This window comes from Brachionichthys hirsutus, chromosome 10 (assembly GCF_040956055.1).
Source record: "Brachionichthys hirsutus isolate HB-005 chromosome 10, CSIRO-AGI_Bhir_v1, whole genome shotgun sequence".
NCBI classification, from domain to species: domain Eukaryota; kingdom Metazoa; phylum Chordata; class Actinopteri; order Lophiiformes; family Brachionichthyidae; genus Brachionichthys; species Brachionichthys hirsutus.
Window position 1 is genome coordinate 7,583,188 of NC_090906.1, and position 140,665 is coordinate 7,723,852.

Here is a 140,665-nt window from a genome sequence, read left to right on the forward strand (position 1 = left end):
CATTTCAAATGCAAGACAAATATTACATACAGAATATTTTTGATGCATTTTATTTTAGATGCAAAAAGGTTCATTGAAAGGTAATAGCTTTATAGCCCTTGTGTAACGGAGTAAATATGGATGCAGTTAAATCCTGCATAAAGGGGATTTATTTATTTTCCATTAATGTATTTGTCTTGTTTTCCTTTTTATAATTACGCACGTCTTTATTTCATTTGTTTTAATGTACATCTCGGGGTGTTGATGATTTGGAGTATTTTGTCCCTCCTGGCTCTCCGTCCTGCGGTTTTGCCCGAGTTTCTGGTTCCCCTCCCCCAGCACTTCGTTTGAACACGCTGAGAGGAGCAGCCATGATGCCGAGATGTGCTGATGTACTTTTTTTTGTATAAATCCAGTAAATGACAACAAAACCAGCCGTGTGTGGACCTGCAAATCTGTTACACAACACAACGCAGGGGCAGAGAGACGACCGTAACACTTGCAACCATTATTACATGGTTTTAAGATTTTAATTCTACTGAAATTTAAATTAAAATTGAATTTAAAAAAACCTGTTAAATGCAATGCATGTTGGACGTCTGCGCTGGTCATATTTAATAGTCATTGAGTCAAGATGTTCTTAATCTGTGTGACATTTTGCTCTTGTTGAGACAGTGAAATCTTGAAGAAAAATATTTAAAATAATTTTATTATTAATAAAATGTTCACATAGAGGTCATTGTCAGAAATCCATCAAGTCAAATAGTTCTTAGATCTTGTGTTTAGGCTCAAACCATTTGGAATGGAATAAGAGAATGTTGCATGTGGATCCAAATCCAGCTGTGGTACTTCATCACCATGACGATAAATGCCTGATGGCCAGCTGCATTTGTTAAACTAACAAAGACAAGTCTCTCGGCTTCAGTTGTGAGACGAGCAAACAGTTTTACCTGACGGGCAGGGACCCTGGTCACCTGTGGGTTGGTATGTGGTCTCCACCCTCGCCCCTCATCCTTCCCCTGTCCATGCCAGGACCTTTCCCCATCATCCCTCGGACACAGGATGAAGTTAGGAGCCATCAATAATCGTCTGACATCATTGACACAGGCTTCAAAGCAGATGTCAAAACGTGACAAATAGCTTGAAGTCAATAAACGTTAGTTCGTAGGTTGGAAGGTTGGACTTGCCCTTTAATTGTCGCTTCAGTTTGGTAAACATTTGGAGTCTTTGAAAGGGTTCAAAGTAGGTTAGGAAAACAGGATGAATCATAAGCAGCCTATTTAAAATTAATAATTAATGTTTTGTTTTCTGGAACGTCTTAGCACAGGCGTTGGTGCCGATTGGTGCGGCACACTGAAACGTTGGGGCCACCGAAACCACACATTTGAGCTTGCAGTCAACGTTTGTGTAGAACGTTTCTCTCTCTGGATAACGACTCGGGTTGGACAGAAGAAACAAGGAGATAATATGAATGCCATTGTGGAAGCTTTTGCCTCCTTCCTGGGATTTCTGGCCTGGCTGATGGTTGGGATTGCCCTTCCAAATCGAAACTGGAGGGTTTCTACGGTGGACGGTAACGTTATCACCACATCAACCATCTATGAAAATCTGTGGATGTCCTGCGCAACCGACTCTACGGGAGTTCACAACTGCCGGGATTTTCCATCTTTGCTAGCGTTGAGTGGTACGTGACAAAAAGATGCTGCCTTTGTGCTATTGATGACGATCTGGCTAGAATACTAATAAAGCGGCCTGAACTCTGTCTTAAATGTAAAAGGTGTCCCCTGCTTTATCTAAAAGTCAATCAGAAGTGGTCTACTGTGATGAATAATATAATATTAGATTATCAGAGTAAACCCAGACAACCAAAGTGTTTTAAGCACCTGTTCAGGTAGCAATAAATAGATAAATCTAATCATTTAAAAGCATTATAATAGACTGCAATAAACTACAATAGATAAAATGAAATACACGGGTGGATACCCGGCACAGCTCAGCCCTGAGGTCGAGGCTTCATCTCATCCAAGGCAGAAACATGGTTGAAGTTAACAGATTTAGGGCATGTTGGTGCTTTTTTTAAGGTGGGATCAGGATTCAAACCTTTGTGGTCCTCTTTGACTGGATGGGAAGTTTCAAACTGATGTTGCAGTTAAATTTACAACTATGGCTGTTGGAAGTGGCAGGAAGTTTGGATATAAGATCTTTGGTCCTGTTTTTTTATGTTTTGCTCTTTTTGCTCTTGTTGTACATTGTAAAAGCTTAGTGCTCTAACTGTGCCAGTTATATAAGGCCTGTTTCCGTCATACGATGCATTATCATAAATATTTTTATTTTTCCATCTTTACAAACAGGGTACATTCAAGCGTCCCGGGCGCTCATGATCGCTTCCATTGTCTTCGGGACTTTCGGGCTCGTGGCCACACTCTCAGGAATGCAGTGCTCAAAAATAGGAGGAGAAAACCACATCCTGAAGGGAAGGATTGCTGCGGTGGGAGGAGTGTTCTTTTTGCTGCAAGGTAAAGACTCGAAAGTGGATGTGTTCCAAAGCAAAGGGAAAATATTTGTTGAGAAGCAAATATTAAATATAAAATAATATAAAAAGCTGTTTTGTTCCCTGAACAATCTAAAAATTATTTACAGGTTATGCCAAAACTAAATCCTTGACTCACATGAATTCTGCAGATAAAGGCCCGGGGGCCATCTGCGGCCCGTTGGGCTATTTAATCCGGCCCGCCAAACTTGTCCAAATGATATAATTAAATTAAATGTTATTATAATTAAACCTCATTCTTTGACCTTTTCCCTGTAATTCTACCTGTAAAAGGCCAAATCCTTTCATGTAACGGCTTTTGCATGTCATTTATATTCACTCACACAAACACTCCATCCATCTGTTTCTGGCCCGGCCCCTCTGTCAAATTTTAGAACCCATTGTGCACTAAGGTAACGTTAGCGTGAAGACAATATCCCTGATGTGGATTGAATCGACCCCAAAGTGGTGGAACATACAAGCACTCAATTACAGAAAGGTCCTATCCCACAATGTTAAGATAAACCATGACTCAGTACCTGCATCCGGATCCAAAGATCTGCCCCCCTACACAAAACTTAATGAAAAGCTCTTTGACGTGAAGGATGGCATAATCTCCTTAAACCAGGGGTCCCCAAACTTTTTCCTGTGAGGGCCACATCACTTTTCCCTTCTCTGATGGAGGGCCGGGGCCAGTTTGTGCCTAAACATCTAGGGGCCGAATGTGGAGGCGGGCCGTAGTTTAGGCTTCATCTCACCATCACAACTACACACAGTGACACGAATCGAGCGTCACACACGCAATGCCTCTCACACCCAAACTCAGTCTCTCTCCAGCATTATCACGAAGTACAGAGGTGAAGAACGACTGGATCAATCAGCTGATCCAATACAGCTGCAGAGGACCAAACAACAAACCTCAAATTCTTGTAAAAAACCCGAATGCTGCACGCCCTGGTTTCGAACCCAGGATCTTCTAGCAGGGAGTCAAGTGCGCTATCCACTGCACCACCTAGAGGTTACCCTGTCGAGCGTTAGGATAAATAGACAGTAGCATTGTTGACTTTAGACCAGAGGCACTGGTTTTGAATCCAGTACGACGTCACCTGGTCGGAGACACGCCCACTCCACATAACACAAAAGGAAAAAGCACAACATAACAACACAACAACACGCTGTGGGCTGCGATACAACTTAATATTTGACAGGTACGACTTTAGTAATACCTCAAGTTTCCCCACCTGTACGGTGGCGTGGTCGGTAGGGTTGCCGACTCACAGCCGGAGGTACTGGGTTCGCAGGGCAGGCCCAGGTGTGCCCTGGGCCTGCCCTGTTGCCCCTGCTCCATCTCATTCCCGTAGTGGGGCCGTTTTGCCCCCCTCTACAGTGCTGCCAACCATGCCACCGTGGAGTTCAGGAAACCTGCCCTGTTATTACAAAGTAATTACTATGTAATAAGTTGATATTACAGAACATTAACTTTCTGGCCTTATGTGACCATCATTAAAAATAAAAGGGAGGCTACTCATGTTGTATGGAAAGGAAAATAAGTAAATTTTATTTTGGGTCTCTGGTATTGTTCAGGGGGCCAGGCCAAATGTGGAAATCCACCGCATCCACAAAGGACTGCATATATTATTTACCAGACGTACAACGATATAACTGTATAGCAGCAGTGATCACAAACAGGTAGTTTTCCATCATTTGACTGGCCTCATTAACCATCTGAGGCTTCACTAACCTCCAACATGGATGTTACTTCAAACTGTTCAAACCCTGAAAAGGCTTAAACTTTGTTCCTTCCAAGCTTGTCATTCTGTGTTTCCTGAAAAAGATCCATCTTGTCTAAAGTAAACAATGTTTTGTAGGGATTTGCACCTTAATTGCTATATCCTGGTACGCCGCCAACATTACACAGCAGTTCTTTGACCAGTTTTATCCCGGGACAAAGTGAGTATATCGCCAGCGCCAGTATTGAAATGAGTACAATTTCTGAACGGCACAGCGTGTCATGTTTGATTGCAGTAGATTCAATAATAACACATGGATGACTGTATGCTAAATGTTGTCGTTCCACAGATATGAGATTGGAGAGGGCTTGTACATCGGCTGGGCCTCATCTGTACTTGCCATTTGTGGCGGCTCATGCCTGTTGTTTAGTTGTAAAGTGAAGAACCCCAATGGAAAAATGTGAGTAGGCGTTCCCAAAAATACGCTTATGGCCTGAGTTTAATGGCACAGGCGCATAAAGCTCCTGATTGACATACGTCTTTTGCGTTTCAGACCGTATATATACCACCCGTCCTCCAGAGGACACGTGGTGTCAACGGTGGCGACATCGCAGACCAGCAACTACGGAAGAAATGCATATGTCTGAGAGGATTCAAAGGATTCAAGGAGGAACGCCGGTTAGATTGGAGTCTGCTTACTCAATTACTTTTTTGAAAATGAAATACATTTATTACTCTAAAGGCACATATGAGAAGTCAGCATCTGTTAAGAACCTTTATATATATACAAAACCAGCTTGAGGCATTTAAAGCTTTTCACCTTTTTCCAAAAGTGCTGGTAGAATAAATGTAATTGTAATCAGAACAAAGAGAATATATTTACTATGTTACCTCAGGTAAACTTACTAGGGATTGTATCATGAAAGGGGAATTCTCAGAAGGTAGGAGGGGTAAAGGTCACTGCTTTCTAGGACATGATTCCATAAATGATATTGCTGCATGGTCCGGGCGCACTGATGTAAAGCTGTTGTAAATACATTTCAGTTGGATTTTATACTCATATTACATTTAAACAGCTCCATCTTTCCTGGCATCAGAGTTGCACGTGAATTGATCATTGACAACAACCGCAGAGAGGATGAGTAACGCAGGGAGTGAAAGACGAACTGCAGAAATGGAACGTCTTGCTCGCTGCTTCAAATATATGACACAGTCGCTGGTATCCTTTTCTTTATTTTAACAACTGTAACAGGATGAAGATTGTAAAAGCAAATGAAAACATTATCAAGCATGACTGGGGAAAATAAAATCTATATAAGGCCGGTCATGCACATTTAACCGTCAAATCATTTTAACTTGCTCAACGTATCTGCCCAGTCTGTAAAGCCTGAAGTAAATCTGTTGTATAGAACTACAGTTTATCTGGATGCTCTCCTGTTTGACTTTAATTCAGCTATCCCCTCTGAACTGGATTACTTGAGCAATGTATAAACAATTCACATAGGTTTGGGGTTTTTTTTGTTCATCTTTGTGTGTCATTTTTGTATATTTTAACAGCCATGCAGTTTTTTGCGGGTGTGTTATGGATTTTGCTATGTCTTATTGTACATAAGTCATTTTCAGAGACTAATTATACCAAAACACAACCCTGAGATATGATTCAACAACTCGAACTGTAAAATGTGACTCATCATTTCCAATCATACGATACAGAATTAGAATTGTACCAATAAAGGAGTGTTTAGTTACAGAATTTGTGATGAAATTAGTGCCTCTCTGTCCATGTTTAAATAAAAGGAGAAAACCCCCCCAGATGAAATAGAAGTAGGGTTGAACCAATTTCAGTCGAGAGTATTTTGACACTTTCAATAAGAGGTTGAATGTTAATGTCAGAAAACAAAGCAGATTCATACAGAGGACAATAATTCCTTTGTACATTGTTTTGCTGCTTCATTTGCTAAATTATCCAGTTGTTTTGCATAAAAACTTATAGTGTGTCTGCCTTCACTCTCAGTGAGGTCCACAGCTCCTTTAGCAGCATAGAATTCACGAGCTGATTTATTCCAATCGAAAATGGTCAACTGCAGCTTCTGACACTGCTTCTTCTTCCCCTCCTGAGAAACACAAAAGTAATTTATTTGCAGCTGATCTCACTCAAAAAGCTTTGAAGTAAAACATTCTTACCTCAGCCACTTTGCTCAGTAAACCCTTGCCAATACCCTTTCCTGAAAAGGAAATCAGTACAAACACAGAAACAAATCATAATTCAAAATAATAAATAGTTAATTTCAAATAAATAGTTTATTTTCATGCCTATTTGAAAATAATATGACATTAATTTTACCTCTGAATTCTTGCATCACATACAGGTCTTCCAAACATATTGACCGTCCATTCCATGTACTGTAAGCACAGGCGTAAAGGGCGTACCCGACAGCTGTACGTCCTAAAACCCAAAGTAAAACAGGAGACAAGCAGGAAGAACAGAAAATAAAAATTATGTTCAATTTGGATAAATAAGTAAGCAGAATCCCTCTTTATGTGTGTTAGATTCAAACCTGTCTAACCAGAGACACCAGAATAAATAAACAAATAAAGAAACTACAAAGGAAAAGGCCTCCAGCATCACTTTACCTTCTTTAGACTTGTGTTCCTCAGGTACTTCAGCAACGAGGCATTCAAAGAAGGGATTCTGTCCAAAACCGTCTCGCTCCAGGTCTATTAAATGAAACAGGACAGATAACCGGTCTTCCTACAAACATCTAATCATTCCATAAATGGTAAATAAACACGGACCCGGACCCGGACAGGTGTTTGAAAAAGAGGGAGATAAATGTTTTTCATGGTAACAGGTCTATTCATACCGGTACATAAGAAATGACAGGCAGGAGACGATTCTGACAGCAGAGAACATGCAGCAGAAAAACACTTGTAAACGTTAGCGTCAATAATGGTGGAGATCCCATTTTAAAATAAAACTTGTCTGTGATAGTAGTAAGGTCATTTTCAGCTGGGGTTATAAGCTTATACCTGATGGACAAATTCATTGGAATTCAACACTATTTTAGATATTATTCCTGTCAAAAAACTGTATTTTATTGCAAAAACACAGATTGTAAAGTGCGCACTTACCTTCGTGAGAGGTCATCACGTGGTCGGGCATTTTTTCACAAAGAGCCAATTCCTAATATTTAGAAAGTCAGTGAATATATGGAGACAGTTATTTGGCAAATAAAATAAATGACCTGCATTAGTTCATTGCGGCATGTTGTGATGAATTAATGTGGATTATTTATTTTTCTTGGACAAATAAAATAAATGACATGCATTAACTTATCTCAACATTACGAAAAAGTCAGGTCTATTGTTATTATTTTTTCAAGCTACTATATAGTTAATACTCACCATTATCATTCTGTGTATTTCTTTGCAGTCCTCTTTAGTAGCAGCCCTTATTTTGAAATTCATGTTTGCAGTAACAATCGTCCTCCTTGTCCTCCTCCTATATTAAGATATCTTAATAATACCAAAGATATCTTTGCTCATCCTTCTCCTTCTTTAGGGTTTGTTTGTTTGTCGTTTGTTAGCCGTTAACCAGTTTTTTAAGAGTATTAGCGCCACCTATTGGATGGTGAAACATTAGGAAAAGGCAACAACCTTGTTATTGCTGGAACTTCAACATACCGGTAATATTGGTCGAAGTACTTAATTCCACTTAATTGAGTAAAAATACAAATACTACCCCAATAAAAGTAAAAGTTGCCAAATCAAAAATGTACAAGTAAAATTAAAGAAGTATTTGCTGTAGAAAAAAGTCTTTTTGTTCCAGGTACTGTGAAGTATGAATAATAATTTTGCAACTTCAAAAAAAACCAAACATACAAATATAACGATACTTCTGAAGATAATGTATTTTAGACTATTCCTGTTTGGTTCACTCTGGTTTCACTAATCCGGACATAAATGAAGAAAGATTAAGAAAGTTTTATGCTTCTGTACTTTATAAAGGCTTTGAGAGCTTCGCCGGTGTATGGAGAGGGATTGTGAACCAGGTAGATGTAAATGTCCACAAATGTTAACTCTGGCAGGTTTTTGGCAGACTGGAGTGGAGTCAGCGATTGATTAGCAAGTAGGTACGGATCTAAACCTAAAGCGTCAACCTTTTGTAGATATCGTTGCTTTTAAGGAGTGTTTAGTTACAGAACTTGTTGTGATGACATGTCTTTTCAACATTTTGTGATGAAATTAGTGCCTCCCTGTCCATGTTTAAATAAAGGATAATGATAATAAAATAAAATAAAAACATATCAAATAGAAGTAGGGTTGAACCAGTTACACTTACAGTAGAGTGTTTTTACACTTTGTTGAATATTTTTGGCAGAAAACAAAGCAACTCATTGTTTGGCAAATATTTAATCTTTTGGTGCTTGATTTGCTAAGTTAGCCAGGCTTTGTCCATGGAAACGTAAGAAATGCCAGCCTTCAGTCTCGGTGAGGTCCACAGCTCCTTTAGCAGCATAGAATTCAAGAGATGATTTGTTCCAATCTAAAACGGTCATGTTCAGCCTCTGACACCGCTTCTTCTGCCCCAGCTGAGGAAACAAAAGTCATTTCTTTTGGTAAACCACAGAAGGCAGCTGATCTCACACAAAAAAAAAGCTTTGAAATTAAACCTTCCTACCTCAGCCACTTTGCTCAGTAAACCCTTGCCAATACCATTTCCTGAAAAGGAAATGAGTACAAAAACACAAAACTGAAATTATTTTCACTTGGGGATGAAATGTTTTAAAAAAAAGTTTCAAATAATGGTATATTTTGGAGGCTTCTCTGAAGACAGCTTGACTGTAATTTTACCTCTGAATTCTTGCATCACATACAGGTCTTCCACGTGTATTACAGGCCCCTCCCATGTACTGTAAGTGTAGAAGTACAGGGAGTATCCAACGATTGTATGTCCTAAAGACAAGCAAGTGCAGAAGAAAAATTTAATTGAAGTGACATTTGAATGCGGGTGGTATGGTGGCGTAGTGGTTAGCGCTGTCGCCTCACAGCAAGAAGGTCCTGGATTCGAATCCTGTCTGTGTAGTTTGTGTGGACTTCCATCAATAAATTATAACAGAAAATATTATGCACTTGTCCACGCATGAAGTGACAGACTGGAAGTTAGATCTGCCGGCTTCTTCTTTCAACGTTAGCAGTAACTTTACGCAAAGGGAATAAATGAACAGCATCTGATTTTATGGCTACACATATCTGAGCAGCAGAATCCCTCTTTATATGTGTGTTAGATCCTGACAGGTTCAAACCTCTCTGGCCAGAGACACCACAAAGGAAAAGGCCTCCAGCATCACTTTACCTTCCTTAGACTTGTGTTCCTCAGGTACTTCAGCGACGAGGCATTCAAAGAAGGGATTCTGTCCAAAACCGTCTCGCTCCAAATCTAATAAATGAAACAGGACAGATAACCGGTCTTCATACAAACATTTCATCCTTCCATTCATCCAATAAAGTTTTTTTTTATGGTATCAGGTCTATTATTGAGGACATAGACACTTAAGAAATAAAACATGTGGTAAAGATGTTCTATCATTCCAGCTGTGAATCACGTCCTTCTACTTTACAAACAAGAATAACTGAATTATTTACTCCTTTCTTACCTCCTGAAACTTGTCCTGCAAATATTTTTTATTTTTTCTATTTACTGGTGTGTTGGATTTCCGTACGAAATACACCAACACCCCATCTTTTGCTGCAAGGCATTAAGAGATGAACACACTCAAATATTAATGGATAAGAACTGAGATGACAAAGTGTTGCCCCAAACACTGGGGTCTGGGAGTAGAGCTACACTATATCATGTGATTGTGACATTTTATTTTCCAGATACAAAAAAAAAACATTTTCATGAGATGACTTTGGGAATTCTTTTTATTTAATCAGTTTGGAACTTTTACGGTGTCAGATCTTACAGATATAAATGAAGTGGGCTGTTAGTTGCATCTCGTAATTATAAAATAATAACCCCGGCCAAACCAAACAAAGCAATAAAGCAATTTCAAAAAACAGAAGCACTACAAAAGACCATTTACCTTTCCACACAGGAAAAACTACATTACTCATCCTGCGCTTGCGTACATTAAAATGTCCTTGATGAATTTATTTATTGTACAGCAAATACAAAGACCAATTTTAACTGCTGTGCAAAAGACCAGTGGGGAGATTAAAATGCAAACCCTTTGACCAATCGATCAAGGCCCAGCAGGAACGTCCCACTGTCACATATTTACCAATGTGCAGCAAAGTCTAGTCTTATTCAATAAATGATTCAACATTACTGAACCCACCTCTGCTCCCGTTAAGAAAACTAACACTTCTGTTAATATTTACACTGGTATGAAGTTTGAGTTTATTTAAACAGGGACAATACATATTCATGAACGTTTACACGTAAATATGTGAGATTATAGCCAATGGCTACTTTCCATCTTTATTGTATTGCTTTTTCTAATAAGCAAACCATTTAGCAGACAGAGATCATGCATCAGTAGAAACGCTCTTGGGTAAATGTTAGCCTTAATAAAGGAAATGATTCCATCAATCTGATCAAATAAAACTTGTCTGTGATGTTAGTAATGCCATTTTTTACCTGGAGTTATATTAGACTATATCCGTTAAACAAACACATTAGAAATTAAAGCTATTTTAAGATGTAAAGTACATATTTGCTTCACTCGCTCGCAGCGGTTCCCAGTTTAATAGTGAAATGTAGACGCATGCAAGTTATATAAGCCTTCAATTCGGATTTCTTTACTTTTTTTCATTATTATTATTATTATTATTATTGCAACGTCCGCACTTACCTTCATGAGAGATTTTCACTTGATCGGGCATTTTTTCAAAAACAGCCAATTCCTGAGATTTATAAAGTCACGTTATTAACAAATAAAGTCAATGCCATGTAATAACTAATCACAAGTCAGGCCCATTATTATGATGATGATTTATCAGGATACAACATAGTGAACACTGACCATTATCATTCTCTGCATTTCTTTGCAGTCCTCTTTCGTACCAGCCCGTATTCTGACATCCATGTTTGCAGCAACAAGCACTCTTCTTCTGCTCCTGCTCCTCCGTCTTCTTTTCCTTGGCTTTTTCTTCTTCTTTGCGGGTGGTCTCGTTTGGGTTCAGTTAACAGTTGGCAACCAGGTTTTAAGAGCATTACCGCCACCTTCTGGTTATTGTTAGAAGTTTGTAGCATCCAGTCGAATTAGAAAGGCCAGGACTGCTGGTTAAATGGTTTTATTGAAGCTGTCCGTGCCACGGAAACATAAACTACAATTACCGTCTTTCAACCGTTACCGTTCATAGCTCAAACATAAAATACATTTCTTGCACAGGTACAGTTACCTTGTTCCTCAACTGACTGATGGTAAGCCATTTAATAATTTGTCCGTGGTCTTTTCTCTTTTGTCGTTAACCGTTCACTCGCTTTTATTTAAGTCTTTTTCTGTCTGTCAAGCGCGTTGCCTTACTTTCGGTTACAAGGCCGTTACCAAAATAAAAACATACACTTACAATATAATTACTATTTATCTAAATAACGTGAACCTTGCTTACCTACCGTTACAACGTTCTCATCAGTTTTTTGGGATTTGTGTCAAGAGGTAATATTTTTCCCAAATTAATTTGCTTTCCTAATTCAGTTCATCTTGAGAATGTTAAGAAATATTTCATAGTTCAGATCTTCGTGATATTTTTTCATTGAAGTTTTTGTTATTTACAGATGTGTATTTTGGGTACAGGATATGTTTTTGTGTTTGACACACCAAAGGAATCATTGAGACACAACATTTCATTTCCCTTAATTTATTAATTTAAATTTTTCACATACCAGAAAATATTTATCCATCTTACAGGAATGGAGACAGAGAGGCAGGTGTGCTCATTGCAGAAGGGAAATAACATCCTTTCCTGGGCACTAAGCAGCGATTACACCACCCTCTCATCCAACCACCGACACGCCACCATAATTCCTTTGTACATTGTTAATCTTTTGGTGCTTCATTTGCTAAATTATCCAGGTTTTGTCCATGAAAACTTATAACGTGTCTGCCTTCACTCTCAGTGATGTCCACAGCTCCATTAGCAGCATAGAATTCACGAGCTGATTTATTCCAATCTAAAACAGTCAACTGCAGCTTCTGACACTGCTTCTTCTTCCCCTCCTGAGAAACACAAAAGTAATTTATTTGCAGCTGATCTCACGCAAAAAGCTTTGAAGTAAAACCTTCTTACCTCAGCCACTTTGCGCAGTAAACCCTTGCCAATACCCTTTCCTGAAAAGGAAATCAGTACAAACACAGAAACAAATCATAATTCAAAATAATAAATAGTTCATTTCAAATAAATAGTTTATTTTCATGCTTATTTGAAAATAATATGACATTTATTTTACCTCTGAATTCTTGCATCACATACAGGTCTTCCAAACATATTGACCGTCCATTCCATGTACTGTAAGCACAGGCGTAAAGGGCGTACCCGACAGCTGTACGTCCTAAAACCAAAAGTAAAAGACAGAACGAGACAAGCAAGAAGAACAGCAGAAAATAAAAATTTGGAATAAGTAAGAAGCGGAATCCCTCTTCACATGTGTGTTAGATTCAAATCTGTCTAATCAATCAGAGACACCAGAATAAATAAACAAATAAAGAAACCACAAAGAAAAAGGCCTCCAGCATCACTTTACCTTCCTTAGACTTGTGTTCCTCAGGTACTTCAGCGACGAGGCATTCAAAGAAGGGATTCTGTCCAAAACCGTCTCGCTCCAGATCTAATAAATGAAACAGGACAGATAACCGGTCTTCCTACAGACATTTCATCCTTCTACCCTAACCCTAACCACGGTAGCAACGAACGCATAATCGGTATTTTATGTTGTTGCTTTTTCAACATGCACATTGAAAGTGACACAAATGTTTCCATGTGTAAAGCAGGAGGTGTGATCAATACGGAAACCCTTTGATCGGTTTGATAATGGCCCAGCATGAACTGCCCACGACTGCAAACCGGTATTAGAGAAATGCTGATCAGGGCGCTGCTCCTCTGTTATAAATAGGAATGCAAATAAGATCAAGGACATACTGAACCTGCTTCAGACGGTTAATACTCTGTTAATATTTACACAAGTATGGTATAAAGTATTTTATTATTCAACAACTGAAACAACAGTTCAATGTTCACTGACAGCAGAGCTCCGGTGCAGCAGTAGAATTAAATGTTAACATTAATAATGTTGCCGATCCCATTTATTTCTATATAAAACGTGTCTGTGATGTTGTTGATGACAGTTCTGTCTTTGCTGGATAGAAACACGAGAAAACGAAGCTAATTTATGAACGTATTCCTGATAGGAAACATTTATTTTAGCTCTCCATTCAATCTAAAATGTGGAGACACAGATTGAAAATGCATTTCTGTTAAATCCACTCTCAGTTGTTCGATCAATAATTGCAGTTTACCTTCCTGAGTGATCTTCACTTTATCGGGCACTTTTTCATAAACGGACAATTCCTGAGATTTAGAAAATCGGTGAAAACATTTAGACAAACATTTGACAAAGTTAAATGAGCATCATTAATTCATCACAACATTCCATCAAGGTAAAAACCCATCATCATGAAGCAGAGCATGACTTTTCATGGCTTCAAACACTCACCACTATCATTCTGTATATTTCTTTGCAGTCCTCTTTAACAGCAGCCCTTATTTTGTAATTCATGTTTGAGAACAAGAACAAGAACGACGTTAGAATCCTTCGCAGTGAAACTGAAGACAGTCCCGATGCGTTCTCCGCCCTTTTCTGCCTCCGAGTGGCTTTAGTTTGTCGGGAGAGAACGTTTCTGATACAGACGAAAAATAATGACTTCCGCATTAGAACGTCTCATGTGACAAACGCGGACCAATCACAAGGCTTACAAACTATTTAGTCTGATGTAGGCTATACTTGAATATCTCCATTTTATTTCAATATGTGTAATATTAGGTTTGAATTTTACTGCAAACAAATGTGTAAAAAAAAATATATAAATATATGAAAATGATTTTGGTGTCGGAAACATGTCTCTCATACATATAGTTAATATTAACTTGTTAAAATGCGCTAATGCCAATGGTGTAATTATTTGTGGAATAATAATAATAGTGAGTGTACGTTAACAGTTAATAAACAAGTACTAATATTAAATAGCATTCATTTACACCGATGGGCAATTTAGTGTGACCAATTCAACTACCGGTAATTGCATGGTGGTGGGAAGAAGCCGGAGAACCCGGAGAGAACCCACACAGGCACCGGGAGAACATGCAGAACTTTCAAACCTGTGACCTTCTTGCTGTGAGGCAACAGTGCTAACCACTGTGCCACCGTGCCACCCACACCTTAAGTAGTGTCGTAACAATTTTCTAGTCTTAGTTTAACTCTGCAGAAAAACATCACATGCACATGAAAACTGTGATTATTGATGTAAGGAGCATGTGACACTTTAATAACGTACTTGTTTTCTTCTTATTCTCCCACGCCGTGGTAGACATGGAACCAACTTCTCCAACAGCTCCAGGACCTCAAGGCCAAATATGATGGGGTCACGTTGGCCATGGCCAACCTGGTGAAGAACCAGGCAGAGGTGCAGCTGGAGATCAATAACAAAGATGAGCAGATTGCTGATCTCCAGCTGAGCCTCAACTCCCAGACCAAAAAGTGTGAGGAGATCCTGCAGGAAAGGAAGGAGGAAGTCTCCAAGCTGGTGGAAGCCGCTGAGCGCCAGCAGCAGGAGGCTTCCGAACTGGAGGAGCACTTTAAAGACATGCTCGCCAAGAAGGAGGAGGCCTTTGCGAGGGAGCTGGCCAAACAGAGGGAGCAATTTGAACAAGAGCTCGCTAACATGAGGGAGGAGGCACAGACAGGAGGAGCTCCAGTGCCTCAAACAAGACGACGCCCAGCCACAGGTGAGCTGCTCACATTTCAGTTTCACTTCACAAGATTTAAGATTAGCCTTTATTGTCATTATGTTACACCTTTTTACACTGCAAACACACAACGGAATTCTGTTTACACCCTAGTTAGTACAAGGGCCCGACCCGTGGGAACATATCCAAGTGGCCAGGGTTGCATTTGAAAAAATCGGATGTGTTGTTCAGACCGTCGGAACGGGGCAAAAATAATTATTTGGATTTGGGTTACTTCAGCCTGCTGTTTGAACACGTAGCCTTTGTTTGTGATGTTTATGGTTGTAAATAAAAAAATCAAAACCAAACGACAGAAGCACTGTATTTTTAACTGATTTTTTAATATACGTAAAATGGTTTTTAAATGTTAAAATTGTATATTTGTTTTCTTCCTGACCCCATTCTGGATCAGATCCAGATTAAATTCAGTGGTGAGATAGAATAAACTTGTAATTGTGACATAGACAGACAGGCATGCTGAAATAAAGGATTCAAAAACCTGGAGAAATAGAAGTAGGGGTGGACCAAGCAGTGAAGATTCAAAGTGAAGGTTGAATGTTAATGTCAGAAAACAAAGAAGCTGCATTTTGACAGAGGACAATAATTCGTTTGTACATTTTTAATCTTTTGCTGCTTCATTTGCTAAATTATCCAGGTTTTGTCCATGAAAACTTATAACGTGTCTGCCTTCACTCTCAGTGAGGTCCACAGCTCCTTTAGCAGCGTAGAATTCACGAGCTGATTTATTCCAATCTAAAACGGTAAACTGCATCCTCTGACACTGCTTCTTCTTCCCCTCCTGAGAACACAAGAGTAATTTATTTGCAGCTGATCTCACTCAAAAAGCTTTGAAGTAAAACATTCTTACCTCAGCCACTTTGCGCAGTAAACCCTTGCCAATACCCTTTCCTGAAAAGGAAATCAGTACAAACACAGAAACAAATCATAATTCAAATAATAAGCAGTTAATCTCAAATAAATAGTTTATTTTCATGCTTATTTGAAAATAACTTGACATTTATTTTACCTCTGAATTCTTGCATCACATACAGGTCTTCCAAATCTATTGACCGTCCATTCCATGTACTATAAGCCCAGGCGTAAAGGGCGTACCCGACAGCTGTACGTCCTAAAACCAAAAGTAAAAGACAGAACGAGACAAGCAAGAAGAACAGCAGAAAATCAATTTGGATAAATAAGTAAGAAGCAGAATCCCTCTTTATGTGTGTTAGATTCAAATCTGTCTAATCAATCAGAGACACCAGAATAAATAAACAAATAAAGAAACCACAAAGGAAAAGGCCTCCAGCATCACTTTACCTTCCTTAGACTTGTGTTCCTCAGGTACTTCAGCGACGAGGCATTCAAAGAAGGGATTCTGTCCAAAACCGTCTCGCTCCAAGTCTAATAAATGAAACAGGACAGATAACCGGTCTTCATACAAACATTTAATCATTCCATAAATTGTAAATAAACACGGACCCGGATCCGGACAAGTGTTTGAAAGAGAGGGAGATAAATGTTTTTCATGGTAACAGGTCTATTCTTGTGGGACATGGATACATAAGAAACAAGAGACAATCAGAGATTGCAGACCCTCGCCTCCAATAGACTATTGGATCTTGTAAGACAGTAAACAGGGCTTCCAGATCAGAGGAGCCAAACCTGCTCTAGCTTGCTGCTCCGGAACGGGACAAGATACAAATACAATTGTAACATATAGGAAACTAGAATGAACTATGAGTGTGCACACCAAATTAGAAGTCTCTAGCTCCAAAATTGAGGTCAGGATGGACTCCTGAAAAATGCCGATTTTAGAACGAAAATTAGCCCTCAGATCCGGATTGTGATCCGGATCCGGCCGAAATTAGTCATGGTCATAGACCTTTAAGGAGTACTTATGTGTGATTTTTTTTTTTTTCAGATCCAAACCGCCATGCGTTTTGAAGAAATTAAGAAAAATGTCAAAAAGTGCCCGATCTCGCAATGCTAAAGAATCCTTTCAAAAATTCGAGAATCTGGATCCAGATCCGGATCCGGATCAACGCCATTCTCGGGGTGGACCGAGCCACGGACAGTACCTTGCTTGTGTAAAAATTTCAAGTCGATTGGGTTACTAGTTTTTGAGTTATGCGCGTGGAAAGACAGACAAACAGACCCAATTGCAATACTCTCGCCTCCCCTTCGGCGAGGGTAACGACAGGCATGAGACGGTTCTGACAGCAGAGATCATGCAGCAGCAGATCCGGATTCTTATTTGCGTTGATTCGCATGTTAGATTTGGCCATTTGTTACGCCGGATGTCATTCCTGCAGAGACGCAACTCCAGTCTGCGTTTATCCGGACTCGGGTCCGGCACAAGGGAGACATAGGCAATGCTCCGCTACGTTAGCTCCCGCTAACCGCACCGCGCCCGAGGCTGCATTTAACGTTACTGGTGGCAGAGATCAATGGTTTAACGTTTACTCCATAGTGATTGTAGAGATTGTAACGTGCGCACTTACCTTCGTGAGAGATCGTCACTTGGTCGAGCATTTTCTCATAAATAGCCAATTCCTAATACAGTATTTAGAAACAGTTATAACGGACAGAGGTTATAACAGACAATTTGGCAAATAAAATGAATGACATGCATTAATTTATCTCAACATTACGCTACTATATAAACACTCGCCATTATCATTCTGTGTATTTCTTTGCAGTCCTCTTTAGTAGCAGCCCTTATTTTGAAATTCATGTTTGCATTAACAATCGTCCTCCTTCTTCTTCGGGTTTTATTTGTCTTTCGTTAGCCGCTAACAACTAGTTTTTAAGAGCGTTAGCGCCACCTACTGGATGGTGAAACATTCGGAAGAGGCAGCCACCTTGTTATTGTTGGAACTTCCACATCATTTTTTTAAATCTCATTTTTGTATTTATACTTGTACTTTATATATATATATATAAACATATTTTAAGTAGCACACGAATAAAATATTAAATACTATAAATGACATATGCACAGACAGAAAAGGTATTTTAGAAAGGACAGCGTAATGTGGCTTTTTACAGACAGGGAAATGGCCTAAGCATGAGCAAGGTGCATGAGGTAGAAGTATGTGAAGGTTTATTTGCATGTGTATTATTATGTATTACAGTGGAGGAAGTCGTAAAGTTTTATTACCATTGGTAGACCAACAATATTTAAAAAAATAAACCTCTACCAGCAGAAACAACAAAACTGCAAGCCTGCAATTACACTTCCTTATTCCATAAGAAGTTATTAGGATTTAAAAAAACTGGAGAAATAGAAGTAGGGGTGAACCAGGTACAGAGAAGATTATAAAGATCGAATGTTACTGACAATTTCATGGTACATTTTTAATGTTTTGGTGCATCATTTGCTAAATTATCCAGGTTTTGTCCATGAAAAATAACCAAGCGTTGGCCTTCACTCTCAGTGAGGTCCACAGCTCCTTTAGCGGCATAGAACTGTCGAGTGGGAACATTCCACTTGAAAACAGATGTCTGCATCGTCACACACTGCTTTTTTCTCCCGATCTGCGGAAGCAAAATAATTTTTGGTTGAATCACGCAGAGCAGCTGATCCCACACAATGAAACTTCACCTCAGTAAACGTGTCTGAAACAAGATCTTCTTACCTCTGCCACTTTGCTGAGTAAACCCTTGCCCATACCACTTCCTGAATTGGAGATGAGTATAAAAAGACAAGACTGAAAATATTTTCAATTGTTTTTAGAATGAAATTGTGTTTTCCTGATGGCAAAACATTGTAAGCACATTTAATTTCTGACAACAGTTTCTTATTAAAACACATCATTTTTAAAGACAGCTCAACATTTATTTTACCTCTGAATTCTTGCATCACATAAAGGTCAATCATTCGCAAAACGTGTCTCTCAATTGTACTGTAAGAGCAAAAGTAAAGGGCGTATCCGACAAGCATCTGTCCTAAAAAAGAGAACATCAGAAATAAATGGGTCAGATTTGGAGGGATAATTGTTCTTGTTTCATGCATTTAAAACAGATAATTTCTATTGGGTCTGTGGCGATCTGCATAGACCTCCATTTAGTCAAAAACAAACTGCAAATGAAAAAGAAATCAGTGAATTTCATTTAAGTTTATTGCTACGCTACGCTAAAGCACCAGAATCCCTCTTTATGTGTGTTAGATTCAAACCTGTCTAACCAGAGACACCAGAATAAATAAACAAATAAACAAATAAAGAAACTACAAAGAAAAAGGCCTCCAGCATCACTTTACCTTCCTTAGACTTGTGTTCCTCAGGTACTTCAGCGACGAGGCATTCAAAGAAGGGATTCTGTCCAAAACCGTCTCGCTCCAGGTCTATTAAATGAAACAGGACAGATAACCGGTCTTCCTACAAACATTTCATCCTTCTACCCTAACCCTAACCACGGTAGCAACGAACGCACAATCGGTATTTAATGTTGTTGCTTTTTCAACATGCACATTGAAAGCGACACAAATGTTTCCATGTGTAAAGCAGGAGGTGTGATCAATACGGAAACCCTTCGATCGGTTTGATAATGGCCCAGCATGAACTGCCCACGACTGCAAACCGGTATTAGAGAAATGCTGATCAGGGCACTGCTCCTCTGTTATAAATAGGAATGCAAATAAGATCAAGGACGTACTGAACCTGCTTCAGCTGTAATTACTCTGTTAATATTTGCACAAGTATGGTACAAAGTATTTTATTATTCAACAACTGAAACAACAGTTCAATGTTCACTCCAGGCAAAAAGATTAAAACCCACATTCACTTGTGTGCATGTTATGTTGGTTCAGCATTCTGACCGCAGTAGAATTAAATGTTAACATTAATAATGTTGCCGATCCCATTTATTCGTCAGTTTCGTCTCATCGGTTGGATAGAAACACGAGAAAACGAAGCTAATTTATGAACGTATTCCTGCAGTTTACCTTCCCGAGTGATCTTCACTTCATCGGCCATATTTTCAGAAACAGCCAATTCCTGAGATTTAGAAAATCGGTGAAAACATTTAGACAAACATTTGACAAAGTTAAATGAGCATCATTAATTCATCACAACATTCCATCAAGGTAAAAACCCATCATCATGAAGCAGAGCATGACTTTTCATGGCTTCAAACACTCACCACTATCATTCTGTATATTTCTTTGCAGTCCTCTTTAACAGCAGCCCTTATTTTGTAATTCATGTTTGAGAACAAGAACAAGAACGACGTTAGAATCCGTCGCAGTGAAACTGAAGACAGTCCCGATGTGTTCTCCGCCCTTTTCTTGTATAGGATAACACGTTTTTGACACAGTCGACGTTGTTTGAAAATAATTACTTCCGCATTTATAACGTATCATGTGACAAACGCGGACCAATCATAAGGCTCGGTTGTGGCACTGTGGTTTGCATCATGTTTTACTCCCATGCGAGCTCCGTACGACCTTCGCTTTCCGCACTGGGAAAGTGAGCTTGACTTTGAACGTGCGCTTCAGAGAGCCGGAGATGCTGCAGCCTCTTTAAAGTTTTAAAAAAAGAAGAAAGTTTCCACCTGACATTTTAATCAGCTTACCTCAACTGTAGCTTCGGGTTAATACTGTATCGTGATCCATTTTCTCCCAGTGTTATTGCGCGTGAGTGTGAGTGTGGCCCTGTGTGCGATGAACTGGCGGCTTGTCCAGGGTGTGCCCCGCCTCTCACCTGTAGACCGCTGGGATGGGCCCCAGCAACACCCACGACCCAGATTTCAGACATCGTGATCGGGGGAAATGATTGAATGAATGTCTCTGAACAGCTTCTGATCACGGTGGCTTTGAGGCTTTAGAGCAGACATGGGCAAACCCAGGCCCGGGGGCCATATGCAGCCCGTTGGTCTTTTTAATCCGGCCCGCCGAACTTGTCCAAATTATATCATTAAATATAATTGTATTATAATTAAACCTCAGTCATTTGACCTTTTCTCTGTAATGCTGCCTGTAAAAGGCCAAATCCTTTAATGCAATAGCTTTCATGTGTCATTTATATTAGCTCACACAAATACTCCATCCATCTGTTCTTGGTCCGGCCCCTCTGTCAAATTTTAGAACCTATTGTGGCCCGTGAGTCAAAAGGTTTGCCCACCCCTGCTTTAGAGTGTGTGTGTGTGTGTGTGTGTGTGCGTATGTGTGGAAGCGATCTCCACATATGTCTCTACCGGCGACCTCTTGCATCACATATAGGTCGTTTAAACGTAGTACACATCCCTTCCGTGTCTTGTAACCGAGTACAGGGCGTACCGGGCTCACTGCCACTTTTTGGAATTGTAACAAATCCACCAAGATAAAAGATGTCATACAAAATCTGATTTATTTTAGAGTAAAAAAAAAAAAAAAAACATGATTAGAATATATGCTGAAAGATTACAGATCTCACAGATGGACCTCAGAATGTATTGGGCATGAACTTATTTACAGTGCCACGTTTGCTATTTATCAGTCAAGAGCTTCAACATTTCCCTTCATTCGACTCCAGCGTTGACGCCATATTGTTACGTTCGGCTACACCAGCGCGAACTGCAGTACGTACGAGAGTCTCAGTGTGGGGGCTGCATGCTCGCTCCAGGAGACTCAGACCTTTCCATCGAGGTCGGTAGCACTGAGCTCTTTGCCTCCAAAGAGGAAGAGGCAGACGAGGGTAGAGACACCACTATGTACTTCTGCAGAGGTCGTGAACCCGTCAGTCCGGGGCCACCGCCTGACTCCAGTTTAACCAGAGGCTGAAAGGTCGAAGTGGCGCTGGGAACGGTGCTGGTGACTGGCGAGGGTGACTGTGAAGAGCTGATGGTGATCACCTGGCGAGAGGTCGAAATGTCAGGCACACGCAGATGTGGAAGTCAGGGAGGTGAAAATAAATATCATTACACAAATATAAAAACATCTTTCATGAAGCCTTTTGTGTTTTGCATGTTATGAAATGCAACCACTTGCATTGCTATAATATCTGATTTAATTAAGATGACAAAAAGTATTAAAACCTAAATTAAAGTCAACTTTATTGTCGACTCTGCCGCGTGAACACGTTTGCAGAAAAGACATTTTGGATAAACGCAGGCATGTAAGGATTCAAAATACCTGCTGAGTTGACGCAGCTCCCGCACTGGTTGCCATGACAATGTATTTGGTTGCCGGAGGCGACGGCTGTGACGGGGTCCCCGGTCGGGATGACATGAGGGTGAGGGAGCTTGGAACCTTAATGATGCTGGGAGCGCGGGGCCCCGCCGACCCACTTAACCCACTCTGTGAGACAGTGAGGGTGGGACGAGGCTGGGAGAGAGACATCAGTGATCAGCTGTGCTGGGTATGAACTGGCACACGCACATTCTCAAAAACTCAAACATGTACTAAATGTACCTGTGTGATGGTTAATGTAGTTCTGTTGACCTGCTGAGCTTGCAGGGCTGCTTGGGTTCTGGCTTTTATGACGTGGGAGCAAAGCATGGGTCCGAGGTATCCGTAGTCGATCCGATACTGCTCCACGTTGTCGGGCTGGGGCCGGATCTTGGCAATAACGCTTGCACAATGTTTCTGTGAAACAAAAATACGCATTATTTACACATGTAACCTAAGTACAGTGGAACCTTGGTTCTTGAACAACTCGGTTCTCGAAAAACTCGGCTTTCGAACAGAAGACGGAGTTTTAAAATGCCTCGGCAGTCAAACAGCTTTTTGGAATTCGAACACACACGAGTGGAGCCGCGGCAAACCGGCTGTTCCATTTACACTTTTATGTATTATCTGTAGTTTAGATACACGTAGTTACATATTAATGTAAATGAACATTTATCTGGTGCGTAGGAACGGATTAATCTAGTTTCGATTATTTCTTATGGGAAATAATATTTTCTGTTTTCAAACATTACAGAACGAATTACGTTCGAGAACCGAGGTTCCACTGTACTTGTGAATAAACTTACAAGATTCTGTGGTAAGCTGACTTCTTTTAAATGCGTAATGACAGAAACTCATTACCAGTAAGAGGCTTTGAACGTGGTCGGCCCCTATCTTATCAATATTGGAAACCACCGGTCCTTCCATCACCGCTTTGATGCGAGCGCCCTCTACAGTAAGCCGAGGAAGGATCAACGTCTTAATCACCTGCAGAAGAAAAATAAATAAATCAAGAGGTTTGGTGTTTATTGAAAACTGTGAAAATGAATAAAGACCAGAGGGGAAACCGAATCGAACTCACGTCGGCTCCCAATTCAGCGAGGCCAGCGATGCAGCCGTAACGCGTCGTCCACTGAGTTTTGTCGTCCAACCAACTCTGAAAAAAGACGGCAGCCTGGCTTAGTTTGGGAGTATTTTTTAACGTTGGTGTCAAAGCTAACTTAAACACGCTGTAATTTGAGGCCAGAAGAATCCAGTTGTCTTTGTTGCCCCCTTTTTTTTTTTGGGAGTCAGGGATCACTCACCTTCGTAAAAGTCTTGGTTATACGGGACTGGATGTTGTTGGTCGTAGTACTGAATGTTTTACAACTTTGGGCCATGAGGCGAGCAGCGAAGTCTCGCAAAGCCCAGTGGTTGTCAACATCTGGGCGTAAACACAGCTGCTTACTCACAATGCACGTCACCACAGCTGGGATGAGCTCATGCAGCTGCGAAGACGGATAGAATTATTTTTTGTTACATTTAAATAAAGGGTATTTGTTGAAACTCCAGCGTTAAAAAAAAAACAACAATTTTCTTTTTGTTCACTCACATATTTCTCCAAATACAGAGTGGGGTTGTCCATCAGAGCTTTGACCATCCGCATCAGGTAGATCAGAAGAGCCAGGTTGTTTTGCACCACATTCACACGGACCTTTGAGGGGAGGGTTCAATCAATAAAATAAGCAGAGACATTCCGTATTTTCTACGAGGGGACTAATGATTCAGAGCATTAGAGGAAAGTAGAAGTAACGCTCACTCCTTCAGAAATAAATGTGCTGAATCTTGGAAGCATCTGATACAGTCCAGGATCTGTAGCAATGCTCTGTAAAGCTTCCTGGATGAGGCGGGAGGAAATATGTATCAGAAATCAACATGGTAAACCACGAAACAACTGTTTGATGATGGTGGAATTCTGTAACTGCGTCATACAATTTCCTGCCTGTGTAGGTTCTCGGTCATGAAAATCACAAAGAGCAAAAAAAGATCAAAGAATCAACTGGACCTGGATGAGAGGCGAAACGTCTTCAATCAAACTTGAACAAGTCCAGTTGATTCTTCGTTTTTTTTGCGCTTCGTGATTCACAAAATTTCCTGTTAGCTGCTGATATTTTTGGGAAACCCCCCCCCCCCCCCAAACGACAGGAAGCACAACGTAGAGACTGACTGAGACCGATCAATAAAGACGGAAGGGCGGGACTTACAGCTCTCTTAGCTTCACAGGAGCCAACACAAGCTTCTGTGATTTCCTTGTAGTAGAGTTGCTGTTCCACTGACAGCTCGTGAGTGCTGCGAGGCTTCAATCTTATCAGACCCTTCTCCTTTCCTAGAAGAAACAGATACGAAACGTAGGACGCAGGAAACAAACGAGCAAGCTCGGGAGAGACAAGGGAAGAGGAACAGACCAAAGACGAACTCGGTGAGATGCTGACCTTTGCCATCAGCATTTGTTGCTCCCTGACCTTTGCCTTGAATTGTTCCTTCCTCATCCTGGCCAGGCTTGACAACTTTGAGGGGCTCTGTTGATTCAATCTTCTGCTGCTCTTTCGGTGCTAAAATGCAGAATGTAAGGTCATATCAGATTGTTTTTTTATTATACGTCTCTGAGAAAAGTACACGTCCACAGGACTGACCTGGCGGTGGGTTTTCTGGAATAGCAGGCTGGACTCCTTCAATACTTAGCCAGTGAGCTATGGATGGACAAACAAGTCATTTCTTTGTGATTTTAAAATCACACAATCAAAGCAAACAGCAGCAAGTAGTACTAGTTATGCGGGTACCTTTGAGCGACACATCCAACGGTACCCTGGGGAGTGGTGTGTTTATGATATCACTGAGATCCACTTCCTTCTCCTCGTAGAAATGCAACTCTCTTCCACCCCCGCTTGCGAAGCGAAAAGGGATAAACTCTTGCGACTGGAACCCGTACAGGGGCTACGAAGAGGGAGGATATAGAATACCGGTTTTAGAATGATTTCGTCCTTTCCTTTAAATACCATTCATCAGGTACTTTGACTACACAGCTCGTCTTTACGTTCTCCCTTACCTCCACGTTTTTCAGCTTGAGGGCATTATCTATGTCACTGGTTGTTAATTTGCGTCTCTTCCCATGATGCATGAACTTGAGGGCATCCTCCACAAGAATGAGAAAGAGACCAAACAGAATTACATTAAACCTAACACAATGCTTATCAACACATTAACGAACGGGGTATAACAAAGAGTCGCAAACAAAATGGCTGCTTCGATCAACCGTGAGTTACCTGCGTAATTTCTTTTATCCTGTAGCTGACTTCTTCACTGAGGGTCGTGCAGCTTTCCTCCTGTAACTGCCCCACCCCCACAGACTCAGCCATGGCTTTCATGGACTCTGTGGGCAGGATGACTGAACACTGCTTCTGCCGGCGTTCCTCAGCCATGGCTAAGGATGCACACGGGTTGAGGAATAGACAGATATTTTCATTAATAGCCCACCACTAAAGTGTTCGGCATGTTCACTATGAATATACTGTATATACAGAAAGGTTCTAAATCAGGGGTCTCAAACTCGCGGCCCGTAGGACGATCATTTGTGGCCCGCAGGTCAATATGAAAGTTTAACGTTAATGCGCCTGCAAGGTTTATATTATTATGTTTTTATTATTCAATGAATGAATATCTCAAGAATGTCTTTTGAGTTTTTGATTGTTTAAAATGCTGAAAGGAGGGTAATATCTAAGGACACTGCGCCAGGGTCTCAGCACTCTCCTCACTGGGGGGGGGGGGGGGGGGGCTCCAGTGAGGAGAGTGCCCGACTCCGAGCCCTGCTTCGGAGTCGGGCTCCAACGTGCAGCCGACCCACCTCGGGTAACGTTGACGGAACATCGGCGTAGGCAAGGACATACCGTTAAATCCGTGATAAAAACAACGCAAAATGACGCCTGCATAACTGTATCCCATGGTTTATGTATATTATACACAATATACATCACTATGGCAACATCACATCATTAGTAGATTAAACTAATCTACCAAGTAATTTGAGTCTGAGACACCTGTTCTAAATAGTTCTTGGTATCTTTACACCAACCATGAAAGGTAAAAGTGAATCAGAGTTTGTGCGTATCTTTAACTCATTTTTTAATCATTAAATGGGGTTTTCAATGTTACATTTTTTTTATTCCTGTCCTCATTCTGGATCAGATCCAGAACATAGTTTTCATGATAGCGCATACCCCCCCCCCCCCCCCCCCCCCCCCGCACAAGACTCACTTATTCTTGAAGTAAATGTAATTTTTATTTAAATGAATTAATTATTACACCCACGTTATGTGAGAGTGCATTTCCACCTATCAAGTACCACAGACATTTGTACAGCAGTTTCTGTGGAATACAACCACCCCGACGCTAACAACACCGCGTACAACACGCGAGCGACTTATTAGTTCAAATACAACTTCAGAGGCAAATCGAGAGAGTGTTTGTTTTTCAACGCTCAGCGGACACATATTCCTCCAACACTAAATCGAGTTACATTTGCCGTATGTCTGCTCGGATGCTAATAACTTAGCACCCGTTGACGTTCTTACCTGTGTGAAGTTTCCCTCTCCCTTTCTGAATTTAACCAAGAACTTGTAAACAAAATTACAACAGTTAATATTGCCATGTGCAGTAATACGCTCTTTGCAAAGCTAACGCATTGCTATGAATATCCATGTCGTTATAATTTTCTAACTAACTCACGAACTGACGCTGGATACCCATTCGTGAACTAGCGCTTAGCTCCCATCGCCATTTTGAGTCACGTTCTGGTTTTCATATCGCGAGACTCTCAATGAGGGATTTCCATGGTGACTGTTACTCGGTAAAAAAAAAAAAAAAAAATACAAGTCAACCAAGAATGTGTCTCATATGATAAGTAACTAGTTAAAAAAGAAATATATATATTTTTAACCATCACTGAGTCGCATTGAGTATTGTCTATATGCCAGTTTTATATAGAGTTACTGCATTTCCAGGTGCCGGAACTCCTCTCGTCCTCTTGTTTGCAGGGGGTACTTTTTAGATGTAACAACAAATGTCAGGCACCTGGAAGGACATTGAAAGAAGACATCATGCATAGATTTTTCTATCGGACTGTGTCCACTGCAAAAAGATCTTCTGTTAGCATCCGCGAATCGTGTGTGGCACTTGCTAAATGTGGCAAGGCCGGCGCTCCGGCATATTGGTGAGTGCGAACAAGTTATATATTAAATTACAGTGTGCTTAATGACGGCAGCTATTTGCTTTAATAATAGTAATTCTGTCGCTAACATTTGACATCGACAGCTCCATGAATCAAATAAAGCTCCTGAATATAAAAGCCATGGAATGGAGAGAACCATTTATTAGTTTATTGGACCTGTACTGATGGGGCGGGACACTTTGATTGACATTTTGTGGGGCCGGTGCGGTGTAGCGCCAGCATGTGTGTAGATTCTTGCCTCTTTTGATCACTGTCGATATGTGATAAGAGGTGCGAAGATCATACAGTGTTTTATTATATTATAAAGAACACTCTAATGCAACAAAACCTTTAGCCATGTCACGTTACTTTTTAAACAGTCTCGTCTCCCCCCTACAATAATGATATTATTTCAGTGTTTAGTATTTGGAAAAAAAAACAAACATTAAATCCGTGATGATTAATTACATTTTACTTCATCATAGGCTTGAGACTGGAGGTGGAGCCAGAGCCCTCAGCACAGGTTCAGTCAAAATCTGCGAAAAGAAAAGTGACGTTTTCTCCGCGAACGAAGAGGACAAGCCAGCGGCCAACAGCGACGTCGACGCAACGGAAACTCCAACTTTGATTACACAGACAACTGAAGACGACGGCAAAGTTGTCAACGCAGTTACGCGGAGTGAGGAGCCAGCCGTATTAAAGACCGATGATGAAAATACCACGCAGCAACATATGGATGTCAACGTCGATTCAGCCATAGCAACAAATCAAATCAAATCTACTGTCGCTAAAGGTATCAATGAGAATCTCCGTGAACTCCTTAGAGGCATGAAAGTGGAGGTGACCAGGAAAAGGAATGCCAAAGATTCAACAGAGAATGAGAGTTATACGTCTACCCACGGTCTAATGCGAGAAGGTATGGAGAGCACCGCTAGAATGTTTCAGCATCCTAAGCTGGAAGCTGCATCAAAGAGGTGAGATTGATTTTCAGCAGAAAGCAGATTGTAAATTGTATGTCTTGCAGTTTTTTGTTTCTGTTTACGACAATGTTAGTCGTCGCTCTTGTCTAAATATGATGAGGTGACCATATATCTGTGTCTGTAATTGTGTTGCTTGCTCTGCATCCTAATCTTGGGATCTTTAGTGAGTCTCTGGATCCTGACCTGCTTGCAGCTGCGTTTGCTGCCGCCTCCACTCTGCCGAACCAAAGCCAGGCCGAGTCGGACATCATCAAGCAGCTGAAGCAACATGAGCCCGTCAGTGGGACTCAGAAGAAGGGCTCCGTGGACCTCAGGTAGACCCACCAGCATTGGTTGTCCGGCATATAAATGTCAAAGTAATGTTTAATTTAAAGTTTAATTTGTATCTGTTTTTGCATAATGGCCATTTTCAGAGCAATTATTGCTGGCATGAAAGTAGGTCAGAATTCAAAACCAAAATGGGCCCAACCCGGACGTTGGTTCCAGTCTGAAGAAGACGTGGAAGGATACAAATTCAGCAGAGGATTCGCTGCAAAGCAGAAAGAGGCTTACAAGAAGTAAATAACATGGAACACATTTTTGCTCAGACTATTTTCACGGGAACTTTGTTTAAAGTTTGTTTTATTTACTAGGAAGGCTGTGCTGTCACAGAAGAGACTGAACATATTCTCTCCCACTCCTGAAGAAGCGGTGTCAACAGTCGGTAATCCATTTAGTATTTTTCCCTCTTTTAAATCTACAATCATTGCAGGTGTTCACATGGAACAGTTATGGCGTTCTTTGTTTCGATTAGTTCTGTGGCAGAATAGTGTAGCAGTTAGCACTGTTTCCTCAGAGCAACAAGGCTCTTACTTCCTGAGGGGCTTTTCTGTTGTCGAGCTTGCGTGTTCTCTCTGGGTCTGCGTGGTTTCTGTCTGGGTAGGGCTTTGTCATCCCACATAAAAAAGATTTGGTGCCTTTAAATGGCCCATAAGAATGAATTTGAATGGTTGTTTTTCTTTCCATGTGTTGCCACTGTGATGAACCTGACGTCGTTGTCACCCTGTCAAACCCCCTTGAGGCTAATCGGGGAATAAGCCATTTCAGAAAATGTAGCCAAGGCAGTCGACCTTCATTAATGCTTATCGTCATGGGACATGATCATCCAATCGGTTTCTCTGGCTCCCAAACAAATGTATCACCAAATATCTTGAGCTTTTTGTTTTAACTTCATCGATGCCATCTGACCATGATTCTGTTGTCGTATTTTCAGCACCACCGACTCTATGGGATATGGACTTTGCTAATAAGTTGTCTCTGTCAATCAATCACATGCCCTGCAACGAGTTTCAGGAAATGATTGCGTGGACCAAAGAAGGAAAGCTGTGGCAGTACCCAATCAACAATGAAGCTGGTGAGTAGAATATCCCATTCTCGTTCGATTAAATGTAGTTTTGTCCAAGGCGTCACACTGACTGTGTCCCTTTGTCGTGTGCCAGGACTCGATGAGGAAGCCAGCGTCTCGTTCGATGAGCACATCTTCTTGGAAAAACACCTGGAGGAAGGTTTCCCCCGTGAGGGACCAGTGCGCCACTTCATGGAACTTGTTGTTGCTGGTCTGTCCAGAAACCCATATCTGACAGTCCAAAATAAGAAGGACCACATTTCCTGGTACAGAGAATATTTTGACCAGAAAAAGGAGTGCCTCAAAGAGGCTAACGTTTATCTCGAATAGATGAAGACAAATGTGTTTGGTGAAGTAAGAGCCATTTACTCAGCAGGGCTTTTCAGGACTGAATGGCTTCACCTCTACTGCTGAACAGCTTCCATTTTTTTTTACTCCTGTTGGAGGCCTGGTAGGATGAACTGGCATCAATTTTGCCGATATCATCTTTACTCATTCATTCATTCATTGTCTTCCGCTTATCCGGGGCCGCTATCGTTCTGAAATATTTGTCAAACTATAGAATGACGGTTTAATCACACTATGAATTAAAAATACAGAGAAAGTGAAATGCAGTTAATTTAAATGCTTGTACAACTAATAAAAAGTACAAAGTGTTAGTCATGGCTTCAGTTCCGTTCATTTTTCTGCCCATAAATTTTCTCTATTGTGCTCGCATGAAAAGATGTTAATACTTTCAGTTTCTGGGATATCCTGCATTTTCTTCAGAAATGATTCTGTCGTGAAACAATCGTGCCGTTGTAGTTGAGATTATTTGCTTTATTGCCACATCAGCAATGCAATGCTCAAGAAAAGACAAGATTGAGATAAAGACACTAGCACATCTGAATAGATGGTAAAGCATCAATTTAAAGAAAGAATTACTGTATAAAGATAACTCAGCGAGACATTCAGACAAAAATGACAAAAGGTTTGTCCCACTCAAAGGAATGTAATAATGTAAAGTTTATTGTGTTAAAAATCCACAGTGAAGTCGGATTGATTATTAGAACCTCACATAAAAAAAACTGCATGTTGATGAAAATATTTTTGTTATTTTTGTCGTTAAAGGATCATGCAAACAAGTGTGATCATGAATAATGGTGTTGTTTTAGGCAGGTCATGAAAAACTATAAACTGCATCCAGCATCTAAGACTTTCAGATCAGGTTTACATAATGAGATCTTGAACCGTATGCCCTTCGCAAGGGGAAGTTATAAAGTTAAAAACATGTTAACGTTGTACCACACGGGTTCCTCCCGGTATAAAAACACCCTGGTAATCTATTGTCCAAGAAAGCGTGGAAAATGAGAGCGCAGCATTTTAAAGTGTCTCATTTCCACATTTTGTTCACCTTTCCTTAAACACAGTCTAGATTGGCTTGATAAACTCTTGGCAATCAAACTCGGAGTTGTGTGTGTGTGTGTGTGTGTGTGTGTGTGTGTGTGTGTGTGTGTGTGTGTGTGTGTGTGTGTGTGTGTGTGTGTGTGTGTGTGTGTGTGTGTGTGTGTGTGTGTGTGTGCGCGTGTGGGCTGTTTAAAGTGCAACGAGTTTGCGTGGAAAGACACCTGGCTCTGTTCTGAATTTTCTTGTATACGAAGACGCCACTAGATGGTAGCAGAGAGGGGTGTGGTTCAACGTAAAGATAGGAATTTCTGACAAGTTTGCAAAGGGTTACAATCTTTTCTAAAAAGTAGCAAAATGAAGGCAAACCTGTAAATAAAGTATATTTTGGTGAAGTAATGGAGTGTTTTTGCAGTCAGACGGACTTCAGACACTCTGCCTTGCTATCAAAATACACTGAAGGATTGATCACTCATTCAGCTATATATATACAGACTCGCGTGTGCATGTTTGTGAGCAGTGTTTGTGTGTGTGGGTGTGTGCTTGTGTGTAAGGAGTGTTTTCTTTTTTTTTTTGCATAACATCTGCACTGCTGTATTCTTTTTGTACTGAAAACGAGACGGTTTCATCTCAAGGGGTTTATCCTTCCAAATAAAAAAACAAATAATAAATAAATAATGAAAAAATACAATTATATATATAATTTCAGAAGAATTTTAAACAGATATATATTTTTTATTTGATTATACTTGCAAATTGTAACAAATAAATTCCACCAGAGCCAACGAAGCCATTGTCCCACGCTGTAGCGCACTTGAACGCACCGTGAGTCGTGCGATCAGAGAACGCAGCTTGTCGGTGGCGCCTGAAGGCAGCATCACACGCTACAAGTACTGACAGAGCGACAGTCTTTGAGAGTTGGATGGCGTGAACTTCAGAGGAGACCTTGAATGAAACTTCTCTAACTTTTAAATTACAAACGTATCCGACTTTCTCCCGGAAGCTTGTAATCTCAACACATTACTCATTTTCTCACCTGGGTAAAAAAACATTTTTCTTTAATTTATATTATTTGTTTTGTATGTGAGCGTCTGTGTGAGATTTGGAGCCAGTTTGACCTTGAGATGGCCGAGGTACCGCCACCGCAGGTCGAAATAGACCCGGAATTTGAGCCACTCTCCCGCCCACGGTCCTGCACCTGGCCGCTGCCCAGGCCGGACCTCCCCGACCCGGCCAACTCTAACGCGTCCTCCCCGGCCCCGTCGGTGCAGCCGGAGCCGGCAGGAAGCGAGTTCATCAGCAGCCTCTGCTTGCTGGAGGAGGGCTGTGAAGAGGACACAGAGCAGAAGCCGCCCGTTCCGGGCAATGCTTTCCAGCGTCGCGACGGAAACGGCTTGGAGCATCTTCACCAGCATCACCATCATCATCATCATCTTCAGCAGCAGCAGCAGCAGCTCCCCGCTCCACAGCTGCCGCCCCAGCAGCAGGCGCATCCTCTCGGCGCCGCACATCTGGCCAACCCCGGCCAGAGGAAGAGCAGCTCGTCGCGTCGGAACGCCTGGGGCAACATGTCGTACGCGGACCTGATCACCAAGGCGATAGACAGTTCGCCCGAGCAGAGGCTGACGCTGTCCCAGATCTACGACTGGATGGTCAAGACCGTGCCTTACTTCAAGGACAAGGGAGACAGTAATAGCTCCGCCGGGTGGAAGGTGAGAGCGCGCGTAAACGTCTCATCCAGCTGTGTGGAACGTGCAATGTAGCAAAAAAAAATACAAACGTATAAAAAACACAAAAGCATGCTTTAATGTGGTTAGAATATAACAAATGATGGCTGCATGACATAACAGTGTAACAGCTGTGCTTTTATTCCTCTATTAGCTGCAGTTGGGATGTTCAGCGGTCACATTAACTCTACTGGCAAAGATCAGCTCTCGTTTCTGCCCTCAAGACTTTGTGAAACACTCCAAAAAGGGCCTCTTCTACCACAATAGAAGCATTAACACCGTATGAACATACTATCAGAATCATCTTTATTGTCATTACTATCTCCTGTGTAGTTAAAGCAGAACAAGTTTTAAAAAACCCCCACTGTTTTTGTTGTTTATTGTTTAAAAAGGACAATAACAAACAGAAAGTTAAAGATGCATTTGAAGGTAGAAATTGTCTGAGTCAAATTGTTCTTTCTTCTTTGCAGGCCTTCCTGTACTTTCATTGCAATGTCAGGAAATGCCTCTATGAACCTCAATCAAATCCAGTTTTCATTGTTTCACACCTAATTGTGAAAATCTGGATCGCAGCCTTGCACAGTTTTTACCTCCCCTTCCTTTCTGCAGCTTTTTAACTGCACTTTATTACGCATGAGAGCACTGGTCTGCTGCATGGAAAATGCGTGCGTGGTTTCGCCGTGCAAACGGTGAGGCGTAAAGTGGTGTGTGGAGCTCCTGTGACAATAACAGGAGGTGACACAAACAGCTCAATCAGTGCTGGGGCGTTTATGGAGGGGAAGGAGCTGGGAGAAGGGAATGCTGTGGGAACAACGTCAAACATCCTCCATTCCAGAGCCGTGCACTCATATCTCTGTGTCCCTGTCTTCTGGAGTTTCCTCAGCGGATGCTACGGTTTGGAGAAAGGGTCCGCTGCCCTTTATCCTGCCGCCTCTCACCCGGGTCTTACGCTGATGACGGCCATGAGTTTCTTGTCATGGAGAATTAGCCTGAATTGTCTTTGTAAAGTGGAATAAGTCTTTGCCAACCCTCCTTATGGGCAGCTATTGTTGTTTCTGAATGAATGGTTGTTTCTCTCACTGTTGTTACAATGAACCAACCCCAGAGCTGCTGGTGGTTCCTCAGAGGACACTGATTGGCCATGGACTAATGTCGTTCTTTCCACATGACAAACCCTGACATGATGGATTCTCATTTAGTCTTACAAATCCTGCAAGGCCTCAAATCCAATATTTGTTTGAAAAAGTTAACTTTTCAATTCTATTTATTTTTGATTAATTTGCATATTATTTCACCATTACAGCCAATTATTGAACAGTATATCGACAAATGCTTTGTTCAAGTTCAACTTTGATAAAGATGGCAGACTTGCTGATTTACTGCCAATCATCAAAACCATCTCAACAGTGACACAAAATTCTCAATTTGTTTTATAGCTTTCACATCAGCTACAGATCAGCCTCTGTTATATTGAAGGCCGTTGTAGCAGGGCATAAAGCTGCCAGTACACCAGAAGCCCTGAGTTCCCCCGTAGTCTCTACGTCATGCTTATTTATATAAAACACCTGACAGAAAGATCATTTTGTATATTTAATTAAAAGCAATAGTTGACTATCTAGTATGGTTTCAGCTATAGCCACTGTTTTCCTAACATTCAATGAAGCCAGAAAGGTTTTGTGGAATTTCATCAAGACAATAGCACCAACTTGTTTATCTTTGATGTTAAATCAACCCATCTGCACCTCAACCTCTGCATTCCTAAATGTTGGCACAGTCGCCGGGCTTCGGAACTACCGGCTGATAGTTATTTTTATACTTTCCTGTTAGAAAAAGACAACAGTCCCCTCACAATGAACTATGATGCATTTCCTGCAGAGTGGATGGAAAATAGTGCCATGTGTTAACATAGCCGCCCTGCAAAACACGAGGGCCATGACTGGAAAAAGAGGAGAAACCAAGGGGAGAGGCCGTACCATGATTGTACATATCATCCAATAATATGAAGACGCTTTATTCTATTTTCCACCACATATACAGTATATATGAAAAAGATCAGTCTGGTTATTTTGTTTTGTGTCATATCCTGGCCTTGACTTTAGAAGACACTTACATGAGTATCTTTGATTGTAATGACAGGTAGAGATAAGGCTGAGGTAAGCTGGTGGGTGGAGGGTGGTGAGCAGAAGGTGAGCCGAGGGCAGAACGAGGCCAACTTCGCTTCTGCTAGAACTTCCTGCCGCCCTTGTGTAACTACATGTGTTTGCTGCTTGTGCTTTTTGCCACAAAAGAGGCCCACAGTTGACTGCGAGTACTGGCTCCCCTGGGATAGTGACTGAGCAGTATGCGAGGTATATCGGCATCTTACTGGCATATAGGGTGTGCTTTTCTCAATGAAGTGTGACCTTCAATGATGGAACAGGAAGTACCACACCAGAGTTTAACTGACACAGGCGGTCCATGTTTATTTCAAAGTCTGTAAATTACCTGAAAATATTTCACCTACAGTTATAAACTAGGAAAGCACTCATCAACATATAATGCAGTATTTGACCGCTGTCCCCAAAATCCACAAACCCCAGCCACACCTGGATGCATAACAGCTCACCTGAGGGTGGGGGTGAGGGGGAGCAAAAACCCTTCACCTTATGGATGCTCATGACTCCAGGAGTTAGTCAGGTTTCATGACTGCCGGGGACCAGTAGCATTCACAAAGGAAATGCTAATATTCCTGGGGAGTCTGATTGCCTTTGTGGTTTTGGTCCCTTCTTTGTTTTCTGCTCCAACGATTTCGCGATTTAGTGTCTTTCATTTTTGTGCCAATTGCCATTAGCCTTTTCATTGTGAGCATGTAGCATGCTTGCTTTTATTTCAAAGCGCAGCAACCTCACACAGCAGCTATGCTAAATCATCTTCAGAATAAACAGGGTTATAGTGCTAAATTGTTGGGTGCATTTTGGAACACAATTTTGAAAAGAGATAACAGTTGCTGAAAGAGGCGAGGGAGGAAAACGTAATAACTGCCGGCCATTTCTCTTGGGATCACAAGGTTTAAAAAGGGAGGCCGACCCTGAACTCGAGAGGCCGATTGAAAGCTTCCAGTAACCCCATGAAGAAAGGGAGGCTTGGGGGGGAACGGGGTTTCAAAGAACGGCCATGGCTTGAGGGTAGAGGGGGAGCAGTCAGCTGACTGGTGAGCTGTGGATGAGGCTTTTTTTTTTTACTGTCTGCTGTCTACACGTGTGAGTCTGTGGAATCCATGGCATGTAGCTTTCAGGATTGTCCTCCAGCACTATGCAAGACAATAATCCCCCTCATAATATGTTCACATAAAGAGCATGGCCTCAAGTCCATTTTGCACGATATGAAGCAAAGACATATAGAATGAAGATAGAGAAACAAGGTCAGGGCTAGTAGAGATTAGTGTCCAAATCTGTTGATGTTTTTACCGTGTAAAAGCTGGAGCAATGTGACTTTCAATAGGAGAGTGAGAGAGACTGGAGGTAAAATGTAATCACCTTGATTATTTATTAGGATTTAAGTATGGTTTAAGTACAGTTGTGTCTTTTTATCATGTGGGAATATCCATAACTGCCCATCACTCTCATTTGATCCCTTCTTCATCTATACCGGAACTCCGAACACAAAGTTCCACATTCATTTCCATGCTGCTTCTTTGAAGCCATGACAGAAGTCGGTCACTCATACATGGCTTAATGATGTAGCTTGCAGAGTGATGAAGAAGAGGCGAGGGGACGGCTCTTTATCATCAGCAAATTGTCCTCACCTTTTTACCGCCCTGCTGTTTGTGCACTCAGTAAACCCTGAACTAAATTCATTTCTGCTTGCACTTCCTGGGTCAGAGGAGAACAGGGGAGGGAGGGGTGCACAGGAAGACGGTGCCAGGAAGTGGCTTGTCCTTCTCCACGTTTACTGTAATCTCTGCTAGTGCTGCATTCTCTTATTTGCAGCAGACGGCTGACTTCTCTGCAAGACAGCAGCTATAGATTGTCAACCATCTACAATTTTGGTTTTGCACGTCATGACCAGCCAAGTCATGCGGCCCAAAATGAAAAAAGCAGTGTGTTGACAAAACAGATTACACATCCAGCAATGTAAAATATTATCTTCATTTCTTTTCCCATCCCAATCGCGAATCGCCAATCTTCAATGTGTGTTCCTTGTGGTTTTACTATTGTCATTTTTAATTAGGATTGCTAAAACAGTGTAGCCATAGCCCAATACGCTATAGAAATGGTACTAAAAATCTGATTGAACACTGATTTAGCAATGCCAGCAACACACTATTTTATATGATTTTAGACATTAGCTCATGTGAGTCACAATACTCTACTAGTCATAGCAGTCCAAGGGAGACTGGATTAACAGGAAGCAATAAAACACAACAAAGTTTGTGTTTTATTGCTTAGCACTACAATTATACATTTGTAAAGTAAAGATGCTTGAGGCATTAAAATGCAGTTGATGCAATTTTCCCTCCCATCTGTCATCATGACCAACAAATCTTCTCATCATTTAATGAACAGAGCAGAGCTTCTCATCTGAGCAGCAGTCGATCTCGTGGGAGATCCTCTGTCCTGTCTGTAAAACGTTTGGACCAGTTGCAAGCTGCAGCTGCACCTGTCCCTGCAACGGAGCCCTGTTTGTTGACTTCCTCCACAACCGTTACTGCAAGCTTCGTGCTTCACTAGACAAGAAACAGCAGCTGTGTCAGTTTGACTGTTTTGAAGTCCAGTCGCACGAGCCAGTTCAGGTTGCAACAGATCACACTGATGATCACAGAACATTTCTTGTCCAATCGGGACGTTTTAGGATTTGTTCGATGGTGTATGACTCTCCATAACTTGGTTCCCTTTAGTGATCCCTTAAGAGGAGCTGAGTTCTGCCATGCTATGTTCACAGGGAACGTTCCAATGTGTGACACTTTGGAGGGCAAACTAAAAAAATAGAATTGGTCAGAAGCACAAAGACCTTTCCCATGTCTGTTTAATGTGACATTAAAATTCAGATATTCTTCTCAAAAGATATTTGGTTGCTGCAAAGCTAAGAATGATAAAAGTTTAATTCTTATACGCAATGCAAGATATATCGTCTCCAAGTCAAGAGACACAAAGGCAAAGCAGAATTAAATTACAATAGATTACTCTACAATTACTCAATAGATCTTCTGGCTGTCACTTGCAGGCCTCCTGAATTTGTGTCTGAGAATTCCCCGAGCTGCCAAAAAGGTCAATTATTCCTTGATGCCTCATATTCAGATGAGCCCATCACATTTTATGTAGAAATGTTGTGACAAAGACACATGTAGGACCACCTTGGGTCAGACATTCAGAAAAATGAGTGATGGGGCTCCCCCGCCCCCCGAATCAGAGAAGCAGGAGATCTCTTTTGTTCTCTTTGGGTTGAGGTGAGCCCGTCTGAGATGAGGATTATCCCAAGCCATGCAAAGAATAGGCCTTCCCAGGACCCAGTCATGCAGTCGGCGATCTATTGTGAGATCTACTCAGAGGTTGTAGACATTTGAAAATCACTCCTCAGCTGTGATCTCAGCTGTGTGTGAGCAGGACAGTTGGTTTACAGTTTTTGTGCATCACGCTGCTCAGATCTCAGGTCCTCTGCCAATGACTAATTTCTCGTCTTTGATTGCAGGCTGACATCATATAAATTGAGCATCTTTAAAAGAAGACAGATTGACCATTTGAGTTTGTGTGCATGCACGCGTCTAACTAGTGTACATGTGCAGGATGTCCTCTGATGCAGGAAGCCTTGTTTAAAAGTGAGTGGAAGAGAAGGGAGAAGTCCAGTTCAGAGGAGAGGGGATGGGGTGGGGCGTTCCGTAGTCAGAATATCTGAAGCTTCTTTTCCTCCCCGCGTGTCTGCTCCTCCAACCTGTTTGCATGCAGCTGCCAGTGCCACATGAGGAGCTCGTGTTCAACAAGCAGTGAACTCATTGACCCCAGAGCTGCTGGAGAAAACAGCTCACTCTGTCATCCTCCCGAGCCTCACGCCGAACTCCATAACCTCCCCACGCTTTCTTTTTCAGTAAGACATCTCTTCTTCGTGCACATCTGACTGCCTCCACTCCTGATGAGGCTTCAGGACTAGTCTGTGATTGATGCACAGTTTGAGGCTAAACTTGTTGTGGTTAAATGGATTTGTTTGGGAATGTCACCCAGAAACAATTCCCACAGTATTGTCAAGTATGTTATGTATTTCTCCAATCATTCGAAGCTATCGCTCTGGTAATGTATCTACATTAAATATTTGAATGTACAAATCGTTTATATGATCACTTTAGAAAATGTAAAATTTCCTTTAACTATGCATTTTTTAAAATTAAGATTAAGATAAATCACAACAAATTTCCATTTACACCCTAGCACAAGGGCCCCTTGAAACAACCACGCACACATGCACAGTGGCCCCAGAGCACGCGGAGCCTCTGCAATTAAATAATAGAGTGAATAATCAAAAGAACAAAAGAACAAAATTCCATTGTGTCAGTATGATCTGTATATAAAAGTGAGTCATATTCAGATGATTAACGTGTACTCAATACATTTGCCCAAAGGCTAAAACCCAACGTACGACATATCAGCGAGCCCGTCAGACATGTCTGTGTCTTTATCTGCATGCTCTGGAAGTTTTGTGCTTGGTGACATCTGGCTTCAATAACTGTTTGGAGCTACTTTTACACTTGAATTTGTATTCAGAGGACATTTCCTGCTGGAAACATCTTGTGCTGCCCTTTGTTCTTTTATTGTTCATACCAGCGCAGCAACGACTTCCACCTTAGCTAAGGTTTGTCCTGATATATCTGGTTGTGCTGTAATATCTGCTCCCTGTGTGACGGTGTCTCTGCTCCCTGCTTCCTTTCCAGACAGAAATACCACAGCGTGCCCTTTTCATGTTTCATAACATGGAATTAGAGAAAATGGAGTGTTTGTAGTTAAAGGTGTATTCATATGACTGCACAAAAATAGGCTTAAGTAATTATCTTATCTTCATTTACTTCATTTGTGGCCGTGGGGGGAGATGTAAAATATGTAGCAGGTCTTCTGAAGTTACTCTCTGTCTGTTTACTCTGTGCTGTTTTTCAGTGTGCTGGGGCAGAGCTAGTGGAAGGGTGGGACAGGAGGACAGCACTGATAAAACTAGGATTATAACTGAACAAACATACTCTAGGACTTTTCAAAACAAGTGTTTAAAAATTCATACAAAGCCATTTGAAAATCAGTCATTGGAATTTATGCCACCAAGATGCTGCAATTTCCTTATCGTTCAAGCCCACCATTCCCTTTTAGTGATTTCATCTTGAAGAGTTTCAAATTTCAGTTTTCATAGTTAAAATTATCTTTAACTTAATTTACTTAACTGCTGTTTATATTTTTTTGATAAGGCATTCATAATTGTTGGTGCTTTTGTTTTGGAACAAATATCTTCACTTGTGCTGTTGAGCATTTTTTTTTTAAATCAAGTGCCATCTTTTATTTTGTGTGTCATCATGTTCAAGTAGCATATCCTGGATGTACTGACGTCTGCCCCGCAAAAGCACCAAAGAACATAACTGGGGTATCTTCAGATCACTGAGAAATGTTCCCCCCCCCCCCTCCCATCTAGAACTCCATCAGACACAACCTATCGCTGCACAGCCGCTTTGTGCGCATACAGAATGAAGGAACAGGGAAAAGTTCCTGGTGGATGCTGAACCCAGAGGGGGGGAAGAACGGAAAGTCGCCGCGACGCCGAGCTGCCTCCATGGACAACAGCAGCAAGCTCGCCAAAAGCAGAGGAAGGGCCACAAAGAAAAAGGTACAGCTCCTGTTTCTGAGCATTACACTTTCATTTGTTATGAGATGTTGTTGTTGTTGCCTTCTTTAGTTGAACATGAAGCATATCACGTGGCAACATATTCCCATGGTTTTAGAGTTAATCATAAATTGGCAGCCTCTCTAAGCTATTATTTGTTCTATCTTTAGATGACTCTACAGGAAGGGTTTGAGGGAGGAACAGGCAGCCCTTGTTCCCAGTACTCTAACTGGTTGGGAAGCCCAAACTCCCACAGCAATGATGACTTTGAAGCCTGGAGTTCCTTCAGGACACGTGCCAGCTCTGATGCCAGCACCCTGAGCGGACACCATTCGCCTTTCCCATCCGAACAGGATGATCTTGTGGAGTCTGATGGCCATATGATGTATCCTGGTGCAGCAGGGACCAAGATAACCTCCACCCTGCCCAGGCTGTCCGAGGTGGCCGGAACCCTGGGCCAACATGGGTTAGAGCGTGTCATGGATAATCTGTTGGACAACCTTAACTTGCTCTCTCCTAAACCTTCCCAGCTAGGTTCGGATTCCTCGCATTCCCCAAATGCTGCTCTGCTCCAGAGTAGCACCTACAGTTCCGCTGGCTTGATGCAGCATCAACAGCAAGACTACCATAAGTGCATGTACAGTCAGGTGAGGATGAACTCCTTGTCTCCTCCCATGCAGACACGAGCAGAGACCAAGCCAGAGTTTGGGGCTTATGAGAACCAGGTTATCTGCCCTGCTGGCCTCCTCAAAGAGCTGCTGACCTTAGATGCAGATGCCAGTAGGGATATGAGGCCTTCTGGGAATATGCAGGTGTCTCTTGTCGGGAGGGGAGGTTGCCTGATGCCCTCTTACAGCAGCCAGAGTTGTGTGGGAGGTCACAATGGAGTAAAAATGATGAATCCTCCTCAGAGCCACCTAGTTCCCCATGTAAATCCACAAGCTATACAAAGCCAGGGCCCTTCGACCTCACGAGACTTAAACACCTGTAACATGATTCCCCTGACTAGTCTTCCAGGGGGCCCTCCTCGGATGACCAACCTGAGGATGTGCATGCAGCGGCCCCGAGGAAACCTAGCACGCACTAATGAGGTTTTGGCAAACTACGGCAGCAATGGTTACAGGGAACGTCATCCACACGGTCATCATCTGGAGCGGCTGCCCAGTGACCTGGACAGTGTGTCCATTGAAAGATTTGAATGTGACATGGAGACTGTGCTTCATGACACCCTCATGGATGGTGGGGCGCTGGACTTTAACTTTGACCCTGCAGCGTCACCTCATGGATTTCCCCAGAGAGTGAAGACCACTTCACATAGCTGGGTATCAGGCTAGGATGTTGATGGACCAAAATCAGGTGGGACTGGAAGTGGTAATAAGTGCCTGTATTACATTTACAACAAATCGCATGTTCTCAGAAAGTTTCACTTCTGAATGTCTTCCATTCTCATTCACAGTTTTTTTTTTATCATCTTCACATTCAAGGAGAGACTGGAAATGCAAAGAAGCCAAAACCATCACAAAGCATCTAACAGTTATTTTGTTACGCTCACCTTGATTTGCTGCATGAGCTCTGCATATAGAAAATAAATGAGGCAAACATGAGCTAAACTTGTTTACAATTGTCTGCCATAAACTGGAACTATAGTTTGTATATATTTGTATATTTTTGATGATCTGAATATGAAAATGTCCAGTACAGTATATTACTTAAGACAGATTATGATAAAAGAGTGGCTGACAATAAAATTAGGCCTTGACTACTTCCTCAAAACCTTTAATTTTGGCTAGTCTGAAAATGTTCTGTTTGTGAATTTCCCTTAGTTTAAAGCCATAACTTTACAGTGCTCCATAAAAACTAAGTTCTACTTTGTATGTAATGCACATAACATAAAATTAATTTGAATTAATTCCATGCATGAGACAACTTTGGTGTTAAAGGGGGTTCACATAGCCGCAACAGCAATGATGCATCTACAATCTAGGTTCATTTCTTTAGCAGGGGTATTTGGTCCAGTGCATAAAATATGAAGTATAATTCAAAAATGACAAGTAAATATTTAAAAGGAGACTTGATATTGGTTCCTAGTGACCCAAAAACCTGATGAAACTACCATTTTATAATCTACAAAAATGCTAATCTAGTGAGAACATTAGACTCAATCAGGTATATGTGTCACTATGCCGATGATGCACTAGTTTATCAAACTGGTGGATCATCTCGTGCATTCTGAAACTTAACAGTCAAATTCTGCACTGGACTCCCAAAACTGGCCACATCTTTTTACAATTAGATGTAATTTTAGAACTGCAACATGTCTTCAAATTATAATTCACATAGTGTATGAAGGTTTTTTATTTTTGTTTTACTTTAAACAGTAGCTGTTGTTCCATGGCTGTGTTTGCTTCTACAAATATTTGTAACACCGTGTACATTGAACATACTATTTTTTGAGTTAAATATTGTTTTACTGTATTTCCATTAATTAATCATTCATCGTCTTGAAGAAGAGGCGATCAATTCTTCAGTCGCTTATCCGAAGTACGGGACGCAGATTTTGCATGAGCCTATCCCAAAGTGGAGGGGTACACTCTGGATGAGACGCCAATTTCTCACAGCTTTGGAAAACATTTAACTGAAACTCAAATTGAAATTGCTGGTTGAAATGAACAATGCATACCCAAGTTGTTATCAGAGATATTTTTGAGGAAGGGATAAAAAGTTTTATACATCAAATCATTGTTTAGTCTTCCAAACATATATCAAAGAGTTTGCCAATTCACTGTGCCTACATGATTTCGGACGTAAAGTGTTACACATACTGTTTCCTTTATTTGTACAATTTTGTATATAAATAGTTTACATGAATAGTAATATACACAGTATTTTAGTATGTTGGTAAGACTTTTCAATAAGGTACTCAGAAATGTGAGCATTTAATCTGATTCATTAATTATCAGGCGGTTCTTGGTTGTCACCTCTCTCATTTGAGAGAGGTGACATTTTACATTTTCATGTTCCTTATTGTAAAGTGTTACCTGCTATAAACACTTATACCTCAACATATTTTACCTCTTAAGTGTTGAAGGGATTTTCTTCATTGAATAATGTCTGAATTTGTGCTCATTCTTGACACAGTTTTGTACATATTTTGGTTTTATTGTTTTCATAATGCCAGATTTTTGTTTTCTTGTGTATGAGGATTATAGCCATTCATTTCTCCAAACAATATTGTGGCATCACAGTGAATAATTTTAAATTAAACAAGAATTTGTTTGAAAGTACTCATTTTGAAAGATCTTTTTTTTAAGATGTCCAGATAAAAGTCCAGAAAAAATAAATCTTGCGTAATAAAAATATCAGCATCGAAAAACAGTCCACTGTTAACGCACTTCCTGCAAATAGTTTCTATGTTATTCAAATGAAGAGTTCCTCACGTCATTTGATCACTATCAGGAAAATGTTTTACCCGTTTTTCTGGTGTGACTCACTCTGTTCTCACAATCTCATGACAAAGTGGAATGGGAACCATGAGTTAAAACAGCTCGATTGAATCCTCAGTATGCTTCAAACAAACAGGCTCAAGGTTAAAGCATCCCAAATATCCAGGCAGCTAAGAAGAAGAAGTATCCAACATAAGCTCAAATTGTGCCTTCATAGTTTATGTGTTGGTGAATGCTGGATTGGCATTTTTAAATATTAGACAGGGTCCCTTCAAGAAACTCAAAGCAATTAGCCCAAATAGATGTTCAGACTTTTACAATCCATCCCTCTCCTCTTGGCAATCACGTTTCTTGTAATGCAGAGCATTTTAGATTAAGATTAGCTCAGATTAAGTTGGTAATGTACATAAAGTGTACAAGGGTATTTTCATTTCATGAAAGAAGGCTCATTCAGCATCCAGCCACATAATCAGCTGGATAGAAGAGAGTAATCGTGAGACATTTAGGACCCTCTCTCAGCACATCAGGGTACAAGCGGTCACTTTATAAAGTGTATATACTTGCAGATGAGGACAAATTATAAATTAATCTTCTTCCATGTGGTTTTCTTCTCAGGTTTTACTGAGGGGCAGAGATATCTAAGCACACTGTGGATAAAATGCCACAAAAGCAAAAAAAAAAAGACTTCATTAATGTCTGAACCTTTATTGACATGCTTCTGATAAATGTGGTTAACTTGATGTGACCGAGGTTCATTTCCTGATAGAAGCAAGGTCGCATCATGTGCAGAATCAGTTTCAGTGCTCAAAGAAACTTGTCTCAAAGGCAAGGAAATTCAACTCTCTTGCTCCAACATATTCTCTTAATAACTATTTTAACAGACGACATTATAAACAAATAATCAGACAATGCGAAGCATTCATCATATCAGGGAGGCAGATCAGACAGACACGCTGGTTCATGTCAAGGCCTTTATGTATAACTGCTACAGAAACATACAGAGAGAGAGAAAGGAGGGAGACCGGAGGGGCTGCAACACGGAGGACTAATTTCTGTTTACTAAGATCAGTCCAAGACTCGACTATCTCACGGAAACCCTTTCACATACACACGGCTGGAGCATCCCCTTTTAGCTAAATTACTGCTAATTACAGTTCAGTTGATATATTGGTTTTATGGGGGGGGGGTGCCAACAGTCAAATATGCACAAATGTTACAAGACATTTTGTGTCATTATCAGAACACATCTTTAGTTACGAGCATTCAAAACGTTCTCATGTTGGTCTGTTAAATATAGAGAGAATTAGTGTCGCATAAAGGAGGGCAAATAAGGAAAGGGCAACAATTAGGCTGACTAGTTGTGTCCCAGTTCCTTCATAGACCGCAGTCAACAATTCACACGCCACAATGAATGCTGTTAATTGGGATAGTGGGGGTGTGTCGAGAATTAGACCACCACTTCCTGTCTTAACCCTTCTGTCATGAATTACCATGGCATTTTCTTGTTGCAGTAGTGACTGCGCCAGAAATGGAGCCTTTGGAGAAAAGCACGACAACAACTAGCTGAATAATCAGTGATGAACGAGTGAATTCTGGGATACGGTGGCTCAAGCATTTTCACCACGTGGATCCCAGGGATTCGTAGGAGCCTTTGGAATGAGCCTTGTGACACAACTGTGAGCCATTCAGTCTTCAAATGAGACTTTATCATTCTAAAGTTCTTCCTTATTATTGCAGTTTTGTCACATTAGAAAAATCATATTCATAGTTGAATTAATAATATTTAATATATAAGTAACGGTATAGGCTCGTTATAAACTCTGATTAATTTTATGCTGAAGAGACGGATATATAAGACAATTTATAAGTTGGTTTGAGTAATAACTACCCAAACTTATGATTGAATTATCACTCCGGGTTATTTATTTAATGTATTTTTTTAGGAAATAATAACATGAGGAATTCCAGAACCCTGAAATAAACTAAATAACTGATTGCAATGGTTACTAAAGCATAGAGAGATCAATGTTTATCCGCAAAACTGTTAACTGTGTTAAACGCAAACGGGCTGTCAAATGGAGAAGTTCAATAAGAGCTCCCCCTGCAGGACAAAAGCAGGACGTACAGCACGACTATATTTATAGCAGAAATTCTCTTGACTTGAGAAACACATCAGATTACAAGACTTTTGTTTATCACCCTTATTTATTAGGATTAGTGTTTGTAGTTTGCTATACCTTTTAGTACACCTTTGGAGGTAAAAAAAAAACAAATACTTTTTTTTATTACAAGCATCACTTTGCAAATAATACTGAGCCTTGAAGTGATGGCAGCTAACCAAACTGCATAGTGGACACTATAATTGTTGAAATATGACATTAAAATAAAATGTTCATTTTGTTTGCAGCAAAGCAAAGGCCTCACATGATAAACAGTGTGGAGGACAAATGCACTGAAAACATGTGTCATAAAATGGAATACATTTATATACATGTTTTTTTTTTATATGCATAGATACTGCTCACATTATACGTGTGTACATTAAGATGTGTGTCCTTACACACGGCAGCAGCAGTAGTTAATTTAAATGCACCAGAACTACTACACTGAGTATTTACTGTATGATTCCATTCTGCGTCCACCGTCTCAGCTGTCCATCACTCGAGCTGCAGAAGTATTCATGCGGCCATCGTGTGTCCCAGAAAGCAAGGGTCCAGAGGTTGAACCCTCTGACGAGTCATTAATCAGACTTTTGTTGGGTCTATTCTACTCAGAAATAATGAAGGTTTCGGAGATGAACAAGTATTATTATTCAATATTATTTCTCCATAACACCATCACTCATCTGAATACCAGGCTAGTATATATACCGGTAGTACATACGGTATTCAGCTATAGTGAACAAGATGGAATGCAGTATAATTCAAATTAAACATTTCAACATTCAACACTCTTGCAAATAATCAAGTCCATTTATTTTAAGAACAGCAATAAGGTGCAGCATAAATCTAAAAGATTTGTTCTTCAAAAAAAAAAAGAAGTTTTATTGGCAGTTAACAAAATAGTTATTTAGATGAGTCGATCTTTTAATTACAAGGAAAACCCAGATTTAGTTCCACACATACATGTTTGTAATCTGCTCTTCAGAAAAGCTTGATAATCAAAAATGAACACTGTTTTATTTGATTGTGATGTTTTTCATTTCAAATCACCGTGGTTACGTTCTCACTTTGACGGGGGAGACAGAGAGGCCTTTTGAATGAAACCTTTCACACTTCAAAGGTACCTTTAGAGAGAGAAGTCCGGTAACACATTTTGAGAGGCTTTCATTGTGTCCGCCCTCTAAAGCGAAATAAATGAAACCAAAATAATCTGCGTCGACCACCTGCCATCCATCCAGAATGACTCACAAGTCACACAAGAAAAGGCCATTGTGTCATTACCCTGTGGATCACGGACTCAGAAGACCCACAGCAACAGGAAGTGACATCAGCAGTGACAAAAGCCACGGGGCTGATTTTAATATTACGCTAACTGCAGAGCAGATTGGAAGAAGCCCTAGAAAAAAGAAAAAAGAAAATCAAACAAAGAAAGAATATCTGACATGAATCGATTGATCGTTTCAGCCGGTGTTTGGAGGTGAATTCTACTCACTGTAATGGACGGCCATGCTGTTCTCCTTCCAGGTGTGGCCCTGGTAAACCCTGCAGGTACAGGTGAAAGGCCTCTCATCAGCCAGCGGGGCCCAGGTGAGGCGGCAGAGATTGGGAGTGACCAGGCTGACATTGCTCCTCCTGCGGTCGTCCATGGATACCCAAGTGACTCTATTGGGGACGGTGCTGCCTACCATTCGGCTGTCCTGCCAATACTCACAGTAGCGGCTGGAGAAATCATCTGTGACTGGAAACTCGCAGTCCACCCTGACGTTTCGCTCCATGTAAGTTAAACAGGGAAACATCTGAGGTCCACGTGGAGCGAACAGAAACATGGACAAGGAGCTCACTGAAAGAGAGACACGTTTTCTTTGTTTAAATTCATCATGGAGAATACTTGCTATTTCCCGATAAAGAACTGCAACAAGAACTGTTCAAGATATTCTCAGACTACAATTGACCGGGTTGCAACGACAGCCTCGCATGTGAATAGATCAATATTACTGCCTCAGAGAAGCATCGTGTGTTCAGAACAAGGTCCACAGCTGGAAATATACAAATGAGAATGTAAAGTTTGCCTTTCTTGATTCAATAAAAGTTAAATCAACAACAAACAATCAAATTAAGACTGTTTTCCCGGACTTCTGCTTGAAGTGCTGCTTGATCAGCTGAATCGTCATACACATGTAAAACAGAATGCTTGTCATGCCAACCCAGTATCACGGGAACATTGTGAAATATACGTGTCATACGGTTTGCCTCTCCAAGGCGAGACAAAGTTACGCATTATATGAAGGCGCATTGGTGCATGAGGCTAAAATGGGCACACATTTATAATATTTGTAATATTACTTGAAAAATATCAAATAAATTCAGTGTTCGGCATGTGCTCGGCAAAAATCAGTGGCACATTGAAAGAAGTTAAGTTAAATAAGCCTAAATTAGATCCAAGCTCAGTCTTTTAAAATAAATTAACCTGGTCCGAATTGACCTCGTGCGTCAGAACGATCAGGCTGTGCAGCATCCTTCTTCAAGCTGCATCAACTATAGTGAAAAGGCCACATCCTTCGCCCACTCAGTTCAGAGTGAAACTGTGACTTGGATGGCTGTGCCCTCTTATAAACTACTTGTGAGTTGCACAAAATTCAACTCTTGTGATCTCTGTGGTGGCATGAGGTCAGAACAACTTTGCTGCAGCACTGCTGGATTTGGTTTGGCTGTCGATGAAGAATCTGGATTTGGATTAACTTGAAATCTTTGTACTACAATTCAGAGTTATTGAGCTGCTCACACTTTAAATAGGATACACAACATAAAACAAACACGTTTGCAACAACCTCCGTTCACTTCTGCAGTCCATCCAACAGTGAAAATGAATACAAACGTCAGAAGAAAAAAAACATACTATGAATTTGATGCGTTGTCATTATCCTGCCAAACAGAAGACAGGCGAATAGGTGCAGCTCCATGACGAAGGGTATCTGTACCGCAAGATGGGCAACCTTCCCCGCACGGCCTGAGTTAACAGGAGACACAAGATGGCATCAGTGATGAAAGCAGAAGAGCAGAGATGCTCATTGTCTATATGTAGGGGGGGGGGGGGGGCATCCACCAGCGCAGTGTCTGTTAGCCTTAAATACAATCTCCCCAGCAATGCAACTGCAGCCTGGACTACGCCCATGCAGCTTTGGCGCTGCGGTTCTGCGGTTCTGCAGAGATGCCCCGCGTCTAGATGCGTGTGCGCGTGCGTTTCGGCCTCGCTGCAGGAACATGCAGATCCGAGCTGAAAATGATAGAGACACTGCATTTACCTGAGAAAGACTTTTAATTTGTAGATGAGACCGTCGCTCCTGCTTATTGTTTGCTCCCCGTCCCGTCCCGTCCCGTCCCGTGGGTCGAGCTGCGCTTGTTGTGACCGTCCGACGGTCGGTGCTGCGTGACCGAGGAGGATGAGCAAGCGCGCACGTGTGTGCACGAGTCACGCCGGGTGTTATACTGTCAAAAATATAAAAAATAAACATTAAAAATAAATGTATATAATAAGATACAATAAAGCTCGATCCTTGTTGCGCGTTCTCTCGAGCAGATGCTGATGAAATGTAATTTTATTCAATTTTATTCACCGGAGAATTCACCTGTTAGTGTGATCAGGATTAAGATTTATATTTTATGTAGGCTAAATTCGAAGTTTTGTAACAGGCGAGACACTATTAAATGTTCTTTTCTTATTGCTGCCACTTGTGCGCCACCCTCACGCAGAGAGATATTTTTTTTGGGGGGGGGGGCAGCTGCATATTAGCACTGAAGTAGAGCGCCCTCTACAGGACAAGACCTGGAAGCATCGCCACAAACGCAGCAGCGCTGTTTATGGTGACATCTAGCGTGGAAAAAAGAGAGTAGGTCAACCCTGAACAGTCAATTTCAGCTTCGTCAAAGCTATATTTTATATTTTTCACAGTATTGAAATGTAATGAGAAAGTAAACATATTTTCAGCAACTGGCTTAGAAGGACCTTAACAAAATGGATGAGCGGGATGAAGATGGGACGGCGGATACACTGAGGGAATGCAGGGAAAACCAGGGCTAATATTTTGCCATGACTGCAATATTTTTGGGTTTGAATCCCTTTCTTCTTACTTCTACGTTTATAATTTCTTCATGAATGCATTGTAATTAGCTGGATTATCTGCATTTTGTATTTAATATCTGAATTTATGTTGGTAAAAGTTGCAGAGGAACTGCTGACACATACTTGCACAATGAATAAGGCATGAGAACAACTTCTGCCCATCAAACCCTCATGAAATCATTTCCACTTTCTGTCTTGTTATGCTGCCTGAATCAAATCTTCCAATGTGTGGCCAGATGTTTGCCAGATGTTTGCTTATTAGCATGTGATACTCTGGTAAAAATCTATTAAAAATACATATAATACAGTGAAATGTCCCCAGCATCTCTCTCCCACTCCCCTCCTACTCTGCCCCCCTCCCTCCCTCTCCCCTCCCCTTTTTCCTCTAAGCCGACCTCTACTGTGTCTCCCCCTGGCATCACACTCCTGAGCACCGAGGAATGCTCCAACTGCATCAGCCAAGGTAAGAACGATTTGTATGCTGTGCTTTGTTGCATCTGAGCGAAGCCAAAATATTGAATTGTGATATATAAAATGCTCTTTTTTTCAGTCTGCACAAAGGATTTGGCTGAACACTGGAGCCAGCACTGAAGCAAATACTTAAAGGTGAGAGCTGAGCTGAGCTTCTTCATGTGTTTAATTACATATTGATTACATTTAGTCAAATAATCAAGTTTGCAACTTATCTCTTTGCAATGAAAGCAGTGAATCTGTCTTGTATGCAGATGTTATACTATTATAGTAGAATGACAGTATTAATTGATTCTTTCTATTTTTTTTCAGGAAAGTTATGACAATGTTCATCCCTGTCACAATTTTATTTTTTGGTAAGACTTAAGATTTATGGCCTTTGTCAAGTTTCCTGTAGAAAATATTGCAAATATATATTTTCATCTTTTCCATGTCTTTACAAATATGTTGTTCATCTCTTATATATTAAAATAGTAAATGTTTTTGTGGTGCACCACACACAGGCGTGGCGTCATCCCAGAAGGTTATTCAGCTGGCCTACTGCTCAATAGATGAGCACCATCTTAGGATGGATTGCAAATATTCGGCCCCCACTGAGCCACCAGAACCATTTTGCAAGTATACAAATGGTGAAAGACTATTTGACACAACCGACCCAGATGAGGAGCAGCATGCCCCGTTCAGACGTCGCGCCAAAGTCCGCATCTTCCCAGGCAACATCTGTCGTCTGCTGTTTAAAAACCTGCCGAATGGAAAGTCCAACTTTACCTGCAACATCAAATATGCCAACTCGGTCACGGCATCCAAAACCTCTGTCGTGGAGAAAAGTAAGCGACTTATGCTCATTGTTTATTTACCACTCCTGAGCCCGTCCTGGCTTAAAATGCATCAGACCTAACGCTCCGCCTGCATTATTTTCTTATCGCAGAGCTCCTCCTTCCTTGCTCCACTTGGAGTGTCCTGTTACAAAGCTGCAGTGGCCCACTGCTGACCTTGATGACACTTCTCATGCTGCTGGAAATTCACTGGCTGTGAACAAGGTGCTAAAAGCCCTGCATCAATTAACACTGCACCCGTAATCATCCGGTGACTGCTATTGGACGCTGCTGAAGTTGTGTGTGTGCACAACGTGCAATGAGTTAAACTGAATGTTTGTGCAGTATATACAGTATGTGGGATGTCACAACCTTGCTTACTCACTGTGCGCCGAATACAAAGCAAATGCAGTACTAGTACATATACTTTATTCTATGCAACAGAATATATTGGATCACATAGATTTGCCTGATAGAGCAATAAGTATAAAGCATGAATGTGTCTTAATCCTACAATTTAAATCTATTCTCTGTAATATTAAATAAATGCATTCAATAAATGTAGCAGTTTTACCCAATATAGTAAAATCTGATAAGCTTTTAGCCTCAAGTTTGAATAAGTTGTGAAAGGACGAGGAGAGATTTTACAGAGGAATGGAAACTGCTTTTTCTAAATACTTTTCTGATTGAAAATCTCAGACTGTTATTCCTTATTTTCTTCACTCTTTAAGGAAAGAAAAATGTTTTTTGTTCAACTGCAAATTTGTAATTGTTCCTTATGTCTCCTTTTGGCTGCCAAAAGATGAAGGCAGAGAGAGAGAGAGGCGTCCTTATGCCAGTCACCAGACAGAGGATGATTTGTATTTCTCAAGAGGATGTGGGTAGGCCAAAAAAAACTTCACTTTGTGAGATTTAATCTGATGATAAACTGAAAAATAAAAGCTCTGAATCTGATTTTGACTGCTCACTAATCAGTGCACGAACAATAAATTATATTCTATTCCATTTTTGCCTCTCACTTGTGCCTGACTCTCATGATCCTGATCTCTGAAGGTTGTTGCAAATTCACAGTTTGTTAGTAGGTCGATGCTAGAAGTTGTGACAGATCTACATTTCCAGATTTTATTTATAATTTTACACTGAATATGCTTTACATGGTGGTATGGTGAGTAGCGCTGTTGACTAGGCAAGAAGGTCCCGGGTTCCATTCCTGTGAGGAGTTTGTATGTTCTCTGGGTTTTCCTCCCTCGCTTGAATTGATTATACTCCTAATTGTTTGTAGTGTGGGAGTGAGTGCGTGAATGGTTATCTGTCTCTGTGCGGCCCCATGATGCGCTGGTGACACGTCTGAGGTGTTACCCCGCCTCTCAACCATAGCAAGTTGGGATGGCCTGCAGCAACTACCGTGATAAGCAGCTTCTTCTTTAAAAAGATGAATGAATGATTTACTGGGTTCAATGTTTTCTCTGATAATGTAAAGAATGCTCTATTTACTTGTGCTGATAGTTGAGTAGAGACGGCAGCAAAAGACGCTGCTGTAACATATGATGAATAATTAGACTCAATGATCAACAAATGAACTAAACACCATTTACATGTGAATGTAATGATGACATGACGAATGTGAATTATGCTGGAGGTGATGTTGATGCACTCTGGTGGCGTGAGTTGATAATGATATAGAGATACATATACATATCGGACCCCTTAATGACTGTGATGTTTCATGATTGAATTGAATGCATATTTTACAAAAAAAATTTTTTTTTAAGCCTCCTTTATAAGTGATTAGATTTTTTTATTTTTTTTATTATTTTTGTATCCAGATGGGTATCCGGATTGCTCTCAAAATTTAATGGGATCTAAGTTCTTTGAATAATAAAAAAACCAACCACCTGACAGATTTCCATGATAGGATTTTTATTAGTATTTCTTTTAATCTTTGCAAGATAAGGATTTTTTAACCATTTTTGGTTACATCATATTTTGTAATGAAATTAATACTTAATTAATAATATCATGCTATAATATTTTCTAATAACTGTATCTCTGGACAGGACAGTCTATATAGAGCTCTTCCCATTGCTCGAGCTCCCTCACCGAGAGTGATAACGCAGTGAACACAAAAACCCACTAATCAATGACAAAGCTGTCTTTGTGCGCTTTGTAATAGTTTCAGTCGAGTCGAACCTGTTTTTCCACTCTGACGTCACCCACGCGCCTCCAGGGATCCGATTACCGGAAGTTGCCGTACCTGTCACCTGGGTGGATTCCTTCTCAGGTGAGGGGAGGGCCGGCTGTTACAAACAGAGACGTCGACACGGTCGATTAGAAAATAGGAAGCAAAAGTCGCCCGGCTGTTGTTGTTTTGTGGACGTCAGTGGGTGTTATTTGTTGTTGTTGTTCATCGGGGGGGGCTGCGTTGTAAACAAAGGTCCGAACGCTCGACATGTTTACCAGCAGCGGGCTGCTTCCGGCGGCTTTGTTCTTTCTCGCAGCAACAGGTGAGTGAATTTGTAAAACCCTTTTTTTTTTTTTTTTAGAACATTTAAAATCGTATCTAGCAGCAGGTGTATGTTTAGCCATTGAGCACCAGAGGAAGCCGACAAAGCGCCGTTACTCATTAAATGAACCGAGAGAACCTCGGGCCCGGGCCCGGGCCTGGGCCTGGGATTCAGGAGCGGTCGTCCATTAAATGGGATTCCCTCGTTTTAACATTATGTATAAATTTAATTTTACTAAACTAAAGTCAGTGCATCTTACTGCATGTAGGAATGTATTGCTTTCAAACACGTTTTCTTAGTTCTTTGCTGTTTTTTCTCTGAAACCTGTAAGGTGCTCAAACAAAGGAGCAGTCGAATGTGGTTTCACTTGACTCAAACCAAAACTGCTGCCTTCTCTCACCTGAGAATGGTCGTCAAGCGTCAAACTTATTATGGTTGTTTAAGAATCCATGAAAAAAAAAAAAGATGTAATATTTAAATGTGAGTTTGACACAAAGGTTAAAGTTTTATTTGTGTTTCATTGAGTAAATGTGGCAGTGGGCAGAATGGATGACTTGTTTTTGAACTTTGAGTGATTCATTAATAACTGCCTTTTCTGTGCGTCGTGCGTCATCCAGGTCGTGTTTCTGTTGATGGTTCACTCGCGTGCCGAGAAAGAGTTTCAGCTAACTTGTCCACAGTTTCACCGGAAGCTTTCTGCACCAGCAGGCTGAAATGAACAGACTTTTTTTTTTCTGTCCACACCCTCGACACTCTCAGCATGCACAGAGTGTATGTCGAGGGTTGTGTTATGCAATTCCACGCTTTTCATTTATTTAATAATTTGGCCGATTAACTTCACAAAATAACAAAAAACTGACAATTTCTTACTGGAAAAAAGTAATACTTAGATAATCCTTCTTCAAACTGAAATAGTCAGTTTTATTCTTTCAGACGTTCATTTTATTGTCATAAAACACAAATCGGTTAAATTATTCATATTTAGGAGTTGCGACTAGAATGTTGTTGCGTTTTTGCTTAAAAATGTTTAAGTTATTATCAAAGCAGTTGATAATTATTTTTTATTCTGCAAATCCATTCGTCATTTCAGGCCTCCTGGTCTGTTGGACAAAGCACTGATCGTCTATGGAAATGCAGTTCCTCGCTATTTCCACCTCTCACCTCCTCAATTGTAGAAATAATGCTTTCCCCAGTCCCATTCTTAAACGCTACAGTTTTCCAGTCAAATGTCTTTAATTGGAGTACATTTAATAAATTACAAATCATGCCATCCGTTTTTTTATTTTTTATAAACATGGTTCAAATTTACCAAGAGGCTGCTCACTGTAAAATTATAACCAACATTTCGCCATGTGTAATAAGTCATGTTGTACTTATTATTCCTATATATTGTGTTTGGATGATCTACTGTCAAATTTGTTTCCTAATAACGTAGAGATTTTTTTCATGCAACTTCAACTTATATATTTTTTATCTACAGGTGCGAATGGCTTCTCTGTCACAACTAGCAAATCACAAGTTCGAGTGAAAGAGAATGAAGGTATGTCCTGATTTTAATCGAGGCACATGAAATGGTTCTTTCTAAACTAGCTCTGTTTACTGTCAAAGTGTTCCCAAGCCCATTTAATATAAGCTTTATTTATCTCCCATCCTTTCTTGTAATCAACTTGGCTTTCAACCTAAAATATGACGAATACGCATCTGAAAGCTACAATTCACTTTTGACTTTCCCCAAATCACTTTTTTCCCCCTCCACACACGAAACATTTGCTGCCGATTTTCTATCATGCCATCGGCAATGTCGGATTATTCAGAATTTAATTCAGCCATAATCAGCAAACGATCACACGTTGACCGAATATTCTGTACCTGTAAACTTAGGTACTCGAGGCTATTAGAGGACGTTCATCAAAACGGCACATCAGGATGAGAAGAGGCCTAGATTTTTGTGTGAATGCAGTATTTCCTGTATTTATTGCTTGACGGAGATCGATATCAGCCATTCCGGACGAGGAGAGCTTGCGAAACATGAGAGAACCCCCCCCTTTTAGTGGGCAAACAATTTCAGCGACTACCCTTTGTAACTCTGTTTGGAGGGGCAAGTCAACAATCAAGAGTCCCTTTTAAAAACTAAAGGTAAAAAGAGGAATTGAGATTGGACTCTATTCTCTCGGTGATGCAGTGACGATCACAGTTATCGGTTGTTGTAGGAGAAATGGTTTAGCCGGATGCCGCCATGCAATACGTCTCTTTTTCTTTCCCGTTTTCATATCATCTCTCAATTAACGGATTAGGATCTGCTCGTTGTTTCTGCCTGTTTAAAATATGGAATAAATGATAGGCCTCTTCTTGGAAAGGACCATGACATACATTTTATTGTGATTTGATGCTGTTTGATGCTTTATTTAAATGTATTTATTGTGAATTGTGTCATTCCAGGGACTGACCTTACCTGCTCATATTCAGCAGACTTTGGTGCTGATGCCAGAGTTGAATGGAAATTTCAGGATCTCAAAGGCTCGATGACGTATGTGATTTTTAATGGAAAGCCGACAGGTGAGTAGCTTCAAAATGTTGCTGTTCCCTCGGTTTGGAGAATCAGACATGATCCATGCCAGTGTTGGGGACTGAACAGTGTGAAAAGAAATGTCAGAAAACGAAATGCATTTTTGATATAGCTATACGCCATATTAATATTTGAAACCTCCTAACCTTCAAAGAACGGGGCATATTGCCACTGATGAAGTGCCTATCGTCTACTACACATTTGTCATTTATTGCACAGTCCTTGGTGGCGTTGCGTGTTTTGAGATACAGATTGAAAAGTTTCAAACCGTTTTTGTGGAACGAGGCGCGGTATATTGTATAAGCCTGTCTCATAACGCTACAATTCTCCCACAGCATCGTACGCCACCCGCGTCGAGAAATACGGCAATAATATGAGATTCTCCACGGTGACCCGTAAGGATAATGGAATGTATGACTGTGAGGTATCAGGCAACGGCAAGTTTGGGGAAGCCCGAGTGAACTTGGTTGTTCTAGGTGAGGAACCTTTGTGATCTCATTCTGCATAGGCTCCCCTTTCTAATCGCATCATTACCACCCAATCCTTAATGTTCTGATGGAGATTGTATCACCGTGAATGAGGAGACCTACTGAGAACTAGGGTGTTGTATCCTGCAGTGCCTCCGGCTCCACCCTTGTGCAGGGTCCCCTCCTCGGTGACGACGGGAAAAACCGCCTTCCTGTCCTGCTATGATGAAGTCGGCTCACCTTCGCCCACATACAGGTGGTACAAAAATGGCGTCCTCCTGCCCCCTGACCCTTCAAAGATTGCTGGCTTCCAGAATGCGACCTACGTTCTAAATCAGGAGAAAGGCAACCTGGTCAGCTGCAAGCTTTTACTTTGTATTATGTTTGTGGGAGTTGTCCCCATGGCCTGAAACATTTAAATGGTCTTCTTCCTGTTTCCTCAGGAGTTTCCTAAAGTAAGCAAGATGGACTCGGGCCAATATTACTGCGAGGCTGTCAATGATGTTGGTCCTCCCCAGAGCTGTAAACCCATGAATATGGAAGTTCGTAAGTGCTCTTGTGTTTAAGTCTGAGCTTTGCAAGAAGTGAAACGCTTAGAACCTGTTTCAGTCAGTGGGTTATGATGCATGCAAGTACTTATAAAAAAAAAGAAAAGAAAAGAAAAGGAAAGCTAAACTGGTTTGGCTGCATCAAAGGCATCGACCTAATGTGAACTGTAAGTCATCATAGGGATACAAACGTCTTTGTCATTTAATCATTTGGGTTCTTTGTAACTAATTCTAATTAATTCTCATGAAAATGTATTCATTTACCGCACTATAATATTTTACTGTAGTTCAGCTGATGAATCTCACAATGGCCTATTTCTTGAAGGTGACCCAAATACCGGCGGAATCGTTGCTGCTGTGATAATTGTGCTCCTGCTACTGGCTTTATTGGGATTTGGCATTTGGTATGCCTACAAGAAAGGATATCTTCCAAGTAAGTTTTCTGCACAGCCCTAAAAGCTGCTATCTAGTTATTAATAAATAGCTTCTCAATGTTTATATTACCAGAAACATCAGCTTCAGAATGGTCAACCTGCTGGACATCAAATTCATTCAAATGAAACTGAAAACTACTTTCAGAACATGATTACAGCCCAGGCAGCAGCAATGGATGCAGAGATTGTTAATAAATGGGATTTTTTATCTTGTCAGGTTAAATTCTTTTTAACTTAAACAGTTAGCACAAGGTTTTAAAAAAAGATGCTTTTTCCGTGGGTACATTCATCATTGGACCTTTTTAAGATGAAGCTGTTTTTAAGAGACTGTCCAAACTCTGAAATGTCCTCAGTAGTTTCGTTTGGCCATGCTAGAGCGGTGAATACCAGTTGCATGTTGATAAATTGTACCAGGTACTGATTGGAACTGACGTTCTTTCCTTTCTTCCCTTCACAGAGAAAAGTGAAAGGTAAAAATATTTTTATTTTCTATGCTGCTGTATCTAAACCGATTTTCACTCTTGTATCTTAGTGAAATACATGTCCTTTACATTTATTGATCAACATGTTTTTCTCTTGGCAGCAAATCAAAGCCCAATGTGGTCTACCAGCCCCCGTCATTGTATGGTGGTGGTGAAGAAGAAGATGTAAGTGTGAACCTGCCTGTTTTCAGTTTGAAGCGTTGCTGTTATTCCGATTTTCAGATATTTGTGTTTGTGTGAGGCCTGATTTCTGTTTGACAGACTGAGAGCTGTTGGAAACATGTTTTTTGATTTGATGTGTGATGTGTTTTCAGGGGGATTTCAAGCAGAAGTCATCGTTTGTGGTATAGTCTACAATAAATGTCACGACAGGACGACGCATTGATTTCCAGTGTCTCAAGTTACAATAATCCTGATGGTTTTTATTGCACCCTTTTTTTTTGGGCTCCCGAGTCAGTGGTTTTAGACCAGTACGATTGTTTAAATCTCAGATGCTGATGGGTTTGAGTGTCCAAGGCTAAATGAAATGTTTTATTCCAGACCAGCAGTACATTGCTATTTTTTTGTTTGTTTTCTTTTTCTTTCAACTAAATGATTGGCTAGTAGAGATCTTTTTATAGATTCAGCGGTTTTCTATTTATGGATAGTGTATTTCTGCTTGCCTCTGCTGTTCGTTGCTCCTAATAACCTTTTTTATTGTTCAAATAATGCATCTGTTACTAAATGTATGAACTCAAATTCATTTTAGATACTCGTACCAACAATAGGGAAAAGATGAGTTCTATAACTATGTACTTATTTTATCGGAAAAAAATGGATTTGAATTATGATGCACACAAACTCAGTATCCCAGTAAAACCTTCTTTACAATCGCATTTTCATACAATTATTAAAAACCTTTTCCATAACAACTATCAAGTCTGTGCACCCAGGAATGTTAATAGAACTACAATATCATGATTGTGGCTTAAAGGTCTTTCTTTTAACCATTTCACAATATTTTTTAAAACTTTTATAATAATTTTTGAAATTGACGTTTCTGTGCTTCCTGGCATTACTGAGAATCTCTCATATTACTGCTTTTATGACATGAATATTATCTTTGATTCATAATTTGTTGAAGTAGTCTTACAGTTGTGTGAGACGTAGGTGTTCTTTTGAAGCACATTAGCTAAACTGAGTGGAGCTTAGGAAACTGAAGTGAGCAGACTGGTGACAACCATCATGTTTGGAAGGCATCATGTGAAGCTTTGTAAAATCACTGAATGTCAAATATGTTCTGACGTGACGGTCCTAATATTATATCGGATCTCATCCACCGAGCACTGAAGTGACATCCAGACGTTCTCAGGTGATACGTTACAGTGGTTTGAAGCCAGACATCCAGACGTGGAATGAGTGTATTTCATCTATCGGGTGTACAGTAATATTTAAATTGGAAAAGTTTTCATATTCTTTGACCTTTCATTTTGTAGAACCTTTTAGAGCTGATAAGTACATGCTGTAAATCTGCTTTATGAATTTGTTAATAAAATGTTGAAGTAAGTCTGCGGTCGTGTTTCAGATTTGTGTGACCGGTTGAGCTACGTTATAAATTGTCATTGATAATACTGTACCTTTTCCTTTGTTTGAGGATGTTCATTTAATCAGGTCGATTTTGCTCAGAAGATCCATGGCTGCAAATTGTAGGTTTATAGGTAAAGACTGAACTTGGCAAAGGAGGCAAGGAAGTCAAATATAATTTTTCTTTTCTAACACCCTTCTTCCTCTTTCGGCTTGTCCTGTCAGGGGTCGCCACAGTAAATCAAGCTTCTAGTGTCGATTGCGTGCTTAATTCTGGCGAAGTTTTACGCCGGATGCCATTCCTGCTGCAGCCCTCTGCATTTATCTGGGCTCGGGACCGGCTCAAGGGAGATGCTACCCTTGCTACCTATGAGACTTCACACCCTGCCTTTCCACAATCTTTGAGTACAAAAGTCCCGAACATGAGTAAAACTATTGGATTTTGATTGTTAAGGCGTTTTAAAGATATTTGTAAGGTCCTGTACTATGTTTTTCCAGGTTGTACCTGCCTCACGTCCAGATGGTCTTCAGCCCGTCAGCATGAACTGTGTAGCAGTCAAATATATATGCTATACAATAACGTTAAAGGGAAATGAAGCAAAAATAATTATAATATATTGCTAGTCCATGTCACCATAATAAATGTGGAATTAATTAATGCAAAGATTAGAAGCGTTCCCAAAATCTGGCTATATAATGCCATGTCATATTTTCAAAAATAAAATCGAATATTTATGTGTAAACTAAATAAAGTATGTAAAATCAAGAAGCTCTTATAAACTGCGCGCAGGTAATTGCCTCCCTGGAGTTACTATGGCAACAGATGATGGCGTGCTTCTCCTCTAGCTGTGCAAGTGCGCATGCGCCGAGTGTCGACACCCACTTTCGGAGACAGGAAGTGTGAACAACTTTTTCCACAATCACGCTCCACCTCCACACTTCCCCATCTCATTGTCCTCCACTAAGAGGATTAATTTTAGCTCACAAGCGTCGCCGCAGCTCCCGTGAACGAGGCCAGGGCGCGTTCGCGTCGTTTTATTCGACTCGTCCTCTCACAAAAAGGTGTCCTGTCCCTTTAACTCGCTCACTCGGAACTGCCTTCGCTGAAGCTCGGCTCGCTCGCTTCAGGGCCCATTCATAAATAAACCATCGAGCGGAAAGGACGCTCGTACAGTGTCATCTGATTTTTGATTCATCGGGGCGGATGTGAGGGGGGTGCGTCGGGGGGGACCAGACATGTTCACCTGTGAGCGGGGACGCGGTTGAGCTAGCAGGGATGACTTCCCATGGCTGACCCCCCCCCCCCCGACTTCAGCTCGATCCAGCTTCAGCGCAGAAAATGCTCGATTCCTCTGAGAATGTTTTTTTTTTTTTTTTTTACGTGCTTCCGCTTAACGCTGCTAGCTCTGTTAATTAATAAATGACGACGCACCGAAGGAGCCCAGAGGCTGGCGCACTGATGGAGCAGTGAGCTATGGCGGCTAAAGAGGACCTGTACGCCAAAGTGACCCCGCGGAGGCAGCGCCAGACACGGCCGAGCACCGTCAAGCATGGCTCCACTCTGGACGTGCTGCTGTCCATGGGCTTCCCCAAGACCAGGGCGTGAGTAGTACGAGCCGCACCGGCCCGCACGCACCGTGAATGCCGCGGTTCGGTTAGCAGCAGCATCCCTCATGTTCTGTCTGGTCTTTACTCTTCATCCGTGGCTTCAGCTGCAAGCCGTTTGTTAACACGTCATATGGTTGGACGTGAACTTCCTTCATCTCTCCCATTCTATAACAGCTTATTGGTTTTTCTTGCATGTTTAGAACAACAAAATGAAATGGCTATGTGGGACCGATTTTTCTTTCTTCCTGCTACATTTAACACAAAGTGTTTCTTCACCGACTGCTGAAGTTTCAGAATGATTCCACCCGAATAGCATCCTTTATGAGAGGGATGCTCATCAGACGCTCAAGTGATGCATCGACTTTCACAAACTCCTGTTTGCAGAATAGTTCCAAAAACCTCCGTGTTTGATGCTGCACCAAAAAGCAGAAGAAAGGTCGACTCCAGGACGCTCGAACCATCACCACGACCCACGGTCGTTTCGTTGAGTGAAGATAGAACACTTTTGGCCTTTATTTGGAACGATCTAACTACTATTGTGGGGTGGCTTGAAGAAAAAAACAAAACATGTCACCAACTGCCTGGGTCATTCTAGAGAAGCAGTAACGGTTGTGTGACGTGGATCTCGTACTGGGATTGGATCTAATCATGCACCGATCCAACTAGGGGTACATGCCGCCATATTCAGGTCTACTCCTGTTTCCCTCACTGTGTAAATAAAAGCAATATGGCTTTGTAATTTTCAACACGATGTATATTCAGAAATAGTTTATTACTTCCATGAAGGCACTTTGAGCAGTTTGTTTGTCTTTTAGCAGGATTGCTAAATTATGTTTTATTTATATATATATATATATATATATATAATAGGAAATAAAAAAGAGATGTACTGTGATACATTTTACTCGCCAGCTCTCATCCAAACTGATCCTGTTGGCGTTCCTGCCTGCTTCACAGTTGCACTATTTCATTCTTGAGTGAAGGAAGTTGCCAGGAAACAAGCAGTGTTTGGCCGTGAATGTCATTTTTTGCATTATGTAATTGCTTTAAAATGACAATGTGCGGCCTAATAAATATGTCATTCACTGATTACTAGTGTTTGGTTGCTCAAACATCACAGTAGCGCAGTCCAACAGACGTTTCGGTATTTGGTTTACACCTTGCAGATTTTTGTAGTTGTGTCATGTATTTTATGTCGAGAGGAAATTAAACAAACAGATGTTAAAGGATAAATGTGTTGAATTGCATGACTGGGAGATTGATGGGCGTGCATGTTCTTATATCTACAATATAAAAGAGGCTTTTTATAAAGCTCAACTTTACCTTTTCTTTTAAAGAAAATGAAACCGCTTTTAATAAAAGTTTTAGATTCCAACCACTAGAATATTTAACTGCTTCTTTTATGCATCTCGAATCCTTTTCTATAAATACAGTCTTTGATAGACGAGGAAAAGGTATCAGATATTTATTCAAATCTGCCTGGCTCAGGTTTTTCTTCCGCCGTCTGTCGACATATGAACTCCAAATATCTAATCCCATAATCCTAATGTCGCTTCCTATTGTTCCTGTTTTCACTACATTATATATGTAGCACTAATTTAAGCAGCCTCTCCTCAATCAAAATCCTTCCTGTATGTGCAAGCGTGCCTTAATCACTGTTTCTCCGGTAGCAAAATAAATCTGACAAAGTTCACTCGGCTCCATGACAGCAGAGAAAAATGATTTCCTTCAAGATCTATTAATTGATTCTGGGCCTCAGTTTCAGGATATAAAATTGTATCTGCAGGCAAAATAAGAGACGCGCACTAATAAATAACATTTGACAGGTATCCGTTTTGCTTTCCAGGTCAAACGTGTTGAGCGATCGTTCCTTTTTTTTTTTTAAGCAGACAGATACAGTGTCTCCAAAATAGAGCCTTCAAAGCGGGATGAGGTCGTCAAGGCTTTAATGGCGTCAACCTGTCTAACGAACAACTGGGCACAAAATGAGGGACTGGCTTTAGACTCCTATCTATTATTGATGACACACCAATATGCTTTGATTTGAGGATATACATTTATAATAAAGTGGGCTAATTTAGCATCCTCGACTTTCAGCGTGTTTGTTCAGGTGTCAGTGCACCTGACTGTAGAACACTTTATGCCTCATCCCATTTGTGGAACATCTCCACCATGCAGATAGTCTCTGATTCAGCAGCGTTCCAGAAACATTGCCCTAAGGTACTTAAGAACAATGTTTTGGAACAAATATTTGAATTGATCTAATATTCATCTTCCCTTTACAGCGGTGAGAGAAGAGGGACAATTACATGTATAGTAGTTTATCATCATATTGTCAGAGAACAAGGGTTTCAGTGTGTTTGAGACTCACACACACACACACCTTACAAAATGCATTCTTAAACCCTTCTGGGTGGATTTTGTGCTCGTCATTCAAGAACTGACTGGTGTGATAAGACAGGAGTTTGTCCCATGATTGGAAGCAAGTTCGGAACTGGTCAGGCCGAGAATTGGAGCGACACACAGAGTTTCCTTGTTCCATAGCTTAAGTTTGCCCTTCCTCCTTTAGTTTTGGTCGCTTTAGTACCGAAATGGCAGAATAGAATACAAACACCATCTTCAGTTTTATTTTCCCCAGTGTTGGCGAGATACTGATTCTTTTGTTTATTGTATTGGCCTCAATATAGTCCATCCCAAATATAGTTGATCGTCTTTACACCCAGCATCATTATTCATTAGACAGCTATTTATGAAAAACAATTTCATTTTTGGGATTATCTAAGGTCGTCCTGGAAACGCGTCGTAATTTTTTTGTGCAGTTTAAAATGTCGTGTTTGTGGCTGTAATAGTTAAACGCATGAAAACTGGATAAAAGGTGTCGCGCTGGGGTTCCAGCCTGTGCTGATTTTCTGAGTAGACAAACTTAAGTTTACTTGCTGAATACATTTGCCTGATAAATATATATACTAATTTAACTACGAGACTCCCTGTGATGGACTGGCGGCTTGTCCAGGGTGTACCCCGCCTCTCGCCCATTAACTGCTGAGATAGGCGACGACAAGGGCGATGGTGGCGCAGTAGAGAGGGTCGTCCTGTGATCGAGAGGTTGGTGGTTCGATCCCCGGCTCAGGCACATGTGTACACTGTCGTTGTGTCCTTAGGCAAGACACTTCACCCACATTGCACACGCTGCAACCAGCAGCAGACTACAGTTGAAGTGTAACTGCTGTAAACCAGTTCTACCTTCGGGTACAAATAAAGGCTCCAGCTTGGCCCGCGAGCCGATAACGGACAAAGCGGTTGGAAAATGAATGAATAAGTACGAGGCAGGATACAGATCTTGGTAGCTTCACTCACTGCTGCTTTCAGCAATACGGAATAATAATGTGGGAAATGTTTGCGTGAGGAAACAGGAAGTGGGTGACCAGAAAGTTAGAGATCATAAGTTGCAGTGACTGTAACAGGTGAGCGAAATGAAAGCTTTGAAGCCTTGCTATTCTTTTCTGGTGCTAACAAGATGTAGAGGACATTGAACCCGATGAGAAGTTGTCTGTAAGGCAATGGAGCATATCATGGGATGTTTTAAAATAGCTGTTGGCGGTGTGTTGAAAATTAAGCAAAAGGACTTTGATCAGAGAGTCTGTATTGATTTGGAGCCCGATTTACGGGTCAGTTTGCATGTTTTTAAATGACAAAAATAGGTTCCGTGTCAGCAGTATTACAGTCAACGGAGGCAAAGGCATCGCTCCAACCCTCACCTTTGTTCGTGAGCTACGAGCAGAGATTGAAAGAACGAGATCACAAAAGTGGCTGAAATGAGCTTCCCACTGCCGGGTGGCAGAGCTCGGCCTTAGAGATGTGGGCGGGGATCCTGGATATGCAGAGGGAGCGCAAAGTAGACTTCGTGCTCCTTCATGTGGAACGGAGTTAGTCGAGGTGGTTCATGAGTCTGATTAGGAAGTCTCAAGGGTGGCCTCCCTTTTCTGAAGTGCATCCAACAACAAGACCCGAGGCAGAGCAGAGCTGGTTGGAGGGATGACAAATCTCGTCTAGCCTGGAAACACCTCCCCCCCCCCCCCCCCCCAGGAGGAACTGGAAAATGTTGCTGGATGTTTGGAATAAGCTTTTTTCATCTGTTGCTCCTGCGACCCAACCTTGGCTTGCCGGAAGAAAACGGATGGATGGATGGATGGGTTAGCACAAGTATGAAAGCATGTTTGACTGATAAGTGCAGGATAAGAAGTGAGATGGTTAAATAATTTGCATAAAGCCAATCCATCAGCGTAACTGCCACTCTGGTTTTGTGTTGACTGTAGAAACCGGAGGCTACTATTAAGTTATTTGCATGTCACAATTTCCAAGCGGCTGAAGTGACACTTTAAAAAAAATTTTTTTTAATGACCATCAGTACAAAACAGAACATTTATTTTACAATGGCTTACAACAGAGCAAAGCAGCACGTTATCTCATTTGGGAAGCTGGAGCAAGCAAACGTGTGTTACATGTCAATCTTGTTGATCAGGTATTTAATGAAATGAGTAAATCATCCTATGAATAGGGCCTGTGGGTCCAACCTAGTCCGCCTGGACTAGGTTGGACAGATATCATCACACAATGACGTGTGATGATATCTAATGAATTCAATGAAATTCAGTTTATTTCTAGAATATCTATTTTACCAATCAAAGTGCATTTTCCTTCTAAGATCATTGTTTCTTATCTCAGTTGCTATTTAGTTCCGATCTATAAAATAATGGCAACACGGGAAGAAAATCTCTTTTTTCAGTGTGTTCAGTGTGAATTAAACTTTTGAGTCTGATGTCTTTATGCAAACCTTACTTCACACAGATAAGCTTGTCTTTAATCTATCGCATGTTTGTCTTTTGTTTCTTTGTGCCTCTCAAATAGACTTCTAATCCCCTGGGATTACTAATCCGTTACACATCTGGATGAGATTATCCCCTATGCCTTTTGTGTAAGAAGACGTCGACGTGAGCCTGTCCCTGCCTACATCAGCTCTCCTTTATTCTTTGACTATAACAAACAACAAGCTAATCTGGAAGCCGCTTTGCTGAACTCGGTATAATAATTGCAGCACACGCTTTGTACATACATGTGACGCTTTGTTGGCTGTGAGTGCAACTTATAAGAACGAACTCTGAGCTTGTAAGTCAGCCAAGAGGAAGTCGCCCATTTCCGGAAGTGGCTTGTGACCTTTAGAAAAGCGTTCAGTCTGCTGAAACGATGGTTTGACGGTGGCTGAAAGAGGGACACTTCACGTCACTTACAGACGGGGGAAACATTTCGGCATACCGACCGAGCTCGCACACATTTTCACATCACAATTTTCTCTTGAAAAGACAAACCGACTGTTCCCCTGATGTAGCTTTTACCAAAACTGTGCATTGGATTGATATGTTCAAACTTACAATCCTGTTGGGCGTAAAAAACCAGTGCAGAAGAATATTAACATCCATACAAGCCACACAAAGGCCCAATCACAGCTCACTTCATGGCATCGAGCTCCATCTCTCTCTTCTACAGAAACAATGAAGCGAAAAGGGAAAGGACCATCTCCAGACACTGGCTGCACACAGCCGGCTCTGTTAGGCAAGTTTGAAACTGAAACGTTTCCTTGTCTCCTTGAAACAAGAGCTTCAGAAGACGAGAGCTGATGTTGCTGACTCCAGCAGCCCCTGCTGCATTAATAGATTGTAAGACAGTTTGTATTTGGTTTGTAGCTGGATGGAAATGTGTGGATAGTAAAAATGAAGATGCCATTTGGCAGCTGTCAGATTGGTGTAGGACGAACATGGGGATTGTAGCCCGTCTCTGCACAAAGTGAATCGATATGCTCGCTGCCATTGCTAAGAGCAGCCAATCAAAAAGGGCTGTATTTACTGCCTGGTTATTTTAACTGACCTCAAGCAGAGCTTTAAAGCTATTACTGGCTAATTTAATGCTCTCAGTAGCGCAGACGAGTCAAAAATGGTAGCAGCAATACTTTTTCTAGTTTGTGTATGGGTTTAACAAACTAGATTTAATCTGGCCTTTCAGCTTTTGGTGTTGGGCATTTCTTTTTGAAGGTAATTTTCCATTAAAGGAACCGACTACTTTATAGTTGGTGTTGGTTATTGCGATGCCGCACAAAAGTGATTGGGTGGTGTTCTCGATTGATTGAGGTTGTTTTAGTGGCTTGGCTGTTTATAAATGACAGACAATGATTTGTGTTTTTACATCACCTTTTAGTGCGTCTATTGCTTTTATAGCGAACCGAGACCCACGTTTTCAGGCAGACCAGGGTTCGCTTTCACAGCTTTCACACCTGCCCAACCGAAGCGGACTATCTGAGGAAAAGAAGTCTGGTCCGTTTAAAGCGGACCAAAATAAATAAATAAATGGGGAGATTCAGACAACTTCCAGAAGAGCAATTCATTTGTAGCTTACCTTTGTTCATACATTCAAACCTCAAGAGACGAAAAGGTTAAAAGAGTTTTAAAAAAAAGATTGATAAAAGGAAAGACTTGTGTGTATGCTATAACATAACTGTACACGCATTTCACACCATATTTTTGTATGATTTTGGACAGGACATTTGTGTGGACAGTATTTTCTGTGTGTAATATTCACTCTGACAGAGCAGTCGATTCATAAAATGCTTACCCAGAGGCCTCGTCTGGATATAGGGAGGCGACGCCTTTGGGTGCATTCAGCTGTTGGGACAGCAGCAGGACTCTCGGCCCTGCTATTAGTGGTTAGTTTTGGATATCGACTGGTAAACAGGAAATGTTGTTTTGCCCGCGGAGCTGAGTCAGGGAGGGGCTTTCGGGAGAACGCAAGTGTAACGTGTGTTTTGTGCACAGATCTCTAGATACAAACGGATCATTTTCTCCTGCAGCCTGGACGATATCCAGTTATAGTAAAGGGTCAGCTCGAATAAACGGTGCCAAAAAAATAAAATGTGCATAATGAAAATCCATAAATAGTTCCTCTTTTAACATGCAAACTGTCAGAATATTCAAACTGCAGGGTTAAATGTGACATAATTTAAAGGGTGTTTCCAATATTTTCTGTCACATGTCCAAATGAAACAAAAGCCTTAATCTGATAATGGTGACCGTCTTTCTAGCATTACCTTCAATTAGTCCCCGACTGTCTAATCTGTGTGCTTCCTCCTTTGAATTATGAAAATCAACAGTTTTCATCAGCTTCAATAACATCAAATAGTTAATTGAAACTAATCGGTGCAACTATTTAAAGGACTTTTGCAATAGTTCAGTCTGTGCATGATTTGCCCAAAGGTTCCAAAAGATGATTGTTATGATCTCTGTAAAACAAGCTCATCAATCAGTGAGCAGTGCAAGTGAAACAGGAAATTGATCTGGAATAAGATGCACTGTGCCAGAATAGAGTGCAATGAGCCTCAACAGCCTCGCAGGAAGTCAAAGAAAAAAGCTTCTCATTTTGCAATCCGCCTCATCCGTGCGTTTCTCTGGCAGTGCATGAGGTATCAGAGAATGCGCTGACTCATGGATGACCTTTGAGTCGGTGCGTTCTAGACACACGTAGCACTAACTCTCATTGGTCATTTTAAATTCTAATCTTCCCCTGAGCTTGTGTTTAAAAGCAGAGTTACCTGGCTTCCAGATTAAGATGACACTGCAGGGATTACGCAGGAAGTAGCTGTGTTTTATATTTTTTTTAATTTGAGTTAGAATCAACTATCATCATTTAATTTTTGGCTTCAATCAATTTTAAATGTCGACAGAGAGAGTTCAGTGTCTCTTTGTGCATTTTGCAGCCATAAAACTAAAAATGTTCGCCGCAAACAGTTTTTTTTTCCATCTTCAAAATAATACCGAAGGTTTTTTTTGTTTCAGACATCACTGCTGGAACAAAATATTTCCCACCGCTGATCTATCTATCATTGCATGTCCTGAGAGTTCATTATCATTTAATACGAAGCTTGTGTCTGTAAGGCTGTCAGGCCTTTGGATCTCCATCCTGCACCAGGACAACTGTGACCTTCTTCGACATGCACGACTGTATTTATAAAGTTTGAAATTAAAATGGGTCAATTAAGCCCATAAAACCATAATCCAGGCTTTGATTGTGCCCCTGGCTTTGCTGCTTACACTTAAGGTTCACCCCTGCTTATATTTGTGCACATTTATGTGTGTGTGTGTGTGTGAGCCATCTGTTACAAGACTTTATCCTCAGCATTCCCACTGTGTTCTATCAGGACTCACTGCTTCAGGACTTGGGGGGGGGGGGGCTCTGCTGTATCTAGGACCCTCTCAGTGGGGCAAATGTAAAAATAACTCATTGATTTTGACTGATGGAGCAGCACAATGAATGCTGTTGACGTCGTGGCACATTGAGACACGATAGCGTGCCTTTATCTTTTCCAAACAGTGGCCCTGGCAGCGGTGCAGAAAGCAACGCTTCCTGCTTTAATACCAGAAGTCCTTTGTTAGCGTGTGCTCATTTGAATGGACCGTCAGAGAAGCGACAAGCTGTGCCGCCTGCAGAGACGCAGTATCATTATGGAGGTTTTGTTTTTTTATGATCTCATGATTGGTGATTAATTCTCATTGGATTTGTGCTATTTGTTGTTTTTTGTTTTCTTTCACACAATTCATTCAATAAGAGCTGCTGAACTGAGACGCCACTGATCTCGCTGCGGTTGCGTCTTAAAGGTTTAAAAGCTGTGGTGACGATGCTCAAAATGAAATTTCCTGTTGAGAAAATTGCAACACTTTCATATGTCACAAAATTTTTATTATTGTATTAACATTGTTAATAAGATAAAATCAGATAAATAAAAAAAGGATGTTACAACTGGGAGTGCTAACTTTTAGTTAGTTTAGAATCAGTTTTTGATAAACATGCACTTTCAGTTACCAGTTGCAATCCTAATTGTGTACTGTAGAATATACTTAGATACTTTTGATAAATATGTGGAACGTTTGTGCTAACTATTTAGCCCCCACAGACCAGTGTGCTGCATAAAGGAAGTCAGCGCTGCGATTGATTGGTTGACTGAGCGGCCACTATCTTCTTTCTATTAATGCATCATATAATTATTATTGTGATTAATGCTTCTACCACTTTCAAGAGGGCTTAATATGATAAAACTCAAAGTTTGAGCTGTCAAAAAGCTCCTCTTTGCTCATACAGGGTTATTTCATCATTGACTCCTTTGATTACAGCAGAATTGATCAGATTCCCTTCCATTAAGCTTTAATTATAGAGATTTGCATTCGCCATGTGTTGCTGATGGCATAATATTCCTGACAGAGCCTGATTAACTTTTTTTTTTTTGGTTCACAGCAGAGGATAGAGCCTTTTTTGAAATCCGGGTTAATTAATTTCTGATTCCCTAGCGGGACTAATGAACTCCGTTTGTGAATTTCCCTGTGGCTGTTATTCCTGTGTTCATTGTCATATGGAAGCGCTGCAGGCTCCTCCTCCATAAACATGGCCCAGAGAGAAACTATTGATTTGTGACTATGCTTTGATCTCCTTGTTCTCTTTCCCTCTCTGCAGTCTGAAAGCTCTGGTTTCGACGGGAGGGAAGAACGTCCAGGCAGCTTGTGACTGGTGAGAGCGACGTGCACCGTGACTCGCATGCTCTGGCACAAGTTATTCACGCACAAGTAGACCGCTTGTTAGGATGCATTTATTGAAGCGCTGTCACTGCGGCGTTACAACAGTGCTGCCCCCTGCTGGACATTGTCTCTCTCCCTCCCTCACCTCTCTCTCTTTCTCTGTTTCTGTTGTTTCAGGCTCTTCTCCCACGTGGACGACCCGTTCCTGGACGACCCTCTGCCCAGAGAATATGTGCTATATTTACGACCCAGCGGTCCGCTGCTCCAGCAGCTGTCGCACTTCTGGCAGCAATCCCGCATCTCCTGTGGCAAGAATAAAGCACACAACATCTTCCCCCACATCACCCTCTGCCAGTTCTTCATGGTGAATGCAAATGTTTGCGTAGAAGAAGAAAGGTGGCATGACTTTACTGTGGTTCGTAACTTTGTTGTGCCTGTGTTCAGTGCGCTGACGGGAAGGTGGAGGCTCTGTCCGATGCTCTCCAGACCACCGTCGCTAAGTGGAAGGCTCGCGTGCCCGCGCCCCTCCCGCTGGAGCTCTACACCTCGTCTACCTTCATTGGGATGTTCGTGGAGGAGCAGGTGGCGGAGGTGTTGAAGGGTTTCGCTGCCGACTTCGCTACTGAGGCAGCTGCTAAAGCAGGTTTGGGTCTCTGTCCCTTCATTGGAAATCATAGGATACATGAACATTGATGCCTAAAAAGGGGGGGGGGGGGTACGATTTGTGCTCCCATGCCACACATGAGAATGATGCAGTTTGATTTGTGATTTGTAGACTAACTTGATTTACTGTCATCATGCTATTCTTGTACACATATCTTTGTCTTTCATCCAGATGTTCATGTGGAGCCCCATAAAAAACAACTTCATGTCACTTTGGCGTACCACTTCCAAGCCAGCCACCTCCCAGTTTTGGAAAAGTTAGCCAAAAGCGTGGACATAGCTTCAGGCTGTGACTGGCTGGCTGTGCTCTTTTCTAGGGACATTCGGTTTGCCAATCACGAGGTGAATTCTGTTCAGTGCTTCTCCCTCCCGACTCGTTTTACAATCATCTGCTCAGTTAAAAGTTTTGGACGATGAGCAGCATTAATCTAATGAGCAGATACAAAGCCCGTGTGCTTATTGGATGGCGCCTCTGTCTAATGTCATCATCTGCCCTCTGTAGACGCTGCAAGTCATGTACCCGTATGTGCCTCAGAACGACGACGAGCTCGAGCTGCTGCCGGGAGACTTCATCTTCATGTCTCCGGTGGAACAAAACAGTGCGAGCGAGGGGTGGGTGTACGGCACCTCTCTGGGCACGGGGCTGTCGGGCATGCTGCCTGAGAACTACGTCAACCGTGCTGATGAGTCCGACACCTGGGTTGTCCACGGGTAAGGACGACACATTTCTTGAACCTGAAACCTACTCTTATCATTTGTGCGTTTATATTCTGATTCCACTTCCTCTATTGCCAAACGATGACCCAGTACATGTTAAACCTCTTCAACTTTGATGTGAATCACCCCGATGCTGATTAAGGAGCCGACCTAAATTTGATTGCATCATGAATTGTCTACACCTGTGACTATTGCGTTTTTACTTGATCAATACTTTTTCATGATGGTAACTTTCTTGCAGCGCGTAAGAAAGAAAGCAGGAAATGATTCAGAATTCACTTTGCTACCCAGATCTGCCTCGAAATGCAATCAACTGTTGGTTGTTCCCAAATCCAACCCCTGCAAGAAATGTCCTCAGACTCTCATCCTGTGGAAAATCAAACAAACAACCAATCAAAAAAAGGTCTCCAGCTTCTTAAGATAATGGGATGTTTCTGGTTTGACTGGGAAGCTTCAGGATAACGGAAGGACAATGAATCCCCTCTGTCTGCTTCTCGATTAACTCAGCCTGGGCTGCTTCTCCCACACCGTGTCCACGTTTTCTTTCTTTCTCAGCACACTGCATAAAACCGTGTTGTATTCGATGTTATCACAGGACAACGTGTTTATGTGTTCCTCAGGTCTCACTCCATTCTCAACTGTGCCTCTCCATCAAACGCCGGCAGCACTGTGAGCGGGTTGCTGTTCGATGGAAAGCTGAATGACAGCCTACTCGACAGTCTTGTGGATCCGCCCGGCCTGACCGGTCTCTGTCCTCCTATGCAGGTACTGCAGTCTGTCCATACACTCAATAAGAATGTCTCAGGCTCTTGGCTAGAGTTCAAGATTAAAGCTGGTCCTCACACTTTAAAATCCTTTTTTGTGCATCAGGTATCGAGGCCAACTAGTCGGTCCTCCCTGTCCAAGATGAGGCTGTTTGTTTGTCGCCATGGTGAGAGGATGGATGTGGTATTTGGAAAACACTGGGTTACTCAGTGCTTCGATTCCAAAGGTTAGCATGCTAGCAAGGGTTGACTCATTCTAATCCACATGTATTACATGTGACTTTGTATTGTGGTGTTTCCTTCTCCATTAAAGTCTCGTTTGATTTTTTTTTCGTAGGTCGATACATTCGCTCGAATCTCAACATGCCGTCTTGTCTGCCGCCCAGAAGTGGAGGTCATCGGGACTTTGATAAAGATTGTCCTGTTACTGTGTTTGGCTCCACGCAGGCCCGGCTTGTTGGTCAGTAGATGCAGATAAACAGTTTATTGGTGATCCTCCAAGTGATTAATGTGTATAAATTATTGAGTTTTTAAGATCAGTTGGGATTGATTTGATTTAAGACGCAAGCTTTCTGTGTTTCGCCGCCTCTTAGGTGAAGCTCTTCTGGAAAGCCACGAGCCAGTAGACTTTGTGTATTGCTCTCCTTCTCTTCGCTGTGTCCAGACTGCGCAGCACATTTTGCAGGGTAGGATCTCTTCTTCATCGCCTGATTGATGCTCTGATGAAAGTCCACAGACATGCATCATAGCGCTCAGTTTTTCCTCCAGTATTAGTTTCACCAAAACGTTACAGATAAATGAACCATAATGAGGATTGCTTTTGAGGCTTCCTAGCATTTATCCAAAACAATTTATACTACTCACGACTAAAAAGAGAATATGTCGTATACTGATGCCTCTTGTTCGTCAGCCACATGACAATGTTAGATTGTCTTTGTTAGTTTTGGCTCTGAAACCTGAAATCTACAGTCCCAAAGTATTTCTCTCTGATGGTTTCTCTCTTCCTTGATTCTGGCTCAGGTCTCCAACAAGACGGAAAGACAAAAATCCGTGTGGAGCCTGGGCTGTTTGAATGGACCAAATGGGTTTCAGGCACGTGTTTACCCACCTGGATCCCCCCGTCTGAGCTTGCTGCTGCTAAACTCAGTGTGGACACAACATACAGGTACACAGCAACGCCGGCAGGCTCATGCCAACATTGCAGCAGAGGACGACAACATGCTCTATTGTTTTGTCCCTAGACCTCATATTCCCGTCAGTAAGTTGGTGGTGTCAGAGTCTTATGACACCTACATCGGCAGGAGCTTCCAAGTGACCCGTGAGATCCTGGCAGAGTGCAACAACCTGGGTAACCTTTTCTGCTGCATGTTATAAAAGTAGACGACTTGTTTGACAAGTACGCTTATGATGATTTGGAACCTACAAATATGCATCTGAAAGACATAATACGCTTCAAAAGTAGAAAAACATGGATATATATACCATCGTATGAGAAGGAGTTCAAGTGGGTCTGTAAGTCTAATTTAAACGATCGTAGTATTTCCTGTATTTAATGCTTGACGGAAATCGATATCAGCCATTCTGGACCAGGAGACTGTATTATGGAAGATGGTTTTCCATCTCAAAATACGCTAAGTAGCCAAAAATAATCCACTTTTCCTTGATTAGAAGGTAAACACTAACAGGTCTGCATGGAATCTAGGCCAGCTGTACTATATATAAAATATACTATAAGCCATTTCTATAAACATAAAGCTATAGCAGTGTCCTTGGATTGTGCATCTCTGTTCTCTTCCTCTTACACACAGGAAACACGGTCCTTATTGTGGCCCATGCTTCCTCCCTGGAGGCTTGCACTCGCCAGATACAAGGCCTCACCCCGCAGAACTCAAAGGACTTTGTCCAAGTTGTCCGGAAGGTCCGTTTGCTGCTTCAGCTGCAAATTCCTTTTTACTTCCGGCCCGTCTTCATGTCTGTTTCTCACATAACATGAAACATCTGTGTCTTCTTTGTGCAGATTCCTTACTTGGGTTTTTGTGCTTGTGAAGAAATGGGAGACACTGGGGTGTGGCAGCTGGTCGACCCACCCATCTTGCCTCTGACACACGGACCCAATCACACTTTCAGCTGGAGGGAAATGCTAATGCAAGACTGAAGGACACGCTTTTTTTTTTTGGCTTTCTATCTTTTAATGGTCGAGAAAAAAATATATTTATTTTTAACCCACACTGCTATAAATTATCCAAAAGAAAGAAAGGAAATAAAGTCACTTCTAACTTCCATTAAGGGCAACATGCTAAATAACTATTCAGACACAGTGCTCAGGAATGAGAAAACATATTTTGTGTGAAAAGAATAAATGTGCTTCAGATCGGGCAGCACTTTGTTGGCTGTTCCTCTTCGTAGCCCAGAATGAGGTGGAATTCTGTTTCCTGGTGGTCGCTTTAGGAATCAGTTCTACTTTTGGACAGGATAAGGTGTCCTTAAACCCCATATATGGCTTCCTCTTTGGGGGGGGGGGGGGGGGGCATTGAAGATTACTTATTCAACTATGACCCTCCTGTGGAAAAAGCACAAGAGAGATGTTGACACTCAGACGGGACACAGCCGATCCTCAAACTTACTATAATCCAGTATTGATAACTGCCAAAGGAGCAACCAGGCCAGTATCACTAGAGAGAATTAATATAATGAAATACAAGCTTCCGCTGTTACTTTTGTCCGGGATCATTCACTGTCGTTGTCTGCCAGCCTGGTAACACCTATTATCAAACAATTTTGTTTTTGTTATGCAAGATGATTTAATTGCTTCCTGTCTATGCTAGTTATTTGCTTGTGTAACTCAGAAAGTCTATTCATACTCTCAAAAATAATTAAAGCAAGATTGTGGAGTTCTTAAGGTCCGCAGACAAGCGTCTGTGTAGTGTTGTGTAAAAACAGCAGTTTTCTTGCCACTTGCAGTATTCGCTCTCCTGAAATGACAGATCCTTTATGTACAAATATTATATAGCAATTGACTGAAAATTAGATGAAATGTCTGTCAGATAAGGGGGGGAAGATTTTGAAAGGCCTTCATAAAATAATTGTTTATCAAGGCGTAGCAAACTCTCCCGGCCCACCCCCAGGTTTCTTTATGTTTTACAGAAATCGATGAAAATCTCACAATGTTAAGAGACTACAAAGAAAAGTTACTGAATCTACTCATTTATCAAGATTCAAACCAAAATGTATTGGAATATTTCCTAACCTTTGCCCATCCTTTTTCTCAGTTCCATGGAAATACACGAATTAGTTTGTCTCGCTGACAACAAGCAAGCAGCTCGGCTAACCAACCAACATGGGTGGAAATATAACCCCGATGCCAGAGGTTGTAATGCAATATGCACTTCAATAAAGCTTTATCCAAAATCAAACTATTCATGACCCAATGTAAAAAAAAAAGAGATAATATAATAATAAAAAAATCTGGATCCGCTCCTTTCCATTTAGAATTTTGATGCCAGCAACACAATTTAGAAAAGTTCAAAAAAGAGTACGTCTTGGTGGAACTGCAGATGGAGGGATTCCACACTGTGGAATCGAATTTGAAGAAGCGTCTGTGTATGAGGGACAAAGCTAAAAAACAATATTGGATGACTGTGGTCTTTGGGGTTAGGGCTCAGACATGCACTCTGATCTGTATGCTAACATAGTTCTTTGTTACATCACAAATCATAGCTATAGTTCTACCATGCAAATGTAGCGCTAACCAGATCGAGGGACACCTCTGTGTGGAGATTACCGGTATGTTCCTGGGTTCGCCAGCATCCTCCCACCAAAACAAAAACATGCAAAACAGTTTATGAATGGCTGTTTATGTCTGTGTGGTCCTGTGATAAACTGTCCATTTGTCCAGGGCGGACTCTGCTTAGCAACATTTCCCAGCATATCCATGGGATAGGTTCCAGCCACTTTACACAGGATGAATGCTGACAGAAAATTAATGAAAGAGGCCAAGAGGAAAACTGTTAAAATCTAAAAATCTGGGCTGCAGAGGAGGGGGATTATACAGCCTGTGATCAGTGGGAATGGAATTGGAATCCTGCATGGCTATCAACACACCATTAATGATGCATGCTATGTGCAGGGGTTTGGAGCAACATGCTGCCAAGTAGATTTCTTTTATCAGGAATGGCCTTGTTTATTTCCGCAAGGCAATACCCAATGCACACAGTCTGCATGTATTGCAATCGGAAGCAAGGGATCTTCTCCTCCAACATTGATCCCCCGCCACCCCACAAAGGAAACGCATTGTGGCCACTGTGAGTCCTTGATCTCACCCTTTCATTCACTACCCAGCGCTCGCCACCAAGGCGGCTGCCTTCTGGCCCGATTCTCGATGGTCGACTCGAAGGCAGAAGTAGCTCAGTCTGCAGGGACTTGACTTGAGGACAGGAGGGTGGCCGGTTCAAGACCGGCACGGACCACGGTGTTGTGATTGGAGGGGTGGGTACTGCTGCTTTGCCCTTGAGCAAGGCTCCAAAGCTGCGCCCAGGGCACTGCTACTTGGCTACCTGTCACTTCATCACGCCGCCATTCTCTCCATTGTGTGTGTGTGTGTGTGTGTAGTCAGGCCTACATGAGTATGAAGTAATTTTGTATAAGTGTAAAACAATTAAATTGTAGGCTCCAACATGACTTGTAACACGTGACCTGGGATTCAAACTTCATTCCATCCATCCATCTTTTCCACTTTGCAGGTCACGGGAGTTGCTGTAGCCTAGCCCAGCTCGCTATGGGCGAGAGGCGGGGTTCACCTCTTATGTGCCACCATTGCATCTTGGGGCCACACAGAGAGAAACAACACCTCACGCATGCACACTCATACACTACGGACAATTTAAGAGCTATCAATTGGCCTAAATTGCATGTGTTTGGTGCAATTGGAGGTTGAGGTACAAAAACGAGTTTGTCCACACACTGTTGCCACAAAGTGCAACACTGCTTGGTAAAAGACAAAGAGGTATAGGTGATATTCTATGTATTTATTTATGTATCTTCTGAGTATTACTGATGTATGCTGCTGGGTGGGGATGGTTCCACGTGGCTCAGCGGATGTGGATCAGTCAGCTGTGGTTTCATGCTGCTGTTAATTATCTGGAGACGGCGCTTTGGGACACGGATAGTACAGTAGAGACAGATAGCGCTTTGAAAACAGCTGACTGTGATTTCCCTGCCTCAAGTCTTCCGATAATATTGTTTGCATGACTTGTGTTTGGAATGGCTGCGATCAGATAATGTTCAGTCAACCAAGGGCCCCACTGTTCCTCTGTATTCCCCGATGTTCCATGAGCGTATCGCTCACATGCACAGAAGATGCATTTCTTATGTGGTACCACTCTTTACTTTGATTACAAGCGACTGAAGATATTCTGAATTGCCGTGTTTAATTCCCATTAAGCAATGATATTATGCGTCAGAAATTACATCTTTACGCTTCCCACATGTTGCAAATGTATTTTCTAAATGATTCAGAGTATTCTAAATGAATGTATGTGCTTGTTTGCACAATCCATAAGAAACAGTATCATAAGTAAGATGTGATGTTTATTTTAACAGATTTATTTTAATATGTGAAATGGGTGTGTGCTTATTTTTAGCACTATATGGACACATTAATCACGTGTGCCACCACTAAAGATCATAGGTAAGTCTTGATACATTATTTAATTAACAATTAAATATCTCTGCACTGAAAAATAGATTTAAAAAAGGTTTAAAACATGTCAAACAATCATTAAACCTTGTAACCGTGCTGGCAAATTCAACTTTATATCTGTGATCTTCTCATACTGCAGCCCGGTAACGGACATAGCGGTGAGGAAGTTGAATGAATGAATGAATGAATGGAAGAGTACCACTAAGGCTGTTAAATTATTTAAACACTTTTCAACTGCAAAGAATTCCCATGCATCTGAAATTGTTGCACTCGCACGTCATCCAAACATCCAGTGGGACAAACACTAGATGGAGCTATTTGATGACTGACATCAGTGGCAGTCCTTTCTGTTGGAGGAAGAGAAATTAAAATGTTTAAATAAAATGAACAACTCAGGTCTTAAATAAGACCCTGTGATTTGGTTCTTTGTTCAGCCCAATAAGGAGGGATTTTTAGGATTACTCTGAGGAAATACCAAAGGATTGGGGGCCATCTTTGGTTTAAAAAGAAAAAAGGCTACATAATCTGTACAGAATATCTGTTAAAAGAAAAAAATAATCTGTTTATTGTCAAAACTGATACTAATAAGGAATTCAAAGGTAGTTTGAATAATTCGGTCCATCAAAAATCTGACACCTGAATCAAAAGATTTGTATTTATTTATTTTCAACAAATTTCAACAATTACACGATTACCTTTTAAAATAGTGATAATAAAACTGTCCAGCTTGGTGTTTACTGAGCACATTGGTTTCCACGTATTTCATACATTTCCCAGTAGTGGTGAAGAACAACATCCTGAGCAGGATCGCAGCAATGCACTTATTTTTCACTTGACAACATAGTTTTCCAAGAACCATGGTAGTTAGAAAATATATTTATAAAACAATGAAAGGAGGATAAGTTCTGCTAATTTGCGTATCTGGTCATTTTACTGTTCTTTTCGCGCTCCACGTCAATGAACAATTGGTATTTTTAATTTGATACATTTGTTTGTTGGTAATCGTCCATGGTGTGATGAAATTATCCCATAATATTTATAATTATTCAGCGTACCTTCTACTTACAAATCCTTCACCAGATTTAGATGCTTCGTTTAATGGGGAAACTGGTTTGTGAACATGGCCTTCAAGTAATCCGACAGTGTCTGTCAACAATATCCTGACATAAGACAAGTGGCATTTACAATAAGTTCTGTGTGAAACATTAGCCTTGTGAACAACAGCCTTTAAATATCTGAATTTAATTTATTATGTGGTTAGAAAAACCTTAAAATTCTGATGATGCAGCTTAGATGATTAAAAAAAAAAGCAAGGAACGTTTCAGCTATTTGGCGTCAGCTGGAACTTGTTTCTGCTAAGGTTGCTGTTGGCAACCGTAATATTTATTTTCTCATTTGACAATAGACAAATGGGTCACAAACCCAAAGTCACTCTCTTAATGTTGGGGAGCTGCACTCTCTGCTGTGTCTGAACACACACACAAAGTTGTCACGCATGAAGCTGCTGCGGCTGCTCCTGGCTCGTCTCCCATGCAACAGTGCAACCATGACAACAAAGAGCCTGTTGCTCGGGACTTAAGTGAGACAGTGGCGCAAAAGCTAGTGACAATTTCACAACACATGATGGCCTGCACTGGATGAATTAAGTTGTAGCTGTCATCTGTTAGAAGTTTGTTTAAAGAATAACTGTCCTTCCTCGACAACAAGAGAGCTAGTCATCCTGGCCAGCTGCCTCCAAGCTAAGGAGAAGACTTTATATTCTTGGGAAACTGGCTTCGGAATAACTGGGAAATTTGAATATCCTTCAGGTACAAAATAAATTCGAAACAATCAAAGTGGTCAGATTGGCTCTTTTAATAATATTCAAAAATATATTAAAAGAAAAATTATTGACTTCTTGAAGCTCTGCTTTTTCCCCTCATAAACATTACTTGATCGTGGTAAAATTGTTTATGTAAAAAAAAGTGAGAGCTCTCTTTGCATAATCTTGTTGTAGGAATTAAAAACAAACATCAGTTCTTGCCTTTGGAATCAGTTCATTCATGCTCTAAATAGATATTAATAGAATAGCTTATATATGAAGGTCTGTTTAAGGGTTTCTAGTTTTGTACTAATGCTTCTGGTCACTTAAGGTCATTTTGTAAAAATAAATAAATGCTTTACCGAGTGTCTCATTTCTGCAAACTGTTAATAAAAAGTTGCACTGCTCTTATTTAATTATGCAAGCAAAAGAGAAAAGGGTTCTCTGTCATACCTACAGCTGCTCACAGCAAAAAGCTCAAGCTGCAGGAACTTCTGAGATCTTTGTCTGTTCTGTCTTGCAGCTGTTCCGGAGCAAGAGAGGGGAAGTGCAGGGAAGGAGAGGAGGAGGAGGAGGAGGAGGAGGAAGAGGAGGTGGAGTAAGGGTTGACTCCCACATAAGGGGAACCGCTGGCAATAGAGCCGTTTCATGCTGTGCCTGTCAGAGCTGTCTGTGCTGGGAGTCAGCACGCACCTGTGTATTTCAACACTCACTGCTCTCTCCCAGTCCCACTGGCTGTTTGTCTTACGCTGCCATGTTAGCAGCTCGTTGCAGAAAGCAGTAGGGGAGAAGCAGAACTGGAACTGGCAGACTCAAAATAACAAAAAACTCAGAGCAAAGGATTTGTGTGTGTGTGTGTGTGTGTGTGTGTGTGTGTGTGTGGAGAGAGTTTCTGCCTCCATCTTGAGACGAAAGAAATCTGAGGGACATACTTTGCTGGAGTGAACGACCGACAACAAGCAGCCTTGTGTGGAACTGGTAAGTGAGCCTGTTGCTTCCTTTGGATCAATCTAAAAGTTTTAACCCTTGAACCACTGCTTAACTAAGCAATGCTCTTCACTTGTGCTGTTGTTGATCTATTTGTGTGTGTGTGTGTGTGTGTGCACACACGTGTGAGTGGGGACATGCGCCTGTAGAATTTAATGACGCGTTGGTTGGTCCCGGGGTTCTTCTTCAGACTCCGCTGCTCTGGTTGCCTGGTCTTGTTTTCCCTTTGCTCGTTTGTTCAGGCATCTCACATGTCCAGAAATAAACACAGGAAGCAACAGGACAGCGTGATGTTCTCACTCCAGAGCAGACCGGAGTTACTGCTGGCTCCAATGACAGCAGGCTGCTTCTCAGCCAATCATCTCCATACCCATATTCTAATTCTATCACTGTAAACAACTCATTCTGCATGGGGTGTTGCTGGAAGGTTATCTCAACGTCATGGACGGGTTGGTTTTACAGATATGTGATTTGATTTTTCATTATTTGTGATTGGCACTGCTATTTATCTGCTATCTATGCTAGGAAATACAGTAAAATATTATATCCTTTGACTTGAACCAAAAATAAAAACGGCTAGTAATTTTTTCTTTATATTGATAACTTAAAGCAACCATAATGGTGATCGATGTTGGACAGCTCTTTAGCATCCATGCATGTCTTAAAATGAATATTGGAGGGACATTTCACAATGTTTACCTCCGTCTTTTATCAAAAGGGGTGAAAGAAATTAGGGCTTCAACAGAGACCCCCCCCCCACGGTTTGCATCTCTCAGTTTTGATGTATAACTGTTTGATCTCACTGTTTTTTTTTACTCTTGCTTCCCTACCTTTTTCTCGTTCATCAGGTTCCACTCTGTAGGACTGGCATGCTTCAGCAGGAGAGTGACAGGAGGGCATAACCCTAGTGGAATGTGTAGCTGATAGCAGCCAAGTTCACATCACTCAAACTTCCTTTGTCAGCTGCACCATTTCATACCTCGCAGCAGGAATCGTATGTGTGAAATAGAACGAAGGTAGAACCGCAGCCATCCAAATTCATTTACACCTTTTCTCATAAAAGCCTATTCTGGTGACAAAGTTGTGTAAAGTCAAAGTTTCATTGGAGCTCACGTTCTTAGTTCTGACTTGAATAAGATTCAAGTTCATTTTGATGTAGAGGCGGTCCTCGCTGAATGACGGCCTCGGAGTGAGGACGGGCCTTTTGAAATTTAAAAGTGTGTGTTTATTGACAAGTAATCGCTGTCAGGATGAGCGGAATGCACCGGGGGCAGAGTGATGAGTGAATACACGTACACGTTGTGTGGTACTGCAGCAACGTCTTAATAAGTGCAGTCTTCTTCACTGTCCTCTGCTTCAACTTCCTGCATGGCAGCAGCTTGTTTATTAGCATTAGCTTGCGCTGCATTCATGTGCTCCTCTCTCTTGCCGTGTTTGTCACAGGATGATTGAAATTCCTTGAGCCTGTATAAAAGGTTTTCTCGACATCTTACACAGCAGTACGTAACCCGGTAGAGAAAACAGCCTTATTCCTTTTGAAAAACATTTTATTTTGAAAATAGGAAGTATGATCCTCTGTTTCTGACTTTACCTTTCTATTTACATGGTCACGTTGAGTGATAATGACCTTCTCATTTGTTAATAGTGATATTAGTCCTGCCTTCCGAACGACAAACGTGTTAGTTTTTTGTTCCTGGAGGGGGTCTGTCTATACCGGGGGTCTATTATTGTATTTACTTCATGTGAGTCCGGGGTTACAAGTAGGTTTGCAGGTGTAATTGCGGTGTTGCCAAGCAACGCATAGAGGTACAACCGGCGTTGCGCGCTCCTAATTTCTGCCGCGCATGCGTACCAGTACCTGACTATACGTATGCAAATATATATATATATTAACTCATGTATTGATTTTCATGTCCGCTTTATCCGCCTTACGGGTTTATGGGTGTTGCTGTCAATCAACGGGGGTTTCATTTAACAACGAACAATGAAGAAGGTTCCAGGTTTAATTCCTTTCTGTGCAGAGTTTGCACGTTCTCCCCGTGTCTCCGTGGGTTCTCTCCGTGTTCTCCGGTTTCGTCCTTTATTCCTTTTAAATAGGTGCTTAGAGTAGGTAATTCTTTCAGAAACGTTCATGTATAATGAAGATAAATTAATCATGTGTCTTTTGTTCTCTATGAAGGATATTGACTCCAGGTTAGCCACAATAGAAGAGCTTCGCATTGACTCTGGTTCGTATTATGAGTTTCAAAGGAAAGCTACGAGCGGTCCGAGGATATCCTGAAGGGAAACCGATTTTAAAAGCTCAATTTTTCCTACTGATTTCTGCTCTTAGAAAACACTGACCAGTATCATTCATGTCGTGATCCTGCTCACAATGCTAAATGCTACGAGCCCATGAAGGTTGAACAGAATCAATGTGCAAGGATATCTAAGACTAAGCAGGGACACACCAGAACGTGCTTTGAGATGGACATTTTGAACAGATTTACTGTGTAACCAAAATAAAAACACAAATGTAAAAGGTGGGGGTTGCTATGACGATAAAGGCATGTTTGAGGCTCTGCATGCCTCACATTCTTAGCTGCTGACCTCTATGGAAAATAACGGCAGCCGGGCCTGAAGGCCGCTCTGCGGTGGCTTGTCGCTGAGAATGGATCGTTGTTGGTAGCAAACTCATATTGATCTGCTCTGTAAATATACCTCCAAGATGCCGGCGATTGATAGTGATTAAAAAGCCAATGCAGGATGTTAGCTGGGACAGACCCCAGCGTAAGCCCATGACCCGGATTCAGATAAAGCGGCTGAAGACGACACGATTACTGACCGTCTCATCGTGATTGATCGGCGCATCAGTTTATGAATGAGTGTCCTTTGTGTGCATGCATTGAAATCTTTCTCTGATGTTTTTCAGTCATGAAACAAATAACTGGTGCATCGTAAAAAGGGGAAGAAAATGTCACACGGATAATGTCAAATGGTTTCTCCTCTGAACAGTGTTCTCAAGTCCGAATAGAAGAATCTGTATCATTTTAAACTTAATTGTGGATAAATATACTTCCAAACTTAACAAAATATTACATTTAAGCCTGTCAGGCTTAAATGCAAATGTTAGGATTTTTAAGGCTATTGTAAAAGATTTGAATGAAAATAAAATAAAAATCGTTGGAAAATCCATCCATCCATTTTCTTGTTAGATGAGACGACTGCAATCGTCTTCGTCCGCCTTGTGGGTTGCGGAGAGAACATACAACCACCGCAGAGAAAGGAATCAAACCCGGAACCCTCAACAATGCTACCCACTATACGCCATCCTGCTGCCTCATGCAGAAAATATGATTTGAATGTAATCTGAAGAGATATTATCCCACAATTAACACAGTATAGATGGGTCAAGACAGATAAAGATTCCTGGTCTGAACCTGCTCATTATTTGTCTGTGGGTCAGACAGTCCCTCGTAAAAGAAACGGCTCTAATAAAGTAACCTGCCGGACCACACGTTCGCTGTCACCTGTAAAATATAGAAAGGCTTTTTTTATTTTTTTTATTTTGCCATTTGTCTCCTCACTCTCTGCCCTTTTGACCCTCCTTATCTTTTGTTTCACTTCCTTTTCTGTCTGTTCCTCGAGGCCTGTCTCAGCCAATAACTGGTCTCCTTTCACCTGCTTCCCCTTTTCGGTTTTCAGCATGTGGCTGTTAGTCTTAGCTGTCTTTAGAGGTGAACACTGGGGGAGTTTGATAAGAACCATACCTTACAGTCCATGAAGTGAAATTTCACCTCACTGACTTAAATAGCTAAACTCACTAATTCTAGACTTTGATGTTGTACAATGGTTTCAGGAAATGCATTAAACACTTTTGAGTTATGATCTGGACCTGAATGGTCAGAACCCGTTCTCAAACCTCCATCCTAATTATTGAAAATCGATGTGGTGTTCCACCCTCGTAATCTTCAGTGAGGTCCGAGTGACATTCACATTTCACAACAGATAGATTGCCCAAGACATTTTCTTAGAATTCAAACAGCTTTGCAGGAAAACATTAAAAAGAGAGAGCCCACAATGTCGCCTGAAGCAGACATAAACTGCCTCGACAAATATGGCCGGTGAGTATTATCTCTTTAATGGGAACGATAGCCGTGCTCACTGTGCTTGATAAGTGGGTCCGAGTCCGCAGCTCCTTGTAACTCGGTGGTCGCTTCTAAGAAACCTGATTATCGACCAGAGAATAGGACGAGAACTAACAACATACTGTGTAGGGATTAAGAGACCGGTTAGAATTACAACCCTCGGAACACATCCAGATGTTGCTGTCCTGATTCTCCTCAGGTAACAGTTCAGAGCGGGGAAAGCGTGACTCATGCAAGCGCGACCCTCCCAGATGAACATCACGACTTTTTATTTTCTCAACTAGCGCGACAAACGCCGAAGCAGCTTCACAACTCCCCTGGAACAGATGTCAGAATGAACCAGAACCTTTTCTGCCACTCTCTGGGTGAGGGAGCCTCGCTGAGATTTAACAATTAAGTTAGAAAGTGCTGCCAGATTTCTGAATTGTCTTAACGTTGGTGTCCGAATTGTGAGGCTGCGTTATGAGCTCAAAGACTGAAACTGTGTCCTCTCCCAGCCCACGTTTCAGAAGCACATAACTCATTAATCTGTAACGATGTGAGGCTTAATTTGCCAACTTTTCTAACTGCATCGTATAAATTGGCTGAAGTAATTGGAGAAAAAACAACCAAACTGAAACAGGATTCATTCTTTTCTCTCACGTATTTACAAGGATGTGTGGACATTCAACAACATTTATGACTCGAGGGACCAAAACTGGTTAATTTTGAAACATGCTACGTAAACAAACAAACGCGTGTCTCTGTATGCTGTCAAAAACATCTGTTAACTCTCTAGGGTCAAGATAGCTCTCCAAAGCCACCACCCCTGAGCCAGATCAACCAATCAATTGCAAAATGGAAAAATTCAATCCCACATCCAAACAAGTCAAAGAATGCTGTGGTGCATTTTATAAGAGGGGTGCATGGCTTAACATGGAAAAAAGGGGGATGTGCGGGTTTCTTACTTATTCCAGTTATTTTGGTCTTTTTTGCTCAGACATCAACTTGAAGATGTTTCATAGTCCTGCTATAAGCCCCCAATCATCTGTCTCCAGACCTTGTGATTGTGAGATGTCTTTTCATGACTGAACATCCGACTCTGCATCACATGGACAGCATTAGAAGAAGGGAGAGATTGTCCAAGTTGATCAATGACGATTATCACTGATTATCCATTTGCACTCATCTCAAATGGATAAACATAAAATCCAAACTCACATTTTGTGGCCAATTACATTTTTTTTTTAAAGATGCAATTTAAAACTAATTTCCAACAAGGTTTAGGTGAACTGATCATGAAGAGGGAGCTCAGATATGGTTTAGAAAATGTGCTCACTGGGGGGGGGGTATTGCATTGAGTTCTGTATATTCAAAAAGCAGATTTGTCAGTCACTTTAGAGAACCAGAAGGGTGCGCAGGAGATCCTCACATGCAGAGATTAAAAAAAACAAACCCTGACTGCACTAATCCTGATCCATTTACTCATGGAAGGAGATTATATTGACTCTAGATTATCTTGACTCTAGTATTGTCAGTAACTGTAATTAGTGTATCTTTATCTTTGTTGACTGGTTGCTGGAGGGATGGTATTCATGAAAAGACAGGAGGAAGCGACTCCCAGGAACGGACTGGGCTGTCGAGTGATGAGTTTAGTGAGAGATTTACAGAACACAAACACGGACACGCATTCTTGGTTCTTTCAGTAGCTGCTGTCGTTTGCAGTAACTGTACATGAAAACAAGGATATTTTCAGTAATTCGGTGAAACAGGTTTTACAGTATTACCGAACTTGGAGGCTTCGCTCATGAGAAATGGGTTAACGTTCCTTGGGAAAGCTGCAACAAGCTTTTGTCTGGATGTGCATCATGTGTGCAGCAGGTCATATGGTGTCTGCTAAGTGCTATGCTTGTCATTAAGGTGGACGAGAGGCGGGGTACACCTCGGATGTGTCGGCAGCGCATTGGGGCCCCAGACAGAGACAGACAACCATTCGCGCACGATGGAGAATTTGCATGTTTTTGGATGCGGGAGGAAGCTGGAGAAAACATACAAATTCTGCACAGGTAGGATAACCTGGTGAGGCAACAGCGCTAATCGCTTCGCCACCGTGCCGCCAAAATCCAACGAGCCAGCCAGGAGTCAAACCTGGAACCTTCTGATCCGTAGTCAGATGCGTTGTCCATTGCGCCGCTGGCCCACGTTGGCTCTGATGGTTTGTTACATACCAGAACAAATTAATTCAGTCAGTGTTGTTTTATCAAAAAAAACATTAAAAAAAATACAAGAACCACCACATTGTGTTACCAAGTATGCTTTGGCCAGAGTACAAATATGTGTGTGGACCTCCGTAGCAGTCTTTGTATGGAAAACACATGATGTGTTTGTAAGGGAATGAGAGAGGAGGCCTGAGGAGCTCCAAAAATGAATCATTAATAAGTGATGTTGATATTGCGGTGTGTGTGTGTGTGTGTGTGTGTGCGTGTACACACAGGAATACAAGAAAAATAAGCAGCACGTGTTTTTAAGTAAATGGTCACAGTAGTTTTTCTTTATTTGTACTATATAGAAAATAAAAAATAATGTTATTTTCTACAAATAAGAAGAAGACAGAGCGGAGAATCACGATGAATCAGTTGAGTGAAGTCAGGATTACAATTATTTCCTTCCTTCCTGAGTTTAAGGAGGAAAAGTAAACTGGCAGGTTGTTCAGACCAGACAGAGCTTTAAATTTAAGGTACAGTATGTCAACAATCTTACAAGAAATACTAGATAAGAAGAAATAAATCATATTTGACTCTATGACTTGTATGAAACGGTTATTCACAACTTTATTTTTAAATAATGTGGGAGATGCGTTGAAATTCTCCCTTTTGTTTAAATTTAGTCTCAACAAGAAATTAATCAGCCAATTGAAGTAATTGAGATTTAGCGCCTCATGCCATGAGGTGCTAAATCTTAAAGGAAGATTGTGTGCAGATTAAATCAATTTGAAATCAAGGATATTCCATATCGATGGATACAAATAAAAAAAAATATTTGCTGTCACCATCAGCTCAAAATATGATTTAATATTATATTATTATTACTTTCTGTGCATTTTGTATGACTTGTCTGGCATTCATAGTGAAGTGAAAGTAAACGCTTGGATACTTTGGCCGACTTGATTTAATGAGTGGCGTCTACCGTCCCGTTGGCGAGGTGACTCTGACCGATGACAAACGCATGCAGGTTGAGGAATAGCAGGCTTTCCGCTCACCAGGGCCACATTGTGCCTGATAATTTCCATTTAATTGGCTACAGCTGCTTCACTATCCAGAGAGGGAAGGTGTCTCTTCTGAATTTGTGCGCACCGTCATTTGTTGCGAGTTTATTTTTTATTGTGCTGGATGAGAAATACGTCTGCGTTTTCACGAACCTTCTGCAGACGTGCAATTCTGTGTATCGGCATGATGCCTTTTCCCACGCATGTACACAAACACACATGCTCATGCAAACTGTACCTCGCTGGCTAGTGCGTGGAACAGACACGGGCCCCCACCTGGTTCCTGTGTGTTCCAGAGAGCTTTACTTTGAGGGCGAGCCTCGCTACTTAGTTAAACAAAGGGCCTCCGCGCTGGTCCTCTAGATAAACACACTTTCCTGAGAAAACACGGACACGGTTACACTTGAACCTGCACGGGGAGGCCGCAGCGGCGTCCCCCCTGGATGGCTCAGGTCAGACTGGGCCATAGGTCAGTCCTGCGGTGAGAATCATGTGCTGCACGTGAAACCACGCCGGCCTGTCAGACAATGGAGCCTTTGACAGCCTCACACCCCTCCCCGGTCCTCGTTACAGTCAGAGCTCTGTCTCTCTGGGGCTTGGGTGTCGCTCTCCATCTCTGTTGTGCCCCCCCCCCCCCCCCCCCCCACAGCTCGCCAGCTGGCTTCTCCCGTATGGGATGTGAGAACAGCAGCACAGAGGAGCTACAGTCAAAGTTCCGCCCGGATTAGCCCTGCAGAAAGGGGAGCAGCTCATCCCGGTCAAGTTCAAGCGACTCCTTTATAAATACCCTGCTTATGTTGTCACCTGAGAAGAGGTTGAACTGGTCCTTTTTTAATCTGACACACCCCAGATCATTTCAGTTCTGATCCATCCCCTTCGTCTTACTCGGGGATATGTCTGACTTTGACTTGAACTGTCAGCAGAACATTTTCAGCAGTATGCATGAAAAGCTGTTAGAAAAATTTGAGTATCTATCACGGACCGACTAGTCAATTAAATAGCTTTATGATGTGAAATGTGATCGCATGTTCTGTGCTTGTGTATGTGTGCAATAATATATTTTCTTTACAAAAAAACCCCCCACAAAATGGTTACAATTTCACAGCAGAACAGTTTTTTGTTTTTTGCTTTCACAAAAATATATATGATGCATTGAAAAAAGAGACATAGACAATAGACTGTCTGCATTATTGGTGCTGTCTGCTATACTTAGGTTTAACTGAGTTCATACAGTCACATGTGTTTCCTCAGTATCTCTGCACATGAGAAACACGAACGTGAACGGAGGAAGCACGCAGTTTATCACCCGGACTGCATCTCTTGAACAAACAAAGGGTCGACTGGATACACACAGGCAGGAATATATATTTGTTTGGTTAAGTCTACTGTTCTTTTACGGTGTACACACAATAGAAGTAGGGCTACTTTTGGATCTCCATACATCTAAAGTGTTGAATAAATGTAATTATTTTTGCACAAGCATGTTGGAAGATTGTCGCATTGGTTTTGCTCGCCCGTCAATCCCTGCAAACATTCTTCAGTTTAGCCCGTCAGCTACAACTCTCGCAGTTTATGTAGTGCGTTGATCATTGTTTATTCACCGGGGTTGGAACATTAGCATCTGGAGATAACATCAAAGCTTCGATACGGCTACAGCACATGTTTGCATCTGATAAAGATAAGTTCTTGAACTGCAGAAGCATTATTTGACCTGATCGACAGTAATTTGACGTTGCGGTCAATCACTGTGGTCAAATGGTCAACTGCAACTGTTTGACTACTTTCAGGTGAGAAGCGGCTGGAAGGGAAATTTACTTGACGACATGTTCTAAAGCTGGGCTTGGATGTCGCTGAAGTTCTGGGTGGGGTCGCATCGGCCGGTTTGTGTGCTACGTTTCTCAATCCCGTCTGACTTTACCTTATTTAGAAGCCCTGGCCTACTTGCTCCAGTTATACGATGCAGAGTTGATGAGTACTACTGAAGTTATTAAAAACCGCTGAATGACGTTCTCTGTTGGAATCGGTCCTGCCTGCAGGAAATGATATTCTCAAACCAAATCCGGTCCTGCACAGGTTAAATGAAGTAAAACGCCAGTGAATAAAGTATTTCTGTCTCCCTGGTGGACAATGAACATAAATACATGCAATGAGTGTTATCTGATGGTGTAGTTCTGCAGAGCTGCCCCCCCCCTTACAGCAGTGCTGTACACAGACAGCAAGAGGAATGCTGGACTCAGTGACCTCCGGCTCCAAGTTGCTGCTGCAGAGCACTGAGTTCATCACGCTGCGCCTCCCCAGAGCTCCGCCTCACCCTACCCCAGCCTGAGGCCCCACAGAGTGGGAAAAACACACACACCTCCATTACCCAGCACTCGAGCCTCCCCACACACTCGAACATACGTACACAAACATACAGAAAGACATGCTGACAGCTCTGCTTACCTCCCGCAGCAGCTGTCAAAGCAGCCACGTCTTACGGCATCAGCGTCTCGCTGTCACCTTTCCTCATTGATCTGCTGTTCAAACTGTTTGAAATCCTCCTTTTCTCGAGTTCGTCAGTATTTCATTTGCTGTTTGTTTTGATTTAATTTTCCTGATTGCGGGGGGGAAATATAAAAGCCCATGAGGTGTTTTATATATATATATAAATAATTATTTTTACAAAAAAAAAAAAAAAAAACCAAGAGCAGGACAAGTTTTAGAAGAAATTATGGAATGTCACTGGTAAGAATAAACATCCAGGGCAACTCTAGGATCGAGCTGACACTGCCCTCTGCTGGAGGGCAGGAGGACCAGCAGGTCGGGGAGAAGATCCTCCAGAACTCAGCTTGTCGACCATGTGATAATATACTGAGACACTTAGACACTTTTGAACCAGCTGTGGCCAGATGTGCTACACATCATGAATAAATCATCAGGTGGAAGATTTAAAACCCTGACTGATTGCACTGAAAGCTCAGTAAACCAGACCCTGCTGATTATCATTTTGCTTCACATCATTGCAAGAAACACATGGGGCCTTGCTCTGTCTCACACACACACACACACACACACAGAGACACACACAGACAAACATGCACACTCAGACACACTATCACAGTTAGTTGTTGTCTGAGGAAACAAGGAGCTGTCTGGTACCATAGCAACCAATGCGGATATCCCACCCTTCTCGAGCAAGACAAAAAAACAAAAAAAACGAAAGTGGCAGACAGACGAGACCCAAATGAGATCACGGATACAGTATCTATCTATCTATCTATCTATCTATCTATCTATCTATCTATCTATCTATCATTGGCGTAGCATAGCGTGGGTGAGGAAAGGGGAGAAGACAAACTGATGAGGAGGGAGAAATTAAATGGGAAGAAGAAGAGACTGATCTCTGGGGGGCATGTCTGTCTGTTCTGAGCACCGAACCGCAGCCTGAAAACAGGAAAAGTGCTGCAGTCAGTATGAGCCCGCCTTTCCCCGCCTTTCCCCGCCTTTCCCCGCCGTGACTCCAGTTTGAACTGCATTCTCTTGTAATATTATCATTCTGGCCCACATACTGGGTTACATAACACCCCTAGCTAAATCCTGACCTCAATCTGCCTAACAGCCACTCTCGCACAGATGAAAAAAATAAATAATAAAAAATGACACTCCATTGTTGTGAGGCGATGCTTGATGATCCAGGCAGCCACTGAAGGGCCCTTCTGATCTATTCTGCATTGTTTGTCTCTTCCTTAGGTGGCTGAATGAACTTCTGCAGAGGATGCATGAGATTCTGAAAAGGTAAGCTTTCAATCTTGACTGAATCTCACTTCGTGGGCTGGCCTGCAGGTGGAAGTCACCCCCACTGATGTGTGTTTTACACGCCTTGTAGGAAGATCGCCTTCGCTCCTGCTGGAAAAATCTCCACTCTGTCGTTTCACAAAGTCTTATCAGCCAAGTTTGGTGCGATGTGAGGAGGCGACAGTTTGTCGGTTGTCACATCATCTCAGTGACAATCTCTGTGTCAATCTACTTTTGTTTTGCTTGTCTGTGTTGGTCACGATGGAGGGACAATATGATGTGACATACAACACCAGTATGACCCGATTTCATTTTACCCAGTGTCAGTGAGAGAGGCGTCTGTGCAGCGATGCTGGGCACTGATGCAGGCTTGAAGTAGGCTTGGAGATCAGGGGGCCGAAGGAGGCTTCAGAGGACGTGACCTGACTTCTCTGAAAAAGATGGATTATTGATTTGAAATTAAGCCTCTCTTAAATTCTTATGGGGCCTGATAATAATTTCTGATAATAATGAATAAGAATAAGCATTTAAAACACAATTTAGTTTTTCAAGTCAATGTTAATCGGAATTATTTCTGAATTTGCTTTACATTCAAAAGTTCATTAACAAATTGCTTTAAATGTTTTTGAAACAACATATCTAAAGCTCCCTAACCAAACAAAGGAGAGATCTGTGTCGGAGAAAAGGAATATACAAATGATGAATGTTTCCAAAGAGCAAAATAAAAGCACCTTCAGTACTTTGTTTCTGTAAGTAGAAAGGTTCATTAAGATTATTGCAAAGGCTTTGTTTTCGGCTCTGAAAAGGAAAGATGGGCAAGCATTCGTTTGCTTTGTTGGTGGTCCGGGATTATAAACTAACGTAACTTCAATGTAAGCCGACACAGGAGGCTTTTATTTCTTACAATTGTTTGCCCTCTTATGGTGCTCGGTGTAAATACTCGAGTACAGGTGCATGAAATCTCCGCTGCACTCACCACGCTATCAATGGAATAAATCGATAAAGAAAAGCATCCAGCGTCTCCATTCCAGTGTTCTGTTACCTGGTTTGACCGCGCATCCCTCCTCCTCCTACTCCTCCTACTCCTCCTCCTCATCAGGAGTGCACCCCCACCTGATGCACATCTGCTGGATCTACGCCACGGCTTTGGGAAGTGTGTGGTTGGTGGGGATGGAGAGGCGATTGAGTAACCAGCCAATGGCGCTCCTTATCCTGACACACGTTTAGAGCCAATCACAGAGCACTGCAGCAAAGAAGGCAACGGTCGTAAATGCGGTGAGAATTTATTCAAGCTTCCTTACTGTGCCGTACCAGGAACAATCTTGCAAGTCCACATCTTCTGTGCATGAGAGATGACAGAATTAGAATTTCATAATGTGAAAACATTTTCCAATATTGTTTTGCCTTAAAGTGACGAATGATAATAGCACATTTTACATTTTGTGCCTGTGGATTTTCACTCATTATATATTGACTTGTATAGTAGGTCTCTCCAAATTACACTCAGGACAGGAACATTTATAATCAACGGTCCTTCCACCACCTCCTGACCGCACCATTACTCTCGACAACAGCAGCTAATGAGCAGCAGTCCAGCGTTTCCTGCTGTTCACTGTTGAGAAAAAGACAGAAGAGGACAAATGTGAGAGGAAAGTCTCGTCTCAGTCGGCATAGCTGCAATTTTAGTTTTCGCTCATTAACTTCATTATTTCCATCTTCACTGAATTTCACCTCCTGATTGGCCCTTAGTTCACCTTAATCTGAAAGCAGGATCATGCGCCTGTGTGACTTAATAATTGCAGATGGCAGCCATCGTTCATATAAGGTCAATGGAGCAGCAATCGCACCTTTTTTAGGAGGAAAAGAACAGAAATGTGTCGCGATACCCTGAAAGCGGCTCGATCTGTTAACCTCCATAATTCCGATTAGGGACATGCCCTGTTTTTTATTGCACTGCACTCCAAACGGAGGCTCTGTGAATCCTCAAATCAACTCGGGACGTGCTTTGGTGTCAGTCGGTCAGTCAGTCACGTCAGAGTAAAAGCCCATTATCGTCTAACACAGAGTGGCTTTTACTGTCTTTAGGGCTGCAGACGCATGTCAGAGCGGTGGTCAGCTCGAGGAGGACCTCAGGGGTAATTGGTGCTTCTTAGAGGTTTTATCTTGCGCTGCCTGGTAATGGCTGTGTTTCAGCAGGGACACACACACACACACACACACACACACACACACACACAGTATTGTGTACAGCGTACAGTGACAGTAGGCACATTTGGATAGCCTGTAATTCTTGCTGACTTTTTCTACGTCTGTGGGCAACCGTATTGTTGTAATAACTCATTAACAGAGCTGTGTATTACTGTTTTTATTCTCCAAATGGTTTCAGTTTTTATTTTAATTGCCGGTACAAAACAATTGAGTTTGGACTCACCCCCCACTTAAAATATAAAATGTATTAGAATATAAACAGTGATGTAATTTGTAGAAATAATTATCTTAAAGAAAAACCTGTAGGATTAAGTGGCGTCTAGAGATGTGCAACCAACTGAACACCCCTCATCTTGCCCTTCCACGCTGGGGGAACCGCAAACTTGCAAAGGTTACTAGAACCAATATTACGTTTTCTGGCTTGGCGCTTGTGTAGAACCATGAGGGTGAATAGATTACTTATTTTAAGGTAAAATAATAACTATTCTCTTTGTATGTCTGAAATCACATTAGACCTTTAAGGAGAAGCTGTATATTTGTATATATACTTATATATAAGTGCTGTGATGTGTGGAGATGAGCAGGATACATGAAGGGAAAGTACAGAACACATGGACAACCTTCCAGAAAACATGCATTTAACTGTCTGTGATTGCCTCTCATAGATGTTTTGTAATCAAAGCTCAATGTAAGCACAATAAATACCAGAAAGTAAATTATAAAGCTTGACCATCAACCAGATATTAAGTAAAAGTAAAGTAGTAATTATGTAAAATGTCAGGACTCCATGAAAATAATGCAGCTCGTGACTGTTGGTGCGAGTGTTCTAACAGAACTTAATGTACTAACAGAAATTATTAAAAACCCATAGAAACAGTAAGCGCTTTATATTGTACCGGAGAACCAGAAATGTACCGAACCCTGGTAACGTGAATTACCAGCTAATAGCAGGCTGCTCAAATATTACGTGTTTCTGTTTGAGCTTGAGGCTGCAATACAGAAACGATATCAAATGAAAGAAATTATAGCAACCAAATGGAAAACTTAAAAGAAGAAGGGAGTGTTTTTTATGAAATAGAAAGCTTTAAACTGATCACCCAAATATTTTGGGATAATTCAAATTATAATCTGCCCAATCTTACACTGAGGAATGTTTTTTTTCTATCTATTCTATCTATTTGCAATGTGGTCCTTGCATCAATGTGTAAATATTTTATTGCAGCATGAAAGAAAAATAATAAAAGGAAATATAATTCTATAATTTGATAAAGCAGGAATGGATTTTTCTACTCCGCATTCTGTGGCTGAATTAAAATCATTTTCAGCTGCGTGAATGGGGCCACATTGATCATGCTTTCCTTTCTTAGCTGTACCTGAGCAAGACAGGCATGCTCGCCTCAACACCTTTCAGAGACTGAAAGCCACATTTGGTATTTCTTCTGACCACAGTCAAACTGAGAGTTTTCTGAAATATTTCCTGATAATCGGCCTTAAAGAGAAAAACCTTGAACGTCACTGTGTGAATCACCAAATGATTGGAGCTGCAGGCAGAAATTCCGAGGTGGAGTCTGATAGGTGAGAACAAAAATGATTGTAACAAATAATCATTCTTGATCGTAGTAGTTTTGTTATTTTTGTAGAAGGAAACTGTAAAAAATAAAATACATACAGGACTTTACAGATGAAGTTTCTACCAGTTCATTCTCGCGAATGTGATAGCCTTACAGCTATATTCAAGTGCTGTGTGTGTGTGTGTGTGTGTGTGTGTTTGTGTTTGCTAAGAATATGATTCAGGATGGGATTTGTTGGTGGAAATGTGGTTAAGTGACCAGTTTGTTCATGTTCTCACCACAAGAGAAAGTTAAACTGAGTCACCAGGCAAACACAGACATACAATAGTACAGGAAACCACAAAGGTGTCTACACACCCTACTATAAACACACTCTCTCTCTCACACACACACAAGTACAACAAACACACTGCAATTACTTGAATGCTGAAATGTAGATATTTTTCATGATGACGTCACGGGTGTGAATCATGTCCCGTGTTATTGGACAGACACAGCCAATAAATGCCTGATTCATTGTGTGTGTAGACAAAAGCACATTCTGTAAAGGAGCACAGCAGAGTTGAGTCAGTAATGTGAGCTACTGACACCGTTGAAAAAGAGGACAGAGACACTAAACATTCATCTTTGATAATGTAGACATGAATGAAGTAGTACAGGTATACTATATACAAAAGAAATCCTTCAAGTACAAGTAAACATTTGTGGAATTTGTTGTTTCTTAATACCTTCCTTATGATCCACTGCCACCAACAAAGTGAGGGGGGTATACCAGAAATGGGTCCATCTATTCATCACAACGTTTTACAGAAGTGGTTCCTTTTGCTATTAAGTAACTTACGCAAGCTTTTATTTTTGAAAATTTATCTTTTTCACAGATACACGTCTAAAAGGAATTGCATTTAACTACTACTACTGTACTTTCAGCTTGTCCCGTCACGGGTCGCCACAGCAACCCAACCTTCTCCACTTCACCCTGTCCTTTGCATCGTCCTCCCCAACACCAGCCACTCTCATGTCCTCACTACATCCATGTATCTTCTCCTGGGTCGACCTCTAGCCCTGTTCCCTGGCAGTTCCATCCTCAGCATCCTTCTCCTGATATAGTCCCTGTCTCTCCTCTGGACATGTCCAAACCATCAAAGTCTGGCCTCTCTGACCTTATCTCCGAAATGTTCAACCTTCACTGTCCCTCTTATTGTCTCATTTCTAATACTGGCTGGCCTCACCACTGTCTTGTAGATCTTTCCTTTCATGCTCGCTGACAGTCTCCTATCATTAGTAAAACTCAGAGGTCACTCAATGACTGCAACCAAGGCCAATGATCCACTTGTCTATGATGATTAAGTCAATGTAGCTGAATTGTCTCTCAAGCATCACCTGTGGTCCAGCAGCAGTCTGTGACAGTATCAGCAGAGTTCCCTGCATGTGTCTGCAATTTCTTCTTCTGATTCTGAATATTTTTCTATCTTGGGGTTGTTTCCATTTATCAGCCTTTTGCCACCAGCCGTTTTTACGATGCTTGAGGACAAGTGAGGACTGTAGGCCGATAATCTTGTTACCGGGTAACATCGCCACCTCTTCCTCTCTTATTTGCTCTGTTTGTGTCACAGTTGAAGGTGTGTGTTTGACATATGCTTCTGAATTCTCATAAATTCCAACCACGTGGCACCTTCCTGCATGTTTATGTGGAGGTGTGGCCATATTTGGGCTTTGGAATGTGACCCTGTGAAATGGTTATTTTCCAGATTTGTTGCTTTGTTGCACTGAAGGCTGCTCCCTTTGTAGCTAGCATGCCAAGCTGTAGTCCGGACCAGACTGTAATTCTTGGTTTCCTCTTTAGTTGGCAGACCTCTTCAACTATTCCTCGTTTCCATGACGGAGGTATCTAAACTGGCAGGAAGCCCATACAGACTCAAGAAAAAGATCCAACAGCAGGGAGGAGATTACATCTTATAAATTAGAGATAGACCACAAACGGGTATGGCTGAATGCAAAAGGCCGAAGGTGACTCAATTTGTAGCTCAATTTGTAACCATTCAGGAGCAAAGCTACCCTGCAGAGGAGGAGGAGGATTAACGAGACGTCCTGCCACTGTTTCGAGATGCTGTTGGATACATATGAGTCCAGACTCTCCCTTGTGTGTGAACTCACACACATACTGTCATGTTTCTGCCAGGCACCACTTCTCCCAGCAAATACAAAAGGAGCTAACATTGGAAACTAATCTGGGTCTGTAATAACACAACATATAAGTAAACCAATGATTGTAATACGGGAGGTCCTCGCCTAACGACGACTCGGAGTAACGAAGGGCTTTTGAAATGTAACGGTATGTGTTTAGTGACAAGGAATCGCTGTTACGATGAGTGAAATGCACTGGCTGCAGAGTTTATACGTACATATGTACAGTATAAATGGATTATACGTATGCAAATATAAAACATTTTGATGGCACAAAATGTCGGCCAAGTTGTTGGTCAATGGGGGTTCAGTCCGGGGTAGCGAACGGACGCCACCGTTAAGCGAGGATCGCCTGTAACTCAAAGAGGTAGCTCAATTCCTGCCATTAAACAGTTACTTCCTGTTTGTTTTTTCTTCGTCACTCATTCTGAGTAATTATTGCCATCTCATAGGGTCAGATCATTTGGCTGTTCCTCCTTCCCCTGCAGCAGACATGCGTAACAGTCTGGCAATGTCTCTGTAATGCTCGACATTTTCCAAACCAAACTGTTATCCCAGTTGTTTATTACAATGACTCAGCAATGCAACTTCCAGAGAGTGATGTCCAAAGTGGAAAAGAGTAATTTGTCAGAGGTGGAAGGCGTGACCACGGACTGTAGAAGCCACAAGGATGCACTGTGTGTGTGACATCACAGGTCTCTGAAGGGAGGGGTTGTTAAGGCGTGATTTCAGGCGTGGAAGTACTCGCTGTGATGTCACCATGTTAATATCGCTTTGCTCGGATCAAATAATACCACAAAAAATTAATTGCCCTTGGAAAACTGCTCTTTCGGAATCATATGTTGATCATCAACAAAATATAACACGTAGAACACAATATTCTGTGGATCTTGAAAGCTTCTCTAAAACGGCTGGCAGTGAATGAAGGGAAAAGGGGATAGGGGGTTTTCTTTGGCTGAAAAGGGCCAACCGACACAAGAACCGTCAAACACCTAATGGATTGCAGACTTGGCGTTTTTTAGTTGACATAGCAAAAGCATCTGAATGCACTGAATATCAGCCCTCAAGGACAAGATGCAGAAATGAGCCAACTATTTGCACACACCGAGGCCTTGGGGACAAAGTTACAATTTTCCAGAGACACTTGTCCACTATCAGAGCCCTGAGCCACGCATTTCCCAGCTCTGTGGAATGTCACGGTCGGCATTACGGCAAACGGAGCGGTATGCAGCAGTCGTTGCGTTCTTTGCTGGGGAGTTCAATGACTGCTTTTGGGTTTTTGCCGCTTTCGAGAAGGACGTGTTGTCACTCTCCTCTGGCTTCACCGTGGACCCTGATGAGACGCCACCTCACCTGCAGCTGGAGCTGATGGAGCTTCAGTCTGACAGCCAATGGCGCAGCTCTCGTGTCTTTTTGGTAGCAGCTGGATAAGGGAACGTTTCCAGTAATGTCTTCGTCTGTCTTCATCTTATGTTCAGTAGCTTCACTGATTGTTGCATATAGGTGAAAAATATTGAATAGAATGTTTTTGTGCATCTTTGATTGTTTAAAATGTTGCCTTTGGGGATTGTTGGCCCTCGTACATTTTCACGTGATTATTTCTGCCCTTCCTCACAAAAGGTTTGGACACCCCTGCACTAAGGGTGACATAATGAATCCCAAACATGTGGCTCAAACGTTCACTGAGGAGTTTCAATAAAGCAGCAGACTAAAGCGGTGCTTTTCACAGTTTGAGTTTTGACCGGCGCTCATTCAACTGGCGTCGTCCACTTGCGTCTTCCTTTGCTGGTTAAGCATAATGGGATAATCACGTTCATCGGGAGAATTGGCACCAATGCAATTAAATTATCTATAATTGCCTAGCAATAGTGCATTGACACGAGCACTCGGTGTATTTCTCTTTGTTTTTTGTTTTCTTCAGCTGTAGTCTATGTAGTCTATTCCAGCATCTCTATAAAGCAGCCATGTCTTGTAGCCAAGCACACCATGAACTGGGGAATTAGAAACCCAGAGAAGCTGTTAATCACCACAGCCATTCACATTCCACATAGACTCTACTCTGGACCTCTATGAGCTGGGGATGGGGCATGGCTGGGGTAAAGCTGGGCCAATGCTATTGGACCCATACTCTTTAATTAGAGGGAGAGCTTGGCAGGGACTGATGAAGGAGAAAAGCTCTCAGGATGTGAGTCCAGGATGAGAGAGTTCACACACAAAACACTGGCTTTTCATCACTGCATGAGTCACTCGGTTTGTGTGTAAAGTGTGGTGTGTGTGTGTGTGCATGTATGTAAGGCAGAGAAAGTGAGTGTGTGTGTGTGTGTGTTTTACCTCACTGCTCAGGCATTCCAGTAGAAAAAGCAGTGTAAAGAGAAAGAGCGGCTCTCACAGTGTGGGTATTCATGGATCGGGCCCCCGTGGGTCGGTCCAGGCTCCAGTGTTCCAGACAGACAAAGCCTCTCCAGCAGGACCGAGACACACTCACACAGAAAGGGGAGCAGCAGTAGGAGAGGAAAATGGGATCCGGAGAGACAAGGTAACAAGGGCAGAGAAAATAGAGAAGAGACGGAAGGGGGGGGGGGGGGTTCTACGTGAATGCAGAATGCAGGTGTGATGGGCTGCCATCAGAAGCTGGACCAATGGAGTTCTGCTCTGCCTTGAGTCAGGTTCTACATTTCTGTTCTGAAATGATGGAGCTTTTACTTTCAAAGTAACGCGTCCACAAATGTGAGACGTGTGTCTTCAAACGGAGACGTTACACGCATGTCTTTCATCCACCACTATGTCACTTTAAGAGATCGGAAGACACAAAGCGCAAAGGCCCCACTCGGGACCACCTTTATTCTTTTTTTTCTCCTCTCTGCTGACATTGTCCATAAATCTATCTGACTCCTGGGGAACAGGCTCCGCCCTCTCATTTTGCATCAGCCAATCACATCACTCTCTTCCAGCACTCTCTCTCTCTCTCTCTCTTGCGCAGAGCCAACAGCTTGAGCTCCAAGGATTCCATCAGAGTTTCTTTCTCTTGGCCGCCCTGTCACTGTTCCCCTCGCCTGGCCCCTTCACTAGATCGGGTATCCTGGTTCACTGTGTCCTCAAACAACCCGCGTGCATGTGCAGGAAAGGGGCCCCAAAGTGGGGAAGCCCATCTCTAACCCGTAGCTTTTGGAGACAGAGATTTGCACTGGAAAATCTTAACAGTTCCTCTCCTGTATTAGTCCAAGGTTTCAATAGGACTGCTGCTATCAACGAAGATGATATGTTGAAAAAAGAGATTTTTAATTGAAATGGAGACTTTCTGGTTATATATATATAGAGAGAGAAAATGAATAGAAAGCCCTTTAAGTAGTGATTAAATATAATACATTTACATAGCCTAACCTAATGACGAGCATATTTTCTTGATATGAATTTTGTCAATATTGGAGCCACATTTTGATTAAATGTGGACTTTCAGGTGGCATTTATCACAAATGATGAAGGTTATCATATTCTGATGTCTCAGTTCCTGTCAGTTTGCTTCTTTGTATGTGTTGCTGACACCGATTCGGATTTGAATGAAGGTCAGAATATTTTTCGGGTTAGTGCTGCTTGAATTTGGTAGAAGAATACAGAGTTCTCAAATCTTTATCAAAATAAATAAATACATATATTTTATAAAAATTAGAAACTATCCTCGCCTTATAATTGCCACTTAAGCGGTATTATTATAAGGGAGCAGATAAATAGAATCATGAAAACAAAACGTGCACATGAAAAGTGACAATTATCAGATAAATAAAAGATTGCTTACTGTAATTTTGTAGAAATAACTGATTAGTCCTGCTGTTAATGTAGATGCATTTCTATGCATGGATGTTTAAGTTTACCAGGATGACAATGGATGAATGGAATTAATGTTAGCTACATGTCAGGTGGTTAGGGTTAGGTCTGATGAAGAGACTGGTAAACCTTCGTCGTTTCCCGTGCCCCACTTCTGTGGCTTCAGACGCCGATTTGGTTTGTTGGCACAAAACACCAGTGTGGATGATCATCCCAATACCTGGTATGGAACCAAATACAAATATTTACACCTGTCAAGGTAAAAAAATAAAAATATATATGCACAGTGGAGCCCTCATCAGTGGGTTCAACCATTTATCTGCACGTCACATCTAGTGACTGGTCACACTAGTATGTTTGCACTAAATGTACCAAAAAGGTATTTAGTTTTGTTATATCTGACGCTTTCAGAGAATTATCTCCAAAGGTGAACCTTTGATATAATTCACGGCTACATTTTCATGATTGTTCCACATTGCGTGCAGGAACTGGCGTGAAATCAGAAACCAGTCATGCGTTGTTGCTGGACGGGACATGAGAGCAACGTTTTGACTGTTCAAAGACTACCAGCGACCCACCTCGCCCCCCATAATGGCAAAGCAATGAGCGGCTGTTGAATATTGAAGGCACCGGAGACACGCTGTCATTTGGCTTTCTGGTTCTCTTGATCCTCTCAAATACCTGGCGGCCCAGAGGCCGCAGCTTCTGCCAGCACCGGCGGAGGGAGAAACCTCTATGAGTGTTAAGTCTGAGAGTCCCGAGAGGGTACATTAGTCATCAGACATCCATCCTGAGTTGTTTGGCTCCGGCCAACACAACATTATTTGAACCACCCACTTTGCATTTAAACTGTGACAGAAAGGTTAACGTCTAACCTGAATATTTTTTGTCCACCCAATGCAGCCTAATAAGAGATGCTATTTAAAACTGCTGCTCACAATATGTATGTATGTGGAATGGGGCTATGAGAGTACTCAGCAGCAAACACGGTGCATATTTGTACTCTTGAACAAGTTAATTTATGATAAGAGCAGGTATTTTTTTGCTCTTGATGTGTGCAGCAGTTTGTGGACGTGAGTGGAGTTTGATCTCAGGGACGTGAAGCCGGTTGCCTCTTTCCTTCCTGTGTGTTCTGAAATCTCCTTTGCTGCAGACAGTCTGGGGTGCAGGGTTGGATGGCGTGGGGTATGGGGGGAGGCGAGCGGCGGACATGGCGGCAGGCCAGAATCAATTGGCAGTGTAATGAGATGGCCCGATGCCAGGTAACCATGGAGCTACCCTCGTTGCCTGTCTGCTAGTGCAGAGTTCAAAATTAAACTGAATGAATGAGAGAGAGAGAGCAGGGAGGGGAGGAAAGGCAGGGAAATATAAGGGTCTAAAATGGCTGGAGCAGAGGGTGACGGATGAGGGACGGTGGCCTCCTTCTAAATTGGAAAATTTAACTTGACTCACTGTGTCACACAAAGAAGCTGAAACGGATAAACTTCAACTCCTCCCAGGTTTTTTATCCTCATGCTCTGCATTTTGCTGCATTTTGCTGCCGTGCACCGTCGCCATTAAAATAATGAAGACGCCTTCACTCAGAAAGAAGCACATGTGACCTACAGTAGGGTTTTTTTTTTTTCATGATAGCCATGCTGCTGCTAATCTAATGGTATTATTCACTTAGATTTACATTTAAAAATGCCAGATCTTCATCTCCACAATCTTCTTCCTCTGCAAGATAGGATGATACTGAATATTTGGCCACACTCTTAAATTGATTAGTTGAAGCATGTGGATTCTTTCGATTAATAGAAATGACCTGATAGAGTTATTGGATCTTTTCCTCCTTCCTCCCGCCTTCCTCCCGCTATGTCATTGTGTCTCGCTCATTTTTCAACTCCTCCTGCAAAGCGCCTCCCATGATGTATTTTTTTCTTTGTCTGTTGAATGCAATGATGGTATGCCTGTTGAACACAGCAGTACAATCCAGCCATGATTAGTAATAAGTCTATTATCTTGTTACGTTTTAGTTGAGATGGGAAATATTAAGTTAGTAGTCTCGTGATAGTAGTCGATCAGTAGTTTAATCTGTCAAGAGGAAAGCACGTTTTTGTAAGATGATGCTCGCTCACTGTTAGTTAGTTATGCACGCTCATGCATGAACACTCGCTCGGGATACAAGGCGCTCCATGAAGTCATTGCACCAAAAAGTCATTTTCCTCATTATGCACTGATCTATAATTTGTAATCATTGTTATCTTTAACAGTGTGTCAGTTATCAAAAGATTTTTTAGGACCTAGCCCACAAAATTTATTTAGTGGGAAGTAGTTGAATGGAAACAAAAAGATCTTGGCTTGAGATCGTTTAAAATGACTTGGGCTTCAAACAGCAGCAGATACACATTATTGCAGCTGTAATATTACATTTCTGCCATTTGGTCTTACTTACATGTGTTACTTAAACACAGCCTTTAATGCAGGATTAAGGCATATTTTCACAGCATAGTATTCCATCTTTTACCTAACTCAACAATATAAATACTCCTTCTAATATATCTGTACAGTAAAAAATAAAGAAATAAAGAAATCCCCCAAAATACATGTTCATCGCCAAGGCTCATGGCCCTTTGAAAAATGTCCAACCACTCGCAGATGAAATGACCCAGACCTTGAGAGTTTTGAGTGCAGAGAAAGAGAGATGAGGCAGTGGGCCAAGATGTCTGAGGAGTGGATTAATGGGGAGAACTGGAGAGAGGGTGCCGCAGTTGTGCGTGAGCAGAATATTTGATGGGGGGGGGGGGGGGGGGGAGGGAACAGTGAGGGACAAGCAACTGCAAAAGATGGGTGAGATCTAGTGGCGGCATAAAATGTACCGAAACATCAAGAAGAAAAGATGAAAATGTGCAGTAATATTGTTCTGGTGTCTTCAGTCTCCCACTGGTGCTTTATCCTGCCTGATAACACTCAACGGTGCAGGATTTACGCTGCCATTCTGATACAGTGGACTGAACATGAGACTGTCACAGAGGTAATACACACCTCAATGTACTGTGTGAATACCTACACACACAAGTAGGAAACAAAATGAGATAGATCCAGTCTGTGGGGCTTTTTGATTACGTTCACAAAATATTCTCTGTGACATATGAGTACACCACGATGAGTACTCCTCTGAGTACTCCTCTAACCATTATGCAATTATTTTATCATCCAAATGCCTTTGTTGTTCCTCTAACAAAGTGTGTGGAACACAGATGGCTGCATGTAATGTCCATCTGTCTCCGTCTGATTGCATCGACGTTTTTGCCAGACAAAATGACTTTACACGTCAATTTCAAAATGATACATCAATTATCATGAAGAGGTCATTTGAAACTGTTGTAGTAGTTTCTCAGCTTATTATTAAGGGGATATTTTTAACGTGAGTAAAACTCACAGTGAGTCTGTCCTGTAAAGTACCGTGTATGAGCTGCAGGTAGGAGCTGCTCACCTGTGGAGCACGATATGCAACAATTGCCCGGAAGCCTCATTACCAATACCTACCCTGAATGCTGATATGTATATAGATGGAGTTACAGCAGCATCGACACAACCCTGACTCGGCTGTAAACAGTCCAATCAGCTAATGCAGAATTTCATAAGAAGTGATTCAGAGGATAATTATAGAGCATAAATTATTAATGCTGTCTGAGCCTTTCTGGGACTATTTAAATACATTTTGTCAACATAAGACAAATTCACATTGGATTACTGCATAAAAATAGAACATATTTTCATCATGCGTAGTAGTACTACACGAATTAACATCTATGAAAATAATATAATAATGATTTAAGAGGAAAAGTGCTTATTGGTCAAGTTCATGTAGGCAATTAAAATCTAAAAATACACCTTTAGAGCGATCCTGAATGCTGGGTAATAAATCATGTTCAAAATATATCCTATTGTATTATGTTATTTTAGGTTATTAAATTAGATTTCTAATTGACGTAACTGTGGGCTGATGCCAGAACGGGTAGAATCTGTCGTGTGTGTGTGTGTGTCTAACAGACGTGACCCCTGTTAGGACTGGTGTGAGGCCAGGCAACGCGCACAGGATCGCAATGGAAGATCACAAATCACAAAACGAAAATAATATTGATGTTATTGAAAAGATATGCGTTAATGATTGTTTCCCGCTGTGGGCCCGCTTCCTCCTGCCTACGTTCCCAGGCTCTGAGAATGACTTTACCTTATTAGAGGGTTTGGGGGTTATGCCCATGTCAGTTACTCGCTTTTCTTCAAACGTCTTGTTTTGGAGCTGGCCCTGCGACAAAAGTTCTTGGCAATATGCTGAAAGTCAAATCTGTTCATTTAAATTCAAGCGGTGAGCGTGGAGCAGACAGAAGCCCATTGGCATGCTGCAGCCAAACTTGTATTCAGGACACTTAAAATCCAGAATTCTACATTCATCTGGTTTTTAAATGAAACAAGTGGTATTGACAAGATATACTCCTATATACTTGAACTTCTAATGCAAGTAGCAAATCGGTTATTGGCTATGTTGGGAAATGGTGTTATTTTATATGGATCAGCGTATTTGTACTTCATAACATCTCAGCTGAGATCTCTGTGTTGGAATAAAAAAAAAAAAAAGTCAACTGGCCCCAACGGGCTTTCAAAGCTTGAAGACATTTTTCCTTCAGTTCTGCACAACTGAAGAATCTCTTGGATGAGAAGCCAAACGTCTGAAACCTTTCTTACGAGTCCAGTTGAATTTATTCAACACAGAGATCCTGTCCTGGATGACTGAGAACACTCCACGGACATCTCAGCTCAGTTTTGATTGGTTCTTAATTAGTGGCTCAGTAACATTGTCAAATCAGTTGTGAGGACAGGGATGTCGCCATGCCTGCATGGCTCTGGTAGCCTTTATAGCATCGAGCTTCGTGCTCGCGTTGCCTTCGCGGGGTTTTGGTTTTGTTATGGTTGCTTTATCATTTTGAGCGCTGATTCCTCCTCTGGACCGCGAGAGGCGTGCAGAACTCTCAGCTCTGCTGTGTTTGAATTTTGGACTGCATTTGCTAAAGCGGCGACGGCGGCGTCAGGGAGCGTCCCTGCGATTCGTCTTTGTGATGCGTGCGGCATGGTGCACCTGCTCCGATGGCAGGCTGCTTGTTGCTGCATCACATTGGGAGTGGAATCGAAGATGATACTTCATCCTCGTTGTTCTTTAGTACAAAGACCGAGCGCCGCAATGTTAGCTCACGACAACGAAAACTTCAACTAGAAGCTTTGTAAAAGAAAATGTACTGTTCAACATGCAACACCCCACACAGACGCGCGCACGCACACACACACACACACACACTTGAAATGCCAGCATTACATAGACTGAAAGAAGCATCATTGTGACATTTGTAAAGCCGATTAAAACCAAGTAATGGTTAAGATAAAAACTGCAGCTGGTTTTAACGACCTTTTCTCTTTGCATGTACAGAATACGCACTGCTTAAGATTCATTAGTAAGGCGCACATACACACACACACACCTGACAGCATTAGTATCAAGGACAACAGTGAAAAGCATCAGCATGTGTGCGGGTGGGCAACACACAATAAGCCAGATCAGCCTTACTCGTTTACAGTCGCAGCCTTCTTGTGCATGCTGGCCAAAGTACAGTTGTTCCTGGACTGACAGCACAGCTGTGCACCATTCGTCCGTTCTGAGCGATGGCTAATGGGACAAAGGGCACGACTGAGGAGAGGGGAACAAGGGGAGAGATGTCTGCTGAATTGCCCAGCCCTCCCCTGAGCAGGACGGGGAGCACCACTCTTCCTCTCTGCTCATAGCTGCTTTTCTCCGGCCCTCAGCCATTTTGGAGAGAGGGAAAAAAGTGGCCGCTTTCACTCTCCCTCTCTCACTACGTGGCATAGCTTTGGAAAAGCTTTGGTTGCTGTGCTGCACCAGCAGAGAAGAACTATTTTTGCAACTCGCACTGGGAGATAATGTTTGCAGAGAAAAAAAAAAAAAATTCTGATGCGAAACAGCCTTTTTCCATCCTGACTTTTTTTTTGGGGGGGGGGGGGATTTTTGTGTCCCCTGCATTCTGCTGTTAAGCCGCTCTCCTCTGCCGTGTACTTTCACTCATGCTGTATCCTTTGCTTTAACAACTTGCACTCTAGATTTGTAGGCTATGGTTCTTACCCCTTTAAGTTTTACATTTTTTTCATCTCTCAATTAGTTTAATGGAACAGAATTTAAGACAAAGGGATAGGTCGAAATTTTGGCTGCTCCAGAACAGACAGCGCTGCAGCCAAGGATCCTGCTGGGATCCCCCCCCCCAAAAAAGCCAAGCCGAATGAAGCACCAAAAAAAAAAAAGAAAAAAAGAAAACAGCACCCTTTCCTTTGCTTGGTCACAAATTCCACTTTTTGTGAAGCCAGCCCTGCGCTTCGACTTCTCCTCATCTACCGCATTCAACCTTTTGCCATTTCTCTCTTGCCGTACCTTTTTTTTTTTCAAGGCGATTTGAGGTTTTCGTAACCTGGAAAATGGGCACTGGACAACGGGTTAGGAGGGCGTAACAAGGAAACGATGAGGGGATGTTATCTTCTTATTCTTACTCTTGCTTGATATATTTAGCTTTGGGTTTATTCCTGTTTCTTAGATGCCGTGTTTGCAGTTTTCAGTGTAGTAGTAGTTATGTTTTAAGGGTGTTCTTGGATTACCACGTTTTTGGATGTGTGTGGGATTTTAGTAATTTGTCCACTTTTTTTTTTTTTGGTTTGTATCCTACACTTTCTGTCCAAGACTAGTTATTTTTGATGATTTCTCTATCTACTTTTTCAGGTTTCCTGCTTTTCGCTGAAGCAGTGGCCTACACTACCCTTGAAGCCTGACTATACATCTGATCCCCAAGGATGCCTGACCGTCACTTCCAGCGTGTCTCTTCTGGTATGTTGGCGATTTATAGTATTTCATGTTTTTTTTTCTGTTACTTTGGTTAGCGGGAGTTTCTAATCCACATGAAATGTTGTGCACTAGATAATTTGTATACACACACACACTGCATATTTTCTGACTTAGTAAGGGCATGCAATATTAAACATTGCAGAAATTCAAAATTGATCGGCTAATTTTAGCTACCAGATTTAGTTTTAATTAAATTAAAAAATTTTGACACAATGCTTTATTCTGATCCTGCGCTACCACGTATAATTAGTTTTAATAAACATAGCAATATTGGATTTATTATCTTTTATTTGTAAAGTTGTACCTTTTTCTAACGCTAACATGGTAGTTCTAATTTGTATATTATTTTTGACCACACATAAATAACACACAGCGTATTATCCCATGTAATATTTCTCAAATAAATGTTGACCTTGGGAGAATCTGAGCTGTAGGTCAAACGCTACTCTGTGCTCTGGTGTTTTCACTGCACCATGAAGTCTCTCCTCTACAAGATACAATCTGCAAACACGTTTTACAGCCATACTGGAAGGGTTGCATTAAAGACAAAACACAAGTAATAAATGATTTGTTTTGGCACAATTAAAGAATTATTCAAAAAAACACCTGACGAAATTTAATATAGACATAATTTGCATACTTACAAATTCGACAGCATTTGAGCTCTGCTTCTCATTGAGTACTTTGTGACATATTTTCTTAAATGCTATTGAGTTCCGATAGAGGTCGTAGACTGACTTGCGATGTTCATGGTTCTGTTTTCTGGCTTCCATCCTTCTTACTTGCTCTTAAAGGGTTAATGCCAGCTGCCACAAACCCGTAGATCCGAACTTGTGGTGACTGCCTGCACAAGCTCGTATCTATAGGTATGTGTCTTCCTGGCAAAAACAGCGGCTAATATTTGCCCAAGATAGCAAATAGCTGATTGTAATTATTCTTTAAAACTTCATAGGTCATCAGTTGTTTTTGTTTTTTCTACATTAATTCATTTACAAAGCTCTCCATACTTTTGTCCTATAAAGACTGAGCGACACCAACCATGCCAGGACACAATCAAACATACCCCATGTTCAATCCTTACTTATTGGCCCCACCCATGGAGGAGTGTCGGACTAAATAACATCACTGAATAGATTTATTTAGGGATGTGATTCGATTGCAGTCTATTACTTTATAGCCTTTAAAAATTCCAGATGTTGTAATCGGTAATCACACTTTTTGCTGTCATAACGTGTCTTAAAATCTGTCGATGGTGTCCACCCCTGCAGAGAAGCTGTCCTGCAGTTTCCTCCAGTGTTCCGCAGGTTGAGGTAGTAGGTTGTATAGTTCAGAGTGACACCACAGGAGATAACTGTACAGCCTCCTAGCTTTCCCTGAGGAAACACCACTCACTTTGGACATGATGGATTATTTTGTCAAACACCAACTTCTGAGCAATATTTAACTGGACACAAGATTGTTGTATTTTTTATTGTATTTTTCTTTTTTTAAATTATGATTATTTTATAATAATCTATGGTTGTAAAGACATTCTGTTTACATAAGATGGCTGCATATACCACCTTAAAATACCAATTCAGAATATTCCGTCGTTTTTTTTTAAACATGTTTCACTTTTTTTATTTTTTTTACAGGCGTTAGGAAGATATAAATACACGTTTCACAGACTCACATTAGCAATGAAAAAAAAAATCCCCTTGCACTTGACATTATGTGTGACAGGAAGACAACATTAAAACAATTACAGAGAGAAGACAAAGGGAGAAAATGTCCAAGTGTTGGACAAAACGCACCAACATGCTGCTGCTACGAGATCTGCCGGCCGCTCTGATGAAAGAAATTCCACTGAAGGGGAAACCCCACACAGCCACAAGGGGAAACGCACGGTCTTTGGCAGCTATTTATACGAAGTTCAGGTTCACTTAACCAAAACGATATATTTTCTCTGTTGCAGCAATGTGGTAAAGACATTTCTATGTGATCAAACCCTAGAAACAACTTTTACTTTTTCAAACCAAGGAAATCACAGACGGACCCCTGAAATCATAAAGGTCCCTGACAGCAGCGTAAAATTCACATATTTATTTGAAGTGCATTTGTATTAGTATCATGTGCTGCACCACAAAAAAGACAAAAAGTGGCTTGTCATTGACATAATTTGGCAGCAGAGGGATGATCGAGACTATTTGCTAGGATATGGGCTCCTATTCCAAAAATTATTGGAATTAATTGTTGAGAAATTTGCTTAAAGATATACCATGGCTTAATTAATACCGCTGCAACTTTATTTGCACGGTCATAAAAGAGCTTCTAGTCTTTGCCCAGTTGTTGGTTTAAATACTACAGTAATTAGACGGTGACAGCGGATGCAGTCCTGTGAAGCTGAGACGCTGTCCCTGTGCTGCTGCTGTGTGCAGATGTGTAGCGCATGGAGTGGTCTCGATGATGAAAGAATGTTTCCACTTAAACTCTTCGCTCTCTGTCCCAAGGCCACTGGGTTCGATGGAGGTGGAGTAAAGAGCTCTGTGGGCCAGGATGAAATGGGGCGGGGGGGCTTGGTACGGGGCAGCTTCTTTAGTACAAGAAAGAATCCGTTACAGTAGTTGTAAGATGACGCTACAATTTCCTCAATGCATATTTACATTATACTTTTCCTGTTTTTCATTTGTTGCTCCAGCTTTGTGAGATTTCTTGTCCCGGCAGTGCGTAATGTGTTAAAGTATGAGCAGAAGCCAACACACATAAGGTGAACTCCACACACACACACTGTTTCTTCCTTGTGGAATCCAAGTAAGGTTTTTTATTTTGTCTTCATTAACATTTCCTATAAATCGTCCTGTTTAGCTGTTCTAATGTTAGTCCTGCGTGTCCAGCTGTGCAATCGGTGTCACTGGAGAAGAAGTGGAAGTAAAGAAAGGCGCTCTGCGAAGCTGAGATGAAGCAGTGTGTGCGGGCCGTGCCCTTCACTGTGCTGAGGGGGCATGTGATGTGTTGAGACACCACAAACATGTGATGTCTCTGACTCAGACAGATGCTTTCGCTTTACGATGGTGCTAGAATAGCACCGAGAAGCATTTAAAATTTTGTAATTATTTATAAATTAGGCTTGAAAAACAGAAAATTCATAGTTGATGAAATCCATTTAACCCATCAGAAGGAGAGAAGGCGGTAATGTGGGACCCCTCGGGTTGTATTTATGATGTCGATGATCTCAGCCTAGCGTGTGTTGCCCATCAGAGAAACCCTGTTCGACTCATTCACCTAGTCCTCTCGGTTTGTCCTGCTTTCTATCTTGTCTCTCGTTCACTTTTCACACGCCTGTCCCGCGGCTTTACAGCTTCAAATAAATTTCAGCGACCACTGCTCCTTCTCCACTCCTTAAAACTTAGTTTCATAGAAGTTTCTCTTATTTTCAGCAAATTATGAATGCAAAAGAGAAACAAAAATTATAAAACATAATTAAAACACAGAAAATACCAAAAATGAATAAATGCATAAATAAAACTAGTAGACATTAAGGCATTCTTAATTCTTAATTTTGACTTCTTCTCTAAGGCAGCGAACATATTTGGATTTTCTTTTGAATGTGGTTAAGAAAGGGATTCCACAAGAAGTCTCTCAAGGGTCTCGGTATATTCTCCTCTCTGACTTGTACACCTTTGATCCAGTGAGCAAGGCAGGTGAGTGTGAATCTTTTCATAAAATTAGCCATGTGGCATGTCACGAAGCAAAAGCGAGACAATCAGAGTCAGTCTTGCGCTACGTGGGAATCTGGAAGGGTACCAGTGATGGCTATGAGTGGGCATGGGTCAACAGTTCTGCTCAGGCATTCTGAGTGGGGGGGATGAGAGAACAACATTCCTGAAACTTTGCTGAGGCCAAGATTGTGAGATGAGTTGCAGCAGATATGTACGACCAATGGCTGGGAAGTAGACGTTTTGTCAAGTAGGTGGGATGCATGCATGTCTCTGCACTGATTATGAAGGTGTGACCGCATAAACTGCCATGAATTCTCTTCACCTAGATTACATTTCCAAGCAGCCTTAACACGAAGGAATGACACCCTTGATGCCTGATTTGGCTTCTGACTGATAAAGACACTGATGAGAGATGAGAAGTCTACAGAAACAAGCCCAAAGGATGCATGAAACAAATCTCACCACCAACTGCAAATGAGTGTGTGAGAGCGACCACGCTTGACTTTAAATATCCTTCCCTGGAAAACGATGTTGGTAAAAAATTGTTGTGGCAAATATACGTTTTGTAAATGCAGCACACGTTTGGTACTTTTCCTTTTTACCAACACACCTGGGTGTATTATTATGTTAATATTATATATACTGTTTTAGTTATCATATCATATATGATAGCAGGGAGAGAGAGACAGCGAGACAGAGCGAGCGAGACAGAGAGACTGGCTGCTGGGAGAGAACAGCGTGCTTCACTGTCAAGTCATGACTTTGTCTCATCAGGAATGGGCAGTTTCAGGGCGATGTGAAGGACTGAAGCTGAGGTTGTTTCAGTCCTTCAATGTTATAAATAAATCAATGCATATCCCATAATAATACATTCATTAAACTGTAGTTTAAAATTATGATATTTGGTCAGCCTCTTGAAGTAGTCTCTTTCTGTTTATATTGATTGCTTACTCACTCAAGGGGAAACAGAAATGCCAGCAACGATTTTCAAATAGCATGCAGTGTAAGAGTGTGTCGCATGTTATTGTGGTTAAAGAGAAAATCAAACATCCAACGTGTCTATAGGTGTTAATGGTTGACATGGTATATAGACAATAATGACACTGAACTTATGGGTTAACCTTCACTGCATGGAAGAGGGGTGAAGGAACAATCGGGGAAACATTGTAAAGACTCTTGAAGGTCCGAGAGACGACTCTCTGATGACAAATGTTATTTGTGCATTATGTTATAATTGCAATGATAAAGGTTTCAAGCTGTGGCATTGGGTCTGAAAAGAGAGGAGCGTGGAGAAGCATGCTTTAGTTTAAGCTAGGTGGTCATATCATCCTGTGTCAGAGAATCTGGCTCCTGGTTCCCCATAGGCAATTCAGAAATGTCATGAGTAGCAAAAGCCCAAACTGGCAGCCTCGGTGTCCCAGAGCCACGCGTGACACTGGTAGCGACTTGGGGAAAGATACGGTATATTATTATTGTCTATAGAATGGGTTTGCTGACACTGAAATAGTGTCTCATGACAGAAAAATAAAAACAAGCCCTGAGAATTGTTTTTGTTCATGTGAACTTTGGGCTTTTTCTCCACCTTCTTCTGTCGGTCTACGTCCAGCAGATTGGTCCCTGACCTCAGATTGGAGTTTAGACTCAAACGTTTCCGGACCGTAGGTCGTCGTTGTTGATATTTCTACCTCGTTCCATGCCTTGCTTATCGATCGATGGTGGCTGCATGGCTGCAGCGACGTCTGTCTGTACGCCACTGGTCTCTACAGTTTTGTTCAAATGTCACTTTTTAGGGACTATGAAGCTTTCGTGTGGGTCAGGGTCAGGTCAGGGTTTAGTGGGTGGTATTTTAAGGTGAGGACTGAAGGGTGAAATTATCTGTATCAACATTAGGAAGTCAACTCTTGGAGTTTGAGTAAAAAAAAATTCACCTCCATCAGTTTGGCACAACAGCGCCCCCTCCACCCCTTCCTTTCTCTTTCCGCCTTGTTACGTCCCACCCTCCTCTTTCTCCATGAAACGCATGCTGTAATACCCAGTCACTCGCACAGACAGAGGGGGAGAGGCAGGGACAGAACACCGGACTTGCTGACTGGAGGAGGATTTTTCTTTTAATGAAAAGGAGCTTGAAAAGAGACATTGTAAGATAAAAAAAAAAATGTGATTGCCTCACTTTGCCTTCTCTCTTACTCTCTTCTAATACTGTATGTGCTTGTCCTCTACCACTCCCCCCTCCCTCGCTCTCTACCTTTATCTCCCCTTCTCTGCATATAGCAGGCCTTTAGAGTCTGTGATTTCAGCTGCAGGAGGAAATGAATGGACAATATTTATCTCTCTTTAACCCACGCTGCTGCTGCTGCTGCTGCTGCTGCTGCTCGTTCAGTGCTGTGTAGCAAGCAAAGCGGTGGAGCACAGGCTCCACAGTTTCGCTGCCCTGGGGACTTGAGCCTGCAATCCATGAAGCATGCAAGGCAGAGGAGGAAGAAGGAAAATACAGGAGCGCAGACAGAGGTGTGATACGGCGAGACTAAAGCGCAGAGCAGGAGCAGTGAGAAAACGTGACACAGACGGGGTCAGGCAGAGAGGGGAGAAGGAGATAGGTAGTAGTGTCACATGGAGAAGAGGGGTGAGTATCAGCGAGAGGCACCGCAGCAACAGGCTTGACACATTTTTCCTATTATTCATTTTTGTGTCTGGTGTGGTGCTCTCTCTGTGTGTGTGTGTGTGTGAGGCCATTCTCACAATTTTTAACCCCATCTGTGAAATTGTGACGATAAGAAACTCTGTTTGTTCTTTGTTTTCAAGTTCTGCTGTAAAGCTTTGATTCAAATGTAATAGAAAATTAGGCTTACGAGCAAATGTCTGCATTTATTGGATTTTATGTGGCATGCGTGTATGTCTTGCATTGATTTTCTTTTTTTTTTTGTACTGATAAGTCAGAGTCTTGCCTAAACTTCTCATTTTAATGCTGCTTCCCTCCTCCTCCTTCCCTCCTGTCTTTTCTTTGTCATGCCGTTTTGTCATTTGCTCTGCTGTCCTGGCGAGCAGGGATGCAGCGGCACAGACCCATTGATCTCGCTTTTTTCCCTCCTGAATGCCATTTCTCAACTGCTGCCTGATACGACGCACATTCTTGCATTCTCATTTTGTAAAGACATTTTAGGAATAGATTTAGCTTTTTTTATCCAATTTTCTCCAGGTACTTTATATCTTTGCATTGTGGCATTATTCCTCCACAGTTTCTGTATTGCCTGCAGTGTCATTATACCCCTTTCTTTTTAAATTTCTTCTTCACCTACTCCAAACCTTTAACCTCACACCTACCCCCCCTTTCATCTCGTTCTCTCGATAGATAGATATATCGCTCTCTCTGGCTGCACTTGGTATCGTCTTGCATGTCTGAGCAGCTGACGGCTAGACAGCAATCTGCTGTAGCACCCTCGTGTGCTAGTGCGAATAATCCATTCAACAAAGCCTAAGCTAGCAGCACTAAAAAATCTCTTCCTCCTCTCTCTCTCTCTCTCTCTCTCTCTCTTTCTCTTCCTCACAGATCTCTCCTTTTTCATTTTGTCTGCCCACATCCTCCCCTCCTCTGTTCCCCTGCTAGGCTGACCAGCGCAGACACACAGGGAGGACTGCGGCAGTCAGCTCGGTGAGTTTTCTCTGTTTCTTCTTCCTGGGATCGCATCTTATCGCCGACAAAACCCCCCCGCCCCCCCAACTTCCCCATTCCTGCTCATCTTTCATGGGTTGCCAGGTCTCATTCTGTCCACCTGACGAATGACTTTTCCCTCCATAAACTCAGAGCTGCATGATTGACAGGCGCAGACTCGAAGCCTGATGTGTCTGGAGATGGGATATCTCCCAGTGCAAATGAGAGGGGTAAGGAGCCTTGGCTTTTTCAGCTATTGGGAGGGACTTTTGTCTGACGGATACCCTAACAGTACACTTTCTGTCTCTCCTGTCCTTGTCTGATACTGCTGTTCATGTGAATTTTGTATTTGTAGTCAAAAACCAAAGATTATGTGAACATGCTTCACATGTTGTGGCAGCAACAGTGACCAAAATCTTTCTGGACATCGTATGATAATGAAGTGCGGGCCGCCAGCGTGTGTTTGGCCATTCAATGTAGATAGCATAACATATAGCATGTGTGTTCACATACAATAATCGAATGTATGGCCATCTTTATAGTAGAATCTCCGTGTGTGCTGTGAACTGATGTGCATGAATTTGAATAACGTGAACAAGAGCCCGAGATATTTATGATACGTGTCTCCTTTAAAGTGTCTATTGCATGGATGGATGGATACGTGTGCAGCGGTGTCGTACTGGCTAAAACCCACACTGAGCTCGGAGGTTAATCTATGAGCACAAAGCCAGGGAGGAAGGGAGCTACCATTGTCTGCTCCGGCCTCAGCCGTAGCTCTCGTGCAGCAGATGATCATCAGCATGTCGCATAGGCCAGTCAAAAAGCGATCTGTGCCTCTCTCATTCCCTGAGACCCTAACTTGTGACGTTTTGCTGTGATGTGCACGGGTTGGGTTCTTGGGAGCTGCGAGGGGCGCTCACACATCCCTGTACACTGAAGCGAAAAGAGAGAGAAGACAGAAGCACAACGCAAAAGGGACGGCTTCTTGTTTTTGGCTGGGCATGATGATGGGGAATGTTCATTTAATCCTCCCACTCAGTGAAAACCAAGACAAGCGGGAACATTGGGGGGAGGGGGGGGGGGGGGTCTGAATAAGATGGGGTTCAGCTCGAGGGACAGGCACAGCCTTTGGGGTGTTGCATCGGGCAGAAGGGGGAATGGATTGAGGAATGTGGGAATTTATTTTATTTATTCAATCATCCCTTGAGATGAAATCTTTTCTTTGAAGGAGACCCGAACGTATGAAGACATTACTGGGACGTGTCCAGACGAAGAGGGGCGACATGATGAAATCCTGTCGCAAGATTCAGAGTGGCTGTGTGATACGTAATGTGATACGAAGATTGGAACATTTGCAGTGCCCTTATTTTCCGGGGCAACTGTGATAAATGCAAGAGGAATCTGTGACTAAGGTTACAACCACAGTGACTAACGTTACGCGCGTTCACAATGGCAACTGGAGGACCTCGCAGCAAACAGCAGTCGCACCGCTCAGACAAGCGGTCATCGTTTTTGCTGCTGATATTCAGTAAACGTGCGTCCATTTATGCATAGAGTATGTAATGGCGCTCAGTGCTAACTGTATATTCTATAAGAGGCGATGTGTCTACTGTCTCCAGCTGTCTGTGTTCCAGACTCCTCCTGCCTTATCTTGAGAGCAGCACAAAGTACTGTTTAGAGCGTGTCACAGAAAGCTCGGTACACTTGTGTTTGACCTCATGAAAATAATCCTCTTTTTTTTTTTTTTTGATACCTCGGATGCTTTGTTTTTGTTGTTGTTCTTTACATGTGAATAGCATTTTGAATGGTAAACTCAATGCTTGGCCGAATGACAGTTGATCCTTGAGTTTACGGGCAACAGGGTGCCGCCCCACCCCGATGGAAACTGAGTCATTAAACAACATATGAATGCAGGATGTACTTAGTTTAAATGGATCTTACTGGAGACACAGCGTTATTTTCGATTCCGTACTTTAGGTGCATCCCACAGCTCTAAAACTACTGCTCAGTGTGTCGAAATGTGTCTGGGGGCAAATGTCTGTTTCTATAATTGGTCGCTGATCTATGATCACAGTTACAAGCTTCATTCTCTAGCCCTCTCTTCCCTTTTATCTCAGCCTGCAGTTTATGTATCCCTTCACGTGTCTTCTTCCTCTTCTTCTCCTCCTTCTATCTGAAGTCGCTTTCAGTGTTTCGTGGAGCATTGGCAGCATTTCCACAGCGACACGCTTTCATGTTTTGTCCTCATTCTTTCATTAGCCTGGATGGGATGTGACGCACTGATTATGTGGCTGAAGGACAGCAAGCTTTGAGGTGTGATTCTATTTTCAGCTTTGATTCGGAGACATATTTAGCAATGTCGGATGGAACATTAGAATAAACAGCTGCCATTTTTGGTATAATCGCTCTCTGTTTGGGGAATTAAGGAATTCATTTAATAGGCTTTTTATTTTTTTTAACTGTGTTTTATATAAGCCTACAACTGCTTGGCATTGTCACACACTTCACATCTTACTGTGCTTTCTGTTCCACAACCAGCCTTTAGTTTACTTTAAGGATGCATATATGTGACATTACTCCAGCAGCATGTAATCCGGATTAGCTAAAGATTATGCTGTAATGTAAATTACATTGAAACAGATCTTGGCAACAGACAAACACTTTCTTCGTTAGACACTGCTGGGGAATGTCTGTCTTCATTAATATGGTGAGAAATATTCCAACGCTCCAGGCCCATGGCTTTACGGTTGTCATCTCTTAATCTCTGATTTATTTTACAGAATGAAAGGATTTTGTATCACACAAACCTCTTTTAATCTACTTCATTTCAACATGTAAGATGTTTCTGTCATACAGGCATTTGGTGTTAAAATGTAAATGTATATGTATGTGGTGCTGCCTGAGTTCTGCGGGGTTTCCCACACGCAGCAGCAGCAGTCGTGGCATCAGCAAAATCATGCACAGAAAGACAGACAGAGAAGAAATAGTCCGAGAGGTTGTAGAATGGTCACAGATAATATTTTCATATTGTACTTCCACCACTGTGTGTGTGTGTGCGCACGCCACATTGTCACATTGACAAGACCTCCTACCACAGCTTTGCCCCCTCCCAGTCGCTGCTAGATTTTTTTCTAAACTCTAAAATGGCCGACTGTTGCGAGGACAGCAGACCTTTCAGTTTCTTTCATTGAGAACTTGCTTGCGTTGAATGTTTCATTATTTTTTTTACTACACTGTGCTGGACTTGTACGCAGTCGGACCAGGAGTTCACTGACATGGAAAGAAGCTTGTGACTGGTAACAGGTGATATTTCTGACATTACACCATTCTATTATTTGTTGCCTACTTGTAATTTGGAGCGTTTCATCTCATAGCTGAGCGGTTATAGCGTAAATGTGAGGATCACGGTTTAACCAGGCCTGTCTAAATGTTTGTCATTTATTTAAAAAAAACTGGTTCAGTGAGGCTTTATGTTGGGGGGGGGGGGGGCATCGGGAGCAAACCTCAACATCAAAGATGCAGCTTCTATTTCCTCTGGATGACATCTAAAAGCAAGAGTAAACTCATGAGTGACTGTCGCCGTTTTGACTTCTTTCACCTGTAATTTGCAGCTCTTTCCCGAGGCTGCTCTCCTGCTCATGTGCTCACAGAGTCCCGGGATGCCCTCTGAACGCTGGATGAGAGACTGGATGGACTCTTTGACTTTCCCCTTCTTTCCGTCTGCCGCATGTCACAGTTACTGCTGTTGCTCCAGCGACAGGAGCAGGTGTGTCAACCTCCTGTTCCGCCCCCCCCTTCCTGTTCCCTTATCACTGCAGTATGGCAGCTCTGTCTGGGAGACAGCCAGTCCATTGTCCTATCGGCGCACCACTTTGCCCGCCCCACCCTGTCGACGGGACCGGCTCCAATTCTCTGTGATACTTGGTACCTACGTGCCCTGAGCAGGTTACGCTGGTGGCTTTTTTGTCTCTTTGGACAAAGCTCACTAGAGCGTCTGCTGCAGACCGCCGCCATCTTATTACTGCTTGTTCTTGTCTGCTGCCTCTGCTGCGCTCAGACCAAATTCTCCAAGCCAGCCTCAAGTGTTCGCCAGCATCTCGCTCTCCCGACTCGGAGGCGTTTTTGGTTCACGTAAATCCCACCTCTGCTTCATCCTAAGAATTCCCCGGTCCCGGCTAAATGGACTCATTTTGTCATTGCAGTGGAACCTTTAGGTGCGCATTGTGCCACAAGGGTTTGCAGAGGAGCGTGCAGTCACTGGCATTTCTACCGCCAGCCAAATTTAACTCATCAGTTCAAAAAGGAAGTAATTTTGTGATGAGGTATGGTACAATACATTATATTAAAATCCTGGTTAGTAGAATTGTCATTTAGCTGCATCTGTAATAACTTTAATGTAATCTCAACTTGCATTTAAATTTAGCTAAATATGATGATATGGCTAACAGTTAAGCATTACAGTAACATGTGCAGTGCAACTCATCTGGGTAATACTACTACTACTACTAATAATAATAATGATAATAATAATCACACTCTGTCCCTGATTCTGTATGTATTTCTGTTTATGCTGCCCCGTGTATACCAAGCACATACCTGTGGTCTTTTTATGAATGTGTGTGTGTGTGCATGCTTACTGGAGAGTCTCTAATAATGAAGTCCTTGCTCTGAAGTGTGACTTTATGAGCACATATTTATGTCATAAACTTCCCTCTCATTCACTCCAAACATGCGATTCTCTCAGAGCAAGCCTGAGCATTAGATTGTGTAGATAAAGTTTCATATATTATTCATAAATCTCTGCAGTCTCGCTGTGCTTAAAGGCTCTGCACACTGAAACACTCTTTTCTCAGCAGAAGTAGATAAAGGTGAAATACACAGATTTACTAAAGCAAAGTGTACACATTTGGAAAGTGTATTTCAGCCTACTAAAGTGTGTTTTGTAAAGACGAGGAGATGGGAGTAGGCGGAGGTTGGAGTGATGGAGCTGTGAATTCAGGAGATCTTAAATAGAGAATAATGTACAAACTACCTTCATGCAGCCACAGTGGAAAAAAAAAAAAACGCTGTCCCTCACAATTAAATCCATACATCTAAGGCTGCTAGTTTTATTAAATTCTTTTTTCCTCTCTTTGGAAATCTTGACCTTCTTGCGGTGAGGTAACGGCTTTCCACTGCGCCACCCTCCTTCCCCTACATAGGAAAAGAATCTCCAATATGAATGTGATGCTCACACAATTATTTATATTTCACTTTATGTTGTGCCCCCCCCCCCCCGACACAGTGTATTACTATAATCAACCATTCAGCTAATCAGCTATAATCATACACTGAACGGCTATCACTGATTTGTTCCAGCAGTGTGAATAAATCAAGCTACTAATTATTGCATCAATTAGCAGCTGTCCTCACTCTTTCTATAACTGTTGAAAGAGCTGCTGTTGTTCTCACGATGCGAGTGGAGTGTGTTCAAGTGCAGAGCGGACGTAAACTGCATGACACGATGCAGTTTGCACGTGGAATGTAGAAAGATTTCGGCCAGCCGGTGATGAAGGCCAGATGTTACGGTTACATAAAGGAAGTCGGTTGTCTCCGACCGCTACTGGATATGACAGTGATGCTGCCAAGCTCCTGCTTTAATATGTGGATTATAATAAAATGTACAGAAGGCTCTCTCACATATGATGTCATATGGGCTCTACTTGAAAAAAAAGAGAGAAAGATGTCTTCAAAGACATTCAAAATAGAAGCGGCAGAGAAATGTAGTATTTGCATAAGATAAGTTTGTCCTGAATTCTCTGTGGTTTGCCTGGCGACTAATGTTTCTCTCAAAGTGTAGCGTTAACCCGTTTCAAAGTGAGGAGAGGGATATAAGACATACCTTTCATTTAAGGACCATAACTCACTGTTTAATATGTTTTTATGAGACATTAAATACACAACAAACCTCTGAGGCAGTACCTTTTTATGTTTTCTGTTCCCATGGTTACAAGCTGGTTTTATGATCTTTCTGTCTCTACAGCAGGCCTCAAATACTATTGAGTATTTTTCCAAATAAACAAAAACCAACCACTGAAGCATTACTTTTTGACTCTTCCGTGTCTTGCATGTTTTGTTTATTTATTTATGTTTCATTTCCAGGGTTACAAATTGAACTTCACCTCATTCTGGTGGCTGGTTTATTTTCAGGCACGTATCTCAAATGCTGCTGGATGTGATTCCTATGCTTTCTACAGCACTATGTATTTTGTTATTTAGGAACTTTCCAAATTCAACTTGTAGAAAGTGCTGGTCTTCAATAACAGTTTCAGGACTTTGTGTTAAAAAAATAAAAAACTTTTTTTTTATGTATTGTAGAGATGTATTTGGACATTTTTGAGATTTTAATCATCCATCCATTTTCTTGTATTTGAGACAATCAAAGCCACTTATCCGATTTCGCGTTCAAGGACAGTGTCTCAGTGACAAAACAGACATAATCCTCATTGATGAAAAAAATATCACAAAATCCATCCGCCTCAATTTCGACAACACCACCCTCACTCCTTTCCCACTCATCCGCAAGCTTGGCATCCTCCTCGTTTCCACACTCTCAAACAACATGTTAAACAAATAACCCGGACTGCATTCTTTCATCTCAAGAACATAGCTCGCCTCCTGTCATCACTCACCTTTTCTGCTGCTGAAACCCTGATCCATGCCTTCATCACATCCAGAATCGACCACTGCAATAGCATTCTCTATGGTACACCATCAAAAACCCTCAATAAACTGCAATACATCCAAAACGCCGCTGCTCGCCTCCTCACCCACACCCGCTCCCGCGAACACATCACCCCCAACGAATACAGTTCAAACTTCAAAGTCCTCCTCATCACATTCAAAGCTCTCCACAATCGGGCCCCCTCATGCCTCACAGATCTGTTCCACCATCAGACCCCATCTCGTTGCCTCCGCTCCTCTGACGGCAACCTCCTGCCCCCCCCCCCCCCCCCCCCCCCCCCGCAACCCTGGGGAGACAGAGCCTTCTCCATCGCTGCCCCCACACTCTGGAACTCACTACCCCAACCACTACGAGCCTGCTCTGACCGTATCACCTTCAAGAAAGAACTCATCTGTTCAACATTTAATGTCTATTTTACTTTTTACATTTTAGCTAATTTATTTACATGTTCATATTTTATTGTCTGTATTGCTTTGGTGTTTTTATCTTATGTACTAAAGCGACTTTGAGTGTCTAGAAAAGCGCTATATAAATAAAATGTATTATTAATATTATTAAGAGTCTGCTGGAGCCTATCCCAGCAGACTACTGGCGAGAGGCGGGGCACATCATGGATGAGGCACCATCTTAACGCTGGGCTGCACGAAAGACAAACGAACACGCATACTCACACTTACGAATCATTTGGTGTGACCAAATCACCTACCGGTAAGTTACACATTTTTGGAGGTGAGAGGATGCTGGAGAACCTGGCGAAAACCCATGCAGACACGGGGAGAACATACAAATTCAGACTGGAATTGAACCCAGAACCTTCTCGCAGAGAGGCAACAGTGCTTTCCACTGTGCTGCCTGTTTCTCAGATAGTGAGAATAATTTCATTCTACAACATGAATACATTATTTGACTTTCATTGATGGAATTTTCACTTCTATGTATGTTATGTTCATTGCAAGAATTAAGAATCAGAGTGGTTTACAAACAAAAAAAAATGTTTTTATGAGAAACTGAATTCTTTTTCAATATTTTTCAGTTTGCCGTTCATGGATTATATGTTTGATACTTTACAAAACAACAAAGTCAGTGACAAGGAAAAAGCAAAAACCCCTGGAAACATTTAGATCCATCAAGATTTAACATAAAAGCAGCCAAAGGAAAATCAATTGGAGAATTCTGTTAATTTGACATAATCCTACTGTAAACCTTTTCCCTCATTCCTTCTCCCTGCTTTTTTCTCCTCTTACGGTTACCCCCCAGCCTGTCTGTGGCCACACACACACACACACACACACACACACACACGCCCACACACACACACACACACACACACACACACACACACACCGTCTTTTGTTTGGAGTCAGGCGGCATTGAGGAGAATGTTAATATGCCTGCTCTGGTGTCTCTGGGGATGCAGAGAATGGACTCTAAACGCTCACTCTACTCTCGTAGTTCACACTAACCTCTCACTCCCCTCTCTTAGTTCACACTAACCTCTCACTCCCCTCTCGTAGTTCACACTAGCCGCTCACTCCCCTCTCTTAGTTCACACCAACCGCTCACTCCCCCTCTCTTAGTTCACACTAACTGCTCACTCCCCTCTCTTAGTTCACACTAATCACTAACTCCCCTCTCGTAGGTCACACTAACCGGTCACTCCCCTCTTGTAGTTCACACTAACTGCTCACTCTCCTTTCGTAGTTAGAAACAGGAACAGCACTGCAGGCACTGGAAGCTACTGAACGGCACTCTCAACTTATTACGAGTCGCTCCTAATTCTATATTTAAGCAAATCACATGATATCACTTGGCGAGTCAAATAATGATGACAAAACAATCTGAATAAGAGCTTTTCTTATAAACATCCAAGCCAGATTTTGATATCTGTTTACAGAAATGTGAGCTAACATTAACATTAATATGGCTAGAATTTTAGTTTAAAATGCTATGAGTCAGGATAAAACCACCAGCCCCCCAGTAGCAATAAAAGCACTACTGAAGATTTAACATGCAGTCCTTTCTTATTATTCATTCATTCATTCATTTCCTAATGCTTTTTCCGCTTTGGGGGTCACGGGAGCTGAGAGAAAATCCCCCACATTAATAAGCTTTGTAAGTAAAAATAAATTACGCTGGGCTTTGCTGCATTGCTGATATTTTCTTTTGCTCATTAATTCCGTTTCCTTCTGTGTCCCAGCTGTGAGTTTGTAAAACGCGCCACACTGTCCTCCCTTCTCCCACTCTGTATTGCTCCCTGTCAACTCCAGCCCTTTCATAATGAATGGCAAGGTACAATAATAGCCTTCAGGTTGCCATAGAAATGAGACAGGGGCCCTGTATGTGTATGGGGGCTTCGAGGCAAACTCTTTTCCCCCCGCACCTCATATGCAATGCTACACATTACTTCCATCTTTTCTTTCCTCTCACATCTTCTTTTAATCAGCGCTTCTTCTCTCTACCACATCGGATTTGATGTATTAGCATGAGAATAATGCAAGCTGAAAGTGATTAAGCAGCCTTAAAGTTAAAGCAGATCATATTTCAGTTCTCCATATGTGACTGTGCATTTCATTCATATATCGTATATCAGCTCAGACAGTCTTTATACCCAAGACTTTTGGTTCATTTGTGTTCCACGTCAAGCACAAATACCCAGGCGAACCTTTTGGGAGGTCTTCAGGGACCACATGGAGTTTTTTAATCATTGCCCAACTCAGGTCTCCTTCCCGCATTCAGTGTCTTAGTGCAGCTGCTCACTTGAATGTTAAAGGTGAGCTCTTGTGTTCTCGTTTCCTGGACAAAAACATCTCTGCACTTAAATCATCAATCCAGCCAGCCTTTCTGGAAGATGATCAATGCCAATGGTGTGTTGATGAAATGTCACTGATGGCATAGTGATAAAAATAGCAGTTATACCTGCAAGTAGATGGGCACATATGTCCTTTAGATTGTGTTCATGCATGTACTTTATATGTATTAATTTAGTTTGACCTGGAAGGAATGATGATAATGTGTAAAAAAAAAAACACACAAAAAAAAACACACACACACACACAGCTAAAGTTGTGCCATTAAGTTGAGTTCAGTTTCCATTAATTTAGTAATATTCCTATCCAAATAACTAAATGCAACAAACAACAAATTATAAATGTATATTTGAATGGCAGCTACAGTGTATGGACAACTGAAATATCAGCCAAGCTACATATGTTTTCTTCTGCTATGTGGTACAAGCTTCAAATCATTTTTGGTGTGCAGTAAGCTTGTCCCTCCCTTATTTCGTGTTTTAATTTTATATTTTCATGGTTGTTCGCTTTTATTTTTTATCCAAAGGAAATGGAAAATATATGTTTTAGTTACCTACCGGTAAATAAAGTAAAAAGAGCCAGCTAATTAATTTGCTGGCTGAAGCATGGTGCTTTAAAGTGACATATTGACAGGTTCATTATGAATAGTTCTATTGATTAAGACAAAATTAATTTCAGATTTTGTAAGGACTGTGTCAGGCTGTTCAGATTCTTGTTACATCCACAATTTGTTCTGCCCTTCGACATCTCATACATGGCACATCTCAACCTTTGTGTGATACTTTCAGCTACCTTTAATCTAAACCCAACTACAGTAATGTCAGGCCTTCAAAGAAAACTAAAAGAAATATAAAGCGTGGGTGCATGGAGGAGTAATTCCAGGAATAACTATCTTAGCTCTCTCCTTCTGTTTGTTGCTCCGGAGCAGGCCATGATCGAAATCTGAGATCCAAACTATAAAAGCGATTTCAAACGTAATGTCCTGTTAAGCTCTGAAATGAACTTTTCCTTCATTTCAGATCAAATCCAAACGACGCACAAGATTTAAGCTGATTTGGCAGAGACAAATGAGCCTCACTCTTTTGTTAAGAGCAGGTTTAAGCTGTTGCCATGGGAATGTAAAAATCCAAAAATGTAAGATGTCTAAATAGCAAAAGGCATCCCTTTGGCATATGTTTGTGTCTATTGTTAAATGTGAACACACTCACTGCTGCTTGAGAAACACCCACAGTAGGTTTCTGGTTGGGCTAAATTTGCATGGCGTGGCTGGTCTCAGGTGTTCATTGTAGGTCGATTATGAGTCGTGCGTCCACATGCTTGACCCACATAGAGCATGTGCAGAGATCTGCATGCAGGTTATAGCAACACAGTTAGAAAGAAGGTATTCAAAGACTGTTGACACATCTGAAGGTCTCAAGGAGAGTGTGTCCTTCTGTCATGGATGGGTTTGCCACCGGCCAACTAAAGGCTCTCTTGGCCAAAGTCCACGTGGCACAAAAAAGGCACCAGCATTCCTGATGTCTGTGGCTAAGCTGTGGTGTCAGCTTGTGTTAACGCCGCACCGCCAAATTCGAGGGCACACAGGGCCAGGGAATATTAAAAACTTCCATCAGCAGCATTCCTCCAGAGGAGGGCGGGGTCTGATGAGAGCAAAGGGTCACCTGAGGTTGAGCGGTGGTTGTGTGGTAGAACTGCGTGTACTGTAATGGTCTGATCCGCTGGACAGGAGGTGGAGCTGGATGGAGGGGAAACACACTTCAAAGAGAGAGCGCTTGTTCCTTGTCTATCTTCATTGGAACCAGGATAAATGAGCTTTGTGGGGCTTTTGTTCCTGCTGTTAGACAACTCGGTGACTCGTCGGAAGATGCCGGAAAGGACAAAAGGTCATATGGGCAGTTAATTATCCTCTTCTCAACCTGACAGATGCTTTCTGCATTGCGGCCTCCGTCGACCTGTAATGAACATGAGATATTGTTCTGCCAAATTTGAGAGGTCAAGCAACTGTACCGTCAGTTCCGACAGTTGCAAAAATTTCACACAGGGATGAGATGGAGACTTTGTACTTGAGTACAGACTCAGCCCTGCAGCTCCCTGCTGTTATTTGAAAGCACAGACATTCAAAGAGTGACACAGTTTTCGTGTCTAAGAAAAGAACAATGGCATAAAATATTAATGATAAAATTATCAGCAGGTGCAAAGATACTGTTTTCTTTGGTTCAACATGCTAAACCGCTCCACTATGAGCGATATGAAAAGCATATTTCGGTGTGTCTTAGACCTCTGTGCATGTGCGTGCAACATGTGCTTGCTCTCCACGACTCCCAGAGGGGCAAAGACAGGAATGCATTCAGGGTCAAGGGTCAGACAGCTTTGTGCACGTAGTGCTGGCAACAGGTGCTGTGTTGTAAAACAGCACAGCCACTGCTTAAAATACATTTAACCTTTAATCAGGTTAAATATGATTTTTCTTCATGATCTAATTTCCATGTTACCTGATGGTTTCATAACCTCTGGTTTACAAAATGCTGTAATGAAATAGCACATTTTGTGAAGCGGCGCACGCTGCGACTGTAACATCTGTACAGAGCTCACAGCCGAGAGGTTGGTAGTGTCTCAGGGAAACAGATAGCTCTGTGCCAAGGTATTTCTTCTCCCTCCTGAGAGAGGCCCCACCATTCAGCACTCTGAGGTCAACAAGTACAAACCATTACCCACAATGCCCCTGAGCAGGAAAAAAAAAACTTAAATATGCAGGGCTGTTCCTTTAAGATGGTAAGACAGGACCTGCCTGAATCCACTCGGAGACGATGCTGCAGCCAAGATGGAGAGAAGGAGGCAGAGGGAGAAAATGGGAGGGCAGGAAACGGAGATATTACAGTGGTGTGGAAAAAGGACACTCTTACGTTTCCCTGTTTTTGCTGCACAACTCTTAAGTTGCACTCCTCCGTATTGTAAAATGATGGGTGTTGGTTTGCTCATTGTGCTGCTCGAAGCGAAGGAGTCTTGTTGCTAGGAGAGGAGAGAGTCAGCTTTCTCTTATTGGCCACCAGGATGCGTAAGATGGCCCAATGAGAGGCCTCCCCCCAACAGCGTTGCAATGGAGGAGTTACCCCACATGTTTGATTAATATGCCAGACATGTTTTATGGGTTAACGTGAATCAAGCGCGTAGTATTGATCAGACAGCTGGGGACTTTGTGCGTCTGTGCAATATGCCAGGGGAACATGCCTCACTGACATATCACAGGCAGAGATCTGAGGTCAAGCAATGCTCCCGATTCTGAGAAATATGCACACACAGACAGACAGCATGTTCACTGTACGAATGAAATAACTCGAAACAGCCTGGAGTAGAGAAAAGGAAAAGGAAATAGGATTCCTCCATGATTATCAGGAGAATGAAGGAAAAGGAGGAGAAGCAGAGGTGAAAAACTGAGTGTGAGGATTCTTAACTTAAACCAGAGATTCATGACACAACATTAATTTAAAAAATATATATATATTTTGTCAGACAAGGTTGCTGCTCTTTGAAGTATTATCACCATAATATTGTCAGATATATATATATATATATATAAAAAAAAAAATTGGTTAAAGTTAAATCAGAAAATCGTCTGACTTTAAATGCAAAGTTTCAGTTGTGAGTTGAATGGCTTAGCTTAACATAAGGACGTAAGGAAGAAAAAAATACCCTTGTTCTCCCCAAAGGTCAAAGCGTGTCTACCAGACCCTCAAAAACTAACTTTAATTTGAAAATAATTATCATTTTTAAGGCACTGCTCACTCACCTTGGTCCCGATTTATGTTTTAATTTCACAAATTGTCTTTTTTTTTTTTTTTGCTGTATTCCTGGCCAATGTTGTAGCCGCTAATCTTGTACCTGGACTCAAAGGAGGACTAGCCTCTTTTCTATGTCACACATTTAGAACAGTCCAAGTCTAAAAAAAACACAGGCGTTACAAATAACAATAATTATAGCTGATTTACGTTCAAGCATCGTCATTCATGATGGCAACAGTCAGAAAGCATGTCCCTGAAATAGATGTGGTGAAATGAAATGCAGCTACCGTTGACTTTCATTTGTTGGCAATGTGGGCTTTATCTCTGGCATTAAATAGTTTGAAATAGGCACAAAATATTTCTCCATGCTATAAATAAGTGATTTTCTCCCATTGAAATCTATTTTTTATTGGGATTATTGTACACTCAGATTTTCAACACACCTTGTAGCTCCACACACGGGTCTAGTTAAAAACAAGAACTCCTGGGTTTGCAGGATCAAACATCAGTTTTTAAAAATATCAAATTAGCTTTGGAGGGTAAATAATTAACAGGCGCCTGGCCTGGCCTAGCCTCTCTAATCCATTTCTCCTTATTAATAGGTTGAAAGTGTGTCTGTGTTTAACAGGAAGCATTGGCTACACTTTTCCCCTCAACCCTCCAAGACATTTAATGTCTTAGTGTTGCTGTTTTACTGCTTTGATTCAGTCTCACAAGCTTCCATCCCTATTGTCAGATGCAGCAGCAGAAGCACAACAGTGTATTTCCTCCATGACTGTAAATCTCCAAAGGATCCTGGCAGCTGTGACAGTACAGATGTTCACAGTCATGCCTAACTTCAGATATTTCTTGATCTCTGGGAGGCAGAAACTTTCAGAGCTATTCATGTCACAAACAAGGAACAAGCTATGGATGGATGGTTAGTCTTTATAATTAAAAACATACTAACAGCTCTGACATAAAGCAACTTCATTCTAACTAGTCGTACACATGATCTACACACTGGAAACTGGCATGATTCTGCAGAGTTGTAAGTTTTAAACTCAATATCTCCATCAGATCTACAATACCAGACCGGCCTAATTCATGATCCACCCTGGAACTGGTCATGTACCAGTACATCCAGTAGTTTAGACCTCCACATGGTGACGGCAATGTGAAAAGGACTGTTGTGAGAGGTCTAGGTCTAGTGCAGTGAGACAGGAGAGGGTTTAGAAGGCCAAGACAAATAATCAAGCTCCAGAAACCCCAAAAAAACCCAAAAAACTGTGGAGACTAATATTTGCAAACTAACCAAAAGTCACTTTTTTCTTGGCAGCACTGATGTTCTGGATCTATTCAGGTCTCAAAAGCCAAAAGTAGCTGAACATGAATGGACCAATCCCGATCGAGGAGTAAGCTGTTTGAAGGTTTAATTGACCAACGGCATCAGCAGTGTGTCGCTGTATTTGGGACCAGAAAATGCTGACTCACTGTCTTAAAAGACGCAGCTGCAAAAGCACTGCTTGAACATAAAAAGCTCCAGGTCCGATCGTGAAAGTGGCCAGAATCCTGAGAAGTTACTGAAAGTGCAGCTATATAGATAAAAGTTCAGCAAAAAAAAGAGGAAAGGTTAAGACATAATTTTAATCAAAAATGTGTGTTTTCTTCCCTCAAAATTTACAAGACAAGAAAATGTGGACGTGGAGTATAAATTGTAAGTGTAAGACTTTTAGGCAACTTTACAGAGCCCCTCCGCTCTTACTGTAATACACTCAATCAGCCAGCACTCTGGGCAACACACACCCATCATAAAACAGACCTAAAATTAACAGAAACAGGAAACTGTGATCTCATGAAAACTATTCTGGATATCAAAATGCCCATTTAATGCCCTGTGATGTCCCAAGTTTCAAATGTTGAATAGTGCTGAGCCTTTGCTGATTGAATTTTTAAACTTTCGTGGGTTTTGCGACTCGCTCACAAGAAGACTTTGCACAATCCCTTGCCTTGTTTTGCATGCGTGTTGGCCTTGCACATCAGGTCCACGGAATAAACCGCTGGCAGCGAAACTATTCTGCAAAGAAATCACAAGTCCTGACCTGCTAACTGCTTCATTAGATTTACAAATGTTGTGGGGAGCCCTCTCCCTGCAGCAGTCTTTGTCTGTTCATGCTAAATCAGAAAATTCAACCAACCTTTTGTTGAAAAAAAAAAGATTCACATGCAGTTACAGATTTCTTTGTTGAAAAGCAAATGGATGATTTCCCATAATGACATTAAAAAAAAAAAATCGAGTCTGAGCTGATAATTAAAGGGAATTGTTTGCGTCAGAATTTGCTACAGGGAACAAATCTGTCAGCACTGAACTGCAGAATAAATCAGAAGAAGCATCTGCTGAATTCCTATTCTATGAGATGTTCTGACTGCAGTGGATCAATGACAAATATCTGGTTTGCCTCTGTAATTATTTTTAGTCGGTTGCTCATAAACTATTTAAGGATATAAGAATATCGGTGAAGTATCTAAGTGTGTTTATTTAAGAAGAAAGTTGAACTGAAAACATTCATCCGCTCCTGTTTTGCTCTTGATAGCCTTTTTGATTTTTAGGAATCATTGTGATGTTCCATCTGCACTCCTGGGCATCCTCAATAATGCATATTCTCATCTCCACAAACATCCCTGAAATTGACACTGATTAGAAACCCCCTTCTAAAACAGCACTTGCTGCTGCTCGTGTTGTTGTTGCTTTTGTTTTCGATTCGCTGTGACCACACACAAAGCCCTAAAGAGTGAACCTACAAACTGCTTTTCATTCCATTCCCATGAATTTTACAGATCTTTTTCATTTCAGATCTTTTCATGTTGTTTTAATTTATTTTTGAACCAAGGTTTGTTCTTACTTCTGTCCACTACAATCTTTTTCTTGCATCTTCAGCTTTGTCGATGTTCTCTGCCTCGAGTGTTATATAAATTAAGATGTAAAGACCACAGCTCTTTTTAAGACGCAGAGTGGGCTGGAAGACCCAGACTGTCACAGGTTTGAATCCTCTTAGAGCCATTGTTCAGTCTGGCTCTGAGCCAGAAAGTGAATCCCTTGAGATTCACAATCCTGCAGTTGAAGGAAGACAAAACGGCTGTTTGTGACGTCACACTACAGCGTCCAGAGAGACGTTGCATCGATGCTTCTGCACACAAATGTAAAAGTTGTCCCGTTGTCCAAACACAAGTAAATCAATGCCATTTTTTTCCCTGTCTTTACATTTTTATTAACAAATCTTAGTGTGCGGTACTGAAGCCGAGCTCTTTTGCAGACTCGACAGAAGCGTTTAAAATGGAATCATATGCTGCCCTCTAGTGGAGAATGTGTGGAGCTTCTTTTACAGCAGGTTTTAATTTCAATGTTTGAAAATGTATATCGTGAAATTTTAAATAAATAGCAGCCCAATCATATTCACCAGTTGGTTTAAATGTGTTTTATGTGCATTTAAATCCTGAATACACATTATCTAAAGGATACGCAAACTCACATCTCCAATTCCAAATTAAAATATTTTGTTAATAAACTGTAAAATATATATTGATTCAACATATGCTGCAGAACAATCCTTTTCTGGAGGCAAATATCCCGGGGATCGGATTGACTGTAAGGATAAAATTAGAGGGGTAATGCAATAAGAGGTTGTAGTGATTAACAATTCATTTTGCTACCTTTCTAGAAGCATGATTATAATAATATGGCTTTTCTAGACACTCAAAGAAGCTTTACATTGTGCATTATTCATTCACTCCAGACTTGGTGGTGGTGAAGCTACTGTTGTAGCCACAGCTGCCCTGGGGCAGACTGACAGGAGCGAGGCTGACCACCACCAACATTCACTCGCTCACTACATTCACACAGACAATGCGGGTGAAGTGTCTTGCCCAAGGACACAACGCCAGTGTACAAATGACGGCCGGGATTTGAACCCAACGCGTGGCAAAGACGCCAACCTCTCGATCATAGGACGACCCGCTCAACCACCTGCGCCACCGTCGCCCCCCTATGCAGATGTGTTGAAAGTGCCGTGGAAGCCGTAGGCCATGTTTACAGACACATAGGCTCTTCCCATCTCTTCAAATGTCTTGGCATCCAAAGCCAGGAGAAACGTTCCTTTATCCTGCAGAGGAAAGTCAACAACGTACAGCAGCATCAGACTGAGCAGCAATAACTCATGAAAAGTGAGCAAAGAACAACCGACCTGGACAAGAAATGAACTGAGCTCCATTGACCGGGACGCTACTTGTCTAGCGCTCATGCTCACGTTACTCCACAAGAGCAGGTGACGTTACTATGAATCCTGTTAGAAATAATTTCACATCACGTGTCCTCGTCTTACCTGGGAGGGAGTGACAACCACAGAGAGGATGACGCCATCATCTTCCTCTCTGGCATCGGGTGATGGCACAAAGACGGGTTCTGACGGGTAAAAACCACTCTGGTGCCAGACCTGGTAAAGAACGCAACAGTAATGTACCCAAAAGTAAATTTCACTTTCATGCAAGGGATATCAGCTTGTCCCGTCGGGGGGGGGGTCGCCAAAGCAAATCAACATTCTCCACATGGTGAGGCCAGCCATGATGGACGGCTTAGAGACGGTGGCTCTGAGGAAAAGACAGGAGGCGGAGCTAGAAGTGGAGGAGATGAAGATGCTGAGGTTCTCCTTGGGAGTGACCAGGTTGGACAGGATTAGAAATTAGACAACAAGAGGGAAGGTTAGATGTTTAGGAGACAAGGTCAGAGAGACCAGACTTTGATGGTTTGGACAGAGAGGGACTATATCGGTAGAAGGATGCTGATGATGGAGCTGCCGGGGAACAGGGCTAGAGGTCGACCCAGGAAAAGATACATGGACGTAGTGAGGGAGGACATGAGAGGACAGGAGAAAGAAGAAGTCATTCTGTGTACACAAACAAACAACTCCCACCTTAAGGGTCTTATCCTTCAGGTCCATCTTTAGCAGAGAGTCTCCCACCAGGTGTCTGAAGCCACAGCCGTAGAAATACCGGTACGGTCGTGTGTTATATCTCTCATAGTTGATCTGGGGGAATTCCAGGCCACCATAGCTGTGGAGGTCATCTCCATGGAGATCCTCATGCTGACAGAAGACCTGGCGACAAAGAGCGGATTGTCTATCGTCCGAAATGGTGTTACAGCCGTGGGTTTATTGGGCAGCTTTTTGTGGATTTTGATTTGATTTGTAATATCATATTAGCTGTTTTTGTGTTGAACTACTGGTTTCGTCAGCTAAATAACTTTGTGAGGGTTGAATATTCTTGTTCGTGTGTTCGTATTCTTCTGCTCTTCACACAGCTGTGATGGAGCTGATTGAATGGAGTGAGGCACACCTGACGCCACTTCCTCTCATCACATGCTTGTTACGTCAACCCTGTTAACCTGCCAGATTATGCTTTCAGGTTTTCAGCCTCCTCTCCTTACTGTGCCTTCGTTTGCCTCGCTCCATCCTGGTTGATGAGTATCTGTTTTATCTACTTTTATTTTTTCCCATACATCCGGCTTGTCCTTGTGCTTTTGCATTGTCGCTAGATTTTCCGTCTCTGCATTACTCTCTTGTTGCTTAGTTAAACGTAACAATTTCTTATCACACCAGACAATACGTGAACTTAATGCTGGTTAGAAATATAATGAAAACGCTTAAATAAATACCTCAAATCACACTTTGATATTCTATTCTATTATATAACAATCCCATTAGTTACCCATTGAGTAGAATGTGGAATATTAGCAATGTCTATTTTTCTAATTTGTGGAACATGTATAATAAAATCAGACATTTAAGAGGTTATATGCAATCCAGTTTCCAACTCACCTTATCTTTGCTGATTTGGACACATGTTGCCTTACTGGAGGGCAGAGTGTTCAGGTTTTGGCCGAGAGGGGTGTCACTGGTTACGTGCAGGGGCAGAACGAAGCGGCGAGGGAACGCCCTACTCAGGGTGTTGTAAACCTGGGCAGGATATGAAGAATAAATGAAGGCAGTGTGTGTGTGTGAACTTTAGGAGTTCTTCCCAACCTTTGGTGTCATGATACTAAAAAATAACTTTTGAAAAGGGGGGGGTTGTGGATCCTAAACTAATGGAACCTAGCTTCTAGGGTGGTTTTTATACATGTATATGTGCAGAAATAATTCTACGCTGACCTCATCGAGTGCCTCCCCTGACTTGCGTAAGTCCTGGAGGCGGTAGTTGTTGATCGATTGACCGTCGTCGGAGCAGCACATGTCCAGCATCAGGAATCCGTCCTCCTCAAAGGCGTTGATCTGATGGAAGGCTGACATGGCTTTGGTGTGGTATGTCAGAGAACTGATCTGCATTACAGAAAAGCATTTAGACTATTTCTTTCTCCTTGAGGCATAGATAAAGCCTCGCCTCTAACCACCACAGGCCACCTTTCACCTTGCCAGTGTGCTTGTCTATGACGTGGAAGGCTGTTTCCTGCTTCGGGTCCCAGTAGATTCCCTCGTTCAGCGCCTTCCCCCTCAGCTTGCATGTGACTATTTTCAGCAGGTCCATCTTAATTGGCTGCTCAATGAATACCACATAGTTCTCAGACATGGCTGGAAGCAGGAGGAGGGTATTACCGGGCTTTGTTGTTGCAGTGTGAAGAATCCAGACATCACTGATGAACGTTTGGCTTACCGAAGCTGTGATAGTAGGAGGGGTGAGACTTCTCTTTGGGCAGGATGGAACAGAGTACTTTGACTCCTTGCAGGGTGTCGGTATCATTTGTCTTTTCAGGAGGTACTCTGATGATGTTGTACATTGCTCCTGAAATATTTATATACCTACTTTTAGCTCTAACATCAACTCTGCTGTCAGTTTATGTAGCTGTGGGTATCATGAACGATGGGACTAACCTTTGCCTCCATAGGAATTTCCCATATTGTAGGCAGTACCATCAGGGTCATAGTGTGGGTGGGCAGTGGCTCCATTAACAGCAATGAACTTAGTCCAGTCCAGCTTGAAATCAAAGTTGGAAAATGAACAGTGTGCATTGCACCAGACCGAAAGTAATGTTGTGTAATGCCTGAAACGGCATTCATCAAGATTCTCCATAAAGCTCATGATGGTACCTTTTCCAATGTTTCGAGGTTCTCTGGGTTAACCTTGTGTATGAAATTTGTCTCTGTGCTGACACAGTAGTCGCCTTTGTATTTCACAAAGCTCACATTTGCATTGTCAGTAGGCTCTGCGACAAAGAAAGAAAAGGGCTTACTCTGGCTTTGTTAAATGGATTAAGTGCATTCCCCCCTTTAATGGCAGGCTATTAAACAATTCCCCCTTTGAATGTGGATTACGATTATTCTCTATAAAGTCCAGTTGCAATGAAAATAATTCAGGATTTGTCTGCTCCCCTAGCTTTAACATGTTTGCATATTGTCCTAGTTGCAAATGTCTGTTTAACTAATTGTCATAAAACGTCAATTAAGTGCAATGGATTTACATTCTTCATCAACCTGCACAGATCAGGGAAGACGGCAAAGACAACATGTCTTTGAGCAGAAGTGGAATATCTGTGGAAGTGCCCATGCCTGCAGGGTGCACAGCTTGCATGATGTTTGCTTTTAAATACATTTTAGACTGGGGTCGACTGGTGATTTAGCATGTTTGAGCTGAGTGGAAAAAAAAGTTCTACTCACGAAGCATCTCAAAGTGGGACAGGAAGCGCTGAAAAATGTTTTTGCAGGGGTCTGGCATGGCGAGGGTACCAAACTCCGACATCACAATCCGATCCTGTTCATGATTCTTTGTGTAGGCGTCGCTGCGCAGGAACCGACTCCTGTACGTGACCTGACCGTCACTGATTTTGAACTGGTGCAACATGGCCATCCCATCAAACCAGTGGTTGTAGCTGTGTTGAAACGGACATAAATGACATTAATGCACCTATTCAGACGCTTCAAAATGTTTTTTATCTGTAATGGGTTGACGTGGTTCCCAACTCACTGCGTGTTTCCAAACTCAAACTTCCCGGGGCCGTTACGGAGCAGATTTCCATGGATCCAAGAGGGAATATTGCCTTGTACTTCAGTGGCGATTGGCTCAGGGGTCTCTTCGACAGAGCGGATCAGAGGCGCAATCGACTCCAGGCCCTTGACTCTTGACGTCATGCATTCCATGGCCTCAGCATTGTCAACAACAGACTTGAAGGAGAATGACAGACATATTGACCTTTTATTCTTTCACTCACATCAGTAACATTATTTTAAATTTGTTATAACCATCATACTCTTAACTCTTTCTCTGCCAGCCGTTTCAAGAGCAGAAATCCCCACACGGTCAGCGGTTTCAGAGAATTTTGACCGATCTTTTAAGACCCACATCATTAAGACTAAGTAAACACTTATTCTTTTTTGCCGTCACCCAGACCGACTATTTCAAACATTTACACAGTGCACCTTCATAGCTGGATGACATTCATATGACACCATACTAACACTACTAATGGGATGCTGTTTCAAAAAGGAAATAATTATTAAAACTATGAAAGATTAAACCATGTTTGAAAGATCTGCTGGCTGCTAGAATTAAACTTGACACAGCAGCACCGTGTATCCCGACAGTCTGGATCAGCAAGTCTATCCAAATTATAAAGGATACTATTAAAAAGAAAAACAACAACCGGCATGAGTAAAAGAAAAAATCTAATCGTGTAAAATCAACATTGTAACAGCCTTCTTTGTTTTTACTATGTGAAATATGCCGGTAATCCTGCAGTAAATGCGCTGTAAGTGAATTAATTGATAATCAATAGCACGCAGGTGAATGTCTCTGTTCTCTCGGGACAATTCGACATTCATAGACCGGACGAGGCCTACCTGAACTCTGGAGAATTCCCAATGACATGCTGGTGGACAGCGCGAATGACGCAGCTGCTGCTGCGCGTCTCCTCGAGGACCAATGAATGGCCACGGGCGAGACCACGCCCACGCAGAAGCCAGTTGCACAATCTCGTTACGTCACGCAGAAGATGGGCGTTTACAGAGAACGCTCACATATGGAATGGCTTTAGGTTATTCGTATGGGCAAAACAAAGCAAAAAATAATAAGAATGTAATCCACCTCCAAAAAAAGCGAGGTTGAGAGAACACTGGACTGCGATGCTTTGCGTATAACTGCAGCGATTACAGGAACAAGTTTCCAAACGACAGGGCATCAGTTACAAGTTTATATCATGTAATCTGTGCTCATTAGTGAGTCTAATAATCAGTGGCCAAAACAATCCTATATATGCATGTGCTTATTGTTAACTACGACTACCGGTACTATCATAATCATTGTAGACATTTCTTAAATACCAGATATCATCATGTTGCCAGATTTACTAATTTACTGAACTTGAAGGCAGAAAGATCCAAAATAAACACAATAAAAATAATATTCAAAATAATCCTGCTGTAGCCTGCATAATAGATAATAAATATTGTATCAGTAATATTTTTGCCCACTATCAGAATGTATTTTAAATATTATTTGACTGTGGGCTGCATTGCACATAATAGCAGTACACCAGATGTGTACATGTGAACAGATAGGACTGGCCCTTCCATAGAATAGAGTTCACTGGGAATGTATGCAAGTGATGGCTCAGCCTGTGGTGGAAGAAATGTCCAAGTTGTTTACTTAATGAAACCTGACGGCTGAATCACAAGAATCAGCTGCCGCGCCCTCTCCTCCCTCTCTCCCCCTTGGGCATAACAAAGCTTTCTCCTATTTCTTTCTCCCTTCCTGA

The 140,665-nt window shown here is 41.8% G+C and overlaps 12 protein-coding genes, 1 long non-coding RNA gene and 1 other non-coding gene across 15 annotated transcripts; 6 read left to right on the plus strand and 8 right to left on the minus strand.

Annotated features, from left to right (window-relative positions):
* Positions 1-1,446: 1,446 nt before the first annotated feature.
* LOC137900525 (claudin-15-like) lies at positions 1,447-4,886 on the plus strand. The gene is made up of 5 exons (XM_068744624.1): positions 1,447-1,663; positions 2,331-2,495; positions 4,378-4,459; positions 4,589-4,699; positions 4,793-4,886. Exons 1-5 carry the CDS (start codon positions 1,447-1,449, stop codon positions 4,884-4,886), a joined length of 669 nt encoding a protein of 222 aa, XP_068600725.1.
* A 1,260-nt stretch (positions 4,887-6,146) lies between these two features.
* LOC137900260 (thialysine N-epsilon-acetyltransferase-like) lies at positions 6,147-7,707 on the minus strand. The gene is made up of 6 exons (XM_068744323.1): positions 7,645-7,707; positions 7,372-7,423; positions 6,874-6,957; positions 6,584-6,685; positions 6,424-6,464; positions 6,147-6,353 (listed from the first exon to the last, which is right to left on the minus strand). The coding sequence occupies exons 1-6, from the start codon at positions 7,705-7,707 to the stop codon at positions 6,147-6,149; spliced, it is 549 nt and encodes a 182-aa protein (XP_068600424.1).
* Positions 7,708-8,633: 926 nt separating this feature from the next.
* On the minus strand, positions 8,634-11,380 carry LOC137899938 (thialysine N-epsilon-acetyltransferase-like). The gene is made up of 6 exons (XM_068743969.1): positions 11,271-11,380; positions 11,100-11,151; positions 9,596-9,679; positions 9,094-9,195; positions 8,921-8,961; positions 8,634-8,831 (listed from the first exon to the last, which is right to left on the minus strand). The coding sequence occupies exons 1-6, from the start codon at positions 11,331-11,333 to the stop codon at positions 8,652-8,654; spliced, it is 522 nt and encodes a 173-aa protein (XP_068600070.1). The 5' UTR covers positions 11,334-11,380; the 3' UTR covers positions 8,634-8,651.
* A 723-nt stretch (positions 11,381-12,103) lies between these two features.
* On the minus strand, positions 12,104-14,200 carry LOC137899937 (thialysine N-epsilon-acetyltransferase-like). The gene is made up of 6 exons (XM_068743968.1): positions 13,961-14,200; positions 13,764-13,815; positions 12,992-13,075; positions 12,698-12,799; positions 12,538-12,578; positions 12,104-12,467 (listed from the first exon to the last, which is right to left on the minus strand). The coding sequence occupies exons 1-6, from the start codon at positions 14,174-14,176 to the stop codon at positions 12,288-12,290; spliced, it is 675 nt and encodes a 224-aa protein (XP_068600069.1). The 5' UTR covers positions 14,177-14,200; the 3' UTR covers positions 12,104-12,287.
* A 1,292-nt stretch (positions 14,201-15,492) lies between these two features.
* LOC137899940 (thialysine N-epsilon-acetyltransferase-like) lies at positions 15,493-17,986 on the minus strand. The gene is made up of 6 exons (XM_068743971.1): positions 17,924-17,986; positions 17,754-17,805; positions 16,570-16,653; positions 16,277-16,378; positions 16,118-16,158; positions 15,493-16,048 (listed from the first exon to the last, which is right to left on the minus strand). Exons 1-6 carry the CDS (start codon positions 17,984-17,986, stop codon positions 15,869-15,871), a joined length of 522 nt encoding a protein of 173 aa, XP_068600072.1. The 3' UTR covers positions 15,493-15,868.
* Positions 17,987-18,520: 534 nt separating this feature from the next.
* Positions 18,521-20,562, minus strand: LOC137899939 (diamine acetyltransferase 1-like). The gene is made up of 6 exons (XM_068743970.1): positions 20,395-20,562; positions 20,198-20,249; positions 19,514-19,597; positions 19,099-19,200; positions 18,891-18,931; positions 18,521-18,789 (listed from the first exon to the last, which is right to left on the minus strand). The coding sequence occupies exons 1-6, from the start codon at positions 20,455-20,457 to the stop codon at positions 18,610-18,612; spliced, it is 522 nt and encodes a 173-aa protein (XP_068600071.1). The 5' UTR covers positions 20,458-20,562; the 3' UTR covers positions 18,521-18,609.
* Positions 20,563-21,641: 1,079 nt separating this feature from the next.
* Positions 21,642-25,857, minus strand: taf6 (TAF6 RNA polymerase II, TATA box binding protein (TBP)-associated factor). The gene is made up of 14 exons (XM_068744803.1): positions 25,702-25,857; positions 25,485-25,571; positions 25,219-25,372; positions 25,072-25,128; positions 24,871-24,990; positions 24,643-24,764; positions 24,198-24,275; positions 23,991-24,092; positions 23,704-23,886; positions 23,481-23,555; positions 23,261-23,386; positions 22,643-22,816; positions 22,364-22,555; positions 21,642-22,083 (listed from the first exon to the last, which is right to left on the minus strand). The coding sequence occupies exons 1-14, from the start codon at positions 25,855-25,857 to the stop codon at positions 21,826-21,828; spliced, it is 1,884 nt and encodes a 627-aa protein (XP_068600904.1). The 3' UTR covers positions 21,642-21,825.
* A 1,674-nt stretch (positions 25,858-27,531) lies between these two features.
* Positions 27,532-30,611, plus strand: mrps31 (mitochondrial ribosomal protein S31). Its single transcript, XM_068744324.1, has 7 exons — positions 27,532-27,644; positions 28,127-28,615; positions 28,786-28,935; positions 29,035-29,178; positions 29,254-29,324; positions 29,874-30,014; positions 30,100-30,611. Exons 1-7 carry the CDS (start codon positions 27,532-27,534, stop codon positions 30,333-30,335), a joined length of 1,344 nt encoding a protein of 447 aa, XP_068600425.1. The 3' UTR covers positions 30,336-30,611.
* A 1,901-nt stretch (positions 30,612-32,512) lies between these two features.
* LOC137900450 (forkhead box protein O1-A-like) lies at positions 32,513-42,276 on the plus strand. The gene is made up of 3 exons (XM_068744536.1): positions 32,513-33,100; positions 40,754-40,945; positions 41,113-42,276. The coding sequence occupies exons 1-3, from the start codon at positions 32,513-32,515 to the stop codon at positions 42,274-42,276; spliced, it is 1,944 nt and encodes a 647-aa protein (XP_068600637.1).
* A 12,003-nt stretch (positions 42,277-54,279) lies between these two features.
* Positions 54,280-60,499, plus strand: f11r.1 (F11 receptor, tandem duplicate 1). The gene is made up of 10 exons (XM_068744517.1): positions 54,280-54,457; positions 55,938-55,997; positions 56,897-57,013; positions 57,359-57,499; positions 57,641-57,843; positions 57,934-58,036; positions 58,364-58,471; positions 58,930-58,942; positions 59,056-59,119; positions 59,269-60,499. The coding sequence occupies exons 1-10, from the start codon at positions 54,403-54,405 to the stop codon at positions 59,302-59,304; spliced, it is 900 nt and encodes a 299-aa protein (XP_068600618.1). The 5' UTR covers positions 54,280-54,402; the 3' UTR covers positions 59,305-60,499.
* Positions 60,500-61,991: 1,492 nt separating this feature from the next.
* Positions 61,992-76,250, plus strand: ubash3ba (ubiquitin associated and SH3 domain containing Ba). Its single transcript, XM_068744585.1, has 14 exons — positions 61,992-62,119; positions 71,675-71,728; positions 71,914-72,100; positions 72,181-72,379; positions 72,572-72,741; positions 72,902-73,110; positions 73,737-73,881; positions 73,987-74,107; positions 74,218-74,340; positions 74,474-74,566; positions 74,901-75,045; positions 75,122-75,228; positions 75,689-75,798; positions 75,898-76,250. Exons 1-14 carry the CDS (start codon positions 61,992-61,994, stop codon positions 76,033-76,035), a joined length of 1,929 nt encoding a protein of 642 aa, XP_068600686.1. The 3' UTR covers positions 76,036-76,250.
* Positions 76,251-82,097: 5,847 nt separating this feature from the next.
* On the plus strand, positions 82,098-99,837 carry LOC137900800 (uncharacterized). 2 transcript variants are annotated; one of them, XR_011105679.1, is made up of 3 exons: positions 82,098-82,357; positions 93,467-93,511; positions 99,134-99,837. It is a non-coding gene; the product is annotated as an uncharacterized lncRNA (long non-coding RNA). The 2 variants fall into 2 exon arrangements; XR_011105678.1 differs by lacking the exon at positions 99,134-99,837 and adding an exon at positions 93,603-94,495.
* On the minus strand, positions 88,600-88,672 carry trnar-acg (transfer RNA arginine (anticodon ACG)). The gene has a single exon. It is a non-coding gene; the product is annotated as a tRNA-Arg (tRNA).
* A 34,292-nt stretch (positions 99,838-134,129) lies between the features above and the next one.
* bco2a (beta-carotene oxygenase 2a) lies at positions 134,130-138,777 on the minus strand. The gene is made up of 10 exons (XM_068744114.1): positions 138,578-138,777; positions 138,006-138,153; positions 137,790-137,892; positions 137,572-137,700; positions 137,329-137,489; positions 137,073-137,240; positions 136,743-136,880; positions 135,840-136,022; positions 135,252-135,362; positions 134,130-135,032 (listed from the first exon to the last, which is right to left on the minus strand). Exons 1-10 carry the CDS (start codon positions 138,760-138,762, stop codon positions 134,916-134,918), a joined length of 1,443 nt encoding a protein of 480 aa, XP_068600215.1. The 5' UTR covers positions 138,763-138,777; the 3' UTR covers positions 134,130-134,915.
* Between the last annotated feature and the right edge of the window lie 1,888 nt (positions 138,778-140,665).

Coding starts and splice junctions, on each gene's coding strand:
- mrps31 (XM_068744324.1), top strand. CDS start 27,532: ATGCATAGATTTTTCTATCGGACTGTGTCCACTGCAAAAAGATCTTCT. Junction 28,616..28,785: donor CTGGAAGCTGCATCAAAGAG/GTGAGATTGATT, acceptor TGGGATCTTTAG/TGAGTCTCTGGATCCTGACC. Junction 30,015..30,099: donor CCCAATCAACAATGAAGCTG/GTGAGTAGAATA, acceptor GTCGTGTGCCAG/GACTCGATGAGGAAGCCAGC.
- ubash3ba (XM_068744585.1), top strand. CDS start 61,992: ATGGCGGCTAAAGAGGACCTGTACGCCAAAGTGACCCCGCGGAGGCAG. Junction 72,101..72,180: donor CCCTCTGCCAGTTCTTCATG/GTGAATGCAAAT, acceptor GCCTGTGTTCAG/TGCGCTGACGGGAAGGTGGA. Junction 75,229..75,688: donor GGCAGAGTGCAACAACCTGG/GTAACCTTTTCT, acceptor TCTTACACACAG/GAAACACGGTCCTTATTGTG.
- LOC137899939 (XM_068743970.1), bottom strand. CDS start 20,457: ATGAATTACAAAATAAGGGCTGCTGTTAAAGAGGACTGCAAAGAAATA. Junction 20,250..20,394: donor AAATATACAGAATGATAGTG/GTGAGTGTTTGA, acceptor TCTAAATCTCAG/GAATTGGCTGTTTCTGAAAA. Junction 19,201..19,513: donor GGAACACAAGTCTAAGGAAG/GTAAAGTGATGC, acceptor TCTCTTTTTTAG/GACAGATGCTTGTCGGATAC.
- bco2a (XM_068744114.1), bottom strand. CDS start 138,762: ATGGCCATGTTGCACCAGTTCAAAATCAGTGACGGTCAGGTCACGTAC. Junction 137,893..138,005: donor ACCTCGAAACATTGGAAAAG/GTACCATCATGA, acceptor TTTGATTTCAAG/CTGGACTGGACTAAGTTCAT. Junction 136,881..137,072: donor CAGGGGAGGCACTCGATGAG/GTCAGCGTAGAA, acceptor TATCCTGCCCAG/GTTTACAACACCCTGAGTAG.
- taf6 (XM_068744803.1), bottom strand. CDS start 25,857: ATGGCTGAGGAACGCCGGCAGAAGCAGTGTTCAGTCATCCTGCCCACA. Junction 25,129..25,218: donor GTTGGATGTGTCGCTCAAAG/GTACCCGCATAA, acceptor GTCCATCCATAG/CTCACTGGCTAAGTATTGAA. Junction 24,765..24,870: donor AACAAATGCTGATGGCAAAG/GTCAGCATCTCA, acceptor TGTTTCTTCTAG/GAAAGGAGAAGGGTCTGATA.
- LOC137899937 (XM_068743968.1), bottom strand. CDS start 14,176: ATGCGGAAGTCATTATTTTTCGTCTGTATCAGAAACGTTCTCTCCCGA. Junction 12,800..12,991: donor GGAACACAAGTCTAAGGAAG/GTAAAGTGATGC, acceptor TTTTGGTTTTAG/GACGTACAGCTGTCGGGTAC. Junction 12,579..12,697: donor TGTGATGCAAGAATTCAGAG/GTAAAATAAATG, acceptor TTTCCTTTTCAG/GAAAGGGTATTGGCAAGGGT.
- LOC137899940 (XM_068743971.1), bottom strand. CDS start 17,986: ATGAATTTCAAAATAAGGGCTGCTACTAAAGAGGACTGCAAAGAAATA. Junction 16,654..17,753: donor AGTGACGATCTCTCACGAAG/GTAAGTGCGCAC, acceptor TTCATTTATTAG/ACTTGGAGCGAGACGGTTTT. Junction 16,379..16,569: donor GGAACACAAGTCTAAGGAAG/GTAAAGTGATGC, acceptor TTTTGGTTTTAG/GACGTACAGCTGTCGGGTAC.
- LOC137899938 (XM_068743969.1), bottom strand. CDS start 11,333: ATGGATGTCAGAATACGGGCTGGTACGAAAGAGGACTGCAAAGAAATG. Junction 11,152..11,270: donor AAATGCAGAGAATGATAATG/GTCAGTGTTCAC, acceptor TATAAATCTCAG/GAATTGGCTGTTTTTGAAAA. Junction 9,680..11,099: donor AGTGAAAATCTCTCATGAAG/GTAAGTGCGGAC, acceptor TTCATTTATTAG/ATTTGGAGCGAGACGGTTTT.
- LOC137900450 (XM_068744536.1), top strand. CDS start 32,513: ATGGCCGAGGTACCGCCACCGCAGGTCGAAATAGACCCGGAATTTGAG. Junction 33,101..40,753: donor ATAGCTCCGCCGGGTGGAAG/GTGAGAGCGCGC, acceptor CCTCCCATCTAG/AACTCCATCAGACACAACCT. Junction 40,946..41,112: donor GAAGGGCCACAAAGAAAAAG/GTACAGCTCCTG, acceptor TTCTATCTTTAG/ATGACTCTACAGGAAGGGTT.
- LOC137900525 (XM_068744624.1), top strand. CDS start 1,447: ATGAATGCCATTGTGGAAGCTTTTGCCTCCTTCCTGGGATTTCTGGCC. Junction 1,664..2,330: donor ATCTTTGCTAGCGTTGAGTG/GTACGTGACAAA, acceptor CTTTACAAACAG/GGTACATTCAAGCGTCCCGG. Junction 2,496..4,377: donor AGTGTTCTTTTTGCTGCAAG/GTAAAGACTCGA, acceptor AATGTTTTGTAG/GGATTTGCACCTTAATTGCT.
- LOC137900260 (XM_068744323.1), bottom strand. CDS start 7,707: ATGAATTTCAAAATAAGGGCTGCTACTAAAGAGGACTGCAAAGAAATA. Junction 7,424..7,644: donor AAATACACAGAATGATAATG/GTGAGTATTAAC, acceptor TCTAAATATTAG/GAATTGGCTCTTTGTGAAAA. Junction 6,686..6,873: donor GGAACACAAGTCTAAAGAAG/GTAAAGTGATGC, acceptor TTTGGGTTTTAG/GACGTACAGCTGTCGGGTAC.
- f11r.1 (XM_068744517.1), top strand. CDS start 54,403: ATGTTTACCAGCAGCGGGCTGCTTCCGGCGGCTTTGTTCTTTCTCGCA. Junction 54,458..55,937: donor GTTCTTTCTCGCAGCAACAG/GTGAGTGAATTT, acceptor TTTTATCTACAG/GTGCGAATGGCTTCTCTGTC. Junction 58,037..58,363: donor ACCCATGAATATGGAAGTTC/GTAAGTGCTCTT, acceptor TATTTCTTGAAG/GTGACCCAAATACCGGCGGA.